The sequence below is a fragment of the Neovison vison genome, chromosome X (genome assembly GCF_020171115.1).
Source record: "Neovison vison isolate M4711 chromosome X, ASM_NN_V1, whole genome shotgun sequence".
Lineage (NCBI taxonomy): Eukaryota > Metazoa > Chordata > Mammalia > Carnivora > Mustelidae > Neogale > Neogale vison.
In genome coordinates, this window is record NC_058105.1 from 86,637,174 (window position 1) to 86,758,905 (window position 121,732).

Consider the following 121,732-nt stretch of genomic DNA (forward strand, 5'->3'; position numbering starts at 1 on the left):
CATTCCCCTAGGGCTCAATTTGAGTGATGGCACCATGTGATATGGGTGTGATCTCAGTAGTGGGTTTATTTTGGGATGGCAGAGGAATGCAACTTTACCAGAGCCCATGGGAACAGAGAATTGATTTTCCAGCAGTGGAAAAATTGTTGTGTTAACAGGGAGTTTAGGATGGATTACAGAGGCTATAGAGAGGACTCCACCTGCTCTTGTGGAGGCATATTTGGTATCTGATCACCAAAGAAGAATTTATCTCATTCCATTTTGACTATGTTTATATTAGCAGTAGAGATGAGCCTGTAAGTATGAGATTTTCATACAAGGGAAAAATATATATCAGAAAGTGATAGTGATGCTTCAAAATATATAACAGTCATTGTTAAAAGGCATTTATCAATATGTATTATCCATTTTAAGGCAATTGTGCATAATATTGTGTATAAGGAAAAACAATAGTTACATCTGAGTGATTAGTTATTAAAGATAAACTGATGTGTCCTATTCAACTATAATTAAGACAACTGAGAAATACCAAAAATCAGTAAGTAGGCCTGGGATATGTTTGCCAGTTTGGGCCATCTAAATGTCAAGGTCAAACTACTGAGAGAAAAAATGATGCCTTATTGTGAGAACAGATTAAGAACCAGAATTTAGGAGGCCTTAACCAGTCCTCCCATCAACCAGTCCTCCTATTTGTATTATCAGTAGACATGTTTTTGCACCACAATGAGTCCTAAGAAGGCAGAAGGGCACCAATGATATCCTAATGTGAATCCAGAAAATAAGAGCAGGTGACAAAAAGGCTAAGTAAGATAGACTCCTTTAGGGAATTTAACAGGGAAGAAGCAGAAGGAAGAACAGGGAGAGAATGATGACCCTGAAAATGGTTGGAACAACTAAGAAGTGCAGAAACTTACCTTGTCTTTTCATGTATATAGTCTACCAACCATATCTGCAAACACCAGTGTTGACCTTTGAATGGGTACCTGTGACATTTCAAAGTAGGTGATGACATTTGGTTGGGTATGTTTACCATCTAGAGTACAGTGTGAGGTTCCTGGTGAGAATCTGACAATATGGAGCTAGTATTTGTCCAGAGGACACAAGAATGCCTTACTTCTATCCTAAATTGCCACTCTGCTTCCTCCTAGGGCTTTTTCTAAAGGACACATACACTGAGGAATCTGTAATGTCAGTTCCCAGTACCCTTCAATGTAAGGCTTTCATCACATTTTCTAATGGATTATAAAATAGTGTATGGCATTAAAAAATAGCAATAAATACAAAATAACTTTCAATATACTAAACACTAAGAAAATCTGGTAAAGTACAGCACAGATAAATATATGAATATAATGATGTGCTAATTGTGTCTCTTAGACATCAGTGAGGGAGGTAATTAGAAAAGGAGGGGTCAAAGAGGGTAGAAGTAATCAAGAAAAGTAGTGAAAGAAGGGGAACTTCCAAGAGAAGGGAACATGATGTGTAGATAGGAAACTGAACATGGCCAGTTAATGAGACAAAAAAAAATGTACAGCATTCTGGTCAAGTTGGGTTGAATGAAGCACAAGCTTAGACTCAAGAATGAAGCAGAATTACTTTGACTCATTCTGCATCTTACCACCACTGACCCCTAATATGCAAGAATGAGGACTCAGTCCCAAATCTCCAGTGGGACAAAAGGAAGAGAGAGTGATGTGTTCAGCCTTCAAAGGTGGACACTGGCTCAGCTTACCACTTAGTATTGTAAGAGAGAACATGGGCATGTCCTACATGCATCGGTGTCACCTCCCAGTGTGCAGTGGTACTGTGCTTAGTGCTCCAGAACCTGGCCCATCACATGACTCTTTCCTCTAAGGGAGGGCTGAGGAAAGGGCTTGGGAGAGGGAGCTTTCCCTGAGGTAGGGAGCAGTTGTAGGAGAATCCTCCCCAACCCAGTAACATATATCATTACTGTTTTGAAAGAAACTGATCTGATCATAGACAAATTACACTAGGCATAAAAAATGACTTTTCTATTAAAATCTGGATCTGTTGGAGGATTTTTCACAGAAGTAGAACAAATAATCCTCAAATTTGTATGGAACCACAAAAGTCCCTGAATAGCCTAAGAAGTCTTGAAAAAGAATAGATGAGGTATCACAATCCCAGATTTCAAGACATACTACAAAACTGTAATAAGAAAAACAACATTGTACTGGCACAAAAATCAACACATAGATTAATGGATCAGAACAAAGAGCCCAGAAATAAGTCCATGCTTATATGTTCAACTAAACTATGACCAAGGAAGCAAGAATACGCAATGAGAAAAAGACAGTCTCTTTAACAAATGGTGTGGGGAAACTGGACAGCTACATAAAAAAAATACAGCTGGACCACTTTCTTAAACCATGCACAAAAATAAACTCAAAATGAATTAGAGACCTAAATGTGAGACCTAAAACAATAAAACTCTTAGAAGAAAATAGGCAGTAATCTCTTTGATAAGCCTTACAAACATTCTTCTAGATGTGTCTCCTTTGGCAAGGGAAATAAAAGCAAAATTAAACTTTGGGGACTCTACCAAAATCAAAGCTTTTTCCACAGCAAAGGAAACCACCAACAAAGCAAAATGCAACCCACCAAATGGGAGAAGATATTTGCAAATGATATATCTGACAAAGAGTTGATATTCAAAATATAAAGAACTTATACAACTCAACACCAAGAAAACAAATAATACGATTAAATATGGGCAGAGGACATTAACAGAACTTTTTCCAAAAAAGATATACAGATAGCCAACAGACACGTGAAAAATTACACAACATCACTCATCATCAGGGAAATGCCAATTAAAACCACAATGAGATATCTCCCTCACACCTGTTAGAATGGCTACAATCAAATCACGAGAAACAATAAATATTGGCAAGGAGGAGGAGAAGAAGGAAGCCTAATGCACTGTTGGTGGGAATGCAATCTGGTGCAGCCATTCTGGAAAACAGAATGAAGGTTCCATAAAGTTAAAAATAGAGCTACCATATGACCCAGTAATTCCACTACTGGGTATTTACCCAAGGAAAATGAAAACACTAATTCAAAAAGATTTATGTACCTTTATGTTTATTACAACATTATTTACATTATTTACAATAGCCAAGATATGGGAGCAACCCAAGTGTCCATCAATAGATGAATGGATAAAGAAGATGTGAGATATATATATATATATATATATATATATATATAATATCCATACACACACACACACACAAGTATGTGATGTATATATAATAGAATATTACCCAGCCATAAAAAAATATGAGATATATATAGATGTGATAAAGATGAAATATAAAGATGTGAGATATATATATGTATCCATACACACACACACACACACACACACACACACACAAGTATGTGATGTATATATAATAGAATATTACCCAGCCTTAAAAAAGAATGAAATCTTCCTATTTTCAGCAACACGGGTGGAGCTAGATAGTATTATGCTAAGTGAAATAAGTCAGAGAAAGACAAATACCATATGATTTCTTTTATCTGTGGAATTTAAGAATCAAAACAAGCAAAGGGAAAAAAGGGAGAAGACAAGCCAAGAAACAGATGCTTTTTTAAATTTTTATTTAAATTCAATGTAGTTAACATATAGTGTCTTATTAGTTTCCAAGTTAGAATTAAATGATTCATCAGTTGCATATAATACCCAGTGCTCATTACATCAAGTGACTTCCTTAATACCCATCACACAATTCAAGAAACAGACTCTGAACTATAGAGAACAAACTGATGGTTACCAGTGGGGATGCAGATGATGATGGGGAATATGAAGTCCACTTGTGATGAGCATTGGGTGTTGTATGGAATTGTTGAGTCACTATATTGTATACCTAAACCCAATATTACACTGTGTATTAACTGGAATTTAAATAAAAACTTAAGGGGCACCTGGGTGGCTCAGTGGGTTAAGCTTCTGCCTTCAGCTCAGGTCATGATCTCAGGGTCCTGGGTTCAAGCCACACACCAGTCTCTCTGCTCAGCAGAGAGCCTGCTTCCCCCACCCCCCGCCTGCCTCTCTGCCTACTTGTGATCTCTCTCTGTGTCAAATAAATAAATTAAAAATCTTTAAAATAAATACATAAGTACATAAAACTTAAAACATGGAAAGTTTTTAATAAAAAAGTAAATAAAAATGTTTTCCCATCTTTAAAAAAATAGTATTTGGCACTCATTCCTCCATAGAAACACTGCATAAACCAAAATATATTAATCAAAATTGCCTTGTGAAAACTCTAGAACCCAGATGAGAGGCAGTAGCACCCAAGCAAACATCTAAGCAAGAAAAGCCACAATCACAATGGTAGGAAATTTCATGACATTTTGTTTATTCTTGCCCACCTGCCCCTTGGCAAATGACAGAGTGGTCAGGAGGAAACTTACCAATTCCCAGTTCCTCCCTCAGGACAGAAAGAAAAGAATGGAACTTGCTTGCAATATTCTAGCTTGTATCAGGGATGCTCAAGGGATGGGTGTTTGTCTCCTCTGACTCAGGGCACTAGTGAGTATAAAGACATGGTTTGGATACCAGCTTGGACACCCCAGAGAGTAGTGGTAGGTGTGATAGAGTCTCAGGGAGTCTGAAGACCCACATATAACAAGGGGCTGGAGATTATGGGCAGAAGGATACAATAGAAAAAAAAAAGGCTTGGGGGATCTAAGCAAGGTGGAGGAGGAGTAGTAGACTGAAATGACATCAGGTCCCAGGAGTTCAGCTAGATAGTTATCAAACCATTCCAAACACCTACAACCTCAACAGGAGATGGAAGAGAAAAAGAGAAGCAATTCTAGGAACAGAAAATCAACCACTTTCTGAAAGATTGGACAGGTGGAGAAGAGAATCCACAAAGACAGGAAAAGAGACTGTGAGTGGGGGAAGGGTCAGCTCCTGGCAAGCAGTGGAACAGCAGAGCACAAAATCAGAACTTTTAGAAGTCTGCTCCACTGAGTGATCTCCAGAGGCTAAGAGGGGATGGAGTCATTGCAGGGACAGTGTGGTCTCAGGTCCCATGGGGTCACAAAAAGACCACGGGTATATGAGTGTGGCAGAGCTCCCAGGTATCAGAGCAGGAAAGCCAAATACAGAGGTGGAGCTGAGGAGTAAGCTCTCAGATGGGGGTAACCTTAAACTGTGATCCAAGGCTCCATCATGCCACTGCTTTTCAAGCAGGGACCCCACAAGTGGCAGATCTGGAAAGACCCCCTCCTTGCTCCTCCAGGAGGAGCAGTGGAAGAACACATGGCAGGAATCTGCTGGATTCCTGGATTAGAGACTCCAAACAGTGCTTTGTGCCAGATACAGAAATGCTCAGTCACAGGCCAGATGAGCACGGAGTGCAGCTGAAGACCAGGGAGATGGGAGCAACTAACTGCTTTTCTCTGAGGTCACACTGAGAAGTAGGGCCCTGAGCTTTCGGCTCCTCCTGGCTGGAGATTGGGAGAATGCCATTTTCATTCCTGTCCTCTGGAGCTCTACAGAAAGCTTTCAGGGAACAAAAGCTAGCAAGAGCAAACCCAAGCAGATTACTCAGCTTGGCCCCTGGCAAGGGTGGTGCAATTCCTCCTTGGGCAAAGACATTTGAGACGCACTGCAACATGCCCCTCCCCCAGAAGATCAGCAAGAATATCCAGCCAAGGCTAAATTCACCGATTAACAAGAACAGTGGAACTCCAGAGCTAGGGGAGAGCAATAAATAGAATTCATGGCTTTTTCCCCCATGATCCTTTAATCTTGAAAACTTAAATTTTTTAAATATTATTTTTTCTTATTCCACTTTTCTTAACGTTTCCTCTTTTCTCTTAATTTTTAACTAGTTTACCTTAACAATAACTTCTTAAAAATATTTTATTTTTTTTAAAGATTTTATTTATTTATTTGACAGAGAGAAATCACAAGTAGATGGAGAGGCAGGCAGAGAGAGAGAGAGGGAAGCAGACTCCCTGCTGAGCAGAGAGCCTGATGCGGGACTTGATCCCAGGACCCTGAGATCATGACCTGAGCCGAAGGCAGTGGCTTAACCCACTGAGCCACCCAGGCGCCCCCTTAAAAATATTTTAAAATCATCACTGTTATGGTCACATTTTATCCCTTCATTTTATTTAACCTTATTTTTTGAACATTTATAGTTTTTTTCCCTCAAAAATTTGGGATACAATTTCTTCCAATAGATCAAAATATACCCTAAACTTAGCACATGGCTTTGTTCTAGTCTCCAGCCTGATCACTTTCTCTCCTCTTTTTTTCCCCCTATTTCCAACCACCTTATCTTATCAATTCCTTTTCTAGAATTTCTTTCAATTTTCTTCTATACACTCATATTCCATACTGTTATCATGTTTACCCTTAATTTGTATATTCATAAGTTTTTCTTTCTTTAAAATTTTAGGAGATAGTTTTTTCTAAGAGACCAGAACACACCAAAAATCAAGTGGGTTGCTCTGTTCTAGCCACCACTGTTTATATATATATATATATATATATATATATATATATATATATATATATATATAATTTTCCCCCTTTCTTCTCCATTTGGTTTTGGGTCTCTTCTGATTTGGTTAGCTTACATTTTTCTAGGGTCTTTGCCATAGTTTTAGTATTTTATTCTCTCACTCATACATTCTTACCTGGATAAAATGACAAGGTGGAAAAACTTACCATGTAAAAAAGAACAAGAGGCATACTGATGGCTAGGGACCTAATCAATACAGACATTAAAATATCTCAGAACTAGAGTTCAGAATGATTATCAAGGTACTAGCTTGACTCAAAGAAGACATGAAAGATATTAGAGATACCCTTTCCAGATAAACAAAACTCCTTTCTGGAGAAATAAAAGAACTAAAGTCTAACCAAGTTGAAATTTAAAAAGCTGTTAATGACGTGCAATCAAAAATGGAGGCTCTTACTCCTAGGACAAAAGAGGCAGAAGAGAGAATTAGTGATATAAAAGAACAAATGATGGAGAATAAAGAAGCTGAGCAAAAGAGAGACAAACACTACTGCACCATGAGGGGAGAATTTGAGAGATAAGTGATACCATAAGACAAAACAATATTAGAATAATTGGGATCCCAGAAGAAAGAAAGAGGGGGCAGAAGGTATATTGGAGAAAATTATAGTGACAAATTTCCCTAATATGGCAAAAGGAACAAGCATCGAAGTCCAGAAGGCACAGAGAACCCCCCTCGAAATCAATAAGAATAGGTCCACACTCCATCATCTAATAGTGAAATGTACAAGTAAATAAGTAAAATAGTAAATAAGTAAATAGTAAAATGTACAATCAATCAGAATAGGTCCACACTCCATCATCTAATAGTAAAATGTACAAGTCTCAGTGACAAAGAGAAATTTCTGAAAGGAGCTCAGAACAGAAGTCTGTAATATACAATGCAAAAAATATTAGATTGGCAGAAGACTTATCCACAGAGACCTGGTAGGCCAGAAAAAACTGGCATAATATATTCAGAGCACTAAATGAGAAAAATATGCAGCCTAAAATACTATATCCTGCTAGGCTGTCATTGAAAATAGAAGGAGAGATAAAAATCTTCTGGGACAAACAAAAATTAAAAGAATTTGCAAACATCAAATAAGCACAACAGGAAATATTGAAATGGGTACTGTAAGCACAGAGAGAGCCTAAAAGTTGTAGACCAAAAAGAAACAGAGACAATATACAATAACGGTCACCTTATAGGCAATACAATGGTACTGTATTCATATATTTCAATAGTGCCCCTGAATGTAAATGGGCTAATTGCCCCAATCAAAAGACATGGGGTATCAGAGTGGATAAAACAACAAAACCCATTAATATGCTGTCTACAAGAAACTTATTTTAGACCCAAAGACACCTCCAATTTTAAAGTGAGGGGGTGGAAAACAATTTACAATGCTAATGGACATCGAAAGCTGGGGTGTCAATCCCTATATCAGATAATTAGATTTTAAGCCAAAAACTATAATAAGTGATGAGGAAAGACAGTATATCATACTCAAAAGATCTGTCCGACAAGATGATCTAACAATTTCAAATATCTATGCCCCTAACATGGGAGCAGCCAATTATATAAACCAATTAAGAACAAAATCAAAGAAACACATTGATAATAACACAATAATACTAGGGGACCTTAACACCCCTTGACTGATATGGACAGATTATCCCAGCAAAACATCAACAAAGAAATAAAGGCCTTAAATGACACACTGTACCAGTTGGACATCACAGATATATTCAGAAAAACCCATTCCAAAGCAACAGAATACACATTCTTCTCTAGTGCACATGAAGCATTCTCCAGAATTGATCACATCCTAGTCACAAATCAGGTCTCGACTGGTACCAAAAGATTGGGATCATTCCCTGCATATTTTCAGACCACAATGCTCTGAAGCTGGAACTCAATCACAAGAGCAAAGTTGGAAAGAACTCAGACACGTGGAGGTTAAAGAACATCCTATGAAAGAATGAATGAGTCAACCAGGAAATTAAAGAGGAATTGAAAAAAATTCATGGAAACGAAAAGTGAAAACACAAATGTTCAAAGTCACTGTGATGTTGCAAAGGCAGTCCTGAGTGGAAAATATATAGTGATACAAGCCATTCTCAAGACACAAGAAAGGTCTCTAATACTCACCTAACCCTACACCTAAAGGAGCTGGAGAAAGAACAGCAAAGAAGGCCTAAACCCAGCAGGAGAAGAGAAATAATAAAGATCAGAGCAGAAATCAATGAAATAGAAATGAAAAAAACAATAGAACAAATCAACAAAACTAGGAGTTGGTTCTTTGAAAGAATTAATATGATTGATAAACCCCTGGTCAGACTTATCAAAAAGAAAAGAGAAAGGAACCAAATGAATAAGATCATGAATGAAAGGGGAGAGATCCCAACCAACAGCAAAGAAATACAAACAATTATAAGAACATATTATGAGCAACTGTACACCAGCAAATTTGTCAATCAGAAAGAAATGGATGCCTTCCAAGAGACCTATAAACTACCAAAACTGAGCCAGGAAGAAATAGAAAACCTGGACAGACCCATAACCAGTAACAGACTGAAGCAGTCATCAAAAATCTCCCAACAAACAAGAGCCCAGGGCCAGACGGCTTCCCAGGGGAATTCTACCAAACATTTAAAGAAGAATTAATTCCTATTCTCCTGAAACTGTTACAAAAAATATAAATAGAAGGAAAGCTTCCAAACTCATTTTATGAGGCCAGCATTACCTTGATCCCTAACCCAGACAAAGACCCCATCAAAAAGAATTACAGGCCAATGTCTTTGATGAACACACATGCGAAAATTCTCACCAAAATACAAACCAACAGGATCCAACAGTACATTAAAAGGATTATTCACCACAACCAAGTGGGATATATTCCTGGCCTGCAAGGTAGGTTTAACAACTGCAAATAAATCAATGTGATACAATACATTAATAAAAGAAAGAACAAGAACCATATGATATTCTCAATAGATGCTGTAAGAGCATTTGACAAAGTAGAGGATCCTTTCTTGATCAAAACTCTTCAAAGTGTAGGGATAGAGGGTACATACCTCAATACCATCAAATCCATCTATGAAAAATCCACAGCAAGTATCATTCTCAATGGAGAAAAAGTGAGAGCTTTTCACCTAAGGTCAGGAACAAGGCAGAGATGTCCACTATCACCTCTGCTATTCAGCACAGTACTAGAAGTCCTAGCCTCAGCCATCAGACAACAACAAGAAATAAAGGACACCAGAATCAGCAAAGAAGAATCAAACTATCACTCTTTGCAGTTGATATGATAATTTATGTGAAAAACCCAAAAGACACCACTGGAAAAGTGCTTGAACTCATACAAGAATTCAGTAATGTGTCAGGATATAAAAACAATGTTCAAAAGTCAGTTGCCTTTCTATACACCAACAGCAAGACAGAAGAATGAGAAATTGAGTCGATTCCATTTATAATTGCACCCAAAACCATAAGATCCTAGGAATAAATCTAACCCAAGAGGCAAAGAATCTGTACTCAGAAAACTATGAAGTACTCATGAAAAAAATTGAGGAAGACACAAAGAAATGGAAAAATGTTCCATGCTCATGTATTGGAAGAACAAATATTGTGAAAATGTCTATGCTACCTAAAGCAATCTACACGTTCAGTGCAATCCCTATCAAAATATCATCCATTTTTTTCAAAGAAATGGAACAAATAATCCCAAAATTTATATGGAACCAGAAAAGACCCCAAATAGCCAGAGGAATGTTGAAAAAGAAAGCCAAAGTTGGTGGCATCACAATTCCAGACTTCAAGCTCTATTACAAAGCTGTCATCGTCAAGACAGTATGGTAGTGACACAAAAACACACAGACCGATGGAACAGAATAGAGAGTCCAGAAATAGACCCTCAGATCTATGGTCAATTAATCTTCAACAAAGCAGGAAAGAATGCCCAGTGGAAAAAAGACAGTCTCTTCAACAAATGGTGTTGGGAATATTGGACAGCCACATACAGAAAAAAGAAACTGGACCATTTCCTTACACCACACTCAAAATGGATGAAGGAGCACAATATGATACAGGATTCCTTCCAAATCCTGAGGAGAACACAGGCAGCAACCTCTTCAACCTCAGTCACAGCAACTTCTTCCTAGAAACATCGCCAAAGGCAAGGGAAGCAAGGGCAGAAAATGAACTATTGGGACTTCATCAAGATTAAAAGCATTTACAAAGCAAAGCAAATAGTCAACAACACCAAAAGACAACTGACAGACTGGGAGAAGATATTCACAAATGACATATCCAATAAAGGGCTAGTATCCAACATGTATAAAGAACTTATCAAACTCAACACCCAAAGAACAAATAATCCAATCAAGAAATGGGCAGAGGATGTGAACAGACATTTCTGCAAAGAAGATATCCAAATGGCCAACAGGCACATGAAAAAGTGCTCCACATCACTCGGCATCAAGGAAATACAAATCAAAACCACAATGAGATATGACCTCACACCTGTCAGAATGGCTAAAATTAACAAGATAGGAAATGACAGATGTTGGTGAGGATGTGAAGAAAGGGGAACCCTCCTACATTGTTGGTGGGAATGTACGCCAGTGCAACCACTCTGGAAAACAGCATGGAGGTTCCTCAAAAAGTTGAAAATAGAGCTACCTTATGACCCAGCAATCGCACCACTGGGTATTTACCCTAAAGATGCAAATGTAGTGATCCAAAGGGGCACATGCACCCGAATGTTTATAGCAGCAATGTCCACAATAGCCAAACAATGGAAAGAACCTAGATGTCCACCAACAGATGAACGGATAAAGAAGATGTGGTATATATATGCAATGGGATAGTATGCAGTCATCAAAAGAAATGAAGAGATTATGCTGAGTGAAATAAGTCAAGCAGAGAGAGTCAATTATCATGGTTTCACTTATTTGTGGAGCATAACAAATAGCATGGAGGACAAGGGGCGTTAGAGAGGAGTAGGGAATTTGGGTAAATTGGAAGGGGAGGTGAACCATGAGAGACTATGGACTCTGTAAAACAGTCTGAGGGGTTTGAAGTGGCGGGGGGGTGGGAGGTTGGGGTACCAGGTGGTGGGTATTATAGAGGGCACGGCTTGCATGGAGCACTGGGTGTGGTGAAAAAATAATGAATACTGTTTTTCTGAAAATAAATAAATTGGAAAAAAAGAGAAATGAAATCGTTCCATTTGCAATGCCATGGATGGAACTAGAGGGTATTGTGCTTAGTGAAATAATCAACCAGAGAAAGACAATTATCATATAATCTCCCTGATATGAAGAATTTGAGAGGCAACATGGTGTGTTTGGAGTGTAGGGAAGGGAAAAATGAAAAAAGATGGGATCGGGAGGGAGACAAACCATAGGAGACTCTTAATCTCACTAAACAAACAGGGTTGCGGGAGGAAGGGGGTAAGTAAAGGGTGGTTGGGTTATGGACACTGGGGAGGCTATGTACTATAGTGAGTGATGTAAAGTGTGTAAACCTGGCAATTCACAGTCCTGTACCCTGGGCTAATAATACATTATATGTTAATAAAAATTTAAAAAATTTTTAAAAATCCTCTCAGCCCCTTCCTTTTTCTCTTCCCCCACTGGGACTCAGATAATGTGTTTTGGTTTAATAAACAGTTTCTACTTTGGACAACAGTATGGAGGTTCCTCAAAAAGCTAAAAATAGGATTACTCTCTAATCCAGCAATTGCACTACTAGATATTCACCCAAAGGATACAAAAATTCTGATTCAAAGGAACATATGCTCCCCAATGTTTATAGCAGTATTTTCAATAATAGTCAATTATGGAATGAGCCCAAATGCCTACCAATTGATAAATGGATAAAGAGGTATTGTATATATATATGTACAATGGAATGTTATTCAGACATCAAAAGGAATGAAATCTTATCAGTTACAACAACATGGATGACACTACAATGTATTATGCTAAGCGAAATAAGTTAGTCAGGGAAAAACAAATACTATATGATTTCACTCATATGTGTAATTTAAGAAACAAATTAGATGAACATAGGGAAGGAAGAAAAAAAAGAGAGCGATGCAAACCATAAAGGAAACTTTAATTATAGAGAATAGACTGAGAGTTGCTGGAGGGGAGGTGCATGGAAGGGATGGTTAACTGGGTGATGGGTATTAAAGAGGGCACTTCTGATGAGCACTGGTGTTGTATAAAAGGAATGAATCACTAAATTCTACTCCTGAAACCACTATTAAACTATATGTTAACTAACTAGATTTTAAATATGCTTTTTAGGCTTTTATACACTTAATATTTTTTTTCTTTTTCCCTTCTTACACAGAAAGAAATAACACAGAGAGTGTTTTTTAGGCTGTGTTCACTTAAAATTGTTTTCTTTTGCTCTTCTTTCTCAAAGATTTCAAATGACTGTCTTCACTGATTCATTTTTCTGCCTAATCAAATCTGCTATTGATCCCCTCTAGTGAACTTTTCAATTCAGCTATTCTGTTTTTCTGATTTAAAATCTCGGGTTGGTTCATTTCTATAATTTTTAAATGGTTTTTTAAGATTTATGTACTTATTTGACATTTATGTATTTATCATGTATTTATTATGTATTTATTAGAGAAAGAGAAATCACAAGTAGGAAGAGAGGCAGGCAGAGAGAGAGGGTGAAGCAGGCTCCCCACTGAGCAGACAGCCCAATGCAGGGCTCAATTCCAGGACCCTGAGATCGTCACCTGAGCCAAAGGCAGAGGCTTAACCCACTGAGCCACCCAGGCACCCCAAGGTTTTTCTTACTTTTTAAGGTAGTCCTGTATTGCTATATACTTCTCTCTTAGGACTGGTTTGCTACATTCCAAAAGTTTTGGGCCATTGTTTTTTCATTTGCATTTGTTTCCATGAATTTTTTATTTCTCCCATGATTTCCTTGGTTGGCACATTCATTGTTTAGTAGCATGTTGTTTGTTTTTTTTTTTAATTTATTTTTTATTTATTTTCAGCATAAGAGTATTCATTATTTTTGCACCACACCTAGTGCTCCATGCAATCTGTGCCCTCTATAATTCCCACCACCTGGTACCCCAACCTTCCACCCCCCGCCCCATCAAAACCGTCAGATTGTTTTCAGAGTCCATAGTCTCTCATGGCTCACCTCCCCTTCCAATTTCCCCCAATTCCCTTCTCCTATCTAACTCCCCATGTCCTCCATGCTATTTGTTATGCTCCACAAATAAGTGAAACCATATGAAAATTGACTCTCTCTGCTTGACTGATTTCACTCAGCATAATCTCTTCCAGTCCCGTCCATGTTGCTACAAAAGTTGGGTATTCGTCCTTTCTGATGGAAGCATAATACTCCATAGTGTATATGGACCACATCTTCCTTATCCATTCATCCGTTGAAGGGCATCTTGGTTCTTTCCATAGTTTGGCGACCGTGGCCATTGCTGCTATAAACATTGGGGTACAGATGGCCCTTCTTTTCACGACATCTGTATCTTTGGGGTAAATACCCAGGAGTGCAATTGCAGGGTCGTAGGGAAGCTCTGTTTTTAATTTCTTGAAGAATCTCCACACTGTTCTCCAAAGAGGCTGCACCAACTTGCATTCCCACCAACAGTGTAAGAGGGTTCCCCTTTCTCCACATCCTCTCCAACACATGTTGTTTCCTGTCTTGTTAATTTTGGCCATTCTAACTGGTGTAAGGTGATATCTCAGTGTGGTTTTAATTTGAAACTCCCTGATGGCTAGTGATGATGAACATTTTTTCATGTGTCTGATAGCCATTTGTATGTCTTGATTGGAGAAGTGTCTGTTCATATCTTCTGCCCACTTTTTAATGTGAATGTCTGTTTTGTGTGTGTTGAGTTTGAGGAGTTCTTTATAGATCCTGGATATCAACCTTTTGCCTGTACTGTCATTTGCAATATCGTCTCCCATTCCGTGGGTTGCCTCTTTGTTTTCTTGACTGTTTCCGTTGCTGTGCAGAAGCTTTTGATCTTGATGAAGTCCCAAAAGTTTATTTTTGCTTTTGTTTCCTTTGCCTTTGGAGACATATCTTTTTTTTAATTAAATTTATTTATTTTCACCATAACAGTATTCATTATTTTTTCACCCCAACCAGTGCGCCATGCAATCCGTGCCCTCAATAATACCCACCACCTGGTACCCCAACCTCCCACCCCCCCGACACTTCAAACCCCTCAGATTGTTTTTCAGAGTCCATAGTCTCTCATGATTCACCTCCCCTTCCAATTTCCCCCAACTCCCTTCTCCTCAGTAACTCCCCATGTTCTCCCTGCTATTTGTTATGCTCTTTGGAGACATATCTTGAAAGAAGTTGCTGTGGCTGATATCGAAGAGATTACTAGCTATGTTCTTCTCTAGGATTCTGATGGATTCCTGTCTCATGTTGAGGTCTTTTACCCATTTTGAGTTTATCTTTGTGTACAGTGTAAGAGATTGGTTGAGTTGCATTCTTCTACATATAGCTGTCCAGTTTTCCCAGCACCATTTATTGAAGACACTGTCTTTTTTCCACTGTATCTTTTTCCCGTTTGGTTGAAGATTATTTGACTGTAGAGTTGAGGGTACATATCTGGGTTCTCTACTCTGTTCCACTGGTCTATGTGTCTGTTTTTTATGCCAGTACCATACTGTCTTGGTGATCACAGCTTAGTAAAAAGTTGGAAATCTTTAAAAAGATTGAAAGCTTGAAAGCTTTACTAAGATTCAAAAAAGTTTGAATCTTAGTAAAGCTTGAAATCAGGTAGCGTGATGCCCCCCATTTTATTTTTGTTTTTCAACATTTCCTTAGCGATTCAGGGTCTCTTCTGATTCCATACAAATTTTTGGATTATTTGCTCCAGCTCTTTGAAGAATACCGGTGGAATTTTGATCGAAATGTCATTAAAAGTATAGATTGCTCTAGGCAGTAGAGACATTTAAACAATGTTTATTCTTTAACAATGTTTATTCTTCCAATCCAAGAGCATGGAATGGTCTTCCATCTTTTTGTGTCTTCAATTTTTTTCATGGGTGTTATGTAGTTCCTCGAATACAGATCCTTTACCTCTTTGGTTAGGTTTATTCCCAGGTGTCTTATGGTTCTTGGTGCTATAGTAAATGGAATCGATTCTCTAATTTTCCTTTCTGTATTTTCATTGTTAGTGTATAAGAAAGCCACTGATTTCTGTACATTGACTTTGTATCCTGCCACGTTGCTGAATTGCTGTATGAGTTCTAGTAGTTTGGGGGTGGAGTCTTTTGGGTTTTCCATATAAAGAATCCTGTCCTCAGCGAAGAGAGAGAGTTTGATTTCTTCATTGCCAACTTGGATACCTTTTATTTCTCTTTGTTGTCTGATTGCTTTTGCTAGGACTTCTAATACTATGTTGAACAAGAGTGGTGAGAGTGGGCATCCTTGTCTTGTTCCTGATCTCAATGGGAAGGCTGCAAGCTTTTTCCCCATTGAGGATGATATTGGCTGTAGGTATTTCATAGATAGCTTTCATGAAGTTCAGTAATATTTCCTCTATCCCTATACTTTGAAGCGTTTTAATCAGGAACGGATGCTGGATTTTGTCAAATGCTTTTTCTGCATCGATTGAGAGGACCATGTGGTTCTTCTCTCTTCTCATATTAATTTGTTGTATCACATTGATTGATTTGCGAATGTTGAACCATCCTTGTAGCCCAGGGATAAATCCCACCTGGTCATGGTGGATAATCTTTTTAATGTGCTGTTGGATCCTGTTTGCTAGGATCTTGTTGAGAATCTTAGCATCCATATTCATCAGTGATATTGGTCTGAAATTCTCCTTTTTGGTAGGTCCCTTGCCTGTTTGGGGATCAGGGTAATGCTGGCTTCATAGAAAGAGTCTGGAAGTTTTCCTTCTGCTTCAATTTTTTGAAACACCTTCAGGAGAATAGGTGTTATTTCTTCTTCGAAAGTTTGGTAGTATTCCCAAGGGTATCCGTCAGGCTCTTGTTTTTTGGGAGGTTTTTGATCACTACTTCAATCTCGTTACTAGATATCAGTCTATTCAAGTTGTCAATTTCTTCCTGGTTCAATTTTGGGAGTTTATTTTTCCAGGAATGCATCCATTTCATCTAGGTTGCTTAGCTTATTGGCATATAATAAGTTGATAATAACTTCTGATGATTGTTTCTACTTCCTTGGTGTTAGTTGTGATCTCTCCCTTTTCATTCATAATTTTATGTATTTGGGCTTTCTCTCTTTTCTTTTGGATTAGTGTGACCAATGGTTTATCGATCTTGTTGATTCTCTCAAAAAAAACAGCTTCTAGTTTCATTGATACGTTCTACTGTATCTCTGGTTTCTACCTCATTGATCTCAGCTCTAAACCTGATGTTTTCCCTTCTTATGTGTGGAGTTGATTTCATTTGTTGTTGATTCTCCAGTTCTTTACGGTGTAGAGACAGCTGGTGTGTTCTGGATTTTTCAATTTTTTGAGAGAGGCTTGGGTGGCTATGTATTTTCCCCTTAGGACAGCTTTTGCTGTATGCCATAGGTTTTGGACTGAAGTGTCTTCATTCTCATTGGTTTCCATGAATTGTTTCAGTTCTTCTTTGATCTCCTGGCTGATCCAAGCATTCTTAAGCAAGGTGGTCTTTTGCTTCCAGGTGTTTGAGTTCCTTCTGAACTTTTCCTTGTGATTGAGCTCCAGTTTCAAAGCATTGTGATCTGAGAATATGCAGGAAATAATCTCAGTCTTTTGGTATCGGTTGAGTCCTGATTTGTGACCTAGTATGCGTTCTATTCTGGAGAAGGTTCCATGTGCACTTGAGAAGAATGAGTATTCTGTTGTTTTAGGGTGGAATGTTCTGTATATATCTCTGAGGTCCATCTGGTCCAATGTGTCATTCAATGCTCTTGTTTCTTTATTGATATTTCTGCTTCGATGATCTGTCTATTTCTGAGAGAGGCGTGTTAAGATCTCCTACTATTAATGTATTTTATCAATATGACTCTTTATCTTGATTAACAGTTTTCTTATGTAATTTGCTGCTCCCATATTGGGGGCATAGATATTTACAATTGTTAGATCATCTTGGTGGATAGTCCCTTTAAGAATGATGTAGTGTCCTTCTGTATCTCTGACTACAGTCTTTAGTTTAAAATATAATTAGTTTAAATCTAATCTAATCTAACATATCTGATATGTTGTTTAACCTCCATGTATTTGTGAACTTCCAAGATTTTTACTTTTGTTTGATTGCTACTTTCATAGCATTGTGGGTCAGAAAAGGTATATGGGTATTTTCAGACCAAAATGCTCTGAAAGTTGAACTCAATCACTTTTTCTATGAGGCCAGCATTACCTTGGTCTCAAAGTCAGTCAAAGACTCCACCAAAAAGGAGAATTACATACCAATATCCCTGATGAACATGGATGTGGAAATTCTCATGAAGATACTAGCCAATAGGATCCAACATTACATTAGAAGGATTATTCACCATGACCAAGTGGGATTTATTCCTGGGCTGCAAGGGTGGTTCAACATTCCCAAATCAATCAATGTGATATGCTACATTAATAAAAGAAAGGACAAGAACCATATGATCCTCTCAGTAGATGCACAAAAAGTATTTGGACAAAATACAACATTTTTCTTGATTAAAACTTCTCACAGTGTAGGGATAGAGGGAACATACCTCAGTATCATAAAAACCACCTATGAAAAGCCCACAGCAAATACCACCCTCAATGAGTAAAAACTGAAAGATTTTCCCCTAAGGTCAGGAGCATAGCAGGATGTTCACTATCACCGCTGTTGTTCTACAAATTACTAGAAGTCCTAGCCTCAGCAATCAGACAACAAAAAGAATTAAAAGGCATTCAAGTTGGCAACAAATAAGTCAAACTCTCACTCTGTAGATGACATGATACTCTATGTGGAAAACCCAAAAGATACCACCCCAAAATTGTTAAAATTTATAGAGGAATTCAGCAACAGGGCAACATATAAAAATCAATGCACAGTTGGGTATTCATCCTTTCTGATGGAGGCATAATACTCCATAGTGTATATGGACCACATCTTCCCTATCCATTCATCTGTTGAAGGGCATCTTGGTTCTTTCCACAGTTTGGCAACCATGGCCATTGCTGCTATAAACATTGGGGTACAGATGGCCCTTCTTTTCACTAGCTCTGTATCTCAGGGGTAAATACCCAGTACCCAACTTTTGTAGCAACATGGACGGGACTGGAAAAGATTATGCTGAGTGAAATAAGTCAAGCAGAGAGAGTCAATTATCATATGGTTTCACTTATTTGTGGAGCATAACAAATAACATGGAGGATATGGGGAGATGGAGAGGAGAAGAGAGTTGAGGGAAATTGGATGGGGAGGTGAACCACGAGAGACTAAGGACTCTGAAAAAAAACCTGAGGGTTTTGAAGGGGCAGGGGGTGGGAGGTTGGGGGAGCCAGGTGGTGGGTATTATTGAGGGCACGGATTGCATGGAGCACTGGGTGTGGTGCAAAAACAATGTATACTGTTACACTGAAAAGAACTAAAAAAAATCAATGCACAGAAGTCAGTTGCATTTCTATACACTAAAAATGAGACAGAAGAAAGAGAAATTAAGATGTCAATCCCATTTACAATTGCACCAAAAGCCCAAAGATACCTATGAATAAATGGGAAGAAGGCATGAACAGACACTTCTCCAATGAAGACATACAAATGGCTAAACAGACCCATGAAAAAATGCTCAACATCCCTAGCCATCAGGGATCTACAAATCAAAACCACAATGAGATACCACCTTACACTAGTTAGAATGGCAAAAATTAACAAAACAGGAAACAACAAAAGTCAGTGAGGATGTGGAGAAAGAACTCTCTTACACTGTTGGTGGGAATGCAAGGTGGTAGAGTCACTCTGGAAAACAGTATGGATGTTCCTCAAGATGTTAAGAATAGAGCCACTCTACAATCCAGTAATTGCACTACTAGGTATTTACCACAAAGATACAGATGTAGTGAAAAGAAGGGGTACATGGACCCCAATGTTCAGAGCAGCAATGTCCACAATAGCCAAACTGTGAAAGGAGCCAAGATGTCCTTCAACAGATGAATAGATAAAAAAAAGATGTGATTCATATATACAATGGAATATTACTCAGCCATCAGAAAGGATGAATTCTTACCATTGGCATCAACATGGATGGACTGGAGGGTATTATCCTAAGTGAAATAAGTCAAGCAGAGAAAGACAATTATCATATGGTTTCACTCATATATGGAATATAAAGAAGAGTGCAGAGGACCACATGGGAAGGGAGGGAAAATGGAATGGGAAGGAATCAGAGAGGGAGAGAAACCATGAGAGATTCTGGACCCCAGGAAACAAACTAAGGGTTACAGAGGGAGGGGTTGGGAGGTGCGAGTAACAGGATTTGGGGTATTAAGGAGGCAAGGGCTGTGATGGACACTGGGTGTTATATTTAACTAATGAATCATTGAACATTACATCAAAAATTAATGTACTACACAGTGGCTAACTAACATATTAAGAAAAGAAAGAAACAGACTCTCAACTATAGAGAACAAATTGATGGTTACCAGAGGGAGATGCATGGGGGGATGGGTGAAATATGTGATTAGGATTAAGGAGTGTACTTATGATGAACAATGGGTGATGTAAGGAATTATTGAATCTCTATATTGTATATCTGAAGCTAATATAACACTGTATATTAACTATACTAGAATTAAGATAAAAATACACAGAAATTTGAACTAATAGTTTATTGTTGTTTTTGCTGTTGATTTGATTTTTCCTCAAGAATCATGGGTTAGAAATTCTGAAACTAATTTCTGTGTAGACTAGCATTGAGTAAATAAATAAATTATATACATGGTCAGATAAGGGGAACTATGTTTCTTACTGTCAGAGAAGGGGTTTACCATTATTGAAAGGAGAAACTTGAAAAGAATCCTGTATTGGACTATAATTTGAGTGTATGAACTCATGGTTTGTAATATGGATGTAAAATAGATTAAAATATGCCCCCCCACATATACATATGTATCTCAGAGATGTGTCCTCTGCAAGGGCCTAATAGCAATGATACCTCAAGAGCAATGAGCACACTTAACACCCAGATTTTGGTTTATAAGCACTACTACCCACCAGTAAAAGCCAGATGAAATGTATGATGGCTGGGGCAGAAAACATTCAAGATGAATCTGTAATATCTTGTTGTGCTCAATCTAAGAAATGCTTTAAAAAATTTACGGGGCGGGGTGCGCCTGAGTGGCTCAGTGGGTTAAGGCCTCTGCCTTTGGCTCAGGTCATGATCCCAGGGTCCTGGGATTGAGCCCCACATCAGGCTCTCTGCTCAGCAGGGAGCCTGCTTCCTCCTCTCTGCCTACTTGTGATCTCTGTCTGTCAAATAAATAAATAAACACTTTTTTTAAAAAAATGATGGGGATATTTCAAATGGACTCAGGAGTCAACATGAAGTATTTCTTACTGACCGAATCTGTAACAATTATCATATCTAAATAATTAATCGGATTATAACACATTGAATAGAACAATACCAGTGAGTCAACACTGATACACATACATGATTATATGCATTCTTACATGGGAAGATAAAGAAATTCTTTATAGCAAAATGTAACCAACATGAAAATCCAACCTTTAGAAAGTAGAGTGATGGAAATAGAAAATCATCCCTGGACAATAAGCATGGTAATAATTGAATGAGGTAAGAATCATCAATGGATACTAAAACTAGTGGGTGAAAAAAAATGACATCAAGTGCATGGCTCATGCCCCAGAAGAAAGTTGAAATTGCTCAGTCTGATCTTTGAAGCTTTTCTTCAACGTTGCCCCAGTCTACACTCGTCCATCTGGTCCCCTTTAGACTAGGTCTCCCAATCTAGTCTGTTTGTCTTTCACTTACCCCCTCCACTCTAAAAGAAATCCTAAAATCAACTCCTTCTGCATATGAGCCCTTTTGTAGCTGGGTACACTGGCAGATACATAGAATGTAGAAGCCAGACCATGTTTAGAGGCCATTCCAGTTTTTCCCTGTTCTCATTCTACTACCACCAGTTTCAACTCCACAGAACATCTGGCTACCCACACAGAGAACTGCCCCCCCTACCTTGGATTCTTCTGGGCACACAATAGTTTGAAGATATATGAGCTTTTAGGTGTTGTCCTGGAAGTGCATATATCATTACTCTTCATTGGCTAGAAATAGACATAAGACCCTAACAAAACTGCAATGTGGCTGAGAAATGTAGGAGAATGATGCATATAAATTTCATAAACACTAAGTGTTGTTTCACCCCCCTTAAAGTACTTTATTTTCCTCATATACTTTCATAGATGAATAAATCAAGGCACAGAGAAGAGAAAATACTTGCCCCAAGTAACTCACTGGGGGATCCAGAATTAGAAGCCAGGGCTCTCTGATGGCAAAATCCAAATTCTTTCTTCAACACCCTATTGGCTCTGGCTTCCTAGAGCTCACAGTATACCAGGCTTTTCCACACACTCACATGTTCCATCGTTTATCATTTTGATTGTAAGCAATAGTGTGCTGGTAAAATGATAAACAACTGGTTCTCAAAACAAAACCAAAAATCCTTAATTGGTAGTCGTTGCTACTTTTCATGGAGTAAATAATTCCGTCATGGTCAATTTCAAGTTACCAATTTCACTGAATGTAAAAAGGCGGGACAAAGTGTACACTGGTGCAAGCTAGCCCCAACACATCATTGGTCATTAGCAACAGGAAGTTTTTCTTGCCAGTGTAAACAAATCAATGTTACTAGAAAGATGTCAGAGACTCACAGAACTGAAGAGTGACTGAAGAAAGTAACTTGAGAATTGGATAGGAAGCACAAACAAATTATCTGATCGGGATTCTGTTCTGGGGATAAAATCACATAAACCATTCTTTTTCACTCCTGTGTCAATCACTTAAGTTTCAAAGTCCAACAAAAGAGAACGTGATTGAGTAAGAGTAGATTGCATGCCTGCCCCCTTGGCAATACCAGAACAAGGAAAGGGGGTATCTGGCTTACTCTATTTCAGTAGGGGGACGCAAGCATCGGGACATGTCATCTTACAAAGGCTACATATTAATTTTCTATTAATGCCCAACAAATGACCACAACTTGAGTGGATAAAACAAAATCCATTTATTATCTCATAGTAATTGTAGATCAGAAGTCTGGGCATGTAGAGCAATCTATACTTTTAATGCCATTCCGATCAAAATTCCACTAGCATTCTTCAAAGAGCTGGAGCAAATAATCCTAAAATTTGTATGGAATCAGAAGAGACCCCGAATCGCTAAGGAAATGTTGAAAAACAAAAATAAAGCTGGCGGCATCACCTTACCTGATTTCAAGCTTTATTACAAAGCTGTGATCATCAAGACAGCATGGTACTGGCATAAAAACAGACACATAGACCAGTGGAACAGAGTAGCCCAGATATGGACCCTCAACTCTATGGTCAATTAATTTTCAACAAAACAGGAAAAAATATACAGTGGAAAAAAGTCTCTTCAATAAATGGTGCTGGGAAAACTGGACAGCTATATGTAGAAGAATGAAACTCGACCATTCTCTTACACCGTACACAAAGATAAACTCAAAATGGATAAAAGACCTCAACGTGAGACAGGAATACATCAGAATCTTAGAGGAGAACATAGGCAGTAATCTCTTCGATATCAGCCACAGCAACTTCTTTCAAGATATGTCTCCAAAGGCAAAGGAAACAAAAGCAAAAATAAACTTTTGGGACTTCATCAAGATCAAAAGCTTCTGCACAGCAAAGGAAACAGTCAAAAAACAAAGAGGCAACCCACGGAATGGGAGAAGATATTTGCAAATGACAGTACAGACAAAAGGTTGATATCCAGGATCTATAATGAACTCCTCAAACTCAACACACACGAAACAGGCAAACACATCAAAAAATGGGCAGAAGATATGAACAGACACTTCTCCAATCAAGACATACAAATGGCTATCAGACACATGAAAAAATGTTCATCATCATTAGCCCTCAGGGAGATTCAAATTAAAACCACATTGAGATATCACCTTACACCAGTTAGAATGGCCAAAATTAACAAGACAGGAAACAACATGTGTTGGAGAGGATGTGGAGAAAGGGGAACCCTCTTACACTGTTGGTGGGAATGCAAGTTGGTGCAGCCTCTTTGGAGAACAGTGTGGAGATTCCTCAAGAAATTAAAAATAGAGCTTCCCTATGACCCTGCAATTGCACTCCTGGGTATTTACCCCAAAGACACAGATGTCGTGAAAAGAAGGGCCATCTGTACCCCAATGTTTATAGCAGCAATGGCCACGGTCGCCAAACTATGGAAAGAACCAAGATGCCCTTCAACGGATGAATGGATAAGGAAGATGTGGTCCATATACACTATGGAGTATTATGCCTCCATCAGAAAGGATGAATACCCAACTTTCGTAGCAACATGGACGGGACTGAAAGAGATTATGCTGAGTGAAATCAGTCAAGCAGAGAGAGTCAATTATCATATGGTTTCACTTATTTGTGGAGCATAACAAATAGCATGGAGGACAAGGGGTGTTAGAGAGGAGTAGGGAATTTGGGTAAATTGGAAGGGTAGGTGAACCATGAGAAACTATGGACTCTGAAAAACAATCTGAGGGGTTTGAAGTGGCGGGGGGGTGGGAGGCTGGGGTACCAGGTGGTGGGTATTATAGAGGGCACGGCTTGCATGGAGCACTGGGTGTGGTGAAAAAATAATGAATAATGTTTTTCTGAAAATAAATAAATTTAAAAAAAAAAGAAATCTGGGCATGGTTTGACTGGTTTCTCTGTTCAGGCAAGCTTGGAATCAAGGGGTTGGCAGGGTTACATTTATTTCTGGAGCCTCTGGGGAAGAATCCACTTCCAAGCTATTCAGATTGTTGGCAGAACTCCTGTCTTTGCATCTGTAGGTCTGATATCGTTTCTTTGCTGGTTATCTGCTAAAGGCCTCACTTAGTTCATACGGGTCAACCATATTCTTTACCACATATTCTCCACCTTCAAATCCAGGCATAGAGAATTTTCATGCATCTGATCCCTCTCTTCAAATATTTCTTGCCAGGAAGAGCACAGTCCCCTCTAAGTTCTCACCTGATTAAGTCAGGCCCACCTAAGATGATTTCTGTTGAAACTGTCCCTCAGAACAATGTATTCCTTAAAATATAACCCATGAGAAATTATACTAGTTACCAAGCATGTTTAGATATAGCCTTAAGAAAAGCAAATACTGGCAACAAGCCTCTGGGGGAGAGGACGATATATGTCCTTGAAGCTGAGCAGCTGGGAACGCCCAGTCCATTCACAGCAGAATATGGCCTGCTTCATTTTTTTCATTATCTCCCCTTCCCCCAAGAGCACCTGTGGCTAATTAGATGAGCCCTTTAAATGTGCTTGCTCAACTATAAACTTTATACTGCTTGACCAGATAGATATATTTTGCCTTCCTTCTTGTTTATCTACAAGGCATATGATTAATGTGTAGCCTTCTTCAGCTCCTTTGTTGATTAATGTCTATATCTAATAAAAAGGGGACTGAGGAGTTGTTCAGGGAAATAGTCTTTTCTACTGTTGTCCCTGCTCCCTTTCTCTTGCAGCTGACTTGTTTTTGCGTCATTCTTCTCCTGTGTGCCATCAGAAAGTGGCATTCTGTATTTTAAGTTCAACTGATTTGGGACATTAATTACATGTGGAAAATCCCTTCACAGCAGCACTTAGATTAGCATTTCATTGAATAATGGTTAAACGGTATATGGGTAAAAGGGATGGGGATCTTGTAGGCCATCCTTGAATTCTGTCTACCACAGTTTCATCTATCACAAAAATGGGGGAACTGTATTGCTTAAAAGGAAATTGAGTGCCACCAGGGAAGATAAATGGATACCAACAAGAGAGGTAATCATTACAGTACGTTTGTTCAATATCTGCTCATACTTTTGCTATCCCATACTTTGGAAAAAGGACAACATGTAACTATTCTTCATACAAGCAAGATGGAGATAAATATAAAATCTTATCAAACCTAGCATCTAGGTTCAAGTTTAAGATCTTCAGATGACATCCATTCACCCTCTAGTTCAAATGAATGCTGCGATATATTGTAATAAGGTAGATAAATTAAAAAACTCAACTGTCACCAATTCACCATACATAAAATGGTACGTAAAAGAGAGAATTAAATGGGACACATTGAAATATGTAAATATATACATACTATAAAAAATATGAGTAACTACTGTAGTCTTAATTTCTAAAACTGGTTACCAGGTCAAAGTTGGTATAAACTCTTTTCCTTTACTTTCCACATCATGCTTTCTACCAAGTCCCCATCTCAATCAGATGGGCTCTTTACCTAGAAAAATGATTCAAATATTTATTCATGCTTTTAGTCTGAGGCATTGGTAGCCTTGCATGTATGGGGTTGCTGTAGCCCAATGATTTTTACCACTTTGGGATTTGATAAAGGCACCCTAGAAGATCTTCAAGCCTCCAGACACATTCCTTTCTACCCCCATTATGTAGCAGCAACCCTACTTCCTCATGAAAATTGAAATCAATCATCTTCGCCAGTACAAAAGTCCCCATTTTTACCTTTTTGTCCATTTGCATGATGATTCCAAAAATGCCAGGTGAACATCTCAACTTCCAAATCAATGAAATCATTTCTATCAGTAACCTGATAGAAACATGACTTGCTTGGATACTAAAAATTCTAACCTGGTAGAGCACACAGTTACAGGGATCATTAACAAAACATTTTGTGAATATGTCTTTAGGAACAACTCTAACTTTCATCATTTAGTTCTTAGACTTAGGAATCCCGGCTATTGACTAGATGGCATTATATATATTGATGACTAGAATATATACTATATATTGTAGGACAACACCTCTAACACATTAAGTGTTGCCTCTTGACTGGTGCCATAGCTGTCTTCAAGAGTTATTATTCCATTGTATAAGGACAACTTCTTTCTGTGTTGTGCAGTGCACAACCAGTGAATTCCATGGGTATAAGCCAATCACCAAACTTTGGGGTTTAAAGTGAACTCCTTGATCAGAAGCAACATTGTATGAAATTTCACAACTGTGGATGAGGCGTCCTCTGTAAGATCACAGATAGTGGTGCTGACAGAAGTACTGCAGGCAGAAAATGTAAATCCATACTGAAGATACTCATTTATTCCAGAGAAATTATAAAGTCAAGTAACTTCTTCATGACATAATTGGTCCAATTAATTACCATACTCCCAGATATCTGACTGGTCCCCTTGAGACTGGTACACATCAGGAACTCAGAATAGTATTGCCAAGTTGGGCATTCAGCAATTGGTAGGAGGGTGGTCACATCAGTCCCTGTGAGGGGAAACCATGTTGCTGAGGCCATACATACATAACCTCTGATCATGCTACTGTGACCACTTTGTACAGGTGCCCAACGAGCAAGCACAGGAGTAGCTGAATAAAGAGGCTTACTGACCACTACTCAGTAGGTCATATTGCCCACCCAATTACTGAGAAAGCCTTTTGGTGAGCATTCACATCTAACATAATAGTCTCATGTTCCTGACCAGTCCCAAGAAATTCATACATCACTTCCCTAAATCTGTTTTGTGTGCATTTCCCCAAATGTCTTCATTCAAAATCTCTGCTAATTGGGATGAACAATTAACCCTGGACTTAGATCTGGATGCAACAACTTATGAAACTTAGGGTTTTTTTTTTCCTATTTAGAGAGGAGCGAAGACACTTTTGTTTGCATGAAGAATAACTGCATCATGTTACAGTGTCCTTTTTCCAAAGGGTTTAATGGCAAGAAGTGTGTATAGATAGATAAACAAACTTTAGTGATTATTTGTTAAAATAAGAATAATTTTTATTTCTTGTTACTCTGATGTAACTCAAGACTTATTAAAAGCTGCAAGAGGGATGCCTGGGTGGCTCAGTGGGTTGAGCGTTTGCCTTTCGCTCAGGAGACCATGATCCCAGTGTTCTAAGATGGGAGTCCCAAATCAGGCTCATTGCTCAGCAGGGAGCCTGCTTCTCCCACTGCCTGCCACTTCCCCTGCTTGTTCTCTCTCTCTCTCGCTATTTCTCTGACAAATAAGTAAAATCTTAAAAAAAGAAAGTTGAAGTAATAGTAAAAATAGTTCCTATATACACTTAACCCAGATTCCCCAATGTTAACACTCACTGTATTTATTTTATCCTCTCTCTCTCTCTCTCCACACACACACATGCACACAACTTTTAAAATATTTTTAGTGTAAGTTACAAAGGCATTCTCTTACAGAAAACAGTATGATAATCAAAATCAGATCACTAACATTGATATAATTCTATTATCTAATTTAAAGACTTTATTCAGTAGATTTTGCCAACTGTCCAAATTGCACTAGACTTTTGTGAGCAAGGAAGGGACAGAATCAAATCTCTTCTGGGATATGAAAAGGGCAGACATTGCACTGAAGCCCAGAGTAGAATATAATCCACAGATTGAGTTAAAGGGGCTTCCATGGGTATTGGGTCTTTCTGCCATCCCCAGGCTCCAATAACTTTCCTTCTCTTTAGGCTTCCAGAATTCCCTTGTGACCCTCCACACCTCTGGTATTGCCATAACCACATTTTTCTTTAAATAAACTTCACTTGGGATTGATTGCTCCAAGACTCTTCCACCACATCAGCACCTAACACAGCTTAGAAGATCCACAGGGATCCATCACTATTATATAGATTAGGTTACTGTCCTACGAGCTCAAGAGTTGGGGGGAGTTGCCAGAGATTATCTATTCTCATCTTCCCATTCTCAGCTGAGCAACTGAGGCTCAGAGAACTCTAAGACTCCTAGGGGCAGCTGGTAGAACATCCTATTGGCTTCTCTTAGACTTGGTGCCTTCCCCATACATCACACAGCTGGTCTACATTTCCCTCCCTACAGAACAGTCACAATCTGCACACAGGATGGAGCTAGGGGTGTGGGTGGTGATGGGTGTGGGAGTGAATGACACTTCAAGGAAGACCTGTACTTACCTTGGGGAGCTTATAGATGGGCAGGTCGTTCTTTTCTGAGACTGCAAAGTGGAGTCCATCTACCTGAATGTGGGAGCCGTAAACATATACCAGGAGAAACCTGAGGTAGGTGAGGGACTCTGTGGCCTAACCCAACACATGGTGAAAGCACCAACTTGCACAGAAAGGCCGCCCCAATCCCACAGAACATGGGTGTTTCATACCAACAAGAATAACTAGCACACAGAAATGCAGGAACCGTGGCGCAGGCCTGAGGTACCACAGAGATGCAGGGATAGAGCAACCCATATCCCCAAAGTCCTCAGATTGAGATTCCCCAGAGACATGCCTAAGAAAAGGGTCAGGATCCAGGCCTGGCTGGAGGGGAGCCTGGCAGTGAGGACAAGAGGCAGGGGAGGGGCTGGGGCTCCACAGTGCTGGCTCCTTCCTATTAATCCTGGGCTCCCTCTCCCTCCCCCACAGAATGTGGATATCACTCCAGAACCTGAGGAAGCCCTGGACACCATTCCTAGGAGGCTAAATTGACTTTGCGCTTGTTTTTTGGTTTGTTTTTTTTTTAACCCTGAGAGCTCATTTCTGCCCTTGCCCACATGCTTAGGTACCACCAAGCCTCTGAGGAAGTTATGGCTTAGGCCTAATTTCAGCCTCAGTGAGAATTCCAGTGAAGATCTCAGTAGCTCAAACCAGGTCCTTGTTCAGTCACAAGGTAATCTAGCTTGATACAAAGCCTTGTCTTACTTTCTCAATTCTTGTTCTCTGAGCAACAAAGATTACTCTTTCTCCTTGCATGTGGGAGAAGAGGCCCATGTGAGGTTTCCTTCACTATCCATAAAAACTTGTCTCTGTGATGAGGCCCTGGTCCTATTGCGGTGGGGGATTGTGAGGGCTTTCTAGAGGGACAGGTTCCTGGGCAACATTTCCAGAGATGAAAAGGGAGGGCCTTGTGAGCCCATCTCTTTATGGACAATGTGGCTAAGGAGATGAGATTTTTTTCTCACACGAGATTCTAGTACCAGGATCATAGGGTTCCCTGTTCCTACTCCGGCCCTGATCCTGGAGTTATTTCACTTTCCACATGGATAATACAACCAACACCCTGGAATCCCAGGGATATCATCTCCAGGAACAGTTATTTTCCCTCTCCTTCAACCACCCACTCTTTGGGCCTTGTCATTAACTGGAGTTCTACCTCCTCTGTCTTCTTAAATGCAACTATCTGACCACCTACACCCTCTCTCTCATTATTTCATCTCTTTTAATGTCACTCCAGGATACCTAGCAGCATGTCTCTTACATATGAGTCACCTAAGCAGAATTTATAAAGTAAACCATACTTGTTCTTGGACCTCATTAACATTTGTGTTCATTACTTCCTCCTTTGTTTCCTAACCCTTAAACAGAATCTACCCATATTTTTACCAGTTGAAAGCTAATTTGCCCCTTAGGCTAGAACTGAGGCCCTCTCTTTCCCATATAAACAAGTTTATCTCTCCCCAACATGGAAAAACGAGAGAGCACATCTAATTCACTTTGCAGTTTCAATGTTTATTTCTGATACCAAAACTTGACAGCACACAAGGGGGAAAAAAAGCAACAGACAAGGAACAGCAAATAAATTTATCTTGCATGCCACTTTCAGTCAACAGGATGTGGCTCTCTAGATAGCTGTGTTTAGAAGGAATCTGAGGCTTCAGCCTCACTCAGGGGAAAGACTATTGCAACTGATTAGCAATATCTGTGGGCATAAGAAAGAAAAAATTAATAATCAAGGATATATTTCTAATAGTAAGAAATATAAATACCAAATAGTGCTTCCCTGTACTTTCCTCATCTCCCCACCACGGGTTTCCTAGGACTCACAGATCGTGCATATAAATACATTCCCACATACCCTCTATCTCCCAATGACCCTAACTGCCCAAACCAAAGTTATATACCTACCCAACATCTTACTCAACCCAGAAGAAACCAATGGCACCAAAGTTGGCAGCGAAGTTGGCACTGGCTGTACCACCAGGGCCAATAATGGGGCCAGCGAAGGTCTGAGGAAATCTGGAGCGGGCATTCTGGTGGTATCTGGCCCAGAAGGTAAATGGGATTCTAGACCAGGGATCGCCAAAATCTCCTTCTTCATCCCAGGTCAGCAGCTCAAATTCAATGTCATCCCAGCTCCAGGGCCCAGATACGGCCTCATCTCCAATCCCCATGCGGGTTCTCGCCTCAGCCCGGGCCTCAGCCTCAGCTGCAGCAGCATCCAGAGCATCCAAGGCCTCATCTGCAGCCTCCATGAACTGTGCAGTCCAGTCACGAGGATCTCTTTTCTGAACCTAAGATGAAGAATAGAAAGTAAAACAAAACCCGTAATAGTAGGAGTTAATATTTACGACACACCTGCTATATATTTAGCACTCTACTTTGTGCTACTGTTTACATAACAGCAACAATAAATACCACAAATAATGCAGGACCTACCATGTGCAATATCTGAGGTCTTTTTCCTGCTCTGGGCCTTTCCCAGCCAGTCATACATCATCCCCTACAGTTCCCCTATTACCTCTGCAATGAATCTCAGCACTTTCATCTTGCTAGTTTCATGGTAGGAACGGAGGCCCCAGAGGAACTCATACTCAGGAGGGTTGCTGTTGGGCACTCGTCTGTAATCCAGGTACCTTATAGAGCAGAAAGGTGTTTGTTTCTACCCAGGCAAGAATGGTAGTCCAACAATGCATCATACTATATTTGAAACCCTCAATTTTAGGTAGCAACCCCTCCCCCCAGATTCATTCATAACCTAGCTTAATTCTATTTTTTTTCAAATTTATTTTTATTTTTATTTTAAATTGGCTCCATGTCCGGTGTGAAGCCCAATGCTGGACTTGAACTCACGACCCTCAGATCGACACCTGAGCTGAGATCAAGAGTCAGACGCTTAACCAACTGAGCCACCCGGGCACCCCGTAAACCTAGCTTAATTATATTCTAAGAGCCAGGTCTTCAAACTCCTGTACCAGTGCTTCTACATTAAGCAGCCACCTAGAACTGCAGGGTGGCTTATGTACGGTCATAGAAAGGACAATGCTTAATCTCACCCCTTGTGTCCCAGCTCTAACTCCACATTCTTGTAATCTTGTTATTTGAGACACAGTTGGCCCACTGCAATGATTACTGTACACCTCAGCCTTGGAAATGTCAAGTGTGGGTATAGTGGACAGGCTTTACTTGCAAGATAACTATACTGCAGAAAAATCCAACCACAAGTTGATAAACACTTCCAAGTATGTATGTGTTTTTCTATGTGAATGCATACGTATAGTAAGAAATGAGCACAGAAAGGATTGTCTGAGGCTGAGCAGCACAAAGAACTCATGAGGACCAGACAAATCCCTTACATAGCACTTACTTTTGCTTTACAAACTCGTAAGTGAGAAGTTTCCTCAGATCTCCAAGAAGAGGATGTCTCACCCTGATAGTATAAAAAAACAAACCCATAATCAGAGACTATGACACTGTCCAAAGAAAAGAAAAGAGCTTCCTAGCACAGAGGTCAGAGATGAAAGAAGAGACAGAGTTCAGAACTATTTGCCCATCCACCCAGGGTACATCCTTGGGCTCTGTACCTCCCCAAACCAATTCCCCTAGACCACCAGGCTGATGCAATCCTGGGACCATCCTCTGTTGCCAAAGGATGATATAAACAGGCAAGAGATGAAAGAGCCCAGTCATACCCAGGACGCAGTCCCATCTTGCGTAGTGCCTCCCAGAGGACAGCTGCAATGGGAGGCAAGGGGAGACAATGCACGGAAAATGAGCACGGAGATCAGGCTGTAGCCAACCCCCAGCTGCAGGTCCAGCCACTCACCTTCACTGGCACGGTTGCCATTCATGAAGATGACGCCCAATATCACTAAGAGGAGACCCAGCTTGGGTGTGTCTTTGGTCCTAAAGGGGTACAAAAAATATGTTTTCAGTAGTCATTTGTATTAGACACCCGGGGCAGCTTACCCATCTAGCTTCCCCAGTATTCCATTTCTGACCATGAGCTGGTATGTGATCCTGAATCTTAGACCATGACCTACTTGACACTCCCAGAAAAAAGCACCACTGAGAAAGGCAATGTTCCACCTCTTTTCCCATCTTACGTTCCCAATATGCCAGCCAGGGATTCGGGGGTACTGATGAGAATATACAGGTGTTCTTCTTTGTCAATCTCCTTCAGCTGAATCCCAAATTTCTACAGGGACAAAAAAATAGACTGTGAAATTACAGCATCTAGCACTGGCTACCCATATTCAGTTGCTCACCTCCCTTTGAGACTTTAGCTCTAAACTCCCAGTAGGAATCCCATGAATCTTTGTCATCAAAACCTTCCCTCATTATCCCTGTTCCTCAGGGCTGCCTTCTCACCTTCTCCAGGACAAAGCATGCACGTTCAATGATTTCTGGATAAACATCAGTGTATTCACGGATGATATCCCTCAGCATTTCTGCAGGAGAGAGAACAGGGTACCTTAACTGAGTAGGGGCCATGGAACTACAACCCCTTTGCCAGTCCTGCTAAAGGGAACAGAGTCAGGGCCCTCAAGAATGAAAAATGAAGAATCAGCCACAGAAAGGGGACTAAAGGGGAGGGGACATATAAGCAAAGGGATGTCCATAGAGCATGGGGTGAGGGGAAGGGCAGAGTGTTGGAGGAGAGCACTGGGTGCCTACCTGAGCGCTTGATGGGCACCTTGGTATAATCTTTAAGCATCAGGTACTTGACCAACTTATTTGCCTATGAGGGAAAAAAAGGAAATCATTAAAGTTATTAAAATAGTTACAGGAAAATTAAATGAATAGAAGCTAGAAGGACAACAAAGAAAGGAGTAAGAGAGGGAAAAGTGACTAGGAATAACAGTTCTTACTCTTTCCTGAAGAAGGGCCACATCTCGGGGCTGTGAGGCACCCAGGTTCTGTGAGGCACGCGAATTGGGAGAGGGGCGCAGGTTTGGTGAAGGTCGCAGGTTCTGCCAGTCAGGTGGAACTGGCCAGTCAGTGGGGATCCAGTCAGGTGGGAGCGGCCAGTCAGTGGGAATTGGCCAGTCAGGTGGTAGAGGCCAGTCAGGTGGTAGGGGCCAGTCAGGAGGGCCTTGCCAATCTGGAGGACCCTGCCAGCCTGGTGGGTTCTGCCATCCAGGTGGGGTCTGCCATCCAGGTGGATTTTGCCAAGCCAGTGGGTTCGGCCAGACAACTGGACCAGGCCAGACGATGGGGTTCGGCCAGATCACTGGATTCTGCCAGATCACTGGGTTTGGCCAGATCACTGGGTTCTGCCAAGCAACTGGGTTTTGCCAGGCTGGTGGGGTCTGCCTAGCTGGGGGGTTCTGACGTGCTGGTGGGGTCTGCCTGGCTGGCTGGTTTTGCCAGCCTGACGGGTTCTGCCAGGCCAATGGGGTCTGCCAGAGCACATTGGGGGGTGCGCCAGGTGGGTTCTGAGTGGTAACTGGAACCGGTGCAGACCTCCACGTCCCTGTAGCCAATGGGGCCCGCCTCTGATCTCCACTGCTGTTCTCGTCCACATTCAAGTTATTAATCTGCATCATTAGAGAGAAGGAAGGTCCAAGGTCACCAGATGTTTGTTTCCTCACCCTATTACAGGAAGGTCCCCTAAAACCCTCACCTGTAGTGACAGCCTGACCCACTAGCCAATGGTCACCCTGAGTCCTGGGCTTGTCTTTCACTGTCTTCAAAGCAGGAGTTTCATCTCTGCATCAGGACAGGAGCAACCCAAGTGTGGGGCCTGAAGCTTTTCCTCTTCCTATGTCCAACACTGGCTCTGCTTGTACCACCCTGGACAAATCACTCAAGTCACTTCACCTCTCTAGAACTTAGTTTCCTTCTCTGTGAAACTGAGACTATAAACCCTAGCTGGTAACATCTTAAAGATTTAGATAACCTGTGTGAATGTGCCTAGCTCAAGACCTAATACACAGTGGCTATTATGAAAATGTAAACTGAATTACGTACACAGTGTATATATTATGTGTCCATGTCTCATGGATATCTGTGGATATTCAGAGGGCAGAAATTATCACATTCACTTCATCATCCCCTACAACCTAACTGAATACAGGCCATTATAAACATATTTTTTGTGTGTTATTTAGAACAAATGAACCTCAGAGAAGAAAGGAGAGGGCCCAAAGCAAAGTGGAGCTAGCAGGGATCTCACCTTGCGGGTCCTCTTGCCCCGAATTATAGTCCTGGACTCCAGATTCTGAGCCTGGGAACCATCTGCTGATGTCTGTGCAGCTGCACCATCAGATTCAGGGATACCTGGGTTGGTCTCTACCTCAGGCTGGTTAGTGGCCATCTTGGCTTGGTTAATATTCTGGGTCTGCGTATCAACTGTTGGGGTCTTAGTGGCGTCATTCCAAGCCTTAAAGGCTGTCTTAGGCTGAGTGTTGGCCATCTCACTGGCACTGAGAGACTGAGAGAAATTGTAGGTGGTATTTGGGCCCACCTTAGTAGTGGCATTCTGGGCCTTAAAGGCTGTCTCAGACTTGTTAGCAGTTAACTCACTGGTGGTTGCTGCCTGGGAAAAATCATAGGCAGCATTTGGGCCCTTTGGGGTGGGATTCTGGGACTTAAAGGCTGCCTTAGGTGGCGCATTGGGCATCTCCTTGGCATTCAGAGCCTGAGAGAAATCATAGGCACCATTTGGGCCTTTTGTGGGGGCATTCTGAGCCTTAAAGGCTGTTTTGGGCCTAGTGGCAGCTGCTAAAACCTGAATATCAGCCATCTCACTGGCTGTTGGGGGCTGTGAATTCTGGGGACTAGCATTCGGCCCAGCTGCTGTAGCCTGGTTGGTAGGTGGAGCCTCCGAAATCTGGATGGCCTCCATCAGGGTCTGCATAAGCAAGGTGCTGTCTTCTACGGAGGCCTCAGCCTGCAAATACAGGGGGAGAAAATGAAATTTCTGGGCCTCCAAAGTGGAAGCAGGAGGGTTGGGGGAGCAGTGCAGGGGAAGTACAGGCAGGCGGATGGTGCAAAAAGGCTGAGGCGCAGATCTAGAAGACCAGCAAGGGGTGATGGGAAGCGGAATGGTAACAAAACGTGTGGTAGTGATGGAGTCGGGCAGGACTAAATGAGGGGTGGGGCGGAATGAGGAGCGGGACGAAGTAGAATGAAGGGGGCGGTGGGGGATGATGGAGGAGGTTAGAGCAGAGAATTGCGGTGTGCGGCAGAAGCTATGGATGCGAGGCGAGCCAGAGCAAGGCTGCCGCCTCGAGGAGTTGAGGGGAATAGTGGGGCGGGGTGGGGGGGGGTGCATTGCAGGCGTGGGGAATGCAGGGGAGAGGGAGGGTGGCGACGGGAGGTTGGGGGAGGGAGTGGCAGACTGCTCTACAAGCGTCAGGGCTGTGGAAGAAAATGGTTCCTTACCCAACCCGCATTCTCTGGGCAGATTGCCCTGAGTACTAACAGGGTCTCCCCTATCTCTAAGCAGGGACTGATGGCTGAAAAGGGACGCCCCTCCCCCCCCCCCCAATAAACCATGGGAATTTGAAAGACGATGGAGCCTAGGCACGAATAAGGCAAAATCAGATCCAGGCTTTTGGGCGGCCAAAGGGGCCCCAGGGAACTGTCGGCTAGGGAAATGGTGGGGTGGGGGGTGGAGATCTCACCTGGAAGCCGAGGAGGCCCGCACCACAGTCCATTTTCTGAGCCATGGCTCCTGTCCCTCTGGCAAGAGCAGAGCCTGGGGGATGTGGGGGAGGAGCTGGGCGTTATACTACAGAGGGCAAATAGGAAGGGCCGAAGGGGGGGGGGGGGTCGGGTTTGACTGTGGGGGAGAATGAGGCGCTGAATGTGAAGGGAACCGGCTGGATCAGTGTGGTAAAAGTGAATGGGTGTCAGGATGGAGGCTCTGAATCCCGAGAAGCTACTGACGGGGAGAAGCTTCAAATCGGGGTTTGGAAAGCCAGTAACAGTTCTGAATCCAGGGGGAGTGGGTTGGGACTCGCATATGGTAAATTGAATGGAGGTTTCGAATCAGGAGGAATCGTATGACAGTAGAGATTGAGGTCGAGAAATCTGTGGAGATTTTTAACGATGGGAGGGGTTCGGAGAACGAACAGGGGTTCTGAGTAAGGGAGGATCGGGTAAGGGGCGTGAATGGGGGTTCGGGGGATGGAAGGGGGATCAGAATCCGGGGTAAAGGGATCGAAATGAAAAATGGGAGGCCCGCACCAGGGGGCAGATGCCCTGTCTGGGGGCTAAATCTCACCTTGCCTCAGGCCCCAACCCCAACCCCCTCGTTGCCTCCCTTCTTCACGACTCAGAGGATCGGGATTGCAGTGCTCGGCTCTCAGCAGCCGCACCCTCTCCTTGTCCAGGAGAAAATGCCAGCGCGGCAGCTAGGACGACCCCGCCTCTCCGCCTAATATACCACCCACCGCCTCAGATAGTTGTGCGCATGCGCAAAACCTGACCGACCAAATAAAAGTCCCTCCCGCTTCCCCAACAAAAGCTTCGTCCTGAACACCACGGTGCGCATGTGCAGTGGGAGGCAATCCCGCCCCTTTGCCAACACACCATCCCACCACCAACCAGGTCGACAGTATACCACGGTCCCACCTCCTTCATTAATATCCCCTCCCCCAAACAGATGCGCTGTGCCTTTAGATCCCACCCCTTGCCCCACAAGCCGGCCCCCTACCTTTTCCGCAATGCGTCTCTGGTCTATCCCTCCCCTCTTGTGGCCCCTCCTGTCCAGTCGGCAGGCACCTCCACACACACACACCCGCGCCTAGCACCACTTAGGTCACTATTAAGGAGGTGTCCGTGTGGGGTCTCTACTGCAACAAGTGCTAGGCTCCTGCTAATCTCACCTACTTTGGGACCCAGGGAAAGGAATGGCCGGACTGTTGGAGATAGAAAGTCTGCACCTGTCACAAGAATTCGTATGATCCCTCTCAACAGATCCCAGACTCATAAACATTAGTTTCTTTCCTGCCCTTTGTGCAGCTCCAGATATGCGCATATTTCGTGCACAGGTGAGGAGGGGAGGGAAGGGAACAGCTTGAACATCACAGCGCAATCTGTGCTGGGGGTTGTCTTTCTCTCAGGCAGCCCTGGGAGGTGAATGTCAGCAACCCCATTTTACAGGTCAGAAAGCTAAAGCACAGACACACTGAATGACCTAGACAAGGCCATAGAACCAGTCAAGAGAAAATGCAAAATGTGGGCCTTGGGTCCTTATGACTCCAAAATCCTTGTTCCACTAGTGCTGGCCTGGGAACTAAGGCACCCTACCCTCTTCAGTTCTGAGCGACAGATCCCACACATACACCTCCTGTGCCCTGTCAACACCTATTCTAAACAAGCAAGGTCTGTATTCCCCGGGAATTAAGCGCATGTGGGAGAACAGAGACCCCTAGTCCCCACCCCCTCTATGTGGGTCCATCCAGGTATGGGAATTGTTCCTGGAGGGTCCACTCCCTGCTCCCATTGTCAGTTTTCTCCCTATGAGTGGCACAAACACCGGTGCCCCTAAGGCCTTCCTGGTGCCCACTTGAGAAGCCAGGACAATCAGGCTCTTATGTGCCTGAACCACGGCAAGCCTGGATTTAGTGTAAAATGTTTATCCTGGTTCCTTCCAGGGCTTGGGCCTCAACTCCTGGGATGAATGGCTGGGATATTCTACTAGCTGTGTGAGCTGGCTCAGGTCATTCCACTGATTCCACACCATCCACCCTCTTGCTCAAGCCAGAATTCTCAACATACAAAATGGGAAGCACAAATAGCACTGACTGGTGTCCGACCCAAGGACACACATGCTGATCTGCTTCCAGATGACTAGAGACTCAGACAGAAAATCATATACAGATGTGAAATGACTCAAATTAACTGATACTTTCCAAAAATACAAGGCAGACCTTGGTACATTTCACATTTGTTCTGGCATCACTTCCTGCCAGGAGTCTGCATATGAAAGAAAGCTAAAGCTAGGAAGATGGCAGCATTTGGTCCCCAAGGGCCAACATCAATTCTGCCTGGCTGGATGACTTTCCTCATCTGTTGCATAGCAACCTCCCCTGTCAGCTGCCTGTTTTTCCTCAGCACTTCCTCTGTAAAGTGTCTGCAGTGGGACGTGATCAGACTCAGGAAAGGAGGTCTGAAACATCATTTTATATGCTATCTGCTTCTCTATCTGTATCTCCAGTCTTGCTTTGGCCTATGAATTCTAGATCCATAATCCAACTGCGTGCCTCACTTCTGCAACTGGATATTCCTCAATATTTTCAAATTTAATAGGTCTCAAACTGATTCCTTTGTACATATCCTCTTCCTCACGGACACTGTGTTTCTCCCTTAGTCATGCCACTCTCTCCCCCTTAGAATAAAAAGCCTTTTAGGGAAATGGATTTTCATTTTGTTTTATTCATTGCTGTATACCCTTTATCTACAATGACACCTGGCATATTTTATATGCTCAAAAATGTTAATGAATGAATGAATCACACCATCCACCCTCTTGCTCAAGCCAGAAACCTGAGAGGTATTCTTTTTTCCTGTGTTTCCTTATACAAACAATGCATATTTGTCATTAAAAATTTAAACATTGCGGCACCTGGGTGGCTCAGTTGGTTGAACACCTGACTCTTGATTTCAGCTAAGGTCATGATCTCAGGGTTGTGAGATCGAGCCCTGCGTCAGGCTCTATGCTCAGTGTGGAGTCTGTTTGAGATTCTCTTTTTCTTCCTCTGTCCCTACCCCCACTCTCACACACACACTAAATAACTAAATAATATCTTTAAAATATGAAAATAGAAAGAATTTAAATAATAACATTAAGTATTTTAGAAACTGAGTAAACATCACTCCAAATGGCATCATACCAACCTGAGATAACTGATAATCAGATTTTGATGCTACCTTTTCATGTAATACTTTGTGCATACATATGCTTACAAAAATGGGATTATATATATGCTGTATTTTAAACTGCATTCTTTCACTTAACTGCCTCCCACTCCTTTCCTCCACTTCAACCCTCATCTGCCAAACATGCATTTTAACAACCATTTTTGTATCTTTCCATGTTTATAAAGTCCTCTTATTTTATACTATTTCACAAAAATTAAGGTCATATACACTTTAATTCAACAGATTTATTTTAGTTAACACTAATCTACCTCTGACTCATTTTTTAACACTGTTGCATAATATTCTATGATAGGTATGTACTGCAATGTAGTCAGTAATTTCCCCAATGACAGTCATCTAGCTTCAATGTGATGGGGAGCAAATACATGCACACAACACTGCAATATAATACTTGTACATATATCCTTGTATTTTTTTAAAGATTTTATTTATTTATTATTTGACAGAGAGAGATCGCAAGTAGGCAGAGAGGCAGGCAGAGAGAGAGAGAGAGGAGGAAGCAGGCTCCCCACTGAGCAGAGAGCCCGACGCGGGACTCGACCCCAGGATCCCGAGATCACGACCCGAGCCGAAGGCAGCGGGTAGAGTATGTCAGTCTGATTCCTGGGCATTTGGTGTCACAGGAATGAAAAACATTAAGCATTATATCCTTGTATTTAATGCTTAATGTTTTTCATTCCTGTGACACCAAATGCCCAGGAATCAGACTGACATACTCTACAGTGCTTGGTAATATAAAAACTTTTCCAAACTTTGTGTCAATGTGACATGTATTTTATTGGTATCTCTCCTGTGGTTTTAATTTACATTTCTGATGCATGTAGTGAAACACACATTCATGTATTAATGGATCTATTAGAATTTTTTGTAAAGTAATTGTGCAAGTCTTTTTATCTCTTTGTCTTATTTTTAGGATTCTTTCTACAGTCCTACAGGTGCTTATTGAAAACCCTTGGGGTTAGATATACTTCAATTATTTTTTTTATGTTTTAGTAAGGGAATACTGTGTTACATACTGTATACTACATAACAGTTCAAGCTGCAAAAGCCTTTATGAAGACCAGATGTTTACTTTTTCACATTCCCTTAGCAGCCAAGAGAATGTGATCTAGGATCTACCAGTGTGGCAAGGTCCTGAAAACTACCCTGAGGTCCAATGATTCATTAGAAGGACTCACAGAACTCAGAAAAGGTGTTAAGTCATGGTTATTTTTTATTACAGCAAAAGCATACTGATTTTAAATCAACAAAACCAAAAGATGCAGAGGAAAGACTCCAGGGGAAACTAGGCATATGCTTCTGGTTGTCTTCTCTCAGTGTAGTTGTATGGCTGGTGCTTAAATCTCCCAGCAAGTTAGGTGGCAACGTGGGAGGTTTGCCTTGGCTGGGATTTTACTGAGGGTCAGTCAGGTAGGCACTGGAAATTTGTGTGGCTGACCTTAGTTACTTAGCCTCCAGCCTGTGCAGAGGTACCACAAGGCCACAGGCCCACTGTATATGTAATATATAATACCAAAAGGGCCAAGGCCTACTATAAATCACACGGTTAACATAAACTATCTAGCATGGCCCAAAGTTCCAAGTAAACAAAAAGACACTCTAACTCAGGCTGAATATTCCAAGGGCTTAGAGATTATCCCGCAGGAGCTTATTAAGAATCAGACCTATCTTTGGAATATACAGACTTTTTTCTTTTTCTTTTTTTTGAAATCGTAGGGTTTATAGACCCCACACATCTGTGGAGTCAATTCTACTACAATCCGTTTCTAGGAGCAGTTTTGGTAGCAGGACTAATGGCAGCATGTAGTATCCAGTGTTCATTGGTGGCAGTAATGGTAGCCAGCCAGCTAACACTTAGCTAACACAACCAGCATGATTTTTGAAAAAACAAATTTTATTAATTCTACTTTAAAAATGTTTAACTTTTTATTCTTAAATAACTATAGATACATAGGCAATTGCAAAGCTAGTACAGAGAAATCCTATGTACCTCTTCAGCCACTTCCCCCAATGGGCACAGTTATGAAACTAAAATGCAATATCAAAATCAAGAAACTGACAGTGGTATGATATATGTGTATAGTTCTACCACATGTAGAGGTTTCTATAGTAATCACCATAGCAACCAATATACAGAATTATAACATCCCCACAGATTTCCCTGTACACTCAAATTCATCATCCTTCCCTCCGCTATCCCTAACCCTTAGCAGCCATTAATGTGTTTTCCAACTTCAAAACTTCAACACTTCAAAAGGTTATAAAATGGAATCCTATGTCACATTGTGACTTTTTTTTTCACTCAGCATAATACCCGTGAAATACACCCAATTTGTTACGTGTATGTATTAATGGTTTGTTCCTTTTCATTGCTTAGTACTATTCCATGATCTAATTGTGCCACAGTTAGCTTAACAATTCACCCACTGAAGGACATCTGGGTAGTTTTCGGTTTGGGGCTATTATGAAAAATGCTGCTATAAATATTTGTGTACAGTTTTTCTTTTTTCTGTGACCATAAGTTCTCATTTCTCTGGGATAAATGCCCAGGACTGCAATTGCTAGGTAGTATAATAAGAATATGTTAGTTTTATAAGAAACTGCCAAACTTTCCCAGAGTGGTTGTATCATTTTACATTTGCACCAGCAATGCATGAGTGGTCCATTTTCTCCAAATCCTTGCCAGCAACCTGTTGTACTTTTTTAGCCACTCTCATAAATATGAACTAATAACATTTGCATTTCCCTAATACCTAATGATGTTGAACATTTTTAACATGTACTTATTTGCCATCCATATATCCTCTTTGGTAAAATGTTTCTTCGTATCTTTTGCCCATTTTCTAATTGGTTTCTTTTTCTCTTTGTCATTTCTCTTTCTTGCCTTCCAATAAGCTAAACTTGTTTCTAGAACTCCACTATTCTGTTTGTATCCCTCTAAAATTCATATGTTGAAATCCTAACCTCCCCATAGGTGATAGTATTAGGAGGTGGGCCTTTGGGAGGTATTGAGGTTGTGAGGGTAGAGTTCTCATGAAAGGGATTAGTGCCTTAGAGGCTCCAGAGATCGTTTTTTAATCCCTCCCACCATGTGAGGACACAGCGAGAAGAGGCCAGGAAAAGAGGGCTATGAATAGAGTCCTCACCAAATGTAACCATGCTGGTGCCCTGATCTTTGGCTTCTCAGCCTTGAGTACTGTAATAAATAAATTTCTGTTGTTTATAAGCTACCTAGTCTGTGGAATTTCATTACAGGAGCCCAAATGGACTAAGATAAAGTCTATTTTATCTATAATGTTTTTGAGCATATAACTTTAAACAGAGTTTTATAGTGATTGCTATAGGTATCACGTTATATATATTATATTACATATTATCAAATCATATATGTATATATGTGTATATATATGTGCGTGTATACACACACATGTTTTATTTTTGTTTTTAATGATTTTATTTATTTGTCAGAGAGAGACTGAGAGAGAGAGAAAGAGCACAAGCAGGGGGAGCAGCAGGAAGAGGGAGAAGCAGGCTCCCGCTCCCCCAGCATGGAACCTGATGTGGGACTCAGTCCCAGGACCCTGGGATCATAACCTGAGACAAAGGCAGGCACTTAACTGATTGAGCCACCCAGCTAATTGAACCACCCAGGTATCCTGACATACATATATTTTAAGGTTTTACTGATCTTGGCCTGACTGGAAGAAATCTGGGTGCCTAACTGCGTATTTATTTATTAAATTTATTTCTTGCAATGCTGGAGGCTGAGAAGTCTAAGATCAACACACCATTCATTTAACATTTTGTCAGTTTAGTGAAATACAGAAACTTTACCTCTGTTTACATGCTTTTACCATTATTTATATTACATTTATCTTAAATATCTCCTCTTCATACATTGAGAACTACAGACACTGTTCTAATTATGGCTTCAATCATCAAGCATAATTTAAAGAACTCAAGAGGAAAAGGAAAGTATATTATGTTTACCCATATTTTATTCTTTTTGTTGCCCTTTCTTCCTTATTGATGGTCCAAAACCCTTTATCATTTCCTTTCTTTTTCAAGAACTTTCTCCAGGCATTCTTTTAGGATAAGAAGGCTGTTAACAATTCTCTTAGTTTCCCTTGTCTTGAAAATGTCTCAATTTCGTCTATATATTGCTAAAGGATATTTTCATTGAGTGTATAATTAATTTTTGGTTGACAGTTTCATTCTCAGAGCCCTTGAAAAATACTGCAGCCTCCATGCTTTCAAATGAGATAACTACTGTCATCAATTTGGTGTTCTCCTACAGGCAAAGTATCATTCTCTCTCTGCTGGCTTTCAAGATTTTTAATTTCTGTCTTTAGCTTTCACAAGTTTGAAAAGGATGTGCCTTGATATGAATTTATTTGGCAGTATCTTTTTTGGAGTTTACTCAGCTTCTTGATTTTGTGGGATTACGCTTTTTTCCAAATTTGGGAAATTTTCAGCTACTTTTCTAATCCTTTTTTCTCTCTTCTTCTGTGACTGTGAGGACACCTATGTTATTTTGTAACCGTCCAACAAGGGCCTGAGGCTCTGTTTTTGTTTCACACTCTATTTTTTTCTCTGTTGGTCTGACTGGATAATTTCTATTGTTCCATCTTAGAGTTCATGGATTTATTCTTCTGCCATTATTCTCCTGTTGAAGTCATCTATTGAGTTTTTTTTAAGTTCATTTATTAGTTTTCAGTTTTCAATTTCCTTTTAATTCTTCTTTCTATTTCTTTGAGAGATTTTCTTTTTTTTTTTTTTAAAGATTTTATTTATTTGTCAGAGAAAGAATGAGAGCGAGAGAGACTGATAAAAAGAACATGAGCAGGGCAGAGGGAGACAGAAAAGCAGACTCCTCACTGGCCAGGGAGCCCAATGCGGACTCGATCCTAGCACACTGGGATCATGACCTGAGCTGAAGGCAGACGCTTAACCGACTAAGCCACCCAGGCACCCCTCTTTGGAAGATTTTGTTTCCTTTTTGAGACTTTCTATTTTTCCATTTGTTCTTTTTTTTAAAGATTTTATTTATTTGACAAAGAGAGTGAGAGAGCACAAACAAGGGGAACAGTAGAGGGAAAGGGAGAAGCAGGTTCCCTGCCAAGCAGAGACCTGCTCTGAGGCTCGAGCCCAAGATCCTGGGATCATGACCTGAGCCAAAGGCAGATGCTTAACCATTTGAGCCACCCACGCGCCCCTTTCCATTTTTTCTAAGAATGCTCACAACTGCTCTTTGAAACATTCTTATGATGTCCATTTAAAAATTGGTGTTAGATGATTCTAATATCTGTGTCATCTTGGTGTTGGTGTGTGTTAACTATCTTTTCTCATTCAAGTTGTAATTAATATAGTTCTTGATATAACCAGTTATTTTCAACTGAATCCTAGATATTTTACATAGTATATTATGAGGATGTGAATCTTATTTAAATCTTCTGTTTTATTACATGTGGGTGAGTCCACATGCCCACTCAGCCTTCAGTGACACCTGACAGAGAGGGGCTCCTTTTTATTGAGGGCTAAGTGAGAGTTCCAGCTCCATATTAAGATTTTACTGGTATCAGCCTGACTGGGAGGGACCTGGGTACCTAATTACACAGTAAATGTGTTATCATTTTTAGAGCTGGGTGGTGATAAAAATCCCACTTGTCCACTACACCTTCCTTTGACATGACTTCATTGGTTAGAGGAGATGCATCTCATTTTCATCTTTAGGGATGGAGATCCAGGCTCCCCACATGCCTTCTGACATTGTGGGGACTGGGCTATTCCCACTCCCCATTTGCCCTTCCCTGACACTCTGTCAGGAGATTAACGACCTCATTACAGCCTGTCAAGGGTGGAAGTGCAGGGTCTCTAGCTAGCTTTTTCTGGTAGGTGTAGGGCCACAGTCTCTCCTCTGGCATTTAGCTAGACTAGGGCAGTTATTGTCTAAAAAATAAATTTGTCTTGCAATGCTGTCTTTGTCTTTTAGATATGGAAAGAACAAAGTTATGTTGGGGCTTTTTATTTTTTGGTCTATGTCCTTTGGTGTTTCCAGTTTGTAAGCTTCTCCAGCATCTGGTCTGGGATATATAAGGCTAAAAGAAAACCCAGGGAACTCACCACCATGTCATTCCTTGGGATCCAAGTTCCCTAGAAGGTGTGTAATCTTATCTCTAACTTTCAAGGTCTTCTCACGTTTGGTTTATATACAATGCCCAGGGATCAAAAGGGAAGTGTATTACACCATTTACCTCTTCCTGCTGGAAGCAGAAATCCTCAATTCTGATGCTTTTTAAAAATGTAAAACTATTGGAATTTCTAATGTATGGCCATATTATAAGAAAAATAATTTGATCTCTTATAATATATACAGCACTTATTTTGTTGTTTTAGATGATTTGCTAAAACATCAAGAACAATTTTGGGTAATAATCTCAATAAGTAACATCCTTTTCTTTTTCCTGAAATGACTTTACCATTTTACCACTTAGAATGTTTGTTGCTTTTTTACAAGTAGTTTTAAAAACCATATTTAGTAGTTTCTCTCCTATTTTACTTATTCATAATATTCCCTATGCCTTATTCACAAATCTAATCCACCACCTATTCCTGCTGAGTCTACAATTTTAAGTACATCTTAACTGCATTCTATTCTATCATCTTACTGTTAGAAGGGAGCATGAAGAGAGGGAGAAATGGGGAAAGAAAAATTGAAAAGGTGGAGAAGACGAATAGGTAGAAGAAGGAAAGAAGAAAGAAGAAAACAGGGATCAGAGAACGAATGAATGAAAATAGTTGCCTCTCTCTGAGGGCATCATATACCACTCATATACATGGGAAATATTCTGCTGCTCCTATCATATGATGGGGCCTGTTCATCTCTGTGAGCCTGTCTTTGATAATATATTTTTATACTTTTGTGATAACCCTGAGCTGAGAAAAACTATGTGAGGAGGCCTAAAGCTCAAAATCCTTATAGACACCACAAAACCATTTCTATTTTATAGTCTTCAGCTCTCCTAGCCTAACCCGGAAGTGAGGCACAAGGTCACATTGCTAGAGGATCTCACAAACCAATCTGGGGCTTCTTCCCATCCCTGAAATACAGGGCCCAAGTTTCTCGTTTTCAGATACCCACAACATCTACTCTTTGCTTCTTGTTTGCTTTTCTTCTCAACACAATCAGTGTGAAGCTGGAGGTACAGACTTGAAAAGAAGTGCTAAAAACAAAAGGCTAAACAAACAAAAAATCAGTGACTTTTCTTGGACTCGACAGAGAAATGAGGTTTAGAACAAACCACCATCCTGAAATCTTGAAGAATAGGCAAATCCAGAATCACAAATGAGATATACTTACCCAAAACTGAAGCCACTAAAGCTATAAACTTGTAGGAACACTTAACCGATAATTTTGACAAGTTGCTGGAGGCTGAGTGTGGACTACAGTGAAAGTGAGAAACTCCCAGGAGTGGTAGTCTTGGGGGGAGACACAATTTCATGGGCTTTACTTCCAGGAATCTCACCAGGTTCTCAGAGTGCAGATCCAAGAAAGACACCCTTGTAGCCCTGGCAGGAAGAGGGGAAGAGTCCTTGTGAATATCCTAATGAAATATGCCCAGAACCTTCTCCACAACAAAAGCCTACTCTTCAGGAGGAAAGACTACCAGAGCCTTGTTCCAGAACCATGGTGTAAGGACATCCTGCTCACTCCTACTCCCTCTAGTTTTCCTATCTCACCTAAGGCAGGGACACAGAGAAGGGGACTACACAAGAAGAAATAAATGCAAAGGTAACAGGTGCACTAAAACTCTGACATTTAACTGGAATATTGCAAAAGACTCCCTTTTCTCCCATACCATACCACCCCAGCAGCAGGGCTCCAATATATTAACAATGGGTTATGGAATGAACTGCAAGACAGACTAAGGAAGAGAACTTAAGGAAGCCCAAAGTCAAAAGAGGAAACAATATCTAGGATGCTAGAAGAATATGGAGCTTCTGACATCTAATACTAAAGGAAACTTTAAACAAAGCCTATCCCTGACAAGATTAACACATATCTTCACACTAGAGACCAATCTATCTCACTTCCTATTACCTAATACATCATGTCCAGCTTTCAAAAAAAATTAGAAGGCGCACCAAAAAGCAAAAAGAAAAAGTCTGAAGAGACAAAGGAAGCATAAGACTCAAATATGAAAGAGTGTTGGACTTATCAAACAAGGAATTCAGCACACTGTAATTAATACATTAAAGGATCTAATGAAAAAAGCCAACAAAACACAAAGAATAGATGGGGGTAAAGTAAGCAGAATGATGGAAATTCTAAGAAAAAGATCGAAAGGAAATGCTAGAAAAAAATCATAACAACTGAAGAATGCCTTTGGTGGGTTCATCAGTAGACTGGACACAGCTGAGGAAAACTAGAAGGTAGATTAAGAGACAGCAAACTGAAAAGTAAATAGGAAAAATAATTTTAAAAAAACCAGAACACTGGGATGCCTGGGTGGCTCAGTCGGTTAAGCCGCTGCCTTTGACTCAGGTCATGATCCCAGGGTTCTGGGACTGAGTCCTGAATCAGGCTCCTTGCTCAGCAGGGAGCCTGCTTCTCTCTCTGCCTCTACCTGCCACTCTGCCACTTGTGCTCTCTCTCTCTGACAAATAAAAAAAATAAATAAATAAAAGCTTTTTAAAAAACCCAGAACATTTAAGAATTGTGGGACAATTTCAAAAGATGAAATACATGCATTACCGGAACACAGAGAGAGAATGAAGCGAAGAAATATTGCAAATAATAATGGCTAAGAATTTTCCAAAATTAATGAAGACAACAAATCACAGATCCAGAAAGCTTAAAGAACATCAAACGGGGAAATACTAAAAGATTTACACTGAGGCACATACTTTTCAAACTGTAGAAGACCAAAGACAAAGAGAAAATCCTGAAAGAAGCTAGAAGAAAAAAGTATCTTACTTATAATGGAATATGGATAAGAACTACTGAAGGCTTCTCATCAGAAACCACACAAGCAAGTAGAGTGTGGAGGAAAATATTTAAAACATTAAAGAAAAAACCCACTGACCTATATTTCTGTATCTAGTAAAGTATCCTTTAAAAGTGAAGGAGAGGGGCGCCTGGATGGCTCAGAGGGTTAAGCCTCTGCCTTCAACTCAGGTCATGGTCTTAGGGTCCTGGGATGAAGCCCCTGCATTGGGCTCTCTGCTCAGGAGGGAGCCTGTTTCCACCACCCCCCCGCCTGCCTCTCTGCCTACTTGTGATCTCTCTCTGTGTGTCAAATAAATAAAATCTTTAAAAAAAATAAAAGTGAAGAAGAAACACTTTCTCAGACAAACAAAAACTGAAGGAATTCATCACCAGTAGTTCTATCCTATAAGAACATGTTAAAAGATTTTCTTGGAGAAGGAAAACAATATAGGGCAGAAACTTGGAACTACATAAAGACAGGATCATTGGAGAAGGAATAAATGAAGTTTTCCTTTAAAGAGGAAATCAAAACTGCAATTATAGATATTTTGGGATGCTTTAATCAAAGGAAATTTATGGAAAACATTTCTCCATTATTGCATGCAATACATAAGAGAAACATTTCAAACATAAACATATATCCAGGATAAAAATAAAAGGATGGAATAAGTTATGGCACACAATAAACAAATGATATATTAATATCAGACATAGTACTTTAAGGTAAAACATTATTTTAGATGAAAAGTTCACTGTATAATATAAAAATCATAATTTAACAGATATGCAAGAAGAAATAAAACCAAAATCGTAGTGGAGTGAATGATAGAATAAGCATATGAAATAATGGGTCCTTTTTGAAACTTCTACATAGATGCTATACATTGAGACCCAAACATAAAATATTAGGATGCTTCCTACTGGATATGTACCCCCAAAATACAAAAACACTAATTCAAAGAGATATATGCATCCCTATGCTTATTACAACAGTATTTACAGAAGTCAAATTATGGAAGCAGCCCAGGTGCCCCTTGATAGAGGAATGGATAAAAAAGATGTGGTGTATATATACAATGGAATATTATTCACCCATAACAAGAATGAATGGAGCTAAAGAGTATAAGGCTAAGTAAAGTCAGTCAGAGGAAGGTAATACCCTATGAATTCACTCCTATGTGTAATTTAAGAAACAAACCCAACAAGTAAAGGGAAAAGAGAGAGAGAGAAAAACAAACCAAGAAACAGACTCAACTACAGAGAGCAAACTGATGGTTACCAGAGAGGAGGTGGGTGGGGGGATGGGTGAAATAGATGATGAGGATTAAAGAACACAGGCATCACGATGAGCACCGAGTAATGAATAGAATTGTTGAATCATTATATTGTATATCTGAAACTAATATTATACTGTATGTTAACTATACTGGGAATTTAAAAAGTAAGAAATAAAAAAATTATAGTGCCTCAAAATGAGCACTACAGAATTCTTAAAATCCTTCCATGTTTTTAGATGGAAGCTAACTTGATTTTACCTCCTGTATTTCTATCTGTGTAAGAATTTTTAAAGAAATTTAAGTATGCCTGCTAGATGCTATGCACTGTGGTAAGTGCTGGGGAAACAATAAGGAGCAAAAACACATGTATTACCTCTTTTCAAGGACTACTGCAACTCAGTCAAATGTAAACAGAACTAAGTCCAGTTAGACTTGCAGAATTTTGAGATACTTTATGGAGTTTTTGATGCCAATTTTTAGCATGAGAGCGGCAAAACGACATTTCAAATGATCTTGGCATAAACTTAAATAGGTTGCATCTTCCTTCACACTGACCAATTCCCTATTCCCTTCCAATTAATTCCTCACTCCCATCTCCACAGCAATTAATATTCCATTAATAAGGAGAAGATTATCAGAAGAGACAAGAGTAAACCTGCAAGGAGAACCTCATGCAGTCTGAGGGTGTTTGTTTGATATCTCATCAGATAATCTTACCATATGGGCTTTTGTTATCTTGTGGCTTAGAGACCCTCTGTCATTTGGACTGGAAAATTCACAAGTGTATCTGAATGTTCTTAGATACCTGGGATAAGATTTAGCTCCAAAGGTGTCCTCAATGTTCACCATCAGTATAAAACTTATTCCTAATTTGAGAATCATGAAGCATTAACTTCAGCTCTGTATCCATTACAGTTGTTAAGTCATCACATTCTTCAGCTTATGGCATGTTCTGGTTTCATTTTATAAAACAAGTATCATGTGAAAAACACTGGAAAAATGGTCCATAACAACTCCATTATCACACACCCCCCCATGCACAATGATAATATACTGCATCTGTAAATGTTTTAGAACATAATGTTACTTAACAATTATTCTGATATTATAACATTTGCCAAGATATTAAAAAGCCTTTGTAAACTTCTTTATAATTATATACTATCCCATTATATAAATGTACCTACTCAACTAATTAACAAAGGGAGTTGTTTCCATTTATTTTTGTCCATTAGATTATCATTGCGGTGATTTTTCCACACAAAGCTCTCTGTATATGTCCAATTATTTCCTTAGGGTATATTATTAGAAATGGAATTACTAGGCCAAAGAGGCATGAACTATTTTAAGGCTGTTATTCAATATCCAAATGCTTTCCAGAAAGTTTTATCAACACTAGCAATGCAGAAGAGTCCTCATGTGCCCTTGATCATATTCAGTATTTGCTTTAAAAATATCTTTTCTGGTTTGATAGACATTATATTTGATTGATTTACATTATATTTATGATTAATGAAGACAGCACTTAATTAAATTAATTAAATAGTTAATATATAATTAACTAAATAATTAATTGAGAACACACTTTTCAGTGTTTTTTAGTCATTTAATTTTGTTTCTGATTTCTTGATCTAGGAAAACACGCAAATTATTACTTTCTTTTCTACCATCATTTCCTCCATTAAAAAAAAATACTATGGGTGTCCTTACCCATTCAAAAGCCAAGTAAATACTCATTTTTTAAAAGATTTTATTTATTTATTTATTTGACAGACAGAGAACACAAGTAGGCAGAGAGGCAGGCAGAGAGAGAGAGAGAGAGAGAAGCAGGCTCTGCACTGAGCAGAGAGCCCGATGCGGGGCTCAATCCCAGGACCCTGGGCTCATGACCTGAGCCGAAGGCAGAAGCTTTAACCCACTAAGCCACCCAAGTGCCCCGTAAATACTCATTTTTAAGGAAAGTAATTCAGAAATGCATACTTAGGCACCTAAAATAATCCATACCTTCTTAGTAATTTATTTATTAAGACTTTGTTCTTAGGGAAAAATTATACAAATCTAAATTATTCTGATGTTTAAACAACAACAGAAGCCTATTTTTATTACAGCATGAAGAAAACATAATACCAATTTAGCAGGCTATTGAATGTGACTTTTAAAGTTGCCTCAGAATTTTAGTTAAAGCCACATAGCTTAAAAAAAAAAGATACCAAGTATCTCCCTATTCTAAAGGGAGCCACCAAGGAGTTCTGAACACATTCCTACGGGACTTAAGCAGAATAGCAGAGTAGTCACCCTACTGATACTTATTCTATTCCTTCACTGACCAAATGTACTTAGAGACTAGAAAAATTCAGTGTTGCAAGTCTTGGTTTGGGAAAGAGTGTTTTCCCTCCTTTGTCAAAGCCATGGGAGCAGCAATCCAAAGAATCACTTATAGAGACCGGGGAGCCTGCATGGGATAAGAACAGAGGGACGTATTTTATCACACTTTAGATATTTAATAGTTTCTCCCTAGATTCAAATTTCTGATGACTACTCAGGTTTGTCGCTCCTAAAGGCTTTTCTAATTGACTACATTCCTACAGCTTCACTTCACTATGTATTCAACTATATTGAACTAACATTTGAACTCTGGCTGAAAGACCCATGATCACTACATTTATAGGGTTTATCTCTACTGATGAATTTTCTGATGTTAACAAAATCTGAAGCCCGGCTAAAAGCTCTTTAATGTGCTTTATACATGTTTTCTCATTATCATAACTTTTTTGGTGACCTATAATGTCTGAAATTGAAATTGGATAAAGAAAGCAAAGATCCTATGACCCACACCATGGGCTGCCTGCCTATGTATGGGTTCATCCTCATGAACAACAGTGTCTGAGATTAGAGCACAATTATTCTAACATTTACTGTAGTCTTATTTCCAATCCTGTATCTATCCCAAGCCTTAAACATCTATCCTTTGAAGGGAAGTAAATCTGCCTCTTTAACTTGACTTTATACTCCTAACTTTCTTAAGTTTGAAGTCATGAAGATATATTCTTAGAATATGTGGTCATATTCTCTGTGATCTAAAGATCTTCTTTAAACCCCTGATTTTGAGTATGTTTCTGGTTTTGTTCAGACTCCTCCTTCTCACCTTGATAATAAAAATTTTAGAAGTACAACTGTCACTTATATCTGATACTTGGCAGTACTGAGGAAACAAGCTCAAAGAAGAGAAAAGGAAGAAGCAAAGGAAAAGAAAAAGGAAAAGGAAAAGGAAAGGACTGTCTAACAAGTCTCCACCATACAGCTTCCTATAAGGCAAGTCAGGGACTGGATTTACCCTCCAACCTGGCAGAAACACTAAAAAAGGTGGGGGGGACAAACATATGAAATCACTATTTCTAAGACATCAGGCATCAGGCAGTGAAAAAATAGTGATCCCTGAGAGATGGTCATGGTGGCAGCGATGGGGAATGAGGTGAGCCTCTACAATCTGGAATAGTTTCTAGTTCATGGTGCAATGAAGGAGAATGCAGTCGGAGCCCAGAGGATTTCCTTCGCTGAGTTAACAGAGATGAGATCAGAAAGAACAAGGTGATTAGAGTTCAGAGAACAAGAATACCAAAAAGTAGAGAGCTGCACTTAAGGAGAATTCTGAAGAATTTTGGAAGATTGTCATAAACTATCCAGTAGAATATTGATCAGTTAATGCATGTAAGTAAATTACCCAAAGCTGGGGAAAGAACCACCTGAAAAGATTAGAGGGTACAAATGTCAAAAGCTCACACAGGTCTGGGGATAATGCCTGTTCCCACCTATTACTACCATCCAGAGCAGAAAAACTCATAATTCATGAGGCATGGGGTGTTCAGATGGGCCTCGCTTCACTAGTCTGGATAATTAGCTTTATGCAAAACACTGCTGTTGTCCTGCCTAAAATCTTAAAAGCAAGACTCAAGAAAGATTTAACTCCTTCGAAATAACTGCATCCCATAAAAACCTCAAGAATGTATAATACAAAAAATATCGAGCACAAACAGGCAAAAAATTTACCAAAATTTCACAAAAATGTAAAGTTCAAAGATAAAGTTCATAATGCCTAGCATTCAAAATACAAACAAAAAACAAAACCAGGCATGCAAGGAAGCAGAAAAATGTGAGGGCAAAAGAAATCAATCAATCCAAATTGACCCACAACTTACAAAGATGTTATATTTAGCAGACAAGCTAATTTTAAAAGTTACTATAATTGGGGTGTCTGGGTGGCTCAGCTGATTTAAGCATCTGACTCTTGATTTTAGTTCAGGTCATGATCTCAGGGTGGTGAGAATGAGCCCCACCTCAGGCTCCAGTACCTGCTTAAGATACTCTCTTCTCCCTCTGCCCCTCCCTCCACCCCCAAGAGCGTTCTCTGTCTCTCTCTCTAAAAAAAGTACTATAACTATGTTCCTTATGTGCAAAAAGCTAGAAAAAGTCATGTTAAGTAGAGAAATGAGACATTTTTAATAAGGTACAAGTCATGTCTAGTAATAAAAACTATAATATTTGAAATGAATTATTCACTGGATGGAATTAATTAGTGAATAGATTAATGAACTTGAAGACACAACAGAAACAAATATTCTAAACAAAATAAAAATAAAATACATTTTAAAAATAAAAAGAGCATAGGAGTGCCTTTGATCATGCCATTTCCTCTTCTGGGAACACTCTTCCCCCATCCCAACCATCCATCCATCCTTCAATCAATTAATTCAGAATCTGCCTTCTGGTCTCAATTCAATTGTCACTTCCGTCCTTTGTTGGTCTTCCAGAGTAGGTCAAACCCTCTTTAAATCTATTTGCAGAACCATGCACTTAGCTTCCACAACACTTATTACAGTGTCAACCTCACAAATATTTGGGTCTGTGATCAATGTCTGTCTTTAATTGCAAGACAGTAAGCTCCATGAGGGCAGAGAAAACATGTCTGTTTTTATCTCCAGAATCTCAAACTATGCCAGTCTTATAGTGCCCCTTGTACATGGAATCCTACCTGTATCTGTTACCTCTGGGATTTTTTTTTCTTTTTACATTGCACACCTTATTTATTTATTTATTTATTTATTATGAACATATAATGTATTATTTACTTCAGGGGTACAGGTACCCTCTCTTCCATATCCACAACCATTCTCCTTCTCCTTAGCTATATCCTACCTAACATCCCTTCTTTCTTACTAAATAAACTTTGACTTTTATTATAGGTGACAACATTCTTAGCTGTAAACTTACATTTCCCAGACATCCTTGTAGATAGTGATGGCCATGTGTCAGTTCTGTCCTCTGGATGTAAGTGGAAATTGTTGGGTAAGATTTTTGGGAAAGTGCTGTATAAAGCAAACTAATTCTACTGACAAGGTATTTTGTCCTCTCCTCTTCCTTATCTTCCTACCCGAAGCAGACATGATGAATAAAATTGTATAGGGCATCCTGCAACCATGAGGCACCTGAAAGATGGGAGCCGCATGCTAACGGTAATGAAACAAAATATATATATATGTCTGGGCTCTGAGACACTGAAGAAATCATGGGGGACTTCAACCCACTAAATTTTAGATAAATAAAGATATCTCCTAATCATTTTTAAACAACTCATTTTCACTGAAGAAGGCATAGGGGACTTCACACTGAAGAAATCCTGGGGGACTTCAACCCACTGGATTTTAGATAAATAACAATATCTCCTAATCATTTTAAACAACTCATTTTCAGATTTGCCACCCACATACTTTTCCCACTCCTCAATGACATTCAAAACTGCAATTTTCCCATCATATGCTTTATTCAACAACCTCACTCAGACATTTGTGATATCCACACTCCAAATTATCATAACACTTTCTACTCCCCCTTATCACACATACCACGTCTCTCTGCTCCTAAAAGTGGATATGCTTCTCATATCCCCCGGCATTCCATATACATACAAACACTAACCCTATCACTTCTACTACGAATCTATCTTCTACTATAGCTTAAACTTTCCTCATTCCACCTACTGTCTACTTCCTCCTATGATTACTTGAAATACCCATCCACATTTTTACACATAATAATACCACTGTTTCATTGTGTCCTTTACCATTATCTCTCCCTCCTCACTTTCGCACATAACCACACACACACACACACACACACACACACACACAATTCTCATCTTCCACAGTATGACATACATCATGTCTATAACTACCATTATCACATATATTCTGATCTTGTCCTATCACTATCATTCACACTGAACCTCCTTCATTTTCAGTGATTTCAGACCATTCTCCCCCATTATTCACTGTCCCCAATGTCATGATTATCACATACCTTGCTTGTTCATATCACTCCCACTATCCTACTGTCACTCAATACTCTCCCACCTCTGCATCAAACACATGGCCCAGATCATCCAATTTTACACACGGTGCCCATCCCCTGAAATCCCATTTTCTTTTTTCCCTTTCCTTCTCTTCTCCGCACCCATACCCACACACTTCCCCAATATGAAGATATTACATGCACCCAGATAATACAGAGAAATTTCTCACCTGAAGCTTCATTTCAAAGCTCTAGTAAGTAGAGAAACATATCATGCTCAGAAGGTATAAAGGTACAATACTTAATGTTCCCATTTGGTAAATAGTTGTGAATGGATTCCTTTTGGTATATCTGCCTTTAAGAAGCATTTCTTCATGTTTTAGTACAGCATTTAGATGAGGTTTTTAAATACTTCACTGATGTGTCCATTTTTAATTATGGTCTATGCAGTTAAGCTCTTTGCACTATACTTAAAGACTTCCCAAAACATCCTAATAGCTTTTCTTGTTACAGCAAAACTGTGGTATTTTTGGTCCTGCAGAGACAGACAGCTTCAAGCAAATGGCAGCAATACTGAATATATCACTGAGCTGTGTTAGACGGAACACTTAATCTTTACTTCTCATATTTCCATGTGGAAGGACTTCAAGTAGACTAACACTCTTGCTTTTCTGACCACGGAAGAATGAATGAGTTATAAGACTAGTATGTTTGAAAGACATATCTGTATGTGCTTGGCTCATGCCCTTGCTCTCTGCTTTTCTCCCAGGGGTTTGTATGCCTATGGAGAACATGCATTCTGACTAGCTCCTTGCTATTCAATAAGGGGCCCACTTTTGGCCTGGAGTCTCTTGGTTTTTCAGCTGGGGTCCAGCATTAGGAAGTTCACACTAAAACTGCCTTCTCCAACCATCTGTATCAGTAATGAAGATGATATTTTGATCTCCATCTATCTGATTCCTGAATTTATATTTCAACTGGTCTGAACCTAAGCAGGGAAGACAAAGTGTTATTTATTAGTCTCTTAAAATTACCACACCATTGAAATCATGACAATTCTTTACTGGCTTTATTGTTTGAACACAAGTAAGTTTTTAAGTGAGATTTGATTTTGATTAGAACTTAAGACAAACACTTGGCAGCAACTAAGAATAAGTCTAAACAAGGAAACTGTATGTCACCACCCCTAAACTCCCAATTCCTCTAGATTAGGGAGTCCAGAATCTGAAGGAGTAGAGTTACCATTATACAGTAATAAGTACTACTTAAACAGGGTAGTGGGGAGTAGACACCAACCGGATTGATCTTCCTTGGCTATACTGTTAAGTCTTAGGATGGCAAAACCAAAAGAGCTCTGTCATGGAATGGGGTGGCAAACCTTTATATGGAATATTAGAAAGGGGTTCGGCCATTCATCCAGATTTACGGAAGCCTTATTAAAGGAAGATCAGTGTGAACCATTCCTTATAGGGTAAAAAACCTTTTAATAAAAAACTAGAATTTAGTCTGATAGGATGCTCTTGTTAAAAACTCTCTAAAATTTGGATCCAACAGTCATTTTAGTTCTCATTCTTTTTGCTAGTTAGCTTCATGCCAGCTTTGGAGCCCCTGCATACAAACTTAAATACTGTGTTTGTCTGCTCTCACTGAAAGACCACCATTTCAGAGAACAATTTGTGTCCAAGGTGACTAGACCCAAATATTGAAATTTTCAGTTCTACCCTGGAACAATCAGTGTTGTGAAGGAATGCCAACTGTTCTCTGGAAATACATCAGTGTAAGGATTAGAATTCATATGTGACCACTTTTGCAGAGGAACACTTTTCATACTTACACATAGTTGGTATTCTAGAGGTACTGACTCAAATGTGCCTTTTCCAATCTACATTGAAGCTAATAACAAACAAAATTATATCTCAGCAGTCAAAGAGAAATAAAATAAAACTGTTGGATAAAATTATGTGAAAACTTGACCAAAGAGTAATAAGCACAAGTAAGAAAAGTCAAGCTCAGCACATACTTATCAAAAATTTTCTGGAAGTTCAAAGCTTTAAAACGTTCCAATTAAATAATAAAATGAAAAATGATGGGTCACCAATAAGCTTTGAGTTACCGGACTAGAAATTTATAGAAATTTATACACAGCACTTTAATAATAATTACTATTATTATAAAGTAATAGAGTCAATGAAGGACAAGATACTTAGGAACATACCACGTGAATATGGATGGGTAGATAGGGGAGTTAAAGGAGAAAAGAGACATGGGCAAGAGAGGCCACATTAAATAAATGACAGAAGTTTTCAGGGCCCTCTGAACTCCAGACAAGACTGACTTACCTATCCGTTCACCCATCCATTTATTAATGTATGCTTATACAAGTCATTTAACCAATACATTTAATAAGGATCTATTATGTATCTGGCACTTTTCTAGGGACTTAAGATACATCAGTGAACAAAACAGACAAAAATCCCTGCCTTCATGGAGCTTCCATTTTAAGATACACTTAAGCATACCCTGATCAAAATTTCTGAATTCAAATAATAAAGAAAATATCCTATAAGCTTAAAGATAAAGAAAAAATTACCTACAATAGAAAAAATAAATTAGGTAGACATAGGACTTTCGTCCTAACACCAAACTTCATGATATCATTTGCTAATTTTCCCAGAAATGGCTTTATTAAATTTTCAGGGAAGGTGAAGTCAGTCTTCCGCCCAGAACCCGTTTTCAGACTAACAAGGGCAAATCACCCATTCCTCATGCAACAAGATTTGTGCTTGCTTTTCATTTTCTTTTCAAAATTAAACAGAATGTTGTTTGCAGTATCACCTGTAATGTACAGGTGATAAAACTATAAGAAAACCAGGGGGATTATTAATACAATAGCCAGTGTAGTGCTATCTCTAGGTGGAGACAGACAGGAGTGTGACCAGAAGGGCACATGGTGAGGGTGGGCACTAAGGTACCACCAATGTTCTTACTTGTCCTGGTTAGTGGGTTTACTGATATTATTTTATTTATATTATTTTAAATGTAAATAGCAATTCATTTAACAAATAATAAGTGCTTATCATGTACCAGGCATAATTATTCCTCAGGCAATGGGGACACAGAAATTAGATAAAAATCACTGTCCTTATGGAGCTTGCAAATTATAAAAAGAAATAATAAAAATTTCTAGAGCCTAAATATGAACTGAAGGAGTCTACCAAGTGTCCAGCACAACAGATGCCATAGTCACACATCATCACGAAATTTCGGAAATCAGTGATAAAGTGGAAATCCTAAAAGCTTCCAGGAATCAGGAATAGAAATAATTCAGACTGAAGCAGAAGAAAAGGCCCTAGGAAGGGGATTTCCAGAAAAAAAAAAATTTCTGGATACTCTGACTTACTTGGGAACATGTAGAAAAAAATAAGAATTGAAAGATCTGATGGAAAGGATAGGAATATATTAAAAAATGGAGGGTAGAGGGGGGGACAAGATGGCGGGGTACTAGGAAGAGGCGTCTTTTCAGCTGGTACCCCAAAGTGAGCTGATTACCTACCAAAGAACTCTGATCACCCATGAAATCAGCCTGAGATCAGAATTATACACGTCTGGATCTCTACAGGGGCAGAAGACGCCAGTGAGCAGGTAAAGCGGAATGGGAACAGCGGACTGATAAAGGAAGATAAACAAAAGGGGGAGGGAGCCACCAGAGGCGACCGGTGCGAAAGCAATACCCCGATACGAGCGAGAGTGCCCTGCGTCTGGGGACCAGCATTAACTCGGAGACTGGTTGAAAGCACTCCAAAAGAGCAAATGATCGTGGGGGCAAATTGTGGGAATCGGGGCGGCTAGGGACAGGGGCTTAAGTCCCCGGTCCCAGACGGCCTCCCCGGCGAGGAGGCAGAGAGAGTGCGGCTGAGAAACCGGCTCCTGGTCCCTAAGCCGCCAGCGCGCCCCAGAGCGCGTGGGTTCCGGCTCCTGTGAGGGGATGGGAGCTGTGCCGGTCTGCAGAACGCGTGCTAGCCCTACCACAAAGCTTGAGATGCGCACACACGTCGCTCCAGCTCTCCTAGGTTTCTAAGGCCCGGGGGCACTTCTTGACCCAGGCCATTGTTTCAAAGTCTAAGCCTCGCGCGCGAAACTCTTCCCCGGACAGAGGCGCTCAAAAGCCCAGCCTGCGGCTTACGGACCAGCGCCCCGTTCTCAGTGCCCCAGACGCGCGCCCGACACACAGCCGCCTCTGAAAAGAGGTGCGCGCAAGCCGGGCACTCTCAGCCCGGGCCGGCAGCAAATTCTCAGTGTGCGATCGCTGCTTGGAACCTCTCTGGCGGTCAGGAGCTCCCAGACAGCCACCACTGCCTTGGCTTTGGGGACGAGCGAAAGATCCTGCGCCCCCAGGGTCTTTAACTTGGAACCTGCACTGCCAGCGTCCAAGGGGGAATTTATTCAGCTTCTGCACCCAGACTGAGGCTTCTCTCTGAGACGGAGATCAGGAAGTGTTCCAGGGTGCACCTTGACTACACCAGAGTTGATACATCCAGCTACATCTGTTCAGTCTTCTCCCACCAAAATGACTAGGAGGAGGAATGCCCAACAGAAGAAAAATACAGAGGATGGACCTTCCGCAATAGAGCTAACGGCTATCAACATAGACAATATGTCGGAAAGAGAATTCAGGCTAACAATTATCCAGGCAATAGCTAGGTTGGAGAAAGCCATGGATGACCAAACAGAATTGATTAGGGCCGAACTGAAAGCGACCAGACAGGATGTTCACAATGTTAGGGCGGAGCTTAAAGCTACCAGGGAGGAGGTCCACAATGCTCTCAATGAGTTCCAATCCAATCTAAACTCTCTCAAAGCTAGGGTAACTGAGACCGAAGATAGAATTAGTGATCTGGAAGACAAACAGATAGAGAGAAAGGATCAGGAGGAAGCCTGGAACAAACAGCTTAGATCCCACGAAAGCAGAATTAGGGAAATAAGTGATGCCATGAAGCGTTCCAACGTCAGAATTATTCGAATTCCTGAAGGCGAGGAGAAAGAAAGAAGTCTAGAAGATGTCATGGAACAAGTCCTTCATGAAAACTTTCCGAATCTCGCGAATGAAACCAGCGTTCATGTACTAGAGGCTGAACGGTCTCCACCCAAGATTATACACTCCAAAAAAACATCACGACACCTGATAGTCAAAGTGAGAAATTATAATTGTAGGTATAATCTCTTGAAAGCTGCCAGGGCAAAGAGGCTCCTTACTTACAGAGGGAAGCCCATCAGAATAACGTCAGACCTGTCCACGGAGACCTGGCAAGCCAGAAGAGGCTGGCAAGATATATTCAGGGCACTAAATGAGAAGAATATGCAGCCAAGAATACTTTATCCAGCAAGACTGACATTCAAAATGGATGGAGAGATAAAGAGTTTCCAAGACCGGCAAGACTTAAAAGACTATGCAACCACCAAGCCGATACTGCAGGAAATATTAAGGGGGGTTCTATAAAAGAGGAAAAATCCCAAGAATAGCATTGAACAGAAATATAGAGACAGTCTACAGAAAGAAAGACTTCAAAGGTAACTCGATGTCAATAAAAACGTATCTATCAATAATCACTCTCAATGTGAATGGCCTAAATGCATCCATAAAACGGCACAGGGTTGCAGATCGGATAAAACGACAGGACCCATCCATATGCTGTCTACAAGAGACCCATTTTGAACCTAAAGATACACGCAGACTGAAAGTGAAGGGGTGGAGAAGCATCTTTCATGCCAATGGGACTCAAAAGAAGGCTGGGGTAGCGATTCTCATATCAGATAAAATAGACTTCAAACTAAAGACTGTAGTCAGAGATACAGAAGGACACTACATAATCCTTAAAGGGACTATCCACCAAGATGATCTAACAATTGTAAATATCTATGCTCCCAATATGGGAGCAGCCAATTACTTAAGAAAACTGTTAATCAAGATAAAGAGTCATATTGATATGAATACACTAATCGTAGGTGATCTTAACACGCCTCTTTCAGAATTAGACAGATCATCGAAACAGAAAATCAATAAAGAAACAAGAGCATTGAACGACGCATTGGACCAGATGGACCTCATAGATATATACAGAACATTCCACCCTAAAACAGCAGAATACTCATTCTTCTCAAGTGCACACGGAACCTTCTCCAGAATAGACCACATACTGGGTCACAAATCAGGACTCAGCCGATACCAAAAGACTGAGATTATTCCCTGCATATTCTCAGATCACAATGCTTTGAAACTGGAGCTCAATCACAAGGAAAAGTTCAGAAGGAACTCAAACACCTGAAGACCATCTTGCTTAAGAATGCTTGGATCAACCAGGAGATCAAAGAAGAACTGAAACAATTCATGGAAACCAATGAGAATGAAGACACTTCGGTCCAAAACATATGGGATACAGCAAAGGCGGTCCTAAGGGGAAAATATATAGCCATCCAAGCCTTGCTCAAAAATATTGAAAAATCCAGAACACACCAGCTGTCTCTACACCTTAAAGAACTGGAGGATCAACAACAAATCAAACCAACTCCACACATAAGAAGGGAAATCATCAAGATTAGAGCTGAGATCAATGAGGGAGAAACCAGAGATACAGTAGAACGTATCAATGAAACTAGAAGCTGGTTTTTTGAAAGAATCAATAAGATCGATAAGCCACTGGCTACACTAATCCAAAAGAAAAGAGAGAAATCCCAAATTCATAAAATTATGAATGAAAAGGGAGAGATCACAACTAACACCAAGGAAGTAGAAACAATCATCAGAAGTTATTACGGACAGTTATATGCCAATAAGCTTAGCAACCTAGATGAAATGGATGCATTCCTGGAAAAATATAAACTACCAAAATTGAACCAGGAAGAAATCGACAACCTGAATAGACCGATATCTAATAACGAGATTGAAGCAGTGATCAAAAATCTCCCAAAAAAACAAGAGCCCAGGACCTGACGGATTCCCTGGGGAATTCTACCAAACCTTCCAAGAAGAAATAACACCTATTCTCCTGAAGCTGTTTCAAAAAATTGAAGCAGAAGGAAAACTTCCAGACTCTTTCTATGAAGCCAGCATTACCCTGATCCCCAAACCAGGCAAGGACCATACCAAAAAGGAGAATTTCAGACCAATATCACTGATGAATATGGATGCTAAGATTCTCAACAAGATCCTAGCCAACAGGATCCAACAACACGTTAAAAAGATTATCCACCATGATCAGGTGGGATTCATCCCTGGGCTACAAGGATGGTTCAACATTCGCAAATCAATCAATGTGATACAACAAATTAATATGAGAAGAGAGAAGAACCACATGGTCCTCTCAATTGATGCAGAAAAAGCATTTGACAAAATCCAACATCCGTTCCTGATTAAAACGCTTCAAAGTATAGGGATAGAGGGAACATTCCTGAACCTCATCAAATCTATCTATGAAAGACCCACAGCAAATATCATCCTCAATGGGAAAAAGCTTGCAGCCTTCCCGTTGAGATCAGGAACAAGACAAGGATGCCCACTTTCACCACTCTTGTTCAACATAGTATTAGAAGTCCTAGCAACAGCAATCAGACAACAGAGAGAAATAAAAGGTATCCAAATTGGTAATGAAGAAGTCAAACTCTCTCTCTTCGCAGATGACATGATTCTTTATATGGAAAACCCAAAAGACTCCACCCCCAAACTACTAGAACTCATACAGCAATTCAGCAGCGTGGCAGGATACAAAGTCAATGTGCAGAAATCAGTGGCTTTCTTATACACTAACAATGAAAATACAGAAAGGGAAATTAGAGAATCGATTCCATTTACTATAGCACCAAGAACCATAAGATACCTGGGAATAAACCTAACTAAAGAGGTAAAGGATCTGTACTTGAGGAACTATAGAACACTCATGAAAGAAATTGAAGAAGACACAAATAGATGGAAGACCATTCCATGCTCTTGGATCGGAAGAATAAACATTGTTAAAATGTCTATACTGCCTAGAGCAATCTATACTTTTAATGCCATTCCGATCAAAATTCCACCGGCATTCTTCAAAGAGCTGGAGCAAATAATCCTAAAATTTGTATGGAATCAGAAGAGACCCCGAATCGCTAAGGAAATGTTGAAAAACAAAAATAAAGCTGGCGGCATCACCTTACCTGATTTCAAGCTTTATTACAAAGCTGTGATCACCAAGACAGCATGGTACTGGCATAAAAACAGACACATAGACCAGTGGAACAGAGTAGAGAGCCCTGATATGGACCCTCAACTCTATGGTCAATTAATCTTCGACAAAACAGGAAAAAATATACAGTGGAAAAAAGACAGTCTCTTCAATAAATGGCGCTGGGAAAACTGGACAGCTATATGTAGAAGAATGTAACTCGACCATTCTCTTACACCGTACACAAAGATCAACTCAAAATGGATAAAAGACCTCAACGTGAGACAGGAATCTATCAGAATCTTAGAGGAGAACATAGGCAGTAATCTCTTCGATATCAGCCACAGCAACTTCTTTCAAGATACGTCTCCAAAGGCAAAGGAAACAAAAGCGAAAATAAACTTCTGGGACTTCATCAAAATCAAAAGCTTCTGCACAGCAAAGGAAACAGTCAAAAAAACAAAGAGGCAACCCACGGAATGGGAGAAGATATTTGCAAATGACAGTACAGACAAAAGGTTGATATCCAGGATCTATAATGAACTCCTCAAACTCAACCCACACGAAACAGACAAACACATCAAAAAATGGGCAGAAGATATGAACAGACACTTCTCCAATCAAGAAATACAAATGGCTATCAGACACATGAAAAAATGCTCATCATCATTAGCCCTCAGGGAGATTCAAATTAAAACCACATTGAGATATCACCTTACACCATTTAGAATGGCCAAAATTAACAAAACAGGAAACAACATGTGTTGGAGAGGATGTGGAGAAAGGGGAACCCTCTTACACTGTTGGTGGGAATGCAAGTTGGTGCAGCCTCTTTGGAGAACAGTGTGGAGATTCCTCAAGAAATTAAAAATAGAGCTTCCCTACGACCCTGCAATTGCACTCCTGGGTATTTACCCCAAAGACACAGATGTCGTGAAAAGAAGGGCCATCTGTACCCCAATGTTTATAGCAGCAATGGCCACAGTCGCCAAACTATGGAAAGAACCAAGATGCCCTTCAACGGATGAATGGATAAGGAAGATGTGGTCCATATACACTATGGAGTATTATGCCTCCATCAGAAAGGACGAATATCCAACTTTTGTAGCAACATGGACGGGACTGGAAGAGATTATGCTGAGTGAAATAAGTCAAGCAGAGAGAGTCAATTATCATATGGTTTCACTCATTTGTGGAGCATAACCAATAGCATGGAGGACAAGGGGCGTTAGAGAGTAGTAGGGAATTTGGGTAAATTGGAAGGGGAAGTGAACCATGAGAGACTATGGACTCTTAAAAACAGTCTGAGGGGTTTGAAGTGGCGGGGGGGTGGGAGGTTGGGGTACCAGGTGGTGGGTATTATAGAGGGCACAGCTTGCATGGAGCACTGGGTGTGGTGAAAAAATAACGAATACTGTTTTTCTGAAAATAAATAAATTGGGAAAAAAATAAAATAAAATAAATAAAATAAAAAGCAAAAAAAAAACAAAACAAAAAAAAATGGAGGGTAAAAGCAATTATTATCTCTAGAAATGACAAAAAGGTATACAAGAGAAATGTAACCACAATTAACTACTCATCTCTTTAGTAGTTTGCCCAATGTTAATAAACATTATCATTAAGCAAAATATATGCTATAATTATATTAAAGGGATGGAGAAGAAAAATGGTAGAGAGTTTAATTTTTATCTACTATAAATGGGCAATCAGCAGCTAATACCTGAAATAATGCAATATACAGGCATATTTTGTTTTATTTTACTTCACTTTATAAAGCTTCATAGATAGCTACATTTTTAAAAAAGATTTTATTTATTTATTTGGGATAGAGATAGCAAGAGCAAGTGAGCGAGAGAGAGAGAGAGAGAACGGGGAGAGGGGCAAGAGGGGCAGAGGGAGAAGGAGAAGCAGGCTCTCCAGTCAGCAGGGAGCCCAACGTGGGGCTGAATCCCTGGACTCTGAGATCATGACCTGAGCCAAAAAAACCACTTAACCAACTGAGCCATCCAGGTGCCCCAGATTGTTGCACCTTTTTTTTTTTTTTTTTTAACAAATTGAAGATTTGTGGCAGCTCTGCATTGAGCAAATCTATTGGTACCAATTTTCCAACAGCATTTGCTCATTTTGTGTCTCTGTGCTACATTTTGGTAATTCTCACAGTATTTTATATTTTTTTAGTATTATATTTGTTATGGTGATCTGTGATCAGTGATTACAACTCACTGAAAGCTCAGATGATATGATGGTCATCATTTTTTAGCAATAAAGTATTTTTCAATTAAGGGCTGTATGTTGCTTTTTTAGACATAATGTTACTGTACACTTAAGGGACTACAGTATAGTGTAAACACAAATTTTATATGCAAAACCAAAAAAATTCATTTGACTTACTTTATTGCAATATTCACTATTGCAGTTGTCTGGAACTGAACCCAGAGTATCTCCAAGCTATGCCAGTATAGCCATATTATTCAGCATTACTGAGATAAAAACCAAAAGAAATGGCCAATGTATTTCAAAGCAGGCTACTTCAGGTATTTGAGCCTGGTGGGTGGTAAAGGTGAAGGTAAACAATACTATTTTTTGTTACTATTTGGTTTTTAAGCCATATATAGGTCTTACTATAATAAATAATATATATTATGTTATTATAATATATATATATATATATATATAATAAAAATACAAAATAAAATGTTTTAGTTACGACTGGAGCCATTTAATTATAAAGGAAAGAGATGTGATGAGACCTGGGAATTGCTGAAATTAATATGGCCAACAGAATAGATCAAAAGAGGTAGGGTACACGTAAATGTAGAAACTGAGGGGCCCCCAATGTTTGCTTTTTATTCTTTTGCAACTCTTTCATAAGGAGGTGCTCCAAATTGCTCTTAAATTGTTAAAGAGAAGTTTTACACTTGAGAAGTGACTGCCAGAGGGCTTGGTAGCCCCAGTCTTACAGGTAGCGTGTGACTGGGAATTTGGGGTCCAAATCAGTCAGGAACCAGGGAACCTAGAGACTAAAAACAGGAAAGGGAAGATTTATTCTGGGAAAGAAGCTTGGACCACCACAAGAGGGCACAACTAGAATGTAATAGTTCCTCTGGTCCCCCTCCTACTTTTCCTGCATCTCTTTCTCAGCTTGCTTTTGCCCTCCCTTAAAATGCTTGTTTCAGGGATTCTGCCCTGCTCTCCTGCGCGCGCCTTTTTTGTTTTTTAAGATTATTTACCTATCTATTTGACAGAGAGAGACCACAAGTAGGCAGAGAGGCAGGCAGAGAGAGAGAGAGGAGGAAGCAGGCTCCCCGCTGAGCAGAGAGCCCGATGCGGGACTCGATCCCAGGACCCTGAGATCATGACCCGAGCCGAAGGCAGCGGCTTAACCCACTGAGCCACCCAGGCGCCCCTGTGCTCACCTTTTATTCCCTCACTCCATACACTCCCCTGGAGCAGTCCCATTCATACCTTAAAACCACCACCTCTATGCTTAATAACTTCCAAATCAATCTATAATCTTACTTCCTTAATGGCAGCTTAATCAATTCCTGACTACCTACTGGATAATTCCTCTTGGACATCTGAAGGTGCTTGAGACTTTGCATGTTCAATACTGAACTCATCATCCTCCCGCCACACACCCCCCACCCCCCCGCCAAATCCACTCTCCATTCTAAGCCATGCAGCTCATGGAATGGCGCTTTTTTTTTTTTTTTAAGGATTTATTTGAGAGAGAGAGTGAACACAGTAGTGGGAGAAGGAGGGGCAGAGGGAGAGGGAGAAGCAGACTCCCCATGGTCAGGTAGCCCAATGCAGGGCTCAATCCCAGAAACCTGGGATCATGACCTGAACGGAAGGCAGATGATTAACGGACAGAGCCACCCAGACACCCCCCTGCCCCATGGGATGGCTTTTACATCTCAACCACCTATGGCATAAAGAAAATGGAGGACCACACTAGATTTGTTCTTCTCCACTGGCTCTCACCCTCTGCCCCATATTCAGTCAGTGACTGAGTTCTTAATTTCTCACATGTATGTATTCTCATTTCCTTCCCACTGCCTTAACTCGGGTTTTAACAACTCTACTCTTCTGTAATAGCCTCTGAATTGGTCTTCCTGTACCCCATTCTGCTTTTCCAGTCTATCCATTATACTCTCATTGACTAGATAGTTCTAAAATGCAAATCTGATCCTGTTAATCCTGTGATTAAAATCTCCAAATATCTCCCCACTGTTATTTGTTTAGCACTCAAGGCTCTCCCTGATCTAACCAGTCTCCTTTTCATCACACCCTCTCTCACTCTCTATGTTCCAACTACACTTAGCTTCTTAAATATACCATAAACATACTGTAAACACAGAGTTATTTCAAATGATGTATCTTTGCTCATACCACCACTGCTTGGAATGACTGACCCTCTGTTATTCCTTAGCCCCAGCAGTTAACACTGGTAACATCTACACACCTTCATTATTTAACTTAAGCATTAATTTCTTTCTGTAACCCTCTCCCACTCACTGAAATTAACTATTTTCACCTTTGTGTCTCTAATGTACTCTATATGTATTTTTTTTTTGTCAAACATGTGTAAGAGTCTGCTGTGTATATTTGTTTACATGTCTCTTCTACTAGTATTAGCTCCTTTGGGAGCAGAGAAGCGTGTCTTACATCTCTACTCAAAGTATCTATCACAGTGCCTGGTATAGAGAAGATGTTTAACAAATGTTTCTGAATGACTAAGAATCATCATGAGGATATAATATATGAGGCCAGTCTGACACCAAACTCACATCTATGGCAGACATTAGTAATCATCCCCAATATTGTTTCCCTGGACCTCAGACTCGTTCTCAAGACAGCATACTATGAAAACCTATTTCAATCAGTTGGAATTGGCATGACATATACAATTTATTTCTTCTCCTAGAGCATGGGCTGCCACAATGATGTGCCTCAATAATTATCAGAGTTGATCTAAGAGAATTAATATGGGATTAGGCAGAGTATCTCCTGAACAACATTTGCAACAGTAAGACTACAGCAATGGCACATGTAACAAAGGAATGTTGTAACAAAAATCAGCATTGTGAGGTAAATTCTGTTCATGTGCATCCAGCACTGCCCATTGGAGAGACATCTTGTTATCAGAGAAGACAAAATCCCATATATTGACATTCTGATTTATACTTCAGTTTTGTCAATTCATTCAGAAAATATTCATCTCTAAGGATCAGAAATCTGGTAACAAGCAAAGTGCTATACCTGAAAGACCAGGTAACAGGCCTATCACACTTGGAGAAACAATGGATCAATTTATCACCTTCATTTCTTCTGCATCCAGACCCCCTGGAAAAGAACAGTAAAGACTAAAAAAACCTTTTTCTCAAGTGAAAAACAACCTACTGGAGCATTTTTTCCAAATCCCAAAAATCTCACTCTAATATCACTCACACTGATTTTTGAGCGCTAGAAAATTGAATATTCCTATGGCAATTTCAAGTAGTGGTTCCTCTGAATACTGGGTAACAAACAAGCAACCTTTATCTATACCCACTCAAGAAAATCATAGCATATACCCTAGTTTCCTTATTTCTTATGGACTAGATTCTGTTTATTTTGGCTCATCTAGTTATAATTCTTAAAATGACCTGGCTCTGTTTCTAAAGCTCCTGGTACATCTGTCTGTCTTCCATTCCTACTCAGTCTTTCTTAGAATTGGACAGCTCTCCCTTACTTCCTGATGATGAAGCTGTCCTAGTTAATCTCAGAGTCTGTGCTCTCTACACTACGCCAAATTGCGTAAACCATGAGAAGTGGTTACAGGATGGACATATGAGAACCGAATTTTGTTATGAGTGAAATCCTCTAAAATTAGAGGTAATCCCTATTCAAAGGGAGTTAGGGAACTCTTAGTCCATTTTATGGAGCCCAATGTGGAATTTCTGGGACCATCTACCAGATTCTAAAACTGACTTAAGGGCTTCCAAAACTCACTGCACTAAAGAGTGAATTCCAATTTCCAGAATTAATCCCTTAATGATGAATAAAGGCTAACACATCTCTGAAAATATACACATCGCCATTACAAACCCCTAACAATTAAATTATGTAGGATTCAAATCCTGGCTCTTCCAGTGATAGCTATGTGACCTTAGGAAAATTCTTCCATCTCATTTCTTCAGTTTCTTCACATGTAAAACAAGAATAAGAATTCCTATATCAAATGCTTGTTGGAAGAGCTAAATGATTAAACAAACTACATAACGTTCTTACACTGCTTGGCACATGGTAGGTGTATAATTATATGGAACGAGTGTATTTTAATCAACTTTTATTATGAATCTTTTTTTTTCATTTCTACCACAATCTGATTTTCTAACAAAGACCTTCCCACATCATTACATCAGTAAGATACCTGTACTGTCTAATGCTGAATACAATTATACTTCAAACTGAAGGCCATTTCAGAATGCATGGGTGGCTCAAGTCATGATCGCAGCAGCGTCCAGAGATGGAGCCCTGCATCAGGCTATCTGCTCAATGGGGATTCTGCTTCTCTCTCTGCCTCTCCCCCTGTCTGTATTCTCATTCTCTCTCCAATAAATAAATAAAATCTTTCAAATAAAACTGAAGGCCTTTCTACATTCACTATACCTGAAAGATTGTTCTCCACTATGGACCCACCAAAAACTAAATCCTGCTGAAAGCATACTCACATTTTTTATAAACACAGAAGATCCCGTCCTTATGAATTACTTGACGATAGATAAAACAGCCTCTAAATGAAGGCTTATTCATTACAGGTACAGTTTCCTCCACAATGAATTGACAGATGATAAACAAGGATCTTCGTCTATCTCCATTTTAAGTTTTCTGATGTTCCATAAGGACTGATTATCACCAAAATCCCTTCCCCACATTTAGTACACACCATAAGGTTTCTCTGCACTGTCAATTCTTTCATACTTAGCAAGGTTTGAGCTGGATCTGCAAGTCTTCCCAAAGGCATTGCAAACATAGAGCTCTCCTCCCCTATGAGCCCTCTTACATTAAAAGAAAAGTCTGGGATTGCCTGGGTGGTTCAGTTGGTTAAATGTCTGCCTTCAACTCAGGTCACGATCCTAGGGTACTAGGATCAAGCCCTGCATCAGGCTCCCTGCTCAGCAGAGAGCCTGCTTCTCTCTCTCCTTTTGCTGCTCCCCCTGCTTGTTCTCTCACCCCCACTCCACCGCATCTCTGTCAAATAAATAAATAAAATCTTTTTTAAAAAGTAAAAATTAAAAAAAAAGTTTTTTAAGTCTGAGCTTGTCGTCAAGTCTTTCCCATAGTCAATACATTCAAAGAGTTTCTCCCTGCATTTTCATATGATTGAAAAAGCTTGATTACCCACTGTAATTTCTCTCACACTGGGAAAGTTTTCCTACCCTATGAAATCTCCGGTGTTGAAAGAGAATTAAATTCGGCCTGAGGACTCCTCATGTTTTCATAGCCATATGAATTAATAAATTCTCAGGTGTGAATCCTCAGATGTCAAATAAACTCAGCATCATGACAAAAAATTTCTATATTCATTACCTTCACACGGTTTCTCTCTACTATGAGTACTCTGAGGCATCAACCTTGAACACCAACAAAAGGCTTTTAGACATTAATCATACATGTAGGGTTTCTCCCCACTGGAAATTTTCTAGTGTCTCACAAATTCTAAAACCTTCGCAGAGTTATGGTCCTATAAACCATACCTCTGTTACCCAGTTACTCCATCCCTGGGCAATGGACATTAAGGAGGGCATGTGATGCAATGAGCATGGGTACTATATAAGACTTATAAATCACTAAACTCTACCTCAGCCCTACCACAAAACTTGAGATACGCGCGCATGTCCCTCATGCTCCCCTGAGTTACAAAGGCCCGGCCGGCGCACTTTGACCCGCGCCATTGTTTCAAAGCCTAAGCTGCGCTCCCGAAACTCTTCCCCTGACAGAGGTGCGCAAAAGCCCAGCCGGGGGCTACGGACCAGCGCCCCGTTCTCAGGGCCTGAGACGCGCGCCCGACTCATAGCCCCCTCTGAAAAGAGGTGCGCGCAAGCCGGGCACTCCCTGCCCCGGCCAGGGGCAAAATCTCAGTGTGCGATTGCTGCTTGGAACCTCTCTGGCCGTCAGGAGCTCCCAGATAGCCACCACTGCCTTGGCTTTGGGTACAAGCAAAAGATCCTGCGCCCCCAGGGCCTGCAACTTGGAACCTGCTCTGCCAGCGGCCAAGGGGGAACTTATTCAGCTTCTGCACCAAGACTGAGGCTTCTCTCTGAGACGGAGATCAGGGTGCGGTTTGATTTCCTCTAATACTACAAAAACCATCAAAGGCGGTCAAGGTGAGAGAAAAAAAAGTGAAAAAGCATAAAAACCGCCAGAGAACAAAAGCCTGAAAAAAAGCCAGTTTCCTCAGAGCCCACCCCCTTGAGGGGGGCAGGAGGGCTTAACTCAGGAAACATCATTGACTGACAACCCACATGGCAGGCCCTCCCCCAGAAAACAAACCAAGAAAGGAAAAAAAAAAAAAAAAGGACTACAAGAGAACAACCACTACTTCATAGGAAAACCTGTATTGTTCACTTGTTCCCACTATTCCGGTTCATATATATATATATTTTTTAGACATAGGTAATTTTTTTAAACATATTTACCATCACAACGAGTTGTACAGTACATCAAATCCCATAATACCTTTCTAACCTGAACTTTTTGATACATATACCTATGTTTTTCTTTTGCATTTTTATTTTTTGAATTCCTTTTTTAAAATTTTAGTTTAGTTTAGTCTAGTTTATTACTTTTTATTTTTATCCTTTGATATTCATATAGAGTTAAACTTCAAAGTAATCCCCTTTCCCCAATCAATACTACTCCTATAGGTAAACCAATTTTTAATCCCCTTTATCTTAGGAAAGTTGAGTCCTTTAACAAAGATATCAAGATACATCCAGGAAGAATCAAAACAACCTTCCTCGCACACACTGAGAATTTATAAGAACTCTCCCATCTTCTTCCACCACTGTTTCTGTATTTTTTGTGTCCTGACAGCATATAAATTTTACACTTGTGGTTCTTTTTAACGAGGTACTTTCTTTATATGCATATATATATTTTTTTCTCTTCTCATATACTTGTATCAGTCATTTTATCTCTTTTTCTTTGTCTACTTCATAAATCTTGCCTTGGGGTCCATCTGGGCAGAACTTTCTTTTTTTCATCTTCCCTTTCTTTCCTGTCTCTCTCTCTCTCTCTCCTTTTTTCTTTTTCTTTTTCTTCTTTTCTTTTTTTTTCTTTTACTTTTTCTTTCCATTTGTCTCTTGTTTGGGTGGAGAATCCTGATTGCTCAGAAGTGTTCCAGGGAGCACCTTGACTGCACTAGAGTTGATACATCCGGCTACATCTGTTCAGGCATCTCCCACCAAAATGACTAGGAGGAGGGATGCCCAACAGAAGAAAAATACAGAGGATGGACCTTCTGCAACAGAGCTAAAGGCTATCAACATACACAATATGTCGAAGAGAGAATTCAGGCTAACAATTATCCAGGCAATAGCTAGGTTGGAGAAAGCCATGGATGACCAAACAGAATTGATTAGGGCCGAACTGAAAGCAACCAGACTGGATGTTCACAATGTTAGGGCGGAGCTTAAAGCTACCAGGAAGGAGGTTCACAATGCTCTCAATGAGTTCCAATCTAATCTAAACTCTCTCAAAGCTAGGGTAACTGAGACAGAAGATAGAATTAGTGATCTGGAAGACAAACAGATAGAGAGAAAGGATCAGAAGGAAGCCTGGAACAAACAGCTTAGATCCCACGAAAGCAGAATCAGGGAAATAAATGATGCCATGAAGCGTTCCAACGTCAGAATTTTTGGAATCCCTGAAGGGGAGGAGAAAGAAAGAAGTCTAGAAGATATAGTGGAACAAGTCCTTCATGAAAATTTTCCGAATCTCGCGAATGAAACCAGCGTTCACGTACTAGAGGCTGAACGGTCTCCACCCAAGATTATAAATTCCAAAAAAACATAACGACACCTGATAGTCAAATTGAGGAATTATAATTGTAGGTATAATCTCTTGAAAGCCGCCAGGGCAAAGAGGCTCCTTACTTACAGAGGGAAGCCCATCAGAATAACGTCAGACCTGTCCACAGACACCTGGCAAGACAGAAACGGCTGGCAAGATATATTCAGGGCACTAAATGAGAAGAACATGCAGCCAAGAATACTTTATCCAGCAAGACTGACATTCAAAATGGATGGAGAGATAAAGAGTTTTCAAGACTGGCAAGGCTTAAAAGACTATGCAACCACCAAGCCGACACTGCAGGAAATATTAAGGGGGGTTCTATAAAAGAGGAAAAATCCCAAGAATAGCATTGAACAGAAATAAAGAGAGCGTCTACAGAAAGGAAAACTTCAAAGGTAACTGATGGCAATAAAAACGTATTTATCAATAATCACTCTCAATGTAAATGGCCTAAATGCACCCATAAAACGGCACAGGGTTGCAGATTGGATAAAACGACAGGACCCATCCATATGTTCTCTAAAAGAGACCCATTTGGAACCTAAAGATACACGCAGACTGAAAGTGAAGGGATGGAGAAGCATCTTTCATGCCAATGGGACTCAAAAGAAGGCTGGGGTAGCAATTCTCATATCAGATAAATTGGACTTCAAATTAAAGACTGTAGTCAGAGATACAGAAGGACACTACATAATCCTTGAAGGGACTATCTACCAAGATGACCTAACAATTGTAAATATCTATGCTCCAATATGGGAGCAGCCAATTACTTAAGAAAACTGTTAAACAAGATAAAGAGTCATATTGATATGAATACACTAATCGTAGGAGATCTTAACACGCCTCTTTCAGAATTAGATAGATCATCGAAGCAGAAAATTAATAAAGAAACAAGAGCATTAAATGACACATTGGACCAGATGGACCTCATAGATATATACAGAACATTCCACCCTAAAACAACAGAATAATCATTCTTCTCAGGTGCACACGGAACCTTCTCCAGAATAAACCACATACTGGGTCATAAATCAGGACTCAACCGATACCAAAAGAATGAGATTATTCCCTGCATATTCTCAGATCACAATGCTTTGAAACTGAGCTCAATCACAAGGAAAAGTTCAGAAGGTACTCAAACACCTGGAAGCTAAAGACCACCTTGCTTAAGAATGCTTGGATCAACCAGGAGATCAAAGAAGAACTGAAACAATTCATGGAAACCAATGAGAATGAAGACGCTTCGGTCCAAAACCTATGGGATGCGGCAAAGGCGGTCCTAAGGGGAAAATATATAGCCATCGAAGCCTCCCTCAAAAAAATTGAAAAATCCAGAATACACCAGTTGTCTCTACACCTTAAAGAACTGGAGAATCAACAACAAATCAAACCAACTCCACACATAAGAAGGGAAATCATCAAGATTAGAGCTGAGATCAATGAGGAGGAAACCAGAGATACAGTTGAATGTATCAATGAAACTAGAAGCTGGTTTTTTGAAAGAATCAATAAGATCGATAAACCATTGGCCCCACTAATCCAAAAGAAAAGAGAGAAAGCCCAAATTCATAAAATTATGAATGAAAAGGGAGAAATCACAACTAACACCAAGGAAGTAGAAACAATCATCAGAAGTTATTATCAACGGTTATATACCAACAAGCTTAGCAACCTAGATGAAATGGATGCATTCCTGGAAAAATATAAACTACCAACATTGAACCAGGAAGAAATCGACAACCTGAATAGACCGATATCTAATAATGAGATTGAATCATTGATCAAAAACGTCCCAAAAAACAAGAGCCCAGTACCTGACGGATTCCCTGGGGAATTCTAACAAACTTTCAAAGAAGAAAGAATACCTATTCTCCTGAAGCTGTTTCAAAAAATTGAAGCAGAAGGAAAACTTCCAGACTCTTTCTATGAAGCCAGCATTACCCTGATCCCCAAACCAGGCAAAGACCCTACCAAAAAGGAGAATTGTAGACCAATAACACTGATGAATATGGATGCTAAGATTCTCCACAAGATCCTAGCAAACAGGATCCAACAGCACATTAAAAAAGATTATCCACCATGATCAGGTGGGATTCATCCCTGGGCTACAAGGATGGTTCAACATTCGCAAATCAATCAATGTGATACAACAAATTAATATGAGAAGAGAGAAGAACCACATGGCCCTCTCAATTGATGCACAAAAAGCATTTGACAAAATCCAGCATCCGTTCCTGATTAAAACGCTTCAAAGTATAGGGATAGAGGGAACATTCCTGAACCTCATCAAATCTATCTATGAAAGACCCACAGCAAATATCATCCTCAATGGGAAAAAGCTTGCAGCCTTCCCGTTGAGATCAGGAACAAGACAAGGATGCCCACTTTCACCACTCTTGTTCAACATAGTATTAGAAGTCCTAGCAACAGCAATCAGACAAAAGAGAGAAATAAAAGGTATCCAAATTGGTAATGAAGAAGTCAAACTCTCTCTCTTCGCAGATGACATGATTCTTTATATGGAAAACCCAAAAGACTCCACCCCCAAACTACTAGAACTCATACAGCAATTCAGCAACGTGGCAGGATACAAAGTCAATGTGCAGAAATCAGTGGCTTTCTTATACACTAACAATGAAAATACAGAAAGGGAAATTAGAGAATCGAATCCATTTACTATAGCACGAAGAACCATAAGATACCTGGGAATAAACCTAACCAAAGAGGTAAAGGATCTGTACTTGAGGAACTACAGAACACTCATGAAAGAAATTGAAGAAGACACAAAAAGATGGAAGACCATTCCATGCTCTTGGATCGGAAGAATAAACATTGTTAAAATGTCTATACTGCCTAGAGCAATCTATACTTTTAATGCCATTCCGATCAAAATTCCACCGGCATTCTTCAAAGAGCTGGAGCAAATAATCCAAAAATTTGTATGGAATCAGAAGAGACCCCGAATCGCTAAGGAAATGTTGAAAAACAAAAATAAAGCTGGCGGCAACACATTACCTGATCTCAAGCTTTATTACAAAGCTGTGATCACCAAGACAGCATGGTACTGGCATAAAAACAGACGCATAGACAAGTGGAACAGAGTAGAGAGCCCAGATATGGACCCTCAACTCTGTGGTCAATTAATCTTCGACAAAACAGGAAAAAATATACAGTGGAAAAAAGACAGTCTCTTCAATAAATGGTGGTGGGAAACCTGGACAGCTATATGTATAAGAATGAAACTCGACTATTCTCTTATACCGCACACAAAGATCAACTCAAAATGGATAAAAGACCTCAACGTGAGACAGGAATCCATCAGAATCCTAGAGGAGAACATAGGCAGTAATCTCTTCGATATCAGCCACAGCAACTTCTTTCAAGATACGTCTCCAAAGGCAAAGGAAACAAAAGCAAAAATAAACTTTTGGGACTTCATCAAAATCAAAAGCTTCTGCACAGCAAAGGAAACAGTCAAAAAAACAAAGAGGCAACCCACGGAATGGGAGAAGATATTTGCAAATGACAGTACAGATAAAAGGTTGATATCCAGGATCTATAATGAACTCCTCAAACTCAACACACACGAAACAGGCAAACATATCAAAATATGGGCAGAAGTTATGAACAGACACTTCTCCAATCAAGACATACAAATGGCTATCAGACACATGAAAAAATGTTCATCATCACCAGCCCTCAGGGAGATTCAATTTAAAACCACATTGAGATATCACCTTACCAGTTAGAATGGCCAAAATTAACAAAACAGGAAACAGCATGTGTTGGAGAGGATGTGGAGAAAGGGGAACCCTCTTCCACTGTTGGTGGGAATGCAAGTTGGTACAGCCTCTTTGGAGAACAGTGTGGAGATTCCTCAAGAAATTAAAAATAGAACTTCCCTATGACCCTGCCATTGCACTCCTGGGTATTTACCCCAAAGATACAGATGTCGTGAAAAGAAGGGCCATCTGTACCCCAATGTTTATAGCAGCAATGGCCACGGTCGCCAAACTATGGAAAGAACCAAGATGCTCTTCAACGGACGAATGGATAAGGACGATGTGGTCCATATACACTATGGAGTATTATGCCTCCATCAGAAAGGATGAATACCCAACTTTTGTAGCAACATGGACGGGACTGGAAGAGATTATGCTGAGTGAAGTAAGTCAAGCAGAGAGAGTGAATTATCATATGGTTTCACTTATTTGTGGAGCATAACAAATAGCATGGAGGACAAGGGGTGTTAGAGAGGAGAAAGGAGTTGGGGTAAATTGGAAGGGGAGGTGAACCACGAGAGACTATGGACTCTGAAAAACAATCTGAGGGGTTTGAAGTGGCGGGGGGGAGGGAGGTTGGTGTACCAGGTGGTCGGTATTATAGAGGGCACGGATTGCATGGAGCACTGGGTGTGGTGAAAAAATAATGAATACTGTTTTTCTAAAAATAAATAAATTGAAAAAAAAGACTTATGAATCACTAAACTCTACCTCTGAAACTAATAATACATTATATGTTAATTAATTGAACTTAAATAAAAAAATAATTTAAAAATAAATAAACCACCATATCTCTCTGCTCTTTCTCCTAAAGGTTTTCCTCATACAAAAACATCTAGCTTGGTCTTTCCTCAATGTACTTACAGTCTGTCTCTTTGGTAGGATTATATATTATAAGTGGCAGTATTGTACATACAACAGATTTTTGCAGAGAAGGGAGTATGTTAGGTCCTTCCCTGCCAAGCTTTCTTGCAGCCTATGTCATCACATGACAAGTCTTCTCCACAGCAGAGACTATGATGAATTGGCCCTGGATTCTGGATCTCTAGCATTCTTTAGAACTCTGACTTTTTCTGAAATTTCCCTCTTTGAAGTAGATACTATTCTCAGTCAAAATCTTATCAACTAAATGACAGACCCAAATACAGAAACAGGCAAAGAACATGAGTGAACCATTCACAAAAAAGAAATGCAAACAGATAATAAATACATGAAATAGTCCACCTAGAAAAAAAAAGTGAACATTTTTCTGCCCCTACAGCTGCATCAAGAATGTTAACACTACTGTAATTATTTAGTAAGCCTGTACCAAGCACAAACACTTCACCAAAGTATATTACCTATATTTCACATGAAAACCTTGAGAGATAGGTATTATTATTCCAATAATATAGATGAAGAAACTGAAGCCAGAGTGGAGAAATGATTCACCCAATATTTTAGAGTTAATAAGTAAGGCAACTGAGTGTCAATTCAAGTGTGTCTGGCTCGAAAGCTCCTGTTTTTCACCATGTCAAGGTGCCCTGCAGGCATTCACCAACCAAAATTCCAAAATTTTCTGAACACTATTTAACAAAACTATAAATTCTCAAGCTCCTACCTGTCTCATTCTCCCGTCTTCGCTCACCTAAGAGAATTTCTTCCTGGATCCCTTTGTCCTTAGCTCTTTCTAAATTCAGCTGGGAGTGCATTTTGGTCTTTTGAGTGGACTATCCTGCAGTTAAAAAGAAAATAAAACTTTGTGGTTAAATCTGGGATACCGACTGTCCCTAAATTCAATTTTAGGAAGGAGCTATAGGAAATTCTGAAAGGCCAAGGATAGGTGGTAGAAGAGGGACTCGTATTTATTAGGATGTCTTGGAAACAGGCATCAGTCTTCTGAAAGAGGCACAGAAATACATGTGTTCCTCAGAGGGTGCAGACCTTGAAGGATAAAAACTTGGTAAGAGAAACACAACGTAACATTTACCCTCCTCCTAGAAGAAAGCTGTCCCATATTCCAGGAACAAAAAACAACAGAATCCAAAGGATGCAGTGCATTGGACTGGTTAAGCACACAGGCTTCAGGACTGGACAATGCTGTGCTCAAAACCAGTATTACTGGGGCGCCTGGGTGGCTCAGTGGGTTAAGCCTCTGCCTTCAGCCCAGTTCCTGATCTCAGAGACCTGGGGTGGAGCCCCTGAGGGCTCTCTGCTCAGTAGGGAGCCTGCTTCCCCCTCTCTCTCTGCCTGCTGCTCTGCATACTTGTGATCTCTTTCCCTCTGTCAAACAGATAAAATCTTTTAAAAAAACTATTATTTTTTATAATATTACTATTACTATTTACTTGCTAGGTGACCCTGGGCAAGTACCTACTCTTCTGAGCACTGTATGTTTTGTCTACAAAATAAAGAAAAGAAAACCCACAAGGTAATGAGAAGTTCTGAGCCTAAACCTAATCTCAAAGAAAATGTAGGAAAGAGCTATAGCAAATTTTCCTACTTCTGGTTATTCCCCACAAGGTTGTTTGAACAAACCCTCATGCTGAAAACAAAACAAAACAAAACAAAACAAAATCTTGATGAAAAAGAAATAACATCTTCTTAAAAATAAAAATACAGGGCAATAAAAAAAAATGGAAGCATCAGGGAAACAGCTGGGGAAAATGGGAATCTAGAGAAACAGATAAGCAGGGAGACATTTTCTGCCCTGAGGGCATTTGACCATTCCAAAAAAAATTTTAACTTTCATTTTGGTTGTTTTGAAGGCAAAAGAGACAGATTAAAGTCCAGAACTATACAGAGTAGGAAAACTAATAGGAGACTCTCCCCACAATAATCAGGGACCCCAAAAGTCTACCCTCTGAGGGGGCTGACGAATGGAAGCAGGTCATTTTGCAGCTCTGGCTGAGTTACATGACTTGCCCTAGAGATCCTTGAGCCTTGAATTAGATAAAGGAGCAAAACAGCAGGATCAGCTAATAACAGAAAAGACGGAACACTGAGGTTAGCAAACACAAACTATAAGATCAATATTTTACTAAAGATAAAGAAGTAAATAGCAAACTTGAAAGTATTTCCAAGCAACAGGAAACTTTAATACATGGTGTATATCACAATTAAATCTCATCAAACTTTTGGAAGAATAAAATAGAGCCTCAAATGAAAAATCCAAGGTACTGCATTAATCAACAAATTAAGAAAATAATTTGTTAAAACTATTACAGTAAAGGACAAGGAGACAAAAAGGTGAAAAGTACAGAAGAGAGTATTAAAGTTCCTTTCACTCACTAAACAGGGCCTTGTAAAGTGATCACAGCGAGTATTAACAACTACTTTAGAAGGCACAAAATACAGAATTTCATTGATAATAAAATTCTTTTCAGCCCTTTGCCCATTTCCACAAGCAAAACTGGGCTCCAGATGTGCTTTTTACTTAAAATTAGTGACTGGAATTCCAGAGCCTAACTTTACAAATACAAATCTTGACCATCAACAAAAGGAAACTCAAAGAAAGATGGAGGCTTTGTACTCCCTTCCTTCAAGCTGTGGAGGGGTAGAAACCATCTTGCTTCATACTTATTTCAAATAGTCTAAATTTAAAAGATGTTAAATTGAGAAATTTTAACAAGAATGTCAATGTAGTTCCCTTTTACAGTATGGAGACTTATGAATAATCATAACTGCTACCAAATAACTCTATTCTCTATTAATACAAATCCTTCCTTGGAAGTACTATTTAAAGAAAGACATTTTGTAGGACTCCCACAACTTTAGAAACTGATGTTTTGTTCTATGAAAATAACCTACAAAAGAAATGTGTAATTCTAACTAGGTATCTTGCTTGTTAACTCATTAACCTGATGTAGTAGAAAGAATAATAGCCTTCCAAAGATGTCCTGATCCTGTGAATATGTTACTTTATATAGCAAATGGGACTTTGCATAAGTGATCAAGTATCTTAAAATGAAGAAGTTATCCTGGATTACCCTGGTGGGCTCCATGTAATCACAAGAATCCTTATAAAAAAAAGAGAAGGATCAAAGGATGGAGATATAACAATGGAAGTAGAATGTCAGAGTCAGAGGTGGTGAAGATGCTATACTGCTGGACCTGTAGAGAGAAAAAAGGACCATGAACAAAGGATGGCAGGTGATCTCTAGAAGCTGAAAAAAGAAAGGGAAAATATTCTCCCTTAGAGCCTCTGAAGGGAGCTCAAGCCTGCCAACACCCTGATTTTTAGGACTGCTGACCTCCAGGATCATGAAATAATAAATGTATTTATTATTTACATTTGTCATAATTTATTACAGCAACAGGAAGCTAATACAACCTAGCGATCAAGTCGTAATGACAATCTCTATATTTGGAAACAGACTAATACTTCTAAGATCATTCTGACAAATCAGAAGGAATCATTGGCACTTTCCTCTTCACCTACACGCATGGATAAACAAATATAAACCTACAATTCTGTAGGAAACACTACATAACAAATAATTTGAAAGACTGTATTTCTTTTAAATTAACAGTGTCATGATTCTTTATCACCAGTGAGAAAATTGAAATTCTGACAAGTAACTTGCCTAAGATAAAAAGAAAAAAAGGCTAGGATTCAAGTCCCTTCGACTGTCAACAAAGTCCAATATTTTTCCACTACATTTTGCTGTCCCTCAAACTGCTTGAAGTATGATAAAGAGAGTGTAGAGCATTTTAAATACATTTCAGCACTTCAATTCCTCAAATTATCAACAACTGCACAAAAGAGCCATGAGATTTCTGAAAATAAATAAATTGGAAAAAAAAGAGCCATGAGATTCTCTGCCTTCTTTGCTTTAATTCCATGCCCAAAGTAAGCAACAAGCTGTTTTCTTAGTTTGATTTCCTAAGTATCCCAATATGGCAACTGACATGCTCTGGAAAGAGAACTTGAGTGTTCTGGCCACTAGAAAGTATGTATTCATGTAGGGTAGGTGTGTTTTTCTTTCTTTATCTATCTTAGTCTCAGTACATTAATTTGTATATATTTGTTTATCACCCAAGTTTCATATCAGCATTTGTGAAATGCTGAACACCAAATCCTGGACTGCAGTCAATTAACTGAAATACCACTACCCTACAGGCTCTTTTATTAAGTTGTTGGAATTTCCAAGTAAAGGTAATTTCCTTTCAGATATAACTTGAGATATATTTACATATCAAACACCACTAGTTAGAGCATGAAGCCTCAGAAAAGAAATTCTATTTTATTTTACACAGAATGATATCAATATTTGGAGGTACAAGGACTGAAAGGGGAAAATTAGAATTATTCACAAATTACACTAACACGCTAAAAACACTTTGTGATAATTCAATGAGTGGTATAGTTCTGATTTACGTACTTTTAAATATGTTTTAAAGTTTATATAAAAACTCAACAAAACCTATAAACCACAATTGGACCTAGAGAAAGAGATAAGCAAAGTGAACAGATCTAAAAACAATGCACCAGAATCAAGCAGTCCCATACACCAGTCACAATCAGTTACAAAATATAATTTAAAAGTATCAGCAAGAAAAACAAAAACTTATCAGGTACACAGAAATATGTCTAACAAAATATGCATGAGACACTTTATGGAGAAAAGGAACAAGTTCTAATCAAAATTTCAATGTTTCTTACAGACCATGTTAAGCCTACCTTAAAATTCACATGGAAAAGTAAGGGAAAAAATGTATTTTTGAGGAAGAGTAATAAGGAAGCTGTCTTTCCCTAGTAAAGATGCATTGCAAATTTATAGTAATTAACAATGCAGGACTAGTAAGAGGTACAAATAGACCAATGGAACAGAATAGAAAGCCTAAAAGCAGACATTTACATCTATTACAACTTGGTATATGATAGAGACAACATTATAAATCTGTAGAGAAAGAACAGACTATTCAGTAAATAGTCCTGGAACAACTGATAAATCATTCAGAAAAAAATGTAAGTTTTTTACATCATACAATACACAAAAATAAATTACAACTGGAAACTAATCATGAAAAGAAATTTACAAAAATTTTACAGAGGAATATAGTAGAATACATTTATGAAATCAAGGTAAATAAGAATTCCTCTAGATTCCCCCTCCTTGAAAAATAAGCTTATCTATACCCTTCAGTTATTTTTAGAAAACTCCTTCATCTAGCCATAGATGAGATAGTTTTCTCATAAGCCTGCTGATTCTTCCACACTCCTGGTCCTAACATTCCCAACTAGTAAAACACAGCACGCTGGTATGCCAAACCTGTGCGTAACATACCATTCAAGCAATATCTGTGAGATGGACATCTTCAGGTGGGTTGCCATGTAATACAGAGCAGAGCACAACATGTAAAAGCTAGCAGGGTTGATGCAGTAGCCAACCAATAATAAAAAAAGATGGCATGTTTTCTAGAATATCTTTGCCTTGCAAGTATGTGAGGGGCTGTAGTCAAGGCATTAAACAGCTTGACACAAACAACAGCCAAAGGATGTAAGGATGTCAAGTGAAGAGCTACAATAAACATGCCACTGTCTCCAATGACATATCTTGAAAATGCAAATTCTCAACATGTATAGAGAAAGCAAAAATAATAATAGTAGCAAAAAGTAAAAAAAAACAGTGAACTAAAACATGAACTAAGCATCTTCTATGATAATATATTAATTTTTGTGAAATAACTAAAAAATATAGTCAGGTCCAAAAGGTACATTAAATACTGATTGTAATTCAAGTTTGGAATTATTTATTATTCCATTATTTGTTTTAAAGTAAAAAATATATATATGTATGATATTTTGTATCTTCATATAGAACATTTTGTCAATTTTCTGAAAGTTAATAAAGTCCTAATTTTTTAATCACTACAAGTGTACTTCTATAAAACCTTGAAACTCTGGGAAAGAAATAAACAAGCCAGGACCCTCCTGGCCCTGTGCAAATACTCCCTAAAGGACAAACTCTGGGAAAGAAAGGAACAAGGAGGGAGCTGGATAAAGATAGTTGTTCAAGGACCCTCCAAAGACACAGGATCATCTAAGCCACTATACTAGTCTTTATACTCTGCCATCCACAGATGCTGATTATTAACTTCCTGGTTCTGATTGTTCACACTTGAGTCTGAAAAAGACAAAACTGACTCAGAGCGCCCCCTAAAGAACTCTTGGCTAATTGCTAAAATCAACTGTTTGCATTGAAGGATAATGATGGAGCCTCTTTCATGCTCAAATGGCCTCAGAGGCTGGGACAATTCTTGGGCCTTAAACTTCTGGGGAAGAAAGGATCAAATAAAGGTTCTCCTGTGGAATCCTTCTGAAGCAGCTAAATGCAATTGTTTCAGGAGAAATGTGAAATAGCGTTGGTGCTATAGTGGTGAGCATAGCTGCCTTCCAGGAGAAATGTGAAATAGTAACCAAGTCCCCCATATCCACAGCAAATCACAGGTCTTGGATACTCTGGATCATCTCCAAGCCATAGATCTCTGTCCTCAAAACTGTGGAGGAGGGAAAAAAGTCAAGGTACAAATCCACATATATTTTATAGTCAAAACTGGTACAATCCTTGTGGTGATCAGGTTTCCATTATCTAATAAAGTTGAAAAGATGCACATACTATTACCAAGTAAATCCCTCTGTCAGTTATACATCTTAGAGAAACTCATGCACATACCCAACAGGTGTACAAGAATGTTCTTAGCAGCACTACTCACAACAGCCAAAACCAGAAGGCAATCCAAATATCCATTAACAGTAAAATGTATAAATGTATATGTGCACATGTGTCTAGACACACAGGCACAGAAGTAATTACCATAAAAGTCAAGTCAGGATAAATGGTTACATCTGGAAGAGAGAGAGGATTACGAGTGGAGGCTTCCAAATAACTTCCAATGTTCTATGTTTGGTTCTGGAAGGTTCTTTTATGGGCATTTACTTTATAATCATTCACTTTAGTATATTTACATTTTCCGCAACTTTCGGTATTTTTGTTATATTGCACAATTTAAAAATACTTTTTTAAAAAAGGAAGAAACCAGGGCCTTCCTATGGAATTCCCTTAAAGCATGTGTTCTCAATCTTTCTGAGATGATGAATAATACTATATAAAAAGCATCTACTTCTCTCTATAGAAGCTACAGGGGAGTGGCTAACATATCCATCTGCAGTAGGACTTCTGGAAACACACACATGGGCAAGCCAGGGTCCTACCAGCAGTACCATTTCCCTTGAAGTTTCTAAGGGCAGTTGTGTAAGTCCCTCCAAAGATAGAAATCAATATAGAATGCTATCTTAGCTCCCTGACATTCAAGATTTTACCACAAGTCCTTTCTCGGCCCTAACCCTGGTTATTGCCCCCGCCCCCCAAAAAAGGGCAAAGACAGAGACAAAGACAAAACTGAGACAAACAAAGCCAGGGCCATCCAAGGAAATCTGCTGCTGAACTGGTTAAGGGCAAGAACTCATGTCAGCCTTGCTGCTTTCATTCCCTAAATCATCTCCCTGCTGTGAAAATCTCTGCTCCTTTGAATTTCAGTGCCATCTGTCTCACAGCTATACTCACTCCTTCCACAAAATACAACATCTTCCTCATCTTCCTCTCCACTCTTTTTATCGCCTTTAATCTGCAGCAGTATCTTTGATGATGCCATGGCTAATTTTTTAAATTTATTTATTTTCAGAAAAACAGTATTCATTATTTTTTCACCACACCCAGTGCTCCATGCAAGCTGTGCCCTCTATAATACCCACCACCTGGTACCCCAACCTCCCTCCCCCCCGCCACTTCAAACCCCTCAGATTGTTTTTCAGAGTCCATAGTCTCTCATGATTCACCTCCCCTTCCAATTTACCCCAACTCCCTTCTCCTCTCTAACACCCCTTGCCCTCCATGCTATTTGTTATGCTCCACAAATACGTGAAACCATATGATAACTGACTCTCTCTGCTTGACTTATTTCACTCAGCATAATCTCTTCCAGTCCCGTCCATGTTGCTACAAAAGTTGGGTATTCATCCTTTCTGATGGAGGCATAATACTCCATAGTGTATATGGACCACATCTTCCTTATCCATTCGTCCGTTGAAGGGCATCTTGGTTCTTTCCATAGTTTGGCGACCGTGGCCATTGCTGCTATAAACATTGGGGTACAGATGGCCCTTCTTTTCACGACATCTGTATCTCTGGGGTAAATACCCAGGAGTGCAATGGCAGGGTCATAGGGAAGTTCTATTTTTAATTTCTTGAGGAATCTCCACACTGTTCTCCAAAGAGGCTGCACCAACTTGCATTCCCACCAACAGTGGAAGAGGGTTCCCCTTTCTCCACATCCTCTCCAACACATGTTGTTTCCTGTTTTGTTAATTTTGGCCATTCTAACTGGTAAGGTGATATCTCAATGTGGTTTTAATTTGAATCTCCCTGAGGGCTGGTGATGATGAACATTTTTTCATGTGTCTGATAGCCATTTGTATGTCTTCATTGGAGAAGTGTCTGTTCATATCTTCTTCCCATATTTTGATATGTTTGCCTGTTTCGTGTGTGTTGAGTTTGAGGAGTTCATTATAGATCCTGGATATCAACCTTTTGTCTGTACTGTCATTTGCAAATATAATATCTTCTCCCATTCCGTGGGTTGCCTCTTTGTTTTTTTAACTGTTTCCGTTGCTGTGCAGAAGCTTTTGATTTTGATGAAGTCCCAAAAGTTTATTTTTGCTTTTGTTTCCTTTGCCTTTGGAGACATATCTTGAAAGAAGTTGCTGTGGCTGATTACTGCCTATGTTCTCCTCTAGAAGTCTGATGGATTCCTGTCTCACGTTGAGGTCTTTTATCCATTTTGAGTTTATCTTTGTGTACGGTGTAAGAGAATGGTCGAGTTTCATTCTTCTACATATAGCTGTCCAGTTTTCCCACCGCCATTTATTGAAGAGACTGTCTTTTCCACTGTATATTTTTTCCTGTTTTGTCGAAGATTAATTGACCATAGAGTTGAGGGTCCATATCTGGGCTCTCTACTGTTCCACTAGTGTATGTGTCTGTTTTTATGCCAGTACCATGCTGTCTTGGTGATCACAGCTTTGTAATAAAGCTTGAAGTCAGGTAACGTGATGCCCCCAGCTTTATTTTTGTTTTTCAACATTTCCTTAGCGATTCAGGGTCTCTTCTGATTCCATACAAATTTTTGGATTATTTGCTCCAGCTCTTTGACGAATACCAGTGGAATTTTGATCGGAATGGCATTAGAAGTATAGATTGCTCTAGGCAGTATAGACATTTTAACAATGTTTATTCTTATGATCCAAGAGCATGGAATGGTCTTCCATCTATTTGTGTCCTCTTCAATTTCTTTCATGAGTGTTCTGTAATTCCTCGAGTACAGATCCTTTACCTCTTTGGTTAGGTTTATTCCCAGGTATCTTATGGTTCTTCGTGCTATAGTAAATGGATTCGATTCTCTAATTTCCCTTTCTGTATTTTCATTGTTAGTGTATAAGAAAGCCACTGATTTCTGTACATTGACTTTGTATCCTGCCACGTTGCTGAATTGCTGTATGAGGTCTAGTAGTTTGGGGGTGGAGTCTTTTGGGTTTTCCATATAAAGAATCATGTCATCTGCGAAGAGAGAGAGTTTGACTTCTTCATTGCCAATTTGGATAACTTTTATTTCTCTTTGTTGTCTGATTGCTGTTGCTAGGACCTCTAATACTATGTTGAACAAGAGTGGTGAGAGTGGGCATCCTTGTCGTGGTCCTGATCTTAACGGGAATGCTGCAAGCTTTTTCCCATTGAGGATGATATTTGCTGTGGGTCTTTCATAGATAGATTTGATGAGGTTCAGGAATGTTCCCTCTATCCCTATACTTTGAAGCGTTTTAATCAGGAACGGATCTGGATTTTATCAAATGCTTTTTCTGCATCGATTGAGAGTACCATGTGGTTCTTCTCTCTTCTCATATTAATTTGTTGTATCACATTGATTGATTTGCGAATGTTGAACCATCCTTGTAGCCCAGGGATGAATCCCACCTGATCATGGCAGATAATCTTTTTAATATGCTGTTGGATCCTGTTGGCTAGGATCTTGTTGAGAATCTTAGCATCCATATTCATCAGTGTTATTGGTCTACAATTCTCCTTTTTGGTAGGGTCTTTGCCTGGTTTGGGGATCAGGGTAATGCTGGATGCCATGGCTAACTTGACCATCACCCCAGCTTCACTGTCCTCTGACCTCCTCTACTCCAACAACTCACTGATCATCCAGAACTACTTATCTTCGGAAATGTTAAACTCCTATAATCTACTCCACAATTTCTTTTCTGCCGTATCACCTTTTTACTTCTACTTTTTAACCTTTGGAATTTCTATACAACTTCTCCCACACCCACACATATATTCACACAGCTTCTCTTTCTCTGGATCCACAGAATCTTCCTGAGAATATACTTTTCCCTGATGAGACTAGAACCTGAACAAATCTCATCAGTAATCTCAACAATTTAGTAGCCCCTCAAACCTCCCACCCCCCACAATCATCATGACCACATTCACAGTCTAAAATCAAACCCAATGTTTGCCTTCTTTACTCCTACTTCTTGGCAGCTGAACAGAAAAAAAAGACAAAACTACAAACACTTCATTCCCAACCTAGATAGGTGTTCATTACTGCCCATCAATCTTCTTTCACTCCCTAGAAGAATGCAAAGTTTCCTCTTCTTTCCTCTAGCCCCTGGCCATCTCCTCTTACAGAATGGCCTTACTACCTTATTCATATAGAATATAGGGGCACAAAGAAAGAAACTCTCCCTATTTATTGCTTTTCCAAAACCATAAAAATTAAAAACATCCCTTTCTGACTCTCCTTAACACCAGTGTCAGAAGTGATGCCCTTTCTCTTGTTCCTGGTCAGTACTTCATACGTTCTCTACACATCTTTTCCACATTTTGCTTCACCAGTTATCCCCTTTCTCTATTATTTTCAGCCTCTGTTTTTATCAGCTCCTCTACTGCAGAACACATAAACATGTTCACATCACTCATCCTAAAAATATACATGTACCACCCATTATCTATTTCACTTTTCACAGACAAGATCTTTGACATGAAAGTCTACACTCATTCCATGAACACTTTCACCAATTATATTATTAGTCCTCTGCACATTAGTCTTCACTAACACTGATCCATACATATTCACTACTCTTGTTTCCTCTAAATCTCTAATGTAACAGGACCCTCTTAGTCTACATCTTATATAACCATGTACAGGAATTTCACTTTTATATTTCAAAAAAGTTTAAAACAAAAAAGTTTAAGACAGTAGTCTTAAAAAACAAACACAATACATGTTCATTAGTATACAACAGTGCCTGGCACACACAAACACACAAAAAAAGATAAGTATCTTCAATTATCATTCCATTCTCCCAGACATAACTGCTAAGGCTACATTCCAACCTCCGGGAGAATCTGAGCAATCATCTCACTCCTTATCATATCCTTAAATCCCATGAATTAGAGGAATTCTCAGATTACTCAAGGATACACAACTGGGCTTCAGTGCCAACTAGTAGAGCTTTGAGGCAAAAGTACACAATAAATAAAAGTTCTCATGGGGTCTGTTAAAGAAAAATTATCCTGACACTTGTTAAAATGGTAAGTTTAAAAGGATTATTGAGACAGGTGTCAAGACAATTGCAATAGGGAAAAGAAAATGGATTCCACTCTGAATACAGTAAAGACAGCTGGGAGTCTACAGCCAAGGAGTAGATTTGGGTGGGGATGGTGGGGGCGGGGCTTAAAACATCAAGATTCTTGGGACGACTGGGTGGCGCAGTTGGTTGGACGACTGCCTTCGGCTCAGGGCGTGATCCTGGAGCCCCGGGATCGAGTCCCACATCAGGCTCCCAGCTCCATGGGGAGTCTGCTTCACTCTCTGACCTTCTCCTCGCTCATGCTCTCTCTCACACTCTCTCTCAAATAAATAAATAAAATCTTTAAAAAAAAACATCAAGATTCTTGATTAAAACATCAAGAAGAGGGGAATTCTTGTTAAACAGACTTAGAATTCTTGTTGAAGGCAGACCTGGATGATCACATATCATGGGGAGGGGAGTGGGAGGGTGGGTGGGAAGGGGGTGGGGAGGGAATCTCATTAAGTTGATTCAGCAAGGATTCTTTCAAAACCTGGACCAAAGAGGCCAAAGACAATGTCCAAAGATGGTATCTAGTTGAAAAAGAGGGCTCCAAGGAGAATGACTCACATTTGGTCAAGGTGGGAGTGTTTGTTAGCCCTTTTTCCACTTTTCAGCTGTCCTTGGGCAATGTTTCTTCACTCAAATATTCTCTATTTTAGACCTGTTGCAATGAGACTGCCCCTGCATATATACGCACATAAAGAATTATAACCTTGCAATACTATGTACATGTGTATGCACATATCTATCTTATATACATATTATACCACATATATATATTATACATATATATAAAATGTCATGTTACACTGCACCAAATATAATATCTATTATGTATTATAATAAATTATAACAGATGTAATACAAAAACATGACTCTCCCACCCACACAGGCTGCAGTGTAACATGACATTCTCTCTCTCTCCCAGACCATTACACTCTCTCCTCATCTGCCTCCTACTGTCCCACTCCCATGAGCCCACCCAGTGTATCAACAGTACATCACAAAGAGAACTGTGTATCTCATCCACTTAGGACAATTCCATTATTTCTTCCTCACAGGCTTCAGAGTGAAATCCTAGTTCTCCCACCTGACTTTTGGGGTTCTCAACTTCCTAGCCCCTGAGTCTCCAGTTTCAGTTCTCCTCCTCTACATAAAACTTATGTGCCAGTTATAACCAACTACATGTATGTCTTTCTTTGAATATATCAAGATCACTCCTTCACAATTCTTCCAGTTTCCTCTGACTGGAACACCCTTCATAGCTCTTAAACCTTCATATTTTCTCTATTCATCCAATATCAAACATTATCTTTCTTTCCAAAGCCATTGCAGATGCCCTTTCTGTGTTCCCCCACAGCCTATCACTTGCCCCACTTGCCTATACTCACCATAGTACTCATCATACTCTTTAGACACTGTCTGTTCATTTACTCATACCCCATTATAAGTATCTTCATTAAGAACAAGAAACCAGTCAGTTTTACTTTTACATCCTCTGTACCAGCCTAAGATCAGATACAAGGTAGTGTGGTATATAAATTTTTACTGAATGAATGAATACATAAAAATGAATGGAATGCTGGTGGAGTCATTCACTTGTATTCAAAATAGTGAGGAAAAAGGCACAACAAAAGGTCAAGTAGGATAACTAGGAAAATAGTAATAATCCTTTGAGCACTCACATCTTGCTTTCTAAGCACCAATCCCTACTGAAGGAATACATGCCTCCTTGCAAAGTGGCTGATTCTAGGACTGCGGCAGAGAATGTACATAATGAGCCTAAAATAAATTGTGTCAGAAAGCAAGGAAGGGCTAAGTGGGTGAAGAGTATTAAAGAGGGGACTTGTTGTGATGTGATGAGCACTGAATGTTGTATGTTAAGTGTTAAATCACTGAATTCTACTCCAGAAACCAATATTGCACTGTACGTTAACTAACTAAAATTTAAGCTTAAATAAAGGCAAGGAAGTCAAGAGCTAATGAGATCATGTAGAGGATACAGGAGCCAAACAGAAAAGTTTAATTTCTAAAATGACAGTTTGAGTATCAAAAATCAATCACAGTGGATAAATACAATAAAACACATAAAAATCCATGAATTCCTAATAATATTAAAGAAAACAATGAAAGTCTCTAGGAAACCAACCCCTTACTCTGATAAGTAAAAAAAAAAAAGGGGAAAAAAAGCATTCACCTTGACTTTCTTTTTATAAGTTATATTTTGGAACAAAAAAAAGAGTTGATAAAAAAAAGTCTTTTTATATAATAATTTCAGCTAATAAACACAGAAGGATTGATTAAATTAGACCACATTCTTTCAACTACTACTGAAATTATGAATTTAAGAACAAGAAACAAGTCAGTTTTACTTTTACATCCTCTGTACCCAGCCTAAGATCAGATACAAGGTAGTGTGGTATATAAATTTTTACTGAATGAATGACTACATAAAAATGAATGGAATGCTGGTGGAGTCATTTAGCAGCCATTGAAGATAATGGCTGCTAAAATCAACAGGAGAAAGGTTGGTAGGAGATACTACAATGGAGAGATCAGTCTGACAAAACCTGAAAACACAAATCAACCCCAGAATCAGTTAAAAAGATAAACCAGATATGATGAAATACAATAGAAAGTGCATATCACTACCTCCAATGATTTTTTTCCCTTAAAAAATAATTGAAGGGATGCCTGGGTGGCTCAGTTGATTAAGTATCTGCCTTTGGCTCAGGTCATGATCCCAGCATCCTGGGATCCAAGTCCCACGCAGGTTCCTTGCTCAGGTGGGAGCTTGCTTCTCCCTCTATCTCTCACTCCCCCTGCTGTGCTCTCTCTCTAACAAATAAATAAATAAAATCTTTAAAAATTAATTGAAACTGAATCTAATCAAGCCTCTAGTTCTAAATGCCAATGAACAGAAACATGCAGATGGGAAAACAAAATGAATACCTCAAGGAAGCAATCATCTAAATCCATTTGTTGATAGGATAAATGACTTAGTTTCTCTAATAAACCAATGGTCTTTAAAATGTAGGGGGTGACTACAGATAGGAAAAAAAATACTTAAAAGAAAAAATATCTAATGTCAGTAAACAGTAGCCCTTGGTTAGATATATATTTAACAAAGCCAACTATAAAAATACATCTTTTTATTAATACTTTTTTAAAAATTTATTTATTTATTTCAGAGAGAGAGAGAGAGAGAGAGAGACAGCACGCATGTACGTGTAAGGGTGGAGGGACTAAGGAAGAGGGAGAGAAAGAATGCTGGGCCCCACACAGGGAACCAGGCATGATATCATCCCCTGAGATCATGACCTGAGCTGAAATCAAGAGTCAGACGCTTAACTGACTAAGCCACTCAGGTGCCCCTAAAAAGACATCTTTAAGACAGTCATGGAAATTTGAATATGGACTGGGCATTAGATAATATAAGGAATTACTGTTAACCTTATTAAGTATAATGGTCTTGTGGTTACTTAATAGAATACACTTAAGAGTTAGAGATGTGGGGTGGTTCAGATGGTTAAGTGTCTGCTTTGGGTTTAGTTATGATCCCAGCAGCTGGGACCAACCCCAATGTCAAGCTTCCTGCTTAGTAGGGGAAGTCTGCTTCTCCCCCCCACCCCGTTCTTGCTTGCTCTCTCATTCTCTCCCTCTCAATAAACAAATAAGATCTTTTAAAAAAAAAGCTAGAGATGGATAGTGAGTTATTTACCCATGTAATGCTATAACATCTGGGATTGCTTTAAAATACCCAGTGAAAAAAAGCAGGTGAGGAAAAAAAATCAAAGGTAACTGGCCAAATGATATTAATTGTTGAAGATGAGAAATGGATACATTCTGGTTTATTTTACTATCCTCTACTTTAAATATATTTGAAAATTTCAGTAATAAATGAAAAAAGAAGCCAATGTCAGGGGTTGCAACTGCCTCCTTCCAAACTGGACAGTTTGAGCAACAGAATAAATGATGACTGTAATGGATTGAAAAGTACTAAATATATAAATAGCCACAAGTTCAGCAAAATAGAGAAAAGGACGACAAAGACATCTCAAAAAATATAAGTATACTTTAATTTAGGTTGGGTAATGGTTTTAAAAACCAGCTGTAAAACCTATATTTCACATTTTATAATTAACAGTTTCCTCACCAGGATTTCTTCCTCTTTATTATTTGATATTTACCTTTATTCTTTTTTTTATTGTGCTATGGACTTTATTCTTTTGTGTATGATATCATACACATCTTCAGTGATAAGAGCATGGGATTTCATATTACAGAACTATGCATTTGAATATGAACACCCTTTGATGGAGATTCCTTAAGGAATTAAAAATGGGTATACCCGGGGCACCTGGGTGGCTCAGTGGGTTAAGCCGCTGCCTGGTCATGATCTCAGGGTCCTGGGATTGAGTCCCGCATCGGGCTCTCCGCTCAGCGGGGAGCCTGTTTCCCTCTCTCTCTCTCTGCCTACTTGTGATCTTTCTCTGTCAAATAAATAAATAAAATCTTTAAAAAAATGGAGCTACCCAATGACCCTGCAATTGCACTACTGGGTATTTACCCCAAAGGTACAGATGTAGTGAAAAGAAGGGCCATATGTATCCCAATGTTCATAGCAGCAATGACCACAATCGTCAAACTGTGGAGGGAACCAAGATGCCCTTCAACAGAAAATGGTTAAAGAAGACACAGTCCATATATATAAAATGAAATATTATGCCTCCATCAGAAAGGATGAATACCCAACTTTTATATCAACAGGGACGGGACTGGAGGAGATTATGCTGAGTGAAATAAGTCAAGCAGAGAGAGTCAATTATCATATGGTTTCACTTACTTGTGGAGCATAAGGAATAACATGGAGGACATTAGGAGGAGGAAAAGAGAAGTGAATTGGGGGAAATTGGAGGGGAGATGAACCATGAAAAGACTGTGGACTCTGAGAAACAAACTGAGGGTTTTGCGGGGGGATTGGAAAAGCCTGGAGGTGGGTATTAAGGAGGGCACATATTCCATGGAGCACTGGGAGTGGTACATAAACAATGAATCTTGGAACACTGAAAAAATAAAATTAAATTAAAAACATAAAACAAAAAACAGCCTTTGGGGCGCCTGGGTGGCTCAGTGGGATAAAGCCTCTGCCTTCAGCTCAGGTCATGATCTCAGGGTCCTGGGATCGAGCCCCTGGGATCGAGCCCTGCATCGGGCTCTCTGCTCAGCAGGGAGCCTGCTTCCCTTCCTCTCTCTGTCTGCCTCTCTGCCTACTTGTGATCTCTCTCTGTCAAATAAATAAATAAAAATCTTTATAAAAAAAAACAGCCTTTAAGCTTTATGATTAAATTTCTTAACCAAGTATTAAAAAAAATTCTTAACCAAGTATAATTCCTTTCCTTTCATATAAAATGGAAGAATATGTATATCTTTAGTCTTTTTTTGTTTTGATTAGAAATGCATGTATTTCCTGATGAAAAATAGACGCCTAGTAAATACGACTTGTCTTCTTTTTTAAAAAACAAGAAATACAGCTATAAAAGGCTAATTGGGGAAAAAAAGAATTTGAAAATGGTTAGGTATTAGATGGTATTAGGAAATTATTCTTAATTTTTCTTGGTAACATAATGGTAATTAAATTATTTACAAAACATCTGTAATATTCAGAGATGAACAATAAGATATTTAGGGGTAAAGTGCCATGATCCACACTCCTCAAACTGATCTATTAAGTGGTATCTCAATCAAAAGGTCAAAAAGCATTTTTGTGAAAACTGACAAGCTGATTCTAAAATACATATGGAAATGCAAAAGACCAAGAATAACTAGGCATTATTGAAGAAAGAGAACAAAACTGTAGGACTAAATGACTATATGTAAGATATATTATAAAATGACATTATAAGAGTGGTACTTATACAAGAATAGAGAAATAAACCAAACAAAAAGGAATTCAGAAACAAACCCACATATATAATCTAGTCATTTGATTTATGAAAAACACGACTCTATACAAGGGAAACAATGATCTTTTCAATAAGTGATAATGGGTTGACTGAATGTCCATTTCTTTTTTTTTAAAGGTTTATTTATTTATTTAAGAGAGCGAGAGCAAACATGAGCGGGGGAGGGACAGAAGGAGAGGGAGAAGCAAACTTCCGGCTGAGCAGGGAGCCTGATGTGGGGTAGATCCCAGGACCCTGGGATCATTACCTGACCTGGAATCGTGACGCTTAAAGCGACTGAGCTACCCAGGTGCCCCTAAATGTCCATTTTGACATACAAAAAGGGGGTGGCTTTACTCATACTGAAATCATACACAAAATCAATTCAAATAAATTGTGAATACAAATGAATGATTAAACAATAGCGCAACACAGAAAAATGTCTTCAGGACTTTGAGAAATGCAAAGACTAACAAAACAAGGCTAGCCATAAAGGGGAAAAACTATGAAACTGAACAATATTAAAATTGAGATATTCAGTTCATCAAAGGACGCCATTAAAAAACTGAGAATGCAAGGAACTGAGATTTGTAATAAACATATCTAACAAAATATCAACATTCTTTTTTTTTAAAGATATTATTTATTGGGGGCACCTGGGTGGCTCAGTTGGTTAAGCAACTGCCTTCGGCTAAGGTCATGGTCCCAGAGTCCTGGGATCGAGTCCCATATCGGGCTCCCAGCTCCATGGGGAGTCTGCTTCACCCTCTGACCTCCCCTCTCATGCTCTCTCTCACTTTGTCTCTCTCTCTCTCTCAAAATAAATAAATAAAAATCTTTAAAAAAAGATATTATTTATCTATTTTTGTGCGGGAGAGGGAGAGAGCATGAGCAGGGGGAGGGGCAGAGGGAGAAGCAGACTCCCTGCTGAGCAGGGATTTTTTTTTCCCCATGCAGGGCTTGATCCCAGAACCCTGAGATCATGATTTGAGCCAAAAGCAGACACTTAACCATCTGAGCCACCCAGGCGCCCCCAAAATATCAATATTCTTAATATAAAAAGATCTCCTACAAACCAAAAAGATAGTCCAGGAGAAAAAGTCAAAGATTAAACAGGTATTTCATAAAAAGATATCCAGGCTTACAAACATATGAACAGATCATCAGATTTGCAAATTAAAATCACAATAAGATACCATTCATAACCACTAGAATGGCTTTTTTTCCCCTTCAAAAGCAAAGACAATGACAAGTGCTGACAATATTCTAGAGCAAGTGGAACTGTTGAAGATTTATACTGAGAGTTTTATAGTACAAGCACACCTCAGAGACATTGTGGATTTGGTTCCAGACCATCACAATAAAATGAATGCCACAATAAAGCAAGTAAAGTGAATTTTTTGGTTTCTCAGTGCATATGAAAGTTATGTTTACACTGTACTATAATCTATTAAGTATGCAATAACATTGCTTAATAATGTACATACTATAATTAAAAATATTCTTAAAAATGCCAACCGTCATCTGAACTTTTGGCAAGTCATCACTACTGATCACAGATCACTATCAACAAATACAATAATAATGAAAAAGTTTGAAATATTGCAAGAATTTTACCAAAATATAACACAGAGACATCAAGTGTGCAAATGTCGTTGGAAAAATAGTGCCTATAGATTTATTCGACTCAGGACAGCCACAAACCTTCAATTTGTAAACAACAACAACAACAACAAAACGGTATCTGCAAAGTGCAACAAAGCAAAGTGCAATAAAACAAGGTGTATCTATACAACCACTGTGGAAAACCACATTATCTACTGGCATTATCTACTAAAGCTAATCATATACATAATCTATAATTCAGCAATTCTACTCTTAGAATGCCCAAAAGAAATGTGTGCATATATTACCAAAAGACATGTACTAGATTGCTCACAGTATTATTTACAGACCAATAATGGAAATAAACAAAATATCCATCTACTATGATATATTCAAACAATGGCATACATAGCAATGAGAATGAAGGAATTACCACTGCGCCCAATAATATGGATGAATCTCAAAAACAAAATCTTTTTTTAAAAGGTTTTATTTACTTTTTGAGAGTGACAGAGAGAGAGAGAAGCAGACTCCTCGCTGAGCAGAGAGCCCGATGCAGGGCTCAATCCCAGGACCCTGAGATCAAGACCTGAGCCAAAGGCAGACGCTTAACTGACTGAGCCACCCAGGTGTCCCTTAAAAAAATCTTATGCCAGTGAAGTCAGGCACACACAAAAAGTATTATACTATAATATTTTTACAAAGTCCCAAAATAGACAAAATTATTATAATGTGACAGAAGCCAGGATTGTGACCAATGGGAGTTTAGATGCGAATGGTAGGGGACACATTCAAGGGCCTTCAGATGCTAATCATATTCTATTTCTTAATTTGGTGCTGGTTACACAGGTGTTTACACTATGAAATGAATGGATGGATGGATGAGTGAGCAAAAAAGTGAACAAGTGAGCTAATATGTCAAAAGTTAACTGTTGAATCTAGGTTCAGAGCATAAAAATATTCATACTCTTCTTTCAACTTATGCTTGTTAAATTAAAAAAATGTTCAAGTAAAAAGAGTCACCATGCCTCTCAGCTCTTAATATTTATAACACGTACCTAATATAATCTGATTTATGAAAGGAAATTTTTAAAATGAAATTTCTATTCCCAGATTGTGTCTTATAAAACAGTAAAATACTCCACATATTTTCTATTTCTCATTAATAAACAGAGAAAGAGAGACAGACATAAAGACAAAGAGAATCTGGCCAGGACTAAATGTTTCGCAGACCATACCTCCATGAACTCCACCACCAACAGTAAGTTACCATCTAGCTCTGAGTCTTGGTTTTATCATCAGTAAGATGACAATGATAATACTGACCTTAGAAGATGGTTTCGAACATTAAGTGACCAACTATATTTAAAAGGTTGCCTGTACAGACAGATCAAGTACTAAATTCTTCCAATTTAACATACCAACATTTATGGGCAATATATCATGAATACACAGTGATAAGAGCAGTGAAAGAGGTAATTAACTATGCTGTGGGATAGCACACAATGCACCACGGATACACAGACTGAAAGAGAAGTGAGGATGGATATAATGATGTCTTCCTAGCAGGGCTGGTAACTGACAATACACCTAAATGATAGCAAGAAGCTAGCCAGGATAAAAAGAATATGGGAAATATAAGTGCTTGGATTAGGTTATTTCAGTATGCAGAGTGCTGCATTAAAGCTATGCCGAAAAGTGACCAGAGGCAAAAGGGGTGTGTAGGAAACCGAGTGAACAAAACATAGAGACATTGACATAGATACATCCTGTTTTTCCCACTAATAGCTGTATAGTTTGTGCCCTCACTTCCTTTAGGTTCTGCTCAAATGTTGCCTTACAGGGAGGCCTTCCTATCCATCCTATTTAAAATAGTACATCCCCTCTCCATCACAACCTATTCATATTTATTATATATTCATTTACTGTCTCTCAACTACAGTTTAATAAACTATTTTCCACTGTTGTATCCTCAGTGCTTAACACTGACACATAAAGATATTCAATAAAAAATTCTTGGATGAATAAATGATGGTTGCACACTGGATTAAAAGCCATCTGATTTTTAAATGCCCTGTAATTATGACTTGAATAAAGAATACACAGACATCAGCAATACCCTTCAAAAAAGTTTCTAAGTGTTTTGGTATCATGAAAATCTCTGCCTCATTTTTTCTAAAAGAATTGAAAATTATACCTGGCCCAGAAAAAAAAAAGGATTACCTCTTATTTGGCAAGTATAACACAGTAGTTACAAGAGGAGAGAAATAAATTGCTTGTTCAAGGAGATCCTTGATTAGGTGCGCCTGGGTGGCCCAGTGGGTTAAGCCTCTACCTTCAGCTCAGGTCATGATCTCCCGAGTCCTGGGATGGAGCCCCACATCGGGCTCTCTGCTCAGCGGGAAGCCTGCTTCCCCCCTTCTCTCTCTGCCTGTCTCTCTACTTCTGATCTCTCTCTCTCTCTCTGTCAAATAAATAAATAAATAAATTTCAAAATAAAAAAAGGAGATCCTTGATTAAATTCCTTTTTAGAGCCTGAAAAACCCTGACCCTCATCATAAGTTTAATGATCATGATATCCCTCTCTTGGGTAAAACTGGAATAATAAATTATGATTAACTAATGTTCTCACAAGACGAACTGAACCTGATGAATGGGACAGAAAAATGCATTTCTGCGCCTAATAGAGAATACGTGCAAACTTTGAAAAATCTGCCAGCTTCCTGTTCAATGTTGCTACCAGAGAACAGAAAAGGATTTGCATAATAAATGTAACTCATATAAAAAATAAATTTGTGATTGGATATCTTATCTGTCAACCAGTCCTATTCCATGAAAAGTTCTAAAGGAGATGGGAAAACTGCCAGTGTCAAGAGCTGACACCAGGTAACAGGCAAAACCCTTGCTCCTTTAAAAAGTGGGGACTGAGGTCTATGCCAATTATTTAAAATCTATTTATTTGAGAGAGAGAGAGAGAGAGAATGAGAAAGAGTGCATGACAGAGAAAAGGTCAGAGGGAGAAGCAGACTTCCCGCTAAGCAGGGAGCCAGATACAGGACTCGATCCCAGGGCTCCAGGATCATGACCTGAGCTCAAGGCAGTCCTTTAATCAAGTGAGCCACCCAGGCGCCCATGTTTTGTTTTGTTTTTGTTTTTGTTTTTTTAATGTTATGAATACAGGGTTAAGGCAGTTTCTGATGTATCATTTTGCTTACAGTAAAAATAAAAAAGATAATTAACAAGTAAAATAATATTTTTAAGAACAAAAACATCATTGACCATGAAATTGAAGACATACCTGGTTTTCAGAAGTACGTAATTCAATGGCGTCTGCAGGAGGGGGACAAGAGGCATCAGAAGGCTTGTGGGGCAGGGAGAGGAGCAAAGTACTGGAGTCGAAGGAAAAGGAAGAGCGGGAGAAAGGGGATCCAAAAATTTTAAGGCTAAAGGGGGCGGTGAACAAGGTGGGAGTAAGACGTAGGAAAAGAATCTGTGGTAGAGGGGATGACCCAGGCTCAGAAAGAGGATCTGGGATAACGAGGAGAGGTAAAGAATGACCAGGGATAAAAGGACTACACGAGAGAAAGGGAAGAGGATGACGGCCTGACATCTTCAGAAGAGGGGGAAGATAGGCGACCGGAACCTAAGCGTCAGAAACATCCTTCACACAACGTACTCTGGGGATGAAAATTTCTTTCCGCCCCACGTTAAAGCAAGGAGGAAAGTTTCTCCGGGGTGTCTGGGGACTCACTTGGGAAAATTATCACCCTCTTTCTTTACACTCACCTTCCTGAAGAAAGCCCCAACGCAACGATGGCGTGACCGGAAGTGCTATTTTCCTTCGTTTGGCAAAAGCCTTGCTTCCGCCGCCACGCCCCCTTTGTCAGGCAACTTCCTGTGCCTCTCTAGCAATCCCTTACAATACTTTATCGCCCTGACCCTCTCACCCTATTGGAAGCTGGATAGTGATGTAAACCCGCTAGGAGGGGGAATCCGTAAGTTTTTACAAATCCTAGCTCTAGTCATTCCAAGAACCCATTATTTCAGCCAGCCCCCAAGTACCCAAATTTGTCACTTCGCCTTGTCGATTTAGCCTTTGAATACCTTCCTAACCCTTAGTCCCTTGACTCTTGGATGTCAACAATTACGTATTTGTCATACTGCTTTACTGTTTTTTGACATACTATGTTGGAAAAAAAGTTCATTTTTATTAGTGGCATACTTTGATCTCAAGATTTTTAAAGATCTTAAATCTGAATCCGTTTTTGTCTCGGAATGGTATCCAAAGAACTACATACCATACTCAGATTTCCAAATAAATAAGGGACACTCATGTAGAAAGCATTCTTGTATATGTATATACCACCCCCCGCCCGATAAGGGCAACTAGCAAATTTTCAATAATAAGAATAATTTTTGCTGTGGTTAAAAGTTCAGTATTGAGGGGCGCCCGGGTGGCTCAGTCGTTAAGAATCTGCCTTTGACTCAGGGCACGGTCTCGGTGTGCTGGGATCTACCCGCCCCACCCCACTGGGCTCCCTGCTCCGGGGGAAGCCTGCTTTTCCCTCTCTCACTCCCCCTGCTTATGTTCCCTCTCTCGCCGTGTCTCTGTCAAATAAATAAGTAAATAAAATCCTTTTTAAAAAAAAAAAAAAGTTCAGTGTTGAATTACCTATTGCCACTACCTCCAGAAAGCTCTTCTGGGCCTCAATCTGTACCCCAGTTCTCCCTTTTTTGTGTGGTTATTTTCAGTCAATCTATAAATACATAGTGAGAATCTACCATGTACCAAATACTATGCTACAACCATGAGCTTTGCAATAGGTGCCCACAGCTTAGGGACTAAAGGTGATGTTTTAAACACATAAGAGCCTGGCATAAAATAGGCGATTATCAATGTTTGTCCAATGAATAAATAACCAAAATGTGGTCAGGGAAACGACAGGGACCAGCACCAAGTCCTTACTTTTGCTGGTATTTTTATAGTTCATTTCAACGTTTTAACTCATATTTTGTCATTCAACCAGGAGATTCTGAACAACCACTCAGTGTAAGGCTCTGTTCCTGATATTGCCCATATAAAGAAAAGTAAGACACAGTCCTGGATTTCAAGGCTATCCAAGCAGTGGGGGAAATAAACACATAAACAACTAATAGCACTATAATGTGATAAAATAATAGGTAGAGACCGTTTAGGAACTATGGGCATCCCATTGATTGGTGAATATTAAAAACCTGAAATATACCTTATCTCCTGAAGGTTGCTCAATAAAGACTTGTTTAATGTTGACTAGATTATTGAATGGATGAATAAAAGTGAAGAATGGCAGTGAACTTGAACTATAGTGTGAAAGGAACAGTAATGAGTGATGAAGCTGAATGTAAGAAGAGGCCAGAGAAGGAAGGACCTTGCAAGCCACATCATGGAGTTTGAGATTAATTATAAGGAAAACAGAAATCCAAAGAAGAATTTTAAACAAGAAAGTATTTGGTAATGTTTAAAACCACAATATAGAAAATGGACTGTACTGGTGCAATCTGGAGGCAGAGAAGTTGATTTAGAGGATATTGTGGTAGTCAATGAATAAGTACAGAAAATTAGGGCTTATGCTATTAATAATTAATTGTATTTGCAAATTGATCTGGAAAAATTAGCCAGTGGATTATCAGAAATCCAGAGACATTGAAACTTGATAATTTTCCCTTGACTTCCTCTATGTTCAAAATTTTGAAAAATTCATGCAACAAATATGTGTCAAGCTGTTAATATGCACCAGGCTTTAAAGATAGAACCATGACAAAAATGGACAAAAATTTCTGCTCTCACAGAAACTACATTCTTGTGGCAGATAATAAAATATTTAAGAAATTACATGCCAGAAAGTGACAAGTACTAAGAAGAAATAAAGCAAGTAAGTAGGATAGCAATGTACCTGGGGGAGGGGGTGGTGATTGCCACATGAAAAGGTTGAAAGAAAGGGTGATATATGAATATTTATAGACTTCATCCATTTCTCTCAGTCATAAGGATCACTTAGTCAGACCCCTCATGTTTCTCCCCAAATCCCAACCCCCTAGCATGATATACAAAAGCTTTGGTAGTCTAACTTGGTCTCTCTCTCTCCAGCCTCATCTCTCACCACTCAGCTTTTCCCACCCTAAGTCAAAGTCTCACACAAGTGCTTACAAATTGGAAAGTGCACTGAGATCTCAAATAATGTGTGCTTTCACTCTGCTATCTAGTATTCACCTTTCATATATCTGCTGATATTTTAACTCTTTCATTAAGACCTACTGACTCTTAATTTCACTCCTTAACCCAAACCAGATAACTGTTCCTCTTCTTTCAGTCCACAATACATCCTGTTCTTATCATTTTATTTTATTCACTCAACAAACATTTGTTGGTCAACTACTATGTGGTTGTTGCTGTTCAAGGCAGTAGAGATACTTGCATAAACAAAGGAGTGGAAAAAATCCTCACACTTTTAAAACTTACATTTTAGTGAGAAAGACAAACAATAAACAAAAATAGCATAATAAATATAGAACTTATAAAGCAGTAGTTTTCAACTCTGGGTGCCGATTAAAACCACATGTATTATTTTGTATATACCATATATGATAAAGATATAAAGAATAATTTTAAACAGTTACCCAAACTGACAGAAAATCATATACAATAAAAATTTTCCATGTTATACTTAGCCCCTAGTCACCTAGTGAATTTCTTAGTTATTCTTTCAAAGATATTTTATACATATGCAAACATACACATGTATATATATTTTTTATGTTTTTAACAAACAACATCATGTAATACAAACTATTTTACACCAAGAATTTTTTTACTTAACTATATACACGTAGGTATGTGTTTCATCTTGTTACATAAAGAGATTTTTCATTTCTTAAAATTACATATAATAAATTACTTTTTTTGTATGAACAGTACTATGAGTACTAACACATGCATAGATTCATGTAACCACACCACAGTCAGGATATAGAACAACCTCTTAACCCCCAAAAGTCTCTCTGTTTTAGTCACACAGTCTTCCTTGCCCAAAAACCCTTGCAAAGACTCCTATTTTCTTTCAATCTAGTTTCTACTTTTCTAAAATGTCCTATATATGGAAACATAGAATAAGTAACCTTTTGAGACAGGCTTCTTTTACCTAGGATAACACCTTTGAGATTTATCCAAGTTCTTACATGTATCAATTATTCATTGGTTTTTATTTCTGAGTAGTACTTCATTGTATAGGTATATCACAAATTATTTATCCACTCACCAATTGAAACACTTGGGCAATTTCTACTTTTGGAGATGATGAGTTAAAAGACTATAACATTTATATATGCAGGTTTTTGTGTGAACATAGTCTTAATATCTCAAAAGAAAGGCCTAGGAATAGGATTGCTCATAAATGGTTATGGTATCTGGATATCTAACTTTATAAGAAACTGCCAAAATGTCTTTCAAAGTGGGTGAACCACTTTGCATTCCTACCAGCAATGTGTGAGTTCTAGTTACTTCACACCCTTGCCAGCCCTTGGTATTCTTCATGTTTTTTTTTAAAAAGTGTTTATATACACTATGGAGTATTATGCCTCCATCAGAAAGGATGAATACCCAACTTTTGTAGCAATATGGACGGGACTGGAAGAGATTATGCTGAGTGAAATAAGTCAAGCAGAGAGAGTCAATTATCATATGGTTTCACTTATTTGTGGAGCATAACAAATAGCATGGAGGACAAGGGGCGTTAGAGAGAAGTAGGGAATTTGGGTAAATTGGAAGGGGAGGTGAATCATGAGAGACTATGGACTCTGAGAAACAATCTGAGGGGTTTGAAGTGGCAAGGGGGTGGAAGGTTGGGGTACCAGGTGGTGGGTATTATAGAGGGCATGGCTTGCATGGAGCACTGGGTGTGATGAAAAATTAATGAATAATGTTTTTCTGAAAATAAATAAATTGAAAAAAAATAAAATAAAATACTGTGAAGGAGAAAAAAAAAGTGTTTATTTAAGTAATTTCTACATCCAACATGGGGCTTGAACTCACAAGCCCAAGATCAAGAGTCAGATTCTCGGGATGCCTGGGTGGCTCAGTGGTTGGACAACTGCCTTCGGCTCATGTCATGATCTCGGAGTCCCGGGATCGAGTTCCACATCAGGCTCCCAGATCCACGGGGAGTCTGCTTCTCTCTCTGCCCTTCTCCTCACTCATGCTCTCTCTCCCTGTCTCTCTCTCAAATAAATAAATAAAATCTTTAAAAAAAGAAAAAGAGTCAGATTCTCTTCCAGCAGGGCCAGGCAGGCACCCATTCATACTTCTCTTAATGGTAATTATTCAAATAGATATGTGGTACATAGAATCTCTGTGGCTTTAATATGCTATTTGTTAAAAGGACTATATTTTCTCCATTGAAACCGCACCTTTGTAAAAAATCAGCTCACCGTATTTGTATTGGTGTATTTCTAAATACACTATTCTTTTCCACTAATATATATGTCCTCCTTTTACCAATACCACACTGTCTTGAAAACTGTAGTTTCAAAGTCAATTTTAATCTCAAGTAGTCTGATTCCTTCAAATTTATTCTTCTTTTTCAAACTTAGTCATTCTAATTCCTTTGATTTTTCCTATATGTTATGGAATCAGCTTTTCTAGAACTACAAAAAAATCTTGTGATTTTGGTGGAAATTGTGTTAAATCTAGATTAATTTGGGGATATCCTTCATATTAGTATGTAGATCCTAAAAATCCATGAATACTAGATGTCTTTCCATTTCTTTAGATCTTCCTAGATTTCTTGAATCAGTGCTTTGTAGTTTTCAACATGCAGATCTTGTTTATTTTTTTGCTAAATTCACACCTGTTTCCATTCTTTGAGTTATCATAAATTGTATTATTTTATTCAATTTTGTTTAATTGTTAGATGTATTGTAAATTTTTATATTTCATTACTGGTTTTTAGATATATGATAGATTTTGTGTACTAACTTATAACCTGAGTTTTTATTAAACTTACTTGGTATTTCTAAGGGTTTTTGTTTTGTAGATTTCTTGGGAATTTTTTCTGGGCACTTATGTTGTCTGCATATAAGGAAAGATTTTCCCCTTTTCAATTAGTACTAATGTTGTTTCTTTTTCATAAGTAATTGCACTGTTTAGGACTTCCACTGCAATGTTGAGTAGGAGTGATGAGAAGAGTCTCTTTGTTTTGTTCCAGAAATTAAAGGGAAAACATTCAATTTTTCAGCATTAAGTAAAGCTGGAGTAGCTATAATATTAGAAAAAATGGACTTTAAAACAGAAAATTTTATTACAAGTAAAAAAATTTATGATAACAGAGTATATCCATCTATAAGATATTAAAATTACAAACACAGGTGCATATCCACCTAAAACCAGAGCCCCAAGGAAGAGAAACAGAAAGTTACAGAATTTAAGAGAGGTATGGAAAATTCAACAATAGTTGGAAACTTTAATACTCCACTTTCAGGAATGAAAAGGACATCAAAGCAGAGGATCAAAGAGGAAATAAAAGATTAACCCAGCAATATAAAAAAACTAGGATTAATAGTATACTCCCCTCTGAAAAGACAGAATGCATATTCTTTTCAAGTACACATGGAACATTCCCCAGGATAGACGATATACTAAGCCAGAAAATAAGCCTTAATACATTGAAAATCAACAAAACAAAAACATTGTTTCTCTGAAAAGACCAACAAAATTCATAAATCTTTAGTTAAACTGACCAAGAAAAAAGGGAAGACTCAAATTACTAAAAGGAGTAATGAGAGAGCAGTTGTTACTACAGACATTAAAGAAAGAGAAAGAAAATAAGAGAATACTAAGAATAACCATTTGCCAATAAATTAGGTAGAGTAGGTGAAATGGACATACTCCTAGAAAGAAACAAACTACTGAAACAAATTCAAGAAGCAGAAAAACAAAGTAGACCTGTAACAAGCATAGAGATTGAATTTGTAATTTAAAAAAACTTCCCACAAGAAAAAGTCCATGTCCAAATTCACTGATAAATTCTACCAAACTTTTAAATAACTAATTATAATCAATAGCAACTGTTTACAATTTGTTACAGAAAATAGAAGAGAAACATTTTGCAAATTCTGTAAGGTTTGTATTTTCCTGCTAACAAAAGGAAACAAAAGCATGACAAGAAAAGAATACCACAGACCTTTATGCCAAAATTCTCAGTTAAATACTATCAAACCAAACCCATTGACATATGCAAAAAATTATAAACCATAACCAAGTGTAATATATCCAAGAAATGCTAAGTTGGTATAACATCTAAAAATCTATTAAAGTAAAGCACAATATCAATAAAATAAAGGACAAAACCAAATAATCATTTGGGCAGACACAGAAAAAAAACCAAACTTGACAAGATCCAATACTCTTTCATGATATAAAACAACAAGAACAACATCAAACTAGGAATAGAATGAAGCCTCCTGACCCTACCTCATACTATATACTAAAATTAGCACAAAGTGGATCATAGGCCTAAATATAAGTGCTGAAGCTATACAAATCTTGGGAAAAATACAGGAGTAACTACAAGTTAGGCAAAGCCCTCTTAGATATGATACAAATGTCCAAATAACAAAATAAAAAAATAGTAGGTAGATTTGGAATTTTCAAAATTAAAATATTTCATGCTTCAGTGGATACCATCAAGAAGATGAAAAGAGAACACTCAAAATGGGACAACATGTTTGTAAACCATATATCTGATGAAGGACTTGTATATGTAATATATAGAGAATTTGTTACAACTCAAAAATGAATAATCCAACTTAAAAAATGGGAAATGGATCCAAATGGACATTCCTCAAACGGCCCGTGAGTACATGAATAGATGTTCAACATCCTTACACATCAGGAAAATGCATATCAAAGCCACGAAGAGAAAAATGATAAATATAACCTAGTCAGTCACTCAGACTGTCCATCAGCCCTGCCTCAGGGACTCAAAGATTGAGTTTTAGGGAAAGATTATGGAATACAAAATAAAAGGAATCATAACAGTTCCTTGAGGATGGGATCTGAGATAATTCTGAGATAATTTTGATAATGATCAAGGTGAGAAAAACTGGAGGCATAAGAAATTGCCCTAGGTTCATTCAAAGCCATTTAGGTAGAATTTGGCAAGGACTAACGTGTCTGAATAGTGAGAGCAGAATTAAAGAAATATTCCTTTTTATTTTTTTTCCAATTTATTTATTTTCAGAAAAACAGTATTCATTATAAGAAATATTCCTTTTTAATTGTTATTTTACTTCTTGGTTGCTGAGGTCTGGGAAACATGAAATATTAGTAATTGGCTGAAAAAAATCATAAACTCAGAAAGAAATCATGTATTTAAAAATAGTTTTTAACTTATTATGTAGCCAAAAAAAGATGAAAAAGAGGAAGTCATTATTTTTTTCCTGATCAAAGTCATAAAACATCCACAGATAAAAGCCATGTTATATCTGGAGTAACAAAAATAACGATGACACCTTATTTCTCCTTGGAAACAATGCACACAAAACAGTGAAGAAACATTTTTAACATACCAAAAGAAAAAATCAAGGTAAAAATCTATATTTGACAAGAATCTTTTGAAAGTGAAAGTAAAATAAAGACATTTTTTCAGACTTACGAAAGCTGAAATAATTTATTATTGGCAGACCTGTACTATAAGAAATGTTAAAGAAAGTGCTTCATGAAGAAGAAAAATGATAGCAGATAAAAATATGCATCTATAGAAAGGAATGAAGAGGGCCAAAATGGTGTGATATTGCTATTTATAATAAATACATATTTTGTCTTTGTGTGCTATTCCTGGCAGATATTTCCTAAAACCCTTATAATTTCTTAAGAGCCATGGGGACATGCTTTGTTATACTATTTGGTCTTTTGTCCTCAGTTCCTGAAATATCTTCAGAGCATAAAGGTGAAGTGGATGTCTTTTGTTATTCATAACAAACCCCTTCCAACAACACCTGAAAATATGTTAATGAGGTGACTTTTGGAAAGTTTCTGAGGATGGAGGCTGGTTGCCAGGGGAACCAAGCCTGATAACAGGGTTGGAAATTTCAGTTCTATCTATCCTCTCCAACTTGCAGGAAAGGGAGAGGGGCTGGAGATTGAGTTCAATCACTTAAAGCCAAAGATTTAATCCATCATGCTTATGTAATAAAGCCTTGATGAAAACCCAAATGGATGGGTTCAGAGAACTTTCAGGTTGAAGAAAGGCTTCAGGACCTTGAGGGGCTGGCTGCTGCTGCCGAGATCAGGTTCCTTTCAAACATTAAGGCACTAAGGCGGCCACAAGTTCCTTGAAGGTCACACTCTGCATGTTTCAGGTATCTATCGGTGGGATGCAAGCTGTAAGGAGATTTTAATTTAAACTACCTCTCTTTTGCCTTTGTTTCCCACATCACTAGCCTTTTATCACTTGAGAATTTGCGAGGGTTTCAGGAGCCCTGTGTCTGGAACCAGGGTCAAAGAGAAAATATTATAACAAAAGATGTTCTTGGTACTCTTCTCACATAGGAATTTACAAGGATTTTAGGAGCTCTGTCCAAGAAACTGGGGCCTGAGACCAATATATATTTTTTCTATTATCTCACAACTGCAAAGTGAAATAATCAAATCTAGAATCATAGTCAAGGGCTTCAATACTCTTCTCTCATATCTGATACAAAATATAAGCAGAAAATCATCAAGGATATGAAGCAGACTTGAACAACACAATCAACCAGCTAGACTTGATTGACACTTATAGAACACTCTACTGAGCAACAGTAGGATATATGCTCTTCCCAAGTACACATGGAACACTTAACAATATGAATCATATTCTGTGGAATAAAAACAAGTCCCAATAGAGGTGCTTAGGTGGCACAGAGAGAGAATTAACCCCAAAATAAGCAGAAGAAAGAGAATAATAAGGATCAAAGTAGAAATTGATGAAAGGCAAAAAAAAAAAAATTAAAAGAATGGAAGATCAATGAACCCAAAATCTGGTTCTATGATATCAATAAAATTGATAAATCTCTAATCAAAGTGAAGAAGAAGAAAATTCAGTGACTACTTCTATCTAAATGGGGCAGCAGCTACTGAGTTTTGACTTTTTCCACCAGGGAACACAAACATCATTCTATTGGTGCTTCAAATTGTGAAGAGAAATTGCAAATTCTCATTTTTATGTGAAATCTGATTTTTTAAATGTTGGCCAACAAATCGAAAATTTTCAGCATTATGAGGGTCAAACACAACCCATCCATAGGCTTCCAGGCAACATGTAATTATGGGGTAAAAACATTTTAAGTAGAAGTAGAGAACTGAGATACTTCATTTCTTACAGAAAATTACTAGAAACTAATTCTAGCTGTAATGTTTAATTATTTTGTAATTAAATAATTTAATACACTGCCATCTTTTTTCTAAAATTTTATTTATTTATTTGACAGACAGAGGTCACAAGTAGGCAGAGAGGCAGGCAGAGAGAGAGGAGGCTCCCCACTGAGCAGAAAGCCCTATGCGGAGCTCAATCCCAGGACCCTGGGATCATGACCTGAACCGAAGGCAGAGGCTTAACCCACTGAGCCACCCAGGTGCCCCTCTATTTTTTTTCAATTTATTTATTTTCAGAAAAACATTATTCATTATTTTTTCACCACACCCAGTGCTCCATGCAAGCCGTGCCCTCTATAATACCCACCACCTGGTACCCCAACCTCCCCCCCCCCGCCACATCAAACCCCTCAGATTGTTTTTCAGAGTCCATAGTCTCTCATGGTTCACCTCCCCTTCCAATTTACCCAAATTCCCTACTTCTCTCTAACGCCCCTTGTCCTGCATGCTATTTGTTATGCTCCACAAAAAAGTGAAACCATATGATAATTTTGATTTTGATGAAGTCCCAGAAGTTTATTTTCGCTTTTGTTTCCTTTGCCTTTGGAGATGTATCTTGAAAGAAGTTGCTGTGGCTGATATCAAAGAGATTACTGCCTATGTTCTCCTCTAGGATTCTGATGGATTCCTGTCTCACGTTGAGGTCTTTTATGTGAGAATTGTGTGCCTGGAGAAAGCATGGAAACTCTGTCCTATGTATCTCTTCCATCTGGCTGTTCCTGAGATATATTTTATATTTTTATATATTTATAGATAAATATTTATATATTTTATAATAAACCAGTAATCTAGTAAGTAAATGTTTTCCTAAGTTATGTGAGCTGGTTTAGAAAATTAATTAAACTCAAGGAGGGGGTCATGCGAAAACCTGATTCATAATCAGTTGGTCAGAAGCATAGGTAACAACTTGGACTTGCTATTGGTGTCTGAAGTTATGGAGGCAGTTTTGTGGGATTGAGCCTTTAACTTGTGGAATTAAATTTTAGGAAACTCAACTGGTAAAGAATTGTTTGGTATTGGAAAAATGCCTCCCTACACACACACACACACACACATCTGGTGTTAAAAATGAAATTGTATTATAGTAGAGTATTGAGAGTGGAGGAGACACACAGAAGGGTGTTTTTCTCTAGAAATGGTAACAAAATGGATAAGAAAGTGTTTTTCTTTTTTAAAACTTTTAAAAATAAAATTGACTATTTAAACAAAAATAATAATATGTATTGTAAGTTTTAGAACATATGTAAAAGTAAAATGTATACAATAATGGAGTAAAGGTCAAGAGGCAAGAATGGGCAAGCTATTTTAAAGCTCTTATATTGTACCCAAACTGGCATAATATTACTTGAAGGTAGACTACAGTAAGTTAAAGATGCATGCCATAACTACTGTGTATTTACCCCAAAGATACAGATGTAGTGAAAAGAAGGGCCATCTGTACACCCAATGTTCATAGTAGCAATGACCACAGTCGCCAAACTGTGGAAAGAGCCAAGATGCCCTTCAACAGAGGAATGGATAAAGACGATATGGTCCATATATACAACGGAGTATTATGCCTCCATCAGAAAGGATGAATACCCAACTTTTGTATTAACCTGAATGGGACTGGAGGAGATTATGCTGAGTGAAATAAGTCAAGCAGAGAGTGTCAATTATCATATGGTTTCACTTACTTGTGGAGCACAAGAAATAACACGGAGGACATTAGGAGATGGAGAGAAGTGAGTTGGGGGAAATCAGAGGGGGAGACAAACCATGAGTGACTGTGGACCCTGAGAAATTGTGACTGTAGACTCTAAAGGTTTTGGAGGGGAGGTGGGTGAGGGGTTGGAAGAACCTGGTGGTGGGTATTATGGAGGGCAAGTATTGCATGGAACACTGGGTGTGGTGCATAAACAATGAATTTTGGAACACTGAAAAAACAAAATTAAATTAAAAAAATAGAGATGTATGCCATAAATCCAAGACTGACCACTAATCAAAAAAATTAAAAAGTTATAGGTAGTATGCTGGCAACAGGGATAAAACGGATTCAGAAAAATACTTGACTAAGGGAAAAGAAGGCAGAAAAAGAGAGAAAACGAAACAGAGAACAAATAGGACAAATAAAAGATAGAAAAATACTAGACTCAAACCAAATCATATCAATAATGACACAATATTACTGGTTTGGACATTTCAGTTTAATGTCATAGGTTGGCAGATCAGATAAAAATGAAACAACTATTTGCTGTGTATAAGAGGTACACTTCACTTTTAAAAACAAATAGAAAAAAAATAAAATTTCTGGGGCACCTGGGTGGCTCAGTGGGTTAAGCCGCTGCCTTTGGCTTGGGTCATGATCTCGGGGTCCCGGGATTGAGTCCCGCATCGGGCTCTCTGCTCAGCGGAGATATAGGAAGCAGGAAACCTGCTTCCTCCTCTCTCTCTCTCTGCCTGCCTCTCTGCCTACTTGTGATCTCTCTCTGTCAAATAAATAAATAAAATCTTTTAAAAAAATAAAAAATAAAAGTTCCAATAAAAATATACCATGTTAACTTTAGTGTAAAGAAGAGACAAAGTAGATTTTAAGGCAAAGAATATTACCACATTACAATAAGGATATTTAATAATGATAAATTAGTCAATTAGATAAAAGAACATAACAATTATGTTTATCTACCTAATAACAGAACATTAAAACATATGGAGGAAAACCTGTTAGAACTATTGTGTTAGGATAAAATCCAGTCATCCTCCTGTGTTTCTCCTTTATTCTCACAGTACTACCACACCCATAACACTTCTGACACCAGATGTGAGGGGGGTTTTCCCAATCAAGCAATTCTGCTACACCAGCTGGGTGTCCTGTGATTTAACTCCATTCAATTCAGTTCTTACACTACCTGATCCACAGGTTAAGAACTCGAGCCCATATGACCTCTGCTTCTGACTAATGGATTAGAAATCTGAAGCTCAAATATTTGGATTTGATAAATTTGCTCCAGTGACTCAGAAGACTCAGGGAAACACTCATGTTTACCAGTTTTTTTTTAAAAATTAATTATTTATTTATTTGAAAGAGAGAGAGAGCATGAACAAGGAGGTGGTGAGGGTCAGAGAGACAAGAAGACTCTCCACTGAGCAAGGAGTTTGATGTGGGCTTGATCCCCTGACCCCAAAATCATGACTTAAGATGAAGGCTGCCATTTAACCAACTGAGCCACCCGTGCACCCCTATTTACCAGATTATTAAAGAATATGGTTGAAGATACAGAGGAACAGTCAGATGAAGAGATACATAGGTCTTGGATGTTCCTGAGCACCAGAACTTCTAACCACATGGAGTTAGGGTGTATCACCCTCTTGCTATGTGGATGTTTCACCAACCTAGAAGCTTTTTTAATCTCATACTTACTTGGATTTTATGGAGACTTCCTCACATAGGCATGGTCAATTACTAACTCCATTTCCAGCCCTTGTCCCCTTTTCTGGAGGATGGGAATGGGGTGGATAGGGCTGAAAACTCCAAGCTTCTAATATTAGCTTGGACTTTCTGATGACCAATCAGCACCCAGGATCCCACTAGAGCTGCCTCACTGGAACAAAAGATGTGCCTAGTGTTGCAGGATTACAGGGTTCTTGTTTCAAGGAGTCCAAGAATGAATCTCATGGACACAAAAGGGTGAAGTGAGGTTTATTAAGTGAAGGTGAGAGCAGAAAGGAAAGAAAAAACTCTCTAGAGTGAAAGGGGTCCTGAAGGGACCTTTAGTGGAAGTCTTTTATTGAGAACTAATGGGAAGCTTGTGGCCTTGAGATTCCTGTGCCATCAAAGTTTGTTCCTTTATCTCTTGTTCCACTCTCAGCATCTCCACCTGCCAGGAGTAGTTCCAGAGCCTAGTCAGAGGACTCAGGGGCCTCCTCTCTCTTCTGCGTATACCTTAACCCCTTCCCTATTCATGGGACAGGACTTGTGGGCAGAAAGGACTATTCTGGGATTGTGAGGGGTGACTGATTGAATACTTTTTAATCAGTCAGAGATAGGGATAGTGCAAGTCTCCAAGAATAATTTGCTGGTGTATAGTTGTTCATAACATGTTCTTACAATTATTTGTATTTCTTCAGTGCTGGTTGTGGTCTCTTCTCTTTCACTCAAGATTTTATTAATTTGGGTCTTTTCTTTTTTCTTTTTGATGAGTCTGGCCAGAAGTTTATCTACCTTATTAATTCTTTCAAAGACCTAGCTCCGAGTTTCATTGATTTGCCCAGTGTTCTTCTGTTTTGTATTTCATTGATTTCTTCTCTGCTCTTTATTATTTCTCTTCTCCTGCTGGGTTGTCAAATAAGTAAATAAAATCTTAAAAAAAAATTCTAGCCAATAGGATCCGACAGTATATTAAAAGGATTATTCACCATGACCAAGTGGGATTTATTCCTGGGCTGCAAGGGTGGTTCAACATCCACAAATCAATCAATATGATATACTATATTAATAAAAGAAGGGGGCACCTGGGTGGCTCAGTGGGTTAAGCCTCCACCTTTGGCTCAGGTCATGATCTCGGGGTCCTGGGATTGAGTCCCACATCAGGCTCCCTGCCAAGCAGAGAGCCTGCTTCCTCCTCTCTCTCTCTGCCTGCCTCTCTGCCTACTTGTGATCTCTCTCTGTCAAATAAATAAACAAAAATCTTTGTTTTTTGAAAAAGAAGAAGAAAAAAGAAAGAACAAGGACCATATGATACTCTAAATAGATACTAAAAAAGCATTTGACAAAGTACAACATACTTTCTTGATCAAAACTCTTCAAAGTGTAGGGATACAGGGTACATACCTAAATATCATCAAAGCCATCTATGAAAACCCACAACAAATATCATTCTCAATGGGGGAAAAAAGGAGAACTTTTCCCCTAAGGTCAGGAACATGGCAGGGATGTCCACTATCACCACTGCTATTCAATATAATACTAGAAGTTCTAGCCTCAGCAATCAGACAACAAAAGAAATAAAAGGCACCAGTATCAGCAAGGAAGAAGTCAAACTCTCACTCTTTGCAGATTATATGATACTTTATGTGGAAAACCCAAGACTCCACTCCAAAACTGCTCAAACTCATACAGGAATTCAGTAAAGTGTCAAGAAGTAAAATCAATGCACAGAAGTCAGTTTTATTTCTGTACATCAACAGAAAGATCAAAGAATGAGAAATTAAGGAGTTAACCCCATTTACAATTGTACCCCAAACCATAAGGTACCTAGGAATAAATCTAACCAAAGAGGTAAAGAATCTCTACTCAGAAAACTATAAAGTGCTCATGAAAGAAATTGAGGAAGACACAAAGAAATGGAAAAATGTTCCATGCTCATGGATTGGAAAAACAAATATTGTGAAAATGTCTATACTACCTAGAAGAACATACACATTTAATGCAATCTTTATCAAAATCCCATCCATTTTTAAGGAAATGGAAAAAAATAATCCTAAAATTTATATGGAACCAAAAAAGACTCTGAATAGCCAGATGAATGTTGAAAGAGAAAAACAAACGTTGGCAGCATCACAATTCCAGACTTCAAGCTCTATTACAAAGCTGTCATTATTAAGACAGTATGGTATTGGCACAAAAACAGACATATAGATCAATGGAAAAGAACAGAGAGCCCAGAAATAGAGCCTCAACTCTATGGTCAACTAATCTTTGACAAAGCAGGAAAGAATGTCCAATGGAAAAAACAGTCTCTTCAACAAATGTTACTGGGAAAATTGGACAGCCACATGCAGAAGAATGAAACTGGACCATTTCCTTACACCATACATAAAAATAGACTCAAAATGGATGAAAGAGGTCAATGTGAGACAGGAATCCATCAAAATCCTTGAGGAGAACACAGACAGCAACCTCTTCAACCTCAGCCACAGAAGCTTCTTCCTAGAAACATCGCCAAAGGCAAGGGAAGCAAGGGCAAAAATGAACTATTGGACTTCATCAAGATCAAAATCTTTTGCACAGCAAAGAAAACAGTTAACAAAACCAAAACAGAAGAGACAGAATGAGAGAAGATATTCGCAAATGACATATCAGATAAAGGGCTTGTATCCAACATGTATAAAGAACTTATCAAACTCAACTCCCAAAGAACAAATAATCCAATCAAGAAATGGGCAGAGGACATGGACAGATATTTCTGTAAAGAAGACATGCAAGTGGCCAACAGACACATGAAAAACTGTTCAACCTCACTTGGCATCAGAGAAATACAAATCAAAACTACAGTGTGATACCACTTCACACCAGTCAGAATGGTTTAAATTAACAAGTCAGGAAAAGATAGATGTTGGTGAGGATGCGGAGAAAGGGGAACTCTCCACCAACAGTGGTTGGTGAAAATGCAAGCTGGTGCAGCCACTCTGGAAAATAGTATGGAGGTTCCTCAAAAAGTTGAAAATAGAGCTACTCTACAACCCAGCAATTGCACTACTGGGTATTTACCCCAAAGATATAAAAGTAGTGATCTGAAGTGGCATATGCACCCAAATGTTTATTGTAGCAATGTCCACAATAGCCAAACTATGGAAAGAGCCTAGATGTCCATCAACAGATGAATATTCATCTGGTATATATATGGAATGTATATATAATGGGATACTATGCAGCCATCAAAAACCCCGAAATCTTGCCATTTGCAAAGATGTGGATGGAACTAGAGGGTATTATGCTGAGCGAAATAAGTCAATCAGAGAAAGACAATTATTATATTATTTCATTGATATGAGGAATTTAAAAAACAAGGCAGAGGATCATAGGGGAAGTGAGGGAAAAATGAAACAAGTTGAAGCCAGAGAGGGAGACAAACCAGAAGAGACTCAGTCTCAGGAAACAAACTGAGGGTTGCTGGGGGGGAGGGGATATGGAGGGATGGGTGGATGGGTGATGGGCATTGGGGAGGGTATTTGTTATCGGGAGTACTTTGAATTGTGTAAGACTGATGAATCACAGACCTGTACTCCTGAAACAAATAATACATTATATGTTAATAAAAAAAGAAAAATAATAGTCTATTGTGTCCTAAGTCATTGCTCTTCAGCATGCAGTACTCTATGACTTTTACTATGGATCATACATTACAACTTAATATAATTTGTCTCTCAGTATTCACTGGGATAAGTTTCTTCAAATTGGTACCTATCTATCTCTTTTACCTCTACTACTTGGTTCTGTTAGCCTATGTCCCCTTCTTCTTGATATCCTCCCAGGAGCATCACATGGTTAGGTACCATAATTTATTTCAAGGACAAATTCAATTGATTAGTAATGATGCCTGAAGCAGTATGTCAAAAATTTTAAAGCCATATCTGAGATCAAATAGTAGTGTCTGTCAATGGATGTAAGAAATAGGGCATTAGCATACTTGCCCTCCTAGCTTTAGCGCTGTATTCCCAGACATCAGCGTTAATAAAATCACACATGTAACAATTAAAAAATTCTGATATCAGCTACCACGTTTCAAGCCTTTGAACTCACACAGCCTTTTGGTAACCCTACCCTGGTGTCATTTATCTTGTAAGAGCTATAGAGCTTATAGTAGCTATTTGTATATCCATTACAACCTTTAATGTTCAATTAGCCAACATATAGTACAACATTAGTTTTTGAGGTAGTGTTCAATGATTCATTAGTTGCTTATAAAACGCAGGGCTCATCACAAGCTTCTTGAAAACAAGAACCATGGTTTATTCACTTCTGTACCCTTCGCACTGCTTGGGATGACACAAAAATGACAATACAAACGACATTTATTGGGTGCCAAGCACTGAGATAAAGCATCTTAATTAACAAAATAATCTCATTTAAGTATCACAAAAACCTTGAACAAAGGGTGCTATCTTTATCACATTATTCCAGATGAGGAAACTGAGTCTCAAAGAGGTTAAATGACTTGTCTGGGTCAATTAAAACTTGGACTAGAACCTAGGCCTGACAACAATATTCATAATCTTTATGTGGTACTCAAAATTTGCAGAACCATGAGTCTTCATGTACTTGGAGCATGGGCTCCGGATTCTCTGCCACCATGTGGGGCTGAGACAGCACAGGAACACGTACATAGTGTCAGCAGTTTATGCCTATGAGGGCATGGGCCACAATGACGTGGGAGGTGCATGGGTAGAGGGCCATAGACAGGCGGAGGACTACAGTGCACTTTGGCTTGAAGAGCAGCTGGGCAAGGTGTGAAGCAACTGCTGGTCTGCTGAGGGGCTGGCAAGCACTGGAGTCCTTGAGTCAGAAGTGGATTCTTCCCTGTGCCATAGAATCGTACTTTAGGTTCACTCCTTAATGGTGCAAATGAATGGTGCCAAAGTTGGAAGTGACTAACCCAAAGTCAAGGAGTGTGATATTCAAGCTCAGGAATACCTGTGTGAAATGTCACAGTCACATTTGTGATTTTTATAAGACATCAAGGAAAATGAAAACAGTGGGAAATTTCTTCAAAGGTACTTCATACTGGATACCAGAGAAGATAGTTATTTTTTAATTTTTTTACTTAAATTCTAGTTAGTTAACATACATTGTAATAGTTTCAGGATCTGATATAGTAATTCACCACTTCCAGACAACACCTGGTGCTCATTATGAGTGCACTCCTTAATCCCCGTCACCTTTTTAACCCATCCACCCACCCTCCTCCCCTCTGGTAACCATCAGTTTATTTACTATAGTTAGTAGTCTATCTCTTGGTTTGACTCTCTCTTTTTTTGCTTTTGATTTATTTTGTTTCTTAAGTCCCACATATGAGTGAAATCATATGGTATTTGTCTTTTTCTGACTGACTTTATTTCACTTAGCATAATACTCTCTAGCTCCCTTAACATCATTGCAAATAGCAAGATTTCACTCATGTATTCTATTGTATACATGTACCATATCTTCTGTACCATTCATCAGTCGATGGACACTTGGGCTGTTTCCATAATTGGACTATTGAAAGAAATGTTGCTATAAACACAAGGGTGTATGTATCCATTTGAATTAGTATTTTTGTATTCCTTGGGTAAATACCCAGTAGTGCAATTGCTGGGTCCCAGGATACATCCTTTTTTAACTTTCTGAGAAATCTCCACACTGTCTTCCACAGCGGGGGCATCAGTTTGCATTCCCACCAACAGTGCAAGAGGGTTCTCCTTTCTCCACATCCTCACCAACCCCCGTTGTTTCTTGTGTTGTTGATTTTAGCTATTCTGACAGGTGCGAGGTGATATCTCATTATAGTTTTGACTTGTATTTCCCTGATGATCAGTGATGTAGAGCATCATTTCATATGTCTGTTGGCCATCTGTATGTCTTCTTTGGAAAAATGTATTTTCATCTTTTCAGCCCATTTTTAATTGAATTATTTGTTTTATAAATTCCTTATATATTTTGGATATGAATCCTATACTGGATATGTCATTTGCAAGTATCTTCACCCATTCCATAGGTTACCTTTCAGTTTTCTTGGTTATTCCCTTCACTATGCAGATGTTTTTTATTTTTATAAAGTCCCAATAATTTATCTTTGCTTTTGTTTCCCTTGCTGGAGGAGATATATCTAGAAAGAAGTAGCTATAGCCGATGTCAAAGAGGTCACTGCCCATGTTCTTCTCTAAAATTTTCATGGTTTCAAGTCTTACATTTAGGTCTTAATCTATTTTGAATTTATGTTTTGTGCATGGTGTAAAGAAGTTGTCAAGTTTCACTCTTTTGCATGGTGCTGTCCATTTTTCTGAACATCATTTGTTCAAGAGATTGTTCTTTTCCCTTTG

At 39.1% G+C, this 121,732-nt stretch overlaps 1 protein-coding gene across 8 annotated transcripts; it reads right to left on the bottom strand.

The window, feature by feature from the left end:
• Window positions 1-30,224: 30,224 nt before the first annotated feature.
• On the bottom strand, window positions 30,225-102,368 carry MAGED1 (MAGE family member D1). Of its 8 annotated transcripts, none has more exons than XM_044235908.1 (14): window positions 102,292-102,344; window positions 79,877-79,990; window positions 36,365-36,438; window positions 34,912-35,628; window positions 33,605-34,273; window positions 33,411-33,474; window positions 33,105-33,184; window positions 32,840-32,931; window positions 32,560-32,639; window positions 32,426-32,468; window positions 32,101-32,163; window positions 31,255-31,369; window positions 30,642-31,027; window positions 30,225-30,435 (listed from the first exon to the last, which is right to left on the bottom strand). In XM_044235908.1, exons 2-13 carry the CDS (start codon window positions 79,965-79,967, stop codon window positions 30,650-30,652), a joined length of 2,466 nt encoding a protein of 821 aa, XP_044091843.1. In that variant the 5' UTR covers window positions 79,968-79,990; window positions 102,292-102,344; the 3' UTR covers window positions 30,225-30,435; window positions 30,642-30,649. The 8 variants fall into 8 exon arrangements, with proteins under 8 accessions (XP_044091843.1, XP_044091847.1, XP_044091844.1 ...); XM_044235912.1 differs by lacking the exon at window positions 79,877-79,990 and adding an exon at window positions 47,156-47,198 and having other exon boundaries at window positions 102,292-102,332; XM_044235909.1 differs by lacking the exon at window positions 102,292-102,344 and adding an exon at window positions 101,804-102,285 and having other exon boundaries at window positions 79,904-79,990.
• Between the last annotated feature and the right edge of the window lie 19,364 nt (window positions 102,369-121,732).

Coding starts and splice junctions, on each gene's coding strand:
- MAGED1 (XM_044235906.1), bottom strand. CDS start 47,131: ATGAAATTGTGTCTCCCCCCAAGACTACCACTCCTGGGAGTTTCTCAC. Junction 32,932..33,104: donor CATGCTTTGTCCTGGAGAAG/GTGAGAAGGCAG, acceptor TTGTCCCTGTAG/AAATTTGGGATTCAGCTGAA. Junction 31,370..32,100: donor TACGAGTTTGTAAAGCAAAA/GTAAGTGCTATG, acceptor CTGCTCTATAAG/GTACCTGGATTACAGACGAG.